Source organism: Xyrauchen texanus, chromosome 6 (genome assembly GCF_025860055.1).
Source record: "Xyrauchen texanus isolate HMW12.3.18 chromosome 6, RBS_HiC_50CHRs, whole genome shotgun sequence".
NCBI lineage: Eukaryota > Metazoa > Chordata > Actinopteri > Cypriniformes > Catostomidae > Xyrauchen > Xyrauchen texanus.
The window spans coordinates 25,314,951-25,445,336 of NC_068281.1; the positions used below are offsets into that span (position 1 = coordinate 25,314,951).

At 39.1% G+C, this 130,386-nt stretch overlaps 2 protein-coding genes across 2 annotated transcripts; both read right to left on the bottom strand.

Annotated features, from left to right (window-relative positions):
• Window positions 1-13,456: 13,456 nt before the first annotated feature.
• Window positions 13,457-28,203, bottom strand: LOC127644762 (phospholipid phosphatase-related protein type 3-like). Its single transcript, XM_052128130.1, has 8 exons — window positions 27,723-28,203; window positions 25,083-25,186; window positions 23,857-24,042; window positions 23,505-23,634; window positions 21,227-21,422; window positions 19,051-19,108; window positions 17,764-17,937; window positions 13,457-15,559 (listed from the first exon to the last, which is right to left on the bottom strand). The coding sequence occupies exons 1-8, from the start codon at window positions 27,742-27,744 to the stop codon at window positions 14,237-14,239; spliced, it is 2,193 nt and encodes a 730-aa protein (XP_051984090.1). The 5' UTR covers window positions 27,745-28,203; the 3' UTR covers window positions 13,457-14,236.
• A 15,531-nt stretch (window positions 28,204-43,734) lies between these two features.
• Window positions 43,735-101,921, bottom strand: LOC127644758 (glutamate receptor ionotropic, NMDA 3B-like). The gene is made up of 9 exons (XM_052128126.1): window positions 101,389-101,921; window positions 80,819-81,480; window positions 68,991-70,083; window positions 67,551-67,696; window positions 64,228-64,343; window positions 62,451-62,602; window positions 49,323-49,487; window positions 46,423-46,493; window positions 43,735-45,323 (listed from the first exon to the last, which is right to left on the bottom strand). Exons 1-9 carry the CDS (start codon window positions 101,839-101,841, stop codon window positions 44,768-44,770), a joined length of 3,414 nt encoding a protein of 1,137 aa, XP_051984086.1. The 5' UTR covers window positions 101,842-101,921; the 3' UTR covers window positions 43,735-44,767.
• Window positions 101,922-130,386: the final 28,465 nt, after the last annotated feature.

Below are 130,386 nucleotides of genomic sequence, written 5' to 3' on the forward strand. Positions count from 1 at the left end.
GAAGCGTGGGGTGAAATGTCACCTGAGTATCTGGACAAATTGACAGCTAGAATGTCAAGGATCTGCAAATCTGTCATTTTTGCACATGGAGGATTTTTTGATGTGAACTCTTTGAAGTAGTTAAAGTTCAGATTTGTTTTTCCAAAATGAAATAGTAATTTTTAATATTGTCCTGATTATACATTGTGATCAGTTGAATTCCACTTTGGAGAATAAAAGTACCAATTTCTTTCCATAAGAGCAAAATCTGTACATTATTACTGGCCCCCATTGTGTATATATAAAGATTAGTTCAGATTTGTTTACTTATTTGTTTTGCAACCATTTTTGTAAATCACTTTTACACCAATAGGTGGCAACAAATGTGAACTTCTTTTGTGTTTTGGGTCATAAAATCATTGATAAAGCATAGACATTCAGGACCTAAACAGGTCTAGTTATACTTTATTGAAATCAGTGTAAACTAAGAGACATTTTTCCCTGCAAATGACAACAAAGCATATCATTTTGTGAACTGCGGTGCATGACCATCAAGGTATAGAAAAAAGACAATATGGCCAAAGAAAATTACAGATTTTAATTGCGTCCCTATGTCATTATAATGTCATTAGTCACTTTTGCCATTAATTAGTCCAGTCCCTTTCTCTCCTTGTTAAATGAGCAACATGCCTCCTCTCCTTCAATTGGTCAAAGGATGCTCATTCATTATCTTAATTGTTGTTTATTAATGATTAAATGGGGCATATCAAAGTGGGTGATACCAATGAAATGCTCCTTCACAGCCCACACTCCAATGCTGCAGCTGTTTAAAACACTTACGTGCTGATTACAGAGTCAATGAGATGGTGCTGAGATGAAATTAAGGAGGGCTGAAGCCCTCGTAAAAAGGGTTAAGATACACCTGTGCTCCAGTAGTATATTAATGTCTTCTAAAGCTAAATGATTGCTTTTGATGTGAAACAGATCAATATTTATGTGTTTTTCAATAATAAATCATCACTTCCGGCCAGCAGCAGTTCACGTGAATGCTGAATTCATACGGTCTCTCATGTGATTTTTACAGATCAAAACCAAATAAGCTTCTGTACAGCATTCCTCCTACTCAGTTGTAAACATTGCTGCACTTCCGGGTGTGTCGCACGTGCCTCAGTTCACATGTCCATACTACTGTTGACTGGAAGCGATGATTTAGAGTTAAAAATACTTAAACATTGATCTTTTTTTGCACCAAAAGTGATGAAGTCACTTTATAAGCCATTCATTTAACTGCTGGAGTCATATGGATGACGTTTATGCTGACTGTCTATGCTTTTTGGAGCTTCAAATGTTTGATCACTTGCAGTTTAAGGAACTGTTGAGCTGATATATTTTCTATTTCTGTTTTGCTGAAGAAAGTCTTACACATCAGGGATGGTATGAGTGTGAGAGAATTTTCATTTTTGGGTGAACTAACCCTTTATGTCTCCCTCTTTGATAAGTTTTCTTATATGGGCTGCTGCTTTATTTCGTCTCTGATTACAAACTGTCAACACTGGCACAACAGTATCTTTGGAGGGCAGGGCTTTGGAAAGAGGGAGCATGTGTAATCCAGTAGCTAAATCTGTTGGAAATTCTACACTGATCAGAGTTACAAATTATGTCCTCTTATCATCTGATCGTGACTGCATCTCTCTTATTGTGCTATTAGATCATAGTGCTGCCTTCGACACCATAAATCAAGACATTCACTCGGACAAGATTGAGAATTACAGTATGTTGACATAGCATTTAGCTTGGTTTAAGTCTTATTTATCTGGTTGCCACCACTTTGTGTAGGCTAAATGAGGAGTTTTCAGATCAAGTAGAAGTAACGCACTGAGTGCCACAGGGCTCTGTTTTCGGTCCCTTGATTTTCTCCTTATATTTGCTTCCTCTTGGAGACATTATCAGGAACCATGGTATTAGTTTTCAGAACAGTTCAGAATTCAGTCTTCTACGTTCAGTTATGTTTGATAGCAATTTGTCCTTTTGAAAATCACATTTCCATTGTTTGCAGAACAGCATTCTTCCACCACAAATATTTCCAAGTTATAACACATGCTCTCCGTTTCTGATGCCGAAAAACAATTCATGCGTTTGTTATATCCAGAGACATATTCTTATTGGTTGGTCTTAACTGTGTTTTCTTTAATGTGTTTTGTGTGCTTTTTTTCCTGTGTTTCTTCCTCTGTTTTCCCTTTGGATCCTCCTACTCAATCTCAGGTAGCTGATTGTCTTCAGCTGTGCCTGCTTACCAATCCAGATAGAGGTAGCATAAAAGCAGAGAAGAAACTGTCAGAGAGGGAGAAACATTCCCACAAGAGCTATTTCTAGAGCATTGTCTTTCTCCTGTCCAGTTGTTGTTGTTGTTGTTGTTGTTGTTGTTGTTGTTGTTGTTGTTGTTGTTGTTGTTGTTGCAGTAGTTTGCGATCTAGTTGTTGAACATGAGAACTGCTGAACTTTCTACTCTTGGTATTGTGTCACTATCTTTATTTGATTGTTGTGAGTATCTAACATATATTATTTTATGTTTATTTGGACGCTGTTGGGAGGTGGGTGCCTTTTTATTTATTTTTTTACTCTCGTTTTCTCCTGTTTTGGGGCCAGGAAGTGAGCTAGAGTATATTTTGTGTCATTTATTTTTCTTTTTTTTTGTAGCTTATTAAGAGGTTTACTAAAGTACTGTTTGTTTGTTATTTTGGCCTTGCCCTCTCCTGAAGCCATCGCCTCCCTTTTCTTATTTACAATACCTTGTCCTTATTTCTTTAACTGTAAATAAAGACCTTGACAGCAATTTTTTTGCTTGTGGTGCTGTGGCAGGGCAGAGACTAATAGTCTAAACTTTTATCTTTGTTGTGTCCGTTTATACCCTGAAACTTATTTTGGGATATAACAAGACTTCAAGATTTGATTATTGTCAAGCCTTCCTGGGCTGATGTGCTACAAGTTCAATAAATGCACTTGTACCTGCTTTAGTACTGACTAGAACCAAGAATTATGATCATATCAGCCCCGTTTCAGCATTGCTACATTGGCTATCTGTTAAGTTTCATATTCATTTTAAAATTCTGCTTATTACTTCTAAAGCTTTGAATGATTTAGCTCCCCAGTGACTTTGGTGACCTATCAAGCTTTAATCCAACTTTCATTATGATCACAAACTCTGACATATTGATAGTACCTATAATAGCAAAATCCAAATAAGGAGATTCTTTTCCTATTTAGCTCCTAAATTATAGAATAGTCTTCCTGGCACTGTTTGGAATTCAGACACACTCTCTCAGTTTAAGTCTAGACCAGAGGATCCCAACCCTGTTCCTGTAGGCCCCCACAACACTACACTTTTTGGATATCTCCCTAATCAAACATGCCTGATTCAGCTCATTAGTGGAGACTCCAAGACCTGAATTTGGTGTGTCAGAAAAGGGAGATTTTTTTTTTTTGGTGTGTCAGAAAAGGCAAAATGTGCAGTGTTTTGGGGGCCTCCAGGAACAGGGTTGGGAACCACTGGTATAGACTAAATCACTTCAGCCAGGCATACACCTAATTTATCCCTCCACTCATAGTTATGCTGCTTTTGTCAGGTCTGCCTGAAAAACGTCTCTCATTCTATAACTCTTATATTATTTTCCTTGTTTAAACCTCGGGATACATATCCGAGGTTTCCGGAGTCTGCCAGATCCAGCTTTGATCGAGCCCGATGTCACAACTCCCACTGCTATGTGTGTCACTGAGTGATGTCTACTAATTGCAGCATGTTCAAACCAGACAGCTCTTCACTGATCACTGACTGCATCACCTCAGAATTTCCATGATAGAATTCACAGAGGATGAACTGCTACCAACTCTAAAGGTAAGACCTAGGATATGTCACTGTCCACTGTCTGCATCTCAGGCTTAGGAAGGACTTCACCTAAATTAACAGTCTGAATGATTCAAAATGAAGCTTTTGGAGTTCAGTGTTCCTTGACTTAGTTGCATTTGGCTTTCTCACTGGGGTCCTAAAGACAAAAATGTCCTATTATGGCATTTAAAATGTTCCTAATATTGTTTTGGGAGTCCCCAACAACAGTTTTACATGCATGCAATGACAAAAAACACTTTTGTTGTCTTATAATATGCATTTATGTTTACCTGATTTGCTCACCGACTCCCAAATGATTCATTCAACGACTCAGTTTTCCAAACCCCTCTTTTGCGTGACGCTAATCTGCGGTGATTGGTCAGATGACCCAGTCAGTTGTGATTGGTTTACTCTGTGCAGAGATTGTCGGAAACGGAACGCCCATCACCGCTTTGTAGTAAAAAAATCAAAATCAGAGAAGGAATTTGAGTTGATTTATGTTAGCGATCATAGCCCAAAGTTCGGTGGTAAATACTCAATCAGTTATTGTTTGCGTTAGCCCAACGCATAAACATATTGGTAAAGCACTGCATTACTACAAGTTATTGCTCTATTCTTTATGACAACTCCAATAACATCGACAAACATTTCACATATTTCAAAAAAATTGTCATTGGAGACCTAGAAGCTGCGCTGAGCGTAACTTACACAACACACACACATACTTATTAAGCATGCTAAAAAAACACATAAAAGCAACAATTATTAATAACACTTACAGGTTGTGATTCGGAGGAGGAAGCTGATCCAAATAAACTTGGTACTGAACCTTCCATCAGTATCAACCGGCTCACGAATCCACACTTGAAAGCATTCATGTTCGTAAAGCAATCGTCATTAAAATGACGCGAGCACAGCACAAGGTTCGGGCTATACTTGTGTGGTATAGTTGTATATATAAACTCTGGCCACTGATTCTTCACATGCTCGTCCCTGGGCAGTGAAAAAAAGGTCGCTTTTGATATGCACTTCAGAACACAGCGTCTTGTTGTCGACATGATGTTTTCAAGTTTTCCCTGGTGTCTGCGCGCGCAATGAGTGGGCGCGGACAATTTGATAATTTTTCGTCTTGACGTCACAACGAAAAGGAAAATGACTCATTGGAAAAACGATTCATTACACTGACTCAGAGTCGACTCCTACATTTGAGAGACAATAACTTTTTTTACAGTGAACTTTCATATATAAAACTTTGCAGGATGGTTTTGTTCACTTAAATCTATGTTACCCACTACATGAAAGGTAATTTTCAAAATTCCATAATAGGTGCCCTTTAAAGCATGCTTTTTAATCTTGTTATTCATTTGAACCACACCATAAGGACATTACAAGCATATTTTTTTTTTTTTGCAAAATATTCTGTAAAGCTGCTTTGAAATGGTGTGTGTTGTGAAAAGCACTATACGAATAAATATGACTTGACATTTCATCTAAATCTAAAGGATATAGAAATGGTCCTTTTAAATAGCCTGTGTAGGGAATGTGTTTATGATCAACAGGCCAATCAAACATGATTACTGAAGATTTAGTTTTTTAATTACTGGTCTATTTATTGTGTTGTCTGGTTTTAATTATTTGTATTTAAAGCAAATAGGCAGGGTTGGGGAGTAACTGTATTCCACTACAGTTACATTTTAAATAATTGGTAATTAGAGTAGTTACATTCATAAATTATTTTGTTTACTGAAGAGATTACTTTGCATTTTATTTTCATTTCTTTCATATAATATTTAGTCCTTTCAAATGCAAAACATTAATATAAATGATGCGATCCAAAGTGCATTTGAACAGCGGTGAAACAATTTCTTCTTGGGAGTTGCATTCATACGAGCAGACAGAGAAGTAAGTTTGGAGCAGAAGTAATAGCGTAAAGCTGACAATTTACACAAGCTTTATTTCTAAGCTAAAATGCTAAGGCACAATCATAGTTTATCAAGGAAAGTCATGTTGGATCATTTCTTTTTTCTAGTAAGACCTTCGATTATTGGGCAGAAATCGTATTCTTGATCATTTTTGTATTGTTTTCCTGTAATGATATCTAAAATTCCTTAAAACAAGATCAATTTGATTGATCTTGTTTTAGAAACAACACTGTATAAGATATTTAGGTTTTTCAGAGAATACATTACTGACCTTGAGTAATCTAATGGAATGTTACAAATTACATTTTACAGCATGTAGTGGAATACGTTTCAAAGGTAACCCTCCCACCCCTGCACACAGGGTAGGGATACCTCCCACCCTTTATACCCTCATAATAAATTAGAGTTTGTCTTAAAGTCTCCTGTAGGGGGTGTAAAGGCCCCATTCATGAAAGCCTGATTTTTCTCTAGTTTATATTGCATTTTTTTCTCAAGTAAAACAAGTCTAGGACACTAGCCTGTTATAAATGTATGTTCTTAAAATATCATATAAAAAATCTGGTAATATGGATTGCATGCTGATTTCTTTACATTTAATATTTATTTTCAATGACATACCCGTCTGAATGTGGCCCAAATCAGATTTTTTTTCTTCACTCACATGTGACATCTGTTGGATGATCGTGCGAACAGCCAAAAATGCTTTTGAATCTGACATTTTCAAATCCGATCTGGGCCACTTTCAAATGTGGAAATAAACTTGATACGGATACGTGCCAGATTTAATGTGATTTTTACACAAATCTACCTTGCTTGATTACATGCTTGATTTTCAGCATATCACCCGTTATACTTTAGAACTTTCAAGTGCAAGTCAAATGTCTAGTTAATGCGTTAAATATTACTTCAGTATAACCATGGTTAAACTTTTTATTTAATTTATTTACAAAAATTACTTTAGGTATGTTGTTATTTTAGTATGAATTTACTCCAGAAGCTGTTTCTGTGATTATTATTATTATTATTATTTTTTCTATCATTACCTTTTTAAGTCATTGGTCCCTCTTGTTTGAATGGTGCAAGCGCTTGTCTGCTTGTGTCTTTCAGCATGCATGTTAAGATGAGTGGAAGAAGTAATAGTTTCAATCCTGCACAAGTATTTGCTAATATAGCCTAATCCTTTTTATTTGGGTCCAAGCAGTGAATATGCAGAGGCCATATTGTTCTAAGGATTATTATTAGTGCCCAAGTACTGAAAGTATGGATGCCCTATTGTTCCATGGATTGTAATTTTTCTTTAAAGACTTCGGGGGCTTTTGGGGCACTTAACATGCTCAAACTCCTGATTTTTTTTTGTCAGACGTCAGAGTCGTCAACCATTAGGACTTCATACTTGGGCTAGCAGAGGGGGCTCTGTAGCACCACCTAGAAGATGGGCATGTTTAGGGGGACTTTGTAGCACATCCCTTTTGAGCTACAGTCACCAAACTTTGTACATGTATAGATCATAAAGCCGGACAAATTTCTCGCTGACAGTCATAAGCTCCACCCAACAGGAAGTCGGCCATTTTGTATTGTTTGAAAAATGCATGCTCTGGAATTTGAAATACTGGGATTCATGTTACAGGTACCAAATGCGGTACCTCAAAATTAAGCCATATGTTTGACCTTGTGGGCTGATCACATTGATGTGGCTATGTTGGGCCATGGTTGTAATGCCACCAACTGGCAGAAGGAAGTGTGGCAACTTTCAAGATTACAATCATTAGTTTCGCCCAACAGAAAGTCAGACATTTTGAATGAATGGGAATTTTGAAAATTGCAGGCTGTGAACTTTTGAATACTCCTCCTAGGGTATTCATGTGACTCACAATTTAGGCAACCTTATGCCAAGACACTGAAGATGCTAAATTGTGAACTGATTTTTGATATATTGAACAGTGTTGCCATGGCGAAGCAATACATTTATGGCAAAAAACGGAAAACAGGAAGTGCCTTATATCTTCTGTGTGCATTGTATGATTTTGATAAATTCAGCTGTATGTTTGGTAATGGGGGCTGATCACATTTATGTAGCTATTATGGGTCATGGACATTGTGCCATCAACTGGCAGCAGGAAGTATAAGGCAATTTTAACAGACATTAAAATAGCCCTCTTGTGTTTAAATTAATTGCTTCAAAATTCTTTAGAATAACACCAAGACAATGCTGGTGTAAAATTGTAATGCGTTATTTGATATCTTAAGTGTTGCCATGGCAACACAATTGTTATTATTCCTTCCTAATATTTGAGTGTACACTTTAACAGTTGTAACTCATGAATGCAAGGGAGTGCAGACCTAAACCTGGTCTCCTTTTAAAGGAGACACTTGGCAGTTTATTGTGTAAGTGAAAACAGATTTTAAAGTGAAATAAAGTTATAGAAGTTTGTTTATTTTAATAAGATTATACTGCACAAAACTTGTATTTTTTTTCTATATAAATGAAATATCTACTGAAATGTAAAAATATTAGAAAATCAAAACCATATGTCTCACCTATTTCTGTTCAAAATGTTAGGTCAGTATATCAAAGAATGACCTTTTCATGGCAATTTGTTCAGATGCAGTACCAGAAATGTCTAATAGAGGACAGCCAAGCTCCATTGATGAATGTTTCCCAAAAGACCACAACTGCACAATTATCTAAGAAAACTCTGGTTCCTTTGTGTTTTTATGCCAATTCCTGCAAAGCCACTTGTCTGACCATGTCCTGATATGAATTTGAGTATAATAACACAAAAAGATCAGTTATATGAAGCTTTTTCTAAGGACAGGATGTAGGCACTAGCTTCCCGAGCTTTCTGCCATAAATGATGGCTGGTTTATACCTAGAATATCAAAATCCACTTAAGGATGTAGATCCTTTTCCTATTTGCCTCCTAAATTATGGAATAGCCTTCCTGGCTTTGTTCTGGACTCTGACACACTCATTTTAAGTCTAGACAAAAGATACAGATGTAGATTTGTTTAATGGCACTCTTTGCACTCTTTGCTTATGTCGCTTGCTTAGAAAACACATATATCTCAAACTGTATCAAGATATGAATCCAAAATAATTAAGAACTCTTCTTACCTTACATATTTTTAATGCTGTTTTGTCTTTCGATTTTATTGTGTGTTTTGCTTATAGGTAATACTACACTTTAACTTCGATGATTATTTAAATTCCACCATAAGAAGGCAAATGACTACATAAAAATACTTTATCTATCAACAGTCTTTTTCATCACTCACGGACATATTATCAGATAATTTAATTTATTCATACTGTATTGAGGAACATGCCAGAGTTTGTTATTCGCATGCTCAAGGAGTGCTATTGCTGCATACATGTGTGTCAGTTTAGGAGTGTTGGCTGTTCAGACCAGTGTCTGATATGGGATACATTTAAAACGTCATTGATCAGATTATTTTATTGTTAGGTTGTTCACAAAGATGCGATCTGAGAAGCGCTGACTCATCACAGGTGTCAGCGAGATATCTGGACCTGTCTGCAATTCCAAATGGAATGTGTTTTGACTTAATACAACTGGAGCGTTGACCTACAGCCAATGAGAGAGCAAGAAACGGGGCACTGGAAGTTTCAATGGGAGGAGTCCTAATGTACCTGCAACAAAATATCAACTAGCATGGCTGCGGTATCAAGAAAGTCTCATTGGACCAAAAAAATGGAGGAAAAATTATTGGAACATTGGCAGGAGCACCAGTGCCTATTTGATGTTTCCTCTGAACTGTACCACAACTGGGTGGAGAAAGAGAAGAGTTGCCAATTCTCTTACTGGTCTTACCAGTCAGGTAAGAAAATGGGTAGATTTTTCAGTTGGTACTTTCATTTGTAACCAATAACATATATGATTTTTTTTTAGGCGATTTAAAAACATACACCTCATATTCTAAAATGCATAACATATGATCATGCATTTGTTATCGTATGACTTCTCGCGTGTACTCTGTGAAACATAATTTGGAGTCCAGGCAAAGTCGTGGGGGATTCGTCAACGAGTTTTGCAATGTGTTTGCCCCTGTCGCCAATTCCTCATGTAATTTGGAAACTCCACAACTTCCATGACAAGACAGTTGTGTAATATGAATGGTACCACAATCCAACGTCTTTTGAAAGTCGTGTAGGAGGTGTTACTAGCATCCCACATTTGAGCATCTCTCCACATGTTTATGAAGCAGTGTAAACACAGAGGCTGGGCAAATAAAGATATTAGCCTTTCATAACTTGAACATGAACCAGATTTTTTTTTATGACATTTGAAAGTCAGCACTCCAATTCCAATACACAAGGCCATCTGAGGGGAGGGGTAGCGACTGAAGAATAAGGAAAAGAAGGCTGAGAGTCTCAAGCCTGTTAATACTGCCACAGCAGAAGTTTGGCAAAGGGCTATCACAATTAAAGATCAAATAAGTGCAACATCTGCATGCAGTGAGGACTTATTTTTTAAATTTAAGAATTAATGCTCTAGGCCGAAATCCAGATGTGAGGGATTGCAATTTGTTTTCTGCTCAAGGGGATTTTTTTAAAATAAAATAAAAAATAATTAAGGTTCGAATGATGAATGGTAGATAATTGTTTTACTATAATGGGAAATGAGTGAAGTAGCTACTGCTTTGTAATGCATAATGTAATTAGACCGGCTTGCTCAAAGAGGTGCTTTTCATTAATGAATACCCAGTTCTGGTATCATACCATCTAGTGACCTTCACCTTTCTCCTCTCCCTTAGACTGGACTACAGAGAATGCAAGAAATGTAACTCTTACGTTTGCCATTATTTGCTTCTGTCCCTCTATTCTCCATGACAGTGGACATGGAGTGGAGCACAAACTACTGGCCTATCCTCACTTTTGGACCTTGTTTTGCACCAGCCGCCTGCTATTTTCATTCATAGCGATTGTGCGACACAAATCATCTAGGGTTTGAGCCAGGAGAGTGGAGGAATCATGCAATGTAGACCCAACAGCAGGTTTTAGGAGAGCGGAACCGTCCGAGGAGCATGCAGCCATTCGGCACAGTAGGTTCATTCATTTCGTTTAGGTAGAAATTGTTTGAGAGACTGGTTTTGGCCTACCTAAAGGACATTACCAGACCCGCTTCAGTTTGCTTACTGAGCAAACGGGTCTGTGGATGATACTGTCAGTATGGGACTGCGTTATATCTTGCAATACCTCGAAAGACCTGGGACTTATGCAAGGATCCTATTTGTGGACTTCAGTTCAGCCTTCAGTACCATCATGCCTGATCTTCTCTCAACCAAACTGAACCAACACTCCATGACTTCCCCAATCTGTCGATAATTTACCAACTTTCTTACAGATAGGCAGCAGCTAGTGAGACATGGGAAACTCAAATCTGGGACCCTTTTTATTGGCATTGGTGCTCCTCAGGGATGTGTTCTCGCTCTTCTCCCTGTACAAAAATGACTGCACTGCAAAAGACCCCACTGTCAATCTCCTGAAGTTTGCAGATGACACCACAGTCATTGGCCTCATCTGCGACGGTAACAAGTCTGCATCCAGAGGTTGATCAGCTGGCTGTCTGGTGCGGTCACAACAACCTTGAGCTGAACACGCTCAAAACAGTGGAGCTGATTTGTTCCTGGGTTCTACCATCTCTCAGGACCTGAAGTGGGACACCCATATAGACTCCATTGTGAAGAAGTCTCAGCAGAGGTTGTACTTCCTTTGCCAGCTGAGGAAGTTCAACCTGCCACAGGAGCTGCTGACACAGATCTACTTGGCTGTCATTGATACTGTCCTGTGTACATCTATAAATATCTAGTTTGGTTTAGCCATCAATTCAGACAGAAGGACACTACAACAGACAGTCAGGACTGCTGAGAGGATTATTGGTGTCCCCCTGCAGTGAGAAATGTGCAGGAAGAATTATTTTGGACCCCACACACCCTGCTCCCCTCCTCTTTGAACTGTTCCTCTCTGGCTGAGAGGAATGAGTCTCAGGACATCCAGGCACGAGAACAGTTTTTACCCTCAGGCCATTTTCCTCATGAAGAATTAAACTGCCTTAGGACTTCCCCATAGTCCAATAATATAAATGCAAATCTAATTAAAATAACTTTATATACACCTACATTGCACAAACATTACCTCATGCACATGAACATACGCCATTCTGTTATATGTCCTATTATTTGTATGTCTATTTATACTCTTTCCTTGTTTTATATTTTGTATCACTGTAATGTTCTGTGTGCACTTGTTTCTCCTATCACAAAAAATATCCTTGTGTGCATGAGAACACAGCAATGAAGCTCATTCAGATTCTGAAACTACAAACATGAATATGTAACCTGTCTGGAGCATAAAGTACCTTTGGGTATGTGGTGGCACAGTAACAAATTACAAGGGTTTTGTACAGAACATCTCTTGACAAAAAGGTCAAATATATAAGACTCAAGTGGAGTTTCAGATAAAGGATGTGAAGGGCCTTTGTATGTTTAATAAATGGGAGCTATGCTGACTGGCCCTGAGATACACCTGAAGTGATTTGCCATTAAGAAGAGAGACCATATGAAGTAAAAAAATAAATAAAAATAAAGATTTAAAATCTCTTTTTTCCTGCTTCTTGTAAGGTTGAATCTCCATAAGGAGGTCTTAGAGGCACAGACTAGTCAGTCATGCCACAGAAGCCTGAGCTGCAGCTTGTTTCGTGACCCAATAAGAGAACTTTTACTGTTCTTGTAGTGCTGCAATGTTGAGTCACAGCCTGACTTGGCCTAAGGCACTGAATGTTTGATGTACTCTTGTGAAATGAGTATATGATTTGATCACTGTATGTAAAACGGGCATATCACGCAATTTCCTCTCCGTTGTTTATAAACAGTGCTTTTTCTCAGATAGTAGCCACATGATCGGTCTCTCTGAGGATGTTTATGTATTTTAAATTGGCATGAATCATTGTTTTTCTCTCTAAAGATGTAGCTGTGTTTTGTAAATCTGAAGAGATGCTCTTTCACAACCCAAAACACACAATGATTTATCATGCCTCCCTGTAAAACAGCAATCCTTATCAATGCAAATTGTATAATAGATGCAACATATTTAAAACCAAGATCTGTTGGCATTAAATCTGTAGCTTCCCAAGATACAAGCTACTTCTAACCGAAAGTAGCTAAACTACAGTTAAAATACCCCCTTGAGCTATTGGCAAAGGTAGCTTAATACATTGAAGATATAAACAATAGCAATTAACTAAATATTTTGCTTCAACAAAAAGCTTTTTGGAGCTGAAATGATAAATGATTGAAAATTGATGAACTATAATATATTACATCTATTACTGCACTTCCGATGAAAGAAATGAATGAACTAGATGCTTCTGTTTTCAAAGTTCTGAAACCATAACGAAGCTAAATTATTTAATGTGTCTGATGATCCATTCATCAAGACTGCCTGAATATGAATAATGTATGGTGAAAAGATAAATAGTGAACACAATAAATGTCACTTTCTTTTCACTTAATTTTGACTTATGTCTAAGGCCACAACCATACATTTTTGTTTGAAAATGCATTTATTTCACTATACCTCTCATCCACTAGCCTAAAACAAATCAATTATAAGAATTTAGTAGACTCGCTGACTAAAAGCAGATATTATTATTACAATTTTATTTTTCAAAGTTTGTTACAAAAACATTGGGCTGCAAATTGAAAGCGGAAATCCCTGCTGATGTAACAGTCCATCCAAGGTCAAGAAGACACATAAATATCCACACATGCAACACACAAACAAGCATGAGTACATCATATTTTAGTATAAAAAGGATAAAGTGACTAGGCCTACATACTATTCCATACATGTCAAAAAGCGTTCATTTAGGACTTACAGAAAAGTGATGTGATGTGATTGCTTATCTGTCCATGTTTCTAATCTACACTAAAAATGGTCTCTGTTCTTTTGTATTGGCAAGTCATAAGAGAAAAGCAACATGAGTTCCTTTTGAACAATAAGATCTAATTCCTTGTGTGGAAATAAAAAAATATAAATATGGTTGGAAGTTGTCTGGACTATAAGAAATCACAATATGAGTTTGATCTTGATAGAGGCAGGCAAATTTTCCTGCACTTTCAATTTTATGAAAATGGTGGAAAACAGAAACGCTAGAAACATTTATTAATTACAGCTTGATTTTTAAAGTCAGTTGGGATAATCATGTTTGTGGGGCAGCATTCCTCACAGATTGTGCATATAGACTCAATTGCCCCTCAAGTCTGTGTGAGCCTTCTGGTGCTCCACTGCACTAATTCACCCCAGATGCTCAATGTGAGATAACCAAGAAGCCAAGAAGTCTTCTCTCACCATCCACGGAAAAAAAAAACCTTCACATTGGATTTCTCCTAAAAGAAGTCTGTAGTGTTCCTGTTTTAGCCTACTGTACCATACTTAGTCTTTAAATTGTCTGTTTGTTTGCATGTTTTTAAAGAAGTGGTCAGGTTCTGGGTGGGGCTGCCCAGGCTCCCACTCTTTAGCTGAGATTGAAGACTTACAGTGAAGGGACGAATCTCGGCTGAGGCTGCTGTCCAAGAGCAGGTCGGGGTGGGGTGGGGGAGGCAGAATCCCTGGGTCCAGCTCACTGGTTGAGGAGCAGAGGGAGTTGGTTTTGATGGGACGATAATCACGTAGGCAGTCCTGCCTGGGCAGTGTTCGGCTGGTCTCATGGACCTCTGTGCTGCCATTGGAGGTGCTCCTCCAATCCCATGTGTTCCCATTGCCTGAAGACAGGCGCACCAATGTGTGGTGAGGGGCATGAGCGTCAACTGTGACAATGCTGGCGCTGTCTCGGTCTGAGGGGATGTGGTAATATGGAGACTCTGAGCCTGTGCTGGATGTGGCACAAGAGGAGGCCGTTTCTGAGGACTTTGGCGTGGTAACTGTTATTAGACCATGTTGCTTAGACATCGCAATGACCTGCATAACCCGAGGCTGGCTGGGCAGTCTGGGAGGTTCTGGGGTGGCAACTGGTACCAGACCTCCCTTCTCTGTCATGGACAGCCATTTAGCCCGTGTGGTTGCACTTTTAGGTGAAACTGGAGGCGGTCTGGTGGCTTCCTCAGGGATATGAACCAACTGCGGTGCACCAGGCCTCGGAGGCATCATCACCCTGGCACTCCCTGCTGCCGTTGCTGCGGCTGCTGATCCCCTGGTTGATTGCACAGTTGGATAAAGGGAGGATGGCATGCCCAGCTCATCTTCAGCTTCCCCCTCGACTCCATCACCTCCCTCTGCAGTAGCTCCTTCCTCCTCATCGTCCCTCAGGCTAAGGCTGTGCATTTCCATAGACTTCTGCTTCCATTCAGACACCAGCTGTTTAGAATGCTGAGGGTCCATTGGCACATGAAAAGTCATGTGACGCTGGGCAGACTCCTCCATTGCATTGGTATTGGCACGAGGAAGCGTGTTACTGAAGGTCACCATGGTCTCCTTACCCATTGGGCTGCGAGGAGCCAGGAGCTCCACATCTGCACTAGCTCTCTTCAGGCTGCCCATGGAGGCCTTTTCTCGGCGCACCTTATGGTTCAGGCCAGCGACGTGTGGCGGTGCAGAGAGTTCATCGTTGCTCTCAGAAGCATGGGCCTTTTGGTACACTGAGTCATGGCCACGCTGGGTCAGTTCTCTTAAAGGATCTTTTTGTGGTGGATGGGTCTGCTTCAATGGCCTAGGGGAGGACTCTTCTTTGGACTTAAAGTTCCCAACTGCATATAATGCCTGGAGTGTGTGAAAGAGATGGGAGAAAGTGTTATTATATGAGAGTCTACTTCTTTACTTAATCTGCCATTTTTACCTTTTGAAGAGATTACATGAAGGATTATATTTCACATAAGTACCAATCACACAAAGTTCCCCTTTGCTCCGTTAAAGAGCTTTAATATGGAGAGTTTTGTGGGTTTTAGTCTATGCTTGTTAGCTTTCAGGTCATCTTGAACCATTAAATGCATGGGTGTTTCAATAAACATGAATAAATTCCTCAGGTCTTCAGTGTCCCGGCAAGTGTATCTATCACAAATGGATCTACAAAATGCCCAGATAGTGAAGTATTTTAAAAAATATTTTAAAGACAATTAGAAAATAATAGAATAGAATATATTGTTATATTTTTTTTATTTTCGTTTTCATATTTCAAAGAGATGATGCAACATAATTATAGAACATGATTCATTAGTTCCACCCTAAAATTTTATGAGACTCAGTTGGCTGCAAACGCATATTGAGCCACACTTAACCCATAAGCTACACATAAAGGAACACATACAGGTGAAACTCGAAAAATTAGAATATCGTGCAAAAGTTCATTAATTTCAGTAATTCAACTTAAAAGGTGAAACTAATATATTATATAGACTCATTACAAGCAAAGTAAGATATTTCAAGCCTTTATTTGTTATAATTTTGATGATTATGGCTTACAGCTTATGAAAACCCCAAATTCAGAATCTCAGAAAATTAGAATATTACATGAAATCAATAAAAAAAAAGGATTTTAAATACAGAAATGTCGGCCCTCTGAAAAGTATAATCATGCATATGTACTCAATACTTGGTTTGGGCCCCTTTTGCATTAATTACTGCCTCAATGCGGCGTGGCATTGATGCTATCAGCCTGTGGCACTGCTGAGGTGTTATGGATGACCAAGATGCTTCAATAGCGGCCTTCAGCTCTTCTGCATTGTTTGGTCTCATGGCTCTCATCTTTCTCTTGGCAATGCCCCATAGATTCTCTATGGGGTTCAGGTCAGGCGAGTTTGCTGGCCAATCAAGCACAGTAATACCATGGTCATTGAACCAGGTTTTGGTACTTTTGGCAGTGTGGGCAGGTGCCAAGTCCTGCTGGAAAATGAAGTCAGCATCTCCATAAAGCTTGTCTGCTGAAGGAAGCATGAAATGCTCTAAAATGTCCCGGTAGACGGCTGCGTTGACTCTGGACTTAATAAAGCACAGTGGACCAACACCAGCCGATGACATGGCTCCCCAAACCAACACAGACTGTGGAAACTTCACACTGGACTTCAAGCATTTTGGATTGTGTGCCTCTCCATTCTTCCTCCAGACTCTGGGACCTTGGTTTCCAAATGAGATGCAAAATTTGCTCTCATCAGAAAAGAGGACTTTGGACCACTGAGCAACAGACCAGTTCTTTTTTTCTTTAGCCCAGGTAAGACGTTTGACATTTGAAGCCCATGTCCAGGACCCGTCTGTGTGTGGTGGCTCTTGATGCAGTAACTCCAGCCTCAGTCCACTCCTTGTGAAGCTCCCCACACATTTGAATGGCCTTTTCCTGACAATCCTCTCCAGGCTACGGTCATCCCTGCTGCTTGTGCACCTTTTTCTTCCACACTTTTCCCTTCCACTTAACTTTCTATTAATGTGCTTTGATACAGCACTTTGAGAACATCCAACTTCTTTTGCAATTACCTTTTGAGGCTTTCCCTCCTTGTGGAGGGTGTCAATGATGGTTTTCTGCACAACTGTCAGGTCAGCAGTCTTCCCCATGATTGTGAATTCAACTGAACCAGACTGAGAGACCATTTAAAGGCTCAGGAACCCTTTGCAGGTGTTTAGCTGATTAGAGTGTGACAATCTGAGCCTACAATAATATTTATAATAATAATATTTGACATGTTAATAACTTGACAGGTTAGAGTGATTTATAAAACGCATATCACAGTGAGGACACAAAGTAAAAAAATGACAGAAATTGAAAAAGAGCTGTGAAATTGTTCCACTGTAAAAGAATCCTGGAGGATTTCTCTTCCAACAGAATATAAATCCTAAATATAGAGCTTGCAGCAGACAGATTATAAAACAGCGCAAAGAGGAAGACAAATAAGTCTTGAGATCCTCCACAAACCAGAATTTAAGCTGTCAAAACAGTATATCAGAGAAGTAAACTCAAAAACAATTAAAAGACTCACTAGATAAACAGCAATGCCAGCTCCAATCACAAAGCCCACATAGACGTCAATAGGGTGACTTCGATACTGGGTGATCTGGGTCAAGCTGGCTAGGGCTGCAGCCATGGCGAATGCAAACACCAGCACAGGCTTTAACAGTTTGGTGCTGTCTGAGATGGTTGCATTGAAGTACATCTGACAGTAGAGAAGACAAACATAAGCACGTTCACAACAACATGATTAATATGCACCTAAAAGCCCATCTGAAATGACCTCTGAGACCAAACACTTATTTCCAATTAGAATCAAGCAAAATATTCAAAATGTAGTTACAGCAGCTTGTCTGCCTTTCTTCACAGTCCAGAGAGAATGACTTCATTAACAGTTGGAATCCCACATTGAGGTCAACGAGGCATAACTAACAAAAGAAGACTAATGAGCATCACAAGCTCTGCAGCTGGGAGACACCAAGCTGGCTGTGGCCTATATACTCCAGCGTGCACTTATTAGGGAATCAGCAGAGGTCACTCAGCAGCTGACCCCGACTGTGTCCAAAACCTATAAAAAGCTGCACTTGCAGACAGTATATGGAGGTGGGAAGGTATCAAGGCATGTTTGAATCCAATGTTCCCACTAAGATGCCTTTCACTGTTCATTTTTTGACAGTAGCATAGATGTAGCCTTTACTGCCTATACAATTCCACACTACTGTGCTTGCAGTTTGGAGATTGGCTGAAAGAAATAAAGTGGTATCTTTACACTTGGTAAGATTACATTTCTAATGAGAAATAAGCATGGTAGTCATTACATTTTTGCAAATATATCTTAAGCTCACTTGAAATCGTTCTATATCATTAGACATGATGTTGTGATGCCCTGGAAGCTGGTCTGAAACCAGTTTCCTTAGAAGGTACCATCATATGAAGGCTGAAGGTACCTCAAAAATATGCAGATTCTGTTGTCATTTATTCATACTCATGTCGAATTTGACTTTCTTCCGTGGAACACAAAAGAAGATGTTAGGCAGAACGTTATAGTTTGATAGCGTCAGTCCCCATTCACTTTCATTGTATGGAAACAAGAACAGCATGACATGAGGTTCAGTACTGGGTGAACTAACCCATAAAGTCAATGACTTACTAGGCAGATAGGGCCACTGTTTTCCATTGCTTAGTGCTGGATCCTTCTAATACCAGTGCTAGCTCTTGGATCGCAGTGGCACGGCATTTTTCAGATTAGAAGTATTTCTGTCAGATCATATTAAAATTACAAGTTCCTTAAGAAAAAGAAGTAAAGAGAAACTCTTACGGATATGTAAACGGCTGCAAAGCCAGACAGAGTGGCGTGCTGGGAAGGGAAAGTTTTCCTGATAACAGAGAGAGAAAAAAGTGGCAGGGTCTTCAGGAACACATAACATGAAAAATCACATAGAACAACCCAGAGTTTTAACATGTAAGAAGAATATGTAAATCAGCCAAGCAAGACATGCCAAGTAGGTATAGCTGCAGGACAGAGATTTTCAAATGGGGGCGGAATCTCCAAAAGATGGTGGGGTTACTACAGAAGGGGGTGGGGTAACTCCACAGGGGGCTGGGCCAACCCCAAAAGGCGGTGACAGCACACACGGTTAGCGTTAAGGAATGGGTTAGGTTAGGGACTCTCTATACTTTTGCTGGTGGTTTGGAGCTCCTGTCCCTTTTTGGAACTCTGTCTGCAGCTATATCCTCCTCAGACATACAGTGCATTATGCTTCAGTGAGAAAAACTCATATATCTGTTGATAGCATCTGTGTACTGCATCGACTAAGAGGGATTTGGAAACAAAGAAGGCATATATCCATTGGTAATACTTGCTGGGTACCATTGTGAAGGGATAAGCAACTAAAATATTAAATAAACATCAAAACTAGACATATATCCTCTTATCTATTCCACACATTAGATATGCAATATACTGCATGACTTTCCTCCCTCTATGGCCACATACACACTACAACATTTTGGGAGTGACAACTGCATTTAAATGCAGGAGTGAATTCACTAGATTTTCATTTTGTATGTGTACAGAAAAAAGGAGTCACTCCTGAAGCCCTGATGGTTTACATAGTGATGCTAACAGTTCAACCGATATGATGTTAGCTTTTTTTGATGGAAGAAATAGTGCGTACAGTATAGAAATCATTATGTCTATGGAGAGTCCTCATAAGGATAGCCGCACCAACATGTGTGTGTGTGTGTGTGTGTGAGAGAGAGAGAGAGAGAGAGAGAGAGAGAGAGTGTGAGTGAGTGTGTGTGTGTGTGTGTGTGTGTGTGTGTGTGAGAGAGAATGTGTATATGTGTGTGTGCGTGTGTGCACGAGTGAGAGTTTGTGAGAGAGAGAGCGTGTGTGTGTGAACAAAACTGAGAAGAGTTTAGCTTTAAGGTTGCATGTATGTCATGTGTAAGTGTAATAAATGTGTAATATTGTGGATTAACCATTTTTATTCCCTTAATCTGGCAAAATATCTCCGGGGATATGCACACTTCAAAATGTGCTAAATATCTGCATGAACAACACATGACTTAATTTTCTTCTTCCACATCTTGCAATGTTCACAATTAATATTAGAAGTTTTATTGTTTGTATTTTTCTGGGGAAATGTGAGATTAATATATAATTAATTATCACAAAGTTGGCATGTCCTGGACCATGGGCGGCAATGTTAGTTTTAGGTCAGGCTGATTTAAAAATAACAAATTTGAACCAAGTCATGTGATCCACATACTCAAAACAGACACAACTATGATAAATGATAACAAGATTGGGTGAGAAACGTTCTCATACCCCATATAAAACACTTAAGATGATGTATCTTGTGGTGCACGTGCCTGTTTTAGGGTTAAGCTGCTGCTTTAAAGCAGCATGCTCTTTCTGGACCATAATACTTTATTTGAGGTGCTCTATGACTACAGGGCTGGTGGTATAAAAATGTGCAAATGAACCAAGAAACATTTGTTTCTTTGATTTTTTTTCAGCATCACACTTTAGACGTAGAATGTGTCAAAAAGAGAGTGCCGACACTGCATTAACTGGTTGTTCAGTTCTGGGGTTTTTGTTCCGGGAGTGCATTCAGTTGTAGAATGCTGCTGTCACTCCCGTAAATATCTGAACTCTGAAAAAAATATGGAATAGTCATCATTTAGTCATCCTGACACTGCTCCAAACTTGGATGACTTTCTCACTTCTGTTGAATACAAAAGGAGGTGTTATGCAAAATGACATTGTTTGTAAAAAATGTCTAAATTTGTTCCATAGAAGAAATTAAGTAATATGGTTTTGGAACATCACGATGAGTAAATGATAACAGAACTGTAATTTTGGGGTAAACTATCCCTTTAAGCACTAAGAAGAGGAGTGGCAACCATATTTAGCTGCAGTGTATACATGGCCTATGTATGCGAAAGCTGGTGTTGTTTTGTGTGTAACAGAGTGTTGCTGTATTCACCTAGCTGACAGGATGGCATACTGGTCCCGGCCAGAGCAGATGTCCTGGGTTATGTAGAGGTTTTTATCACAGGCCACACCAGGCAGGGTGTAGTTGGGTTTGCACACGGTGAGGAAGAAGGGTGCATGGTAGCCAGTGGCCAGTTGAATAACGTCAGTCACCAGTGCGGTGGCACAGAGCCCAAACACATGAACACCTATGAGGGGAAGAGAAAGTGTCAGTGCGGAACTGTGCTAACAGAGACAGACTGAGCCAGGCTTGTTTGTGTGTGTGTGAGTGTGTGTGAGAGTATTACATGGCAAACACTACACCATATGCTTCTTCAAAAATAGATAAAAAAAAAACCCTGTAAAAGTGCCTGAATGCTGGTAAGCATCTGAATAATGAATGTCAGAGCTTGTAAGTCATACAAGGTCCCAAGTTCCTAGTATTAAAAGTTAGAATTAGACATCTAGTGGAGCACTAAATATTTTTCTATAAACTCAGGATAATTCAAAGTGGTTTTGTGGACTATATTTGTTGTTACAATAACCAGTGAAGTCAGCATATAAGAAAATAAGGAGTCTTTTGTATTGTTTATTTGTGATATAGCACTGTACATTACATGGACAAAAGTATGTGGACACCAAAACACAACAACTACATGTGCTTGTTGAGCATTTAATTTCAAAACCATGTACATTAATAAAGAGGTGGTCCTTCTGGAAAGTCTTTCCACTAGAAACATGGCTGTGGGGGTAATACTCTCATTCAGACACAAGAGCATCAGTGAGATCAGGCACTGATGTTGGGCGATGGGGTCGAGCTCGCCATTGGTCTTCCAATTAATTCCAAAGGTGTTCAGGTCTGGGGCCGGATTCACGAAACGTTCTTAAGAAAAAAAAATTATGAAAAGGATAAATGATAAGAAGTTAATAAGAACTTTCCTAAGTGCAGTTCTTGAAATTTTTTTAAGAAATTCTCAAATATTTTCTTAAGAACATTTTATTAATAATAAAAAGACTTAGACATTGTCTGATCAGCCTGCTAATGGAGTTGCCTTGTCTAATAGCCTACAACAAATTCAATAATTCAGCATTGGTAAATCGTAATGATACATTTATATATTAATCTTTTATCTTTTTTAAATAGCAAGCACCTCACAATAATTTGTTTAATTTTATTTAAAATGTGTGAGATGTGTTAATTTAACAACATTAACCGTCATTGGAGAATTTACTTGCTGCTAACCATTTGATTTCTTTTAATTTGACATGAAGAGAAAAAAAAAGAAATAAAAACTTCAGCAGACAAGAGCCGGATGTTCTTGTTGAGGAACTTACTGCAAGGAAAAAGTTCTCCTTGGGAAGCTTGATAATAATATCATGTCAGAAATTAAGAGGTGGTTAAATGGGAAAAGGTTGCAAAAAAGAACGTCTCAGAATTCTAATGTTATAATTATTATGTTTCTATGAACTCTAAAGATCGCGGCGAGAGAGCGCTATACGCAGTGCATCCTTTGAATAAGCATGATTGGTCACCACATTAAGAAGCTTCAAAACAACATCTATTGTTTGAATTTGGTGATGACATTTACATGGTTTACAAGATGAAAATAAAAATATCATTAAACATAAAACAGTCAAAATCAGTTTTTCTTTTGTCTAAAATCACATTTCTACGTAAATGGCCCATTGCGACTTCAGACTCAACATGAAGAACGCAATAAATTCATCAAACATCTTACCTTTTAGGATTTAAGTCAACTGTTAAGTTATCCTAACTTTAAGATGTTATTTACAACAATTTTTAGGAGCATTGTTTTTCGAGAATTTGAATGCTCAAGATTTTTCTTATGTCCTTATCTATTTTCTTAAGATTTCTTAAGATTGTTCTTAAGAAGTTTTTTCAAAAATACAAAATATTCTTAACTTTTTTGTTATGTTACAAATTAAGAAGAAAATGGTAGTTAAGAAGAAATTTCTTCTTAAGGACGTTTTGTGAATCTGGCCCCATGGCTTTGTGGAGGCCAATCAGTTCTTCCCCACCAGACTCAGTAAATCATTTCTTTATGGACCTCACTTTGTGCACAGAGGTGCTTTGGTACGACTCATTCTTATTTAAACGTTTGTCTAAGGAGAATGCATGGCTGTATGCTTGATATTATGCAGCAGTTAGTAATGTGTGTAGCTGAAATGGCTAAACCCATTAATTAGAAGTGGGTGACTGCTACTTTTGGAGTAGTTTTGAATACTCTGCTACATGTAGAGTATCTTTATGGAATTACCCACGAACATACCCACAAAGCGCACTGTCCTGCGTAAGAAGGAGTTGAAGTTGCAACCTCCTGCGTTTATACTGCTTTCTGAACCAGAACGAATCTTCAGCTTGGACTGCATGCAGTACATCAAGGCCTCTCCCAGCATGATCTAAGCCAAAAAAAAAACCACACACACACAAATAAGACCTGTCTGAAGCAAAATTCCGGAAATCCAATCTGTCAAGTGTATGTGTAAGCTTTATACAAAACTCAATCCTTGACCGTGCAATGCACTGCATCAATTGGTTGAATGCAGAAACAGGATACTGTGTATTATTCTACACTGAGATAAATAGGTTAGGCCGTTTATGAATAGAAGATGAAAACTCACAGACGCTGCAGGCCCAGCGAAGGCCAGGCTGAGCAGCATGAGCAGAGGGATGAGCTCGTCTCCCGTTTCCACATAGGGCATACTCAGTGTGCGGTCATGGCAACGGAACCCTAATTTGGCCGGTTGAAAAACGTCTGTCAGCTCCAAGAAGTAAAGAGAGATCATGGAGGAAACCACTATTGGCAGCTGAGAGACACATACAGAATGTTTGGTTTATGGAAAAGGTGGCATGAGAGTATTATGGCAAGTGAAATCAGTCAACACTACTTGCTTAAAGGGATCATTCACCTAAAAATTAAAATTCATCATTATTTACTCACCTTCAGAGTTGTTCCAAACCCATATTCGTTTATTTCATATGTGGAACACAAAAAGGAGATGTTAAGGAGAATGTTAGTCAGCCAAAATTCACTTTCATGGTATCGCATACAATAAAAGTGAATGGTGACTAAGGCTTTCTATAGCTAATTTTCTGCTTTACATCTCCTTTTGTGTTTCACGGAAGAAATAGTGGTTTGAAACGACATATGGTGTGAGTAAATGATGACAGAACTTTCATTCGTTGGAGACCTGATACTTTAAACACAATCACAGCATTAGACATATGTACACATTTTTAAACAGTTTGAGCACCCAAAAAAGTCTAGCAGTCACTAATTACCATTTTACATTCAGACAAAAAATAAATAAAAAGAAGAAAAATATATTCTTAGAAAGATATTTTTAAATCAATATTATCTCAATGAGAATAAGAAAACAATTTAAGCCCAAATAATCCTTGCTGGAATCCTGTTTAAACATCTTAACCCTCTCCAAAAACATGCACTTGACATCACCTTAAACAGGCTAAGAAGCACATCATTCCTGTTTCCAGCTCATTATTCACTGTGTCAAAACAAACGGCATATATGGTGCTAAATATCACTTCTATGACAACTTCACACTTGTAAGTCATAGGATGTCATTTATTATAGTTAAGATGCAAGTTTCATTTTACAGGCTCAGAATTTACACATCATCACATCATAATATTGTAACTTGAAGCGACAAGTTAAAGGCATTCTACTCTTGTACAATAAGTCAGTGGTGCGTAGCTATGTCATTACAATGATCATGCTTTTCTTTAGGCAGTTTAAAGGAGAAAATTAAGGCAATTCAAAGTGCTTACCAGAGATTGTCAAAGCTTCACCACAACAGTTTGAATACAGTGACATATGAGAGCATACCTCCACAAAATAGAAACAAGGCAGCAACGTCATGCTGTCTTTGGGTGGCTTCTTCTTGGGCTTGTCTTTAGGAGACATCATTTTGGGGTTTGGTCGAGTAAAATCTGAATGTGATAATAGTCAGGAAAAAATAGGAAGAGCAAACACAAGATTATTCATTAGATACATGCAGATAAATTAGATACACAGATAATTAATTCAGTTATTAAATGGATAGTTCCAGTCCTGGATGCTTATTAGTCAGTAGCTCTTATTGCAATGATTTTTTTGTTGCATAGCTACGGTTTGTCATCTCACAGCTATCTTCTAGTGAAAGGAGGACACTTGCTTTTATAATAAATTTGCTTTATTAAAACAGTGTCCTTGATGTTCTTATTATAACTGTTTATAAAAGCAATTCAGCACTCTAGGAAGTACTATGTTGTGAATGGATTATTAGCGGTGACTACATTCACAATATAGTGCTTTAAAGCTTAAATATATAAGAAACCTTTTTCTTTATATGGTAACATCTACATTAACTGGTTTGATTCAAGTCAAATATAGTATTTAACATGTTTGAATCTACCTTATGGCATCAGGTTCCCCAACAAAACTACATTTTAAGGGGTAGAATAGCTCCTTAAGATATAAATTGCAGGTTAACCTATTTTACTGTGTCTTACAACCTAAGTAACTATTTGTCCCAACCTTAAATGTTATTATAAAATCTAAGCGTTCAAAACAATATGGCAAAATGTCCTTAAACTGTTCAAGATCTTGTGATGTTTAAAAGCACAGCTTACAAGTGCTCCAGTGATGGCTCTTCAATGAAATGCTAATGCAATGGATGTTATTACAGCATTCCGGCAGCAATTGATGAAATGGCGTACAGAGCCAGTCAATATCAGGATTCGATACCGCTGTTTAGTATCAGATTAAAAAGAAGGTAGTGATTATTAGCAATGTAGATGTTAAATTTGTGTATGCCCACACCACTGAGTAAGATTTACACTTTGCAATTCTGTATTGACATAGCATGCATTGGCCTGAATAGCCTTGTCGCTCTAATGAAAGTTGGGTGACACATGGTGGCCATATCAGCTTTCACGCTTCACACTGCACAAACAAAGAAGGCTCCTTTCAGGGGAGAGGGGGACTATTTATCCTGCACAACTTTGTTTGTCTCTGGAGGGGAGTCTATTGGATGGCAAATAAAAAGAGCTTAGCTGTAAAGCAGCAATCAAGTCTGCATGTGAACCTCTTCAGCAATATGTTAGAGCCAGTGGGAAGTTGGTACTAAATAAATATGTATTAAGTGTAGAGAAAGTGAGACAGATCTTTCAACCCATTTAAGGGATATATATATATCAGAACATTTCAGTGTCCCTGGCCGACAGTGTATTTTTTGATTGTTTGAAAAGAACTTGAAAGAGTTTCTGCAATTCTAAGGTGCTTGTGCGCAGTATCTAAGACAACCTAAAATGCATGAGTCCACATCGAAGTAAAGGAAAAGACTTAAAGGAATGTTCCGGGTTCAATACAAGTTGAGCTCAATTGAAAGTATGTGTGGCAGTGTTGATTTCAACAAAAAATAATTTCGACTTGGGTTTCTCTCTCTCTCTCTCTCTCTCTCTCTCTCTCTCTCTCTCTCTCTCTCTCTCTCTTTCGCTATCTATTTATCCATCTATATAAGTGGTTACTTTAAGGCACTTACAATGGAATTGAATGAGACCAGTTTATAAACGCTCAAATACTCATCATTTCAAAATTATTTATCATTTTTATGTGGAAAAAAATCACATACTAACCTTATTTGTGTGAAACTATATGAAACATCTAGTATACTTGTTAACCCAATATTGGATATAACTTTACACAGATAAGGTTAGTAAGAGATTTTGTCAAACTAAAATCATGTATAATGTTTATAATTTGTGGCTATACAACACTTTTAAAATTATGTTTGGTATAACCCTTTAAAGTAATGTAATGTAGTCATAATCCTAATTTGAGCATACAATTTCACCACAAATTTTCACTTTAAAAATATGAGCTGTGTTTTTCATCCTGGGAATCACCACTTGAACCAGAGATGTGGGGTCAGACTCGTGATCTACTGTACCAGCTGCGCTGTCCATTGCATGGTACTGAAACTGCTCTGAGAGCGCATATGAGCAACGCTTTGACACATTGCTATAACGGAGATGTAATACTATTAAAAGAGACAGCTGTTCACGAGGAAGATAAAAGAGGATAATCGATATCGTTTTAAACACACGAGACACCACGGGACAGTTTGATTCTTTATCTTTTAGCACACATTTGAAAATTTCTCACAAGACGCAACGTCTGCAAACAATATTACATATTCATTAAATTGTCGCGAAAATGTTGGCACTGCAAGATGTCCTCATGGTCAGTTAGCAACACACCTCTCCTCCTCTCTTGAAATGGTGACATTAATTATTTGGATTTCGTACAGAACACCCATCTCAAAGGGTAGTCTACTTTTTATTTTGATATGCATTCCAGAATAATACATTGTATTTATAAATAGCCTACTAAACTGCCCCGAAATCTTGATTCTCAGGTTGCCTGCTTTGTAACGGCTCCCAGTAACAGGCTCTGTCATCATCAGACAGACAAGACTGATCTCACCTCTTTGGTGTTGAAAATTCATCGACTCCCTCCGACCCCGTCTCCTTCGCTTCGTTCGTCTTTGGGGCTCCAGCTTTCCTCAATGGCACTTAATCCATTTCACGCTTTTACAAAATATCTTTGTGTTCACTTCACCTTGTTCGTGAAGGTAAGTGAACGGATAAAAGTATGAATGGAGCCGGGGACACTATTTCCTCAACGTAGCAAGTCTCAGAAGTGGAGGTTGGAAATTTCCTCGCAATTGTTATGGGATTCTGGAGCCACTCTCTCATGGAAATCTCCAACACAGAGCTTTCGAATGAGGCGGATAATACACGGAAAAGGAATGCAGTAGCTGTATAGGGCACAGTGAACACAAAAGGCTACTGGAAAGGGGGGTTTCTTGAGAGAGGGTAAAGTGGAAAAGAGGGAGGAGGCGGACGACTTTTTAACACACACTCACGCTTGCATACACAGGAGCTTTGTCTTCCCCCTTTTATTTCCATGCACCTTTTAATAATGTTTTACTAAAGAGATGCAAAGACGCGAAAGATTCTACACATGGTCGGATGTGACCGAAAGTGTTAGGGGCCGTTCAGACCGAATGTGTTCTTAGGTTTAAAAAAGCTAGACGCAACGCATGTAGGCTAAACGTGTGTCTCACGTTGACGTTCTTTCCCTGCCTGACACGGTGTCTAAAAACAGCAAGCCGTCCGTCTGGCGCATGTTAACATAGAATAACGATTGAAAAACATCGAGGTTGGACGCATTCGTTGTGAACGGCCCCTTAAAGCGCTCCTCTCTTTGTGCATGTGCAATAGTCTGCTCCATCACTGGACGTTGGTTATTACATTTAGGTGGCAGGATTTTTATCGTAGCAAATGTCATACGTGGTTTCAGGTATGAAGCTCATTGTCTTTGTTTATTTGTTTGGGATGGGGCCTCGTTTTGACCAGGCGTTGCGCCCCTTTGTGTCTTGCCATCTTTTAAGTAAATAGCGGACAGCAGCACATGGCGACGCACGCCTCCTGTGAGAAAATGTCACCACGTCACAGACGCACGCTCGCTCCTCGCTGTTTTTCGCATGAGTGAATGACATCTTCCTTGCTGGAGCCAGAGGGAGAGCATATGCTCATTTTTGTTCCAAGATGATCTTATATTTGCAGTATCATTGTATTTTTTGTTTTTATTTTTTTTTACATTTCACGGTTGCAAACCCAGTTTCTTTCTTATGAATATCTATATTAGGTATATTGAATAGATAATATTGCAATATGCTAAAACAAACTATATCCATTTATAATAATAGCAAAAAGGGCTTATTTAAAAACCAGAGGGTTTATTTAAAAACAAAACAAAAAAAAAACTTTTTTTGTTTTAAAATGCAAATAATGTTTTTAGGTAGGCTAATGCTTGGTTTCATGAACAAATACAATGAATTGTGGTTTGTGATTAGCAAACCCATTCATGTATGTTGAAATGTATATATGGCTATTTATGTATACTGAAATCTAAATATAAAATAAAAAAATATATAGAGAAATAGAGAGGAAAATAGTGCCCCTTAAGTGACCCACTATAGGTAAATTCAACTAAATCTACTGATTCTGTTGGGCCCTGGTAGCACCTCTGGCAAGGTGTAAACAAAACTAAATACTAGATTAAATCTCTCATGTACAATTCCAGCATTATTTCATACAGCACACATTGCAGCAGATGTGCTACAAAGCACTGCATCAAGGGGCAAAAATAAAAACAGCTCCTCCCCCCATTTTCCCCTCTCCCACACAAAAAAATAGGGGGGTCTCCTTTCAGCAATAGTCTTACCATTGGTTTCCCAGGAGACTGCATTGGGCCTCTTGGGCAGTTCTCCTATACCTCAGGATTGGGCCCAGCTGCATGGAGTTAATAAAATCATCACTCATCCATTCAGTCTCACTCCTCATATCCTCTCTAGCCAATTAGTCACACACCCTATGTGGCTTGACCGCCTTCTCAACATGTTTCACGCTCTCATCAATTTCATACACACTCATTGCAGACTCAAAATGGAGGAAGAGGTGCTGCCAGACATTGCAGTCTCTTCCACCGTATCATTGTAGCAATATTCAAGAGCTTCTCGCTTGAAAAGATCTGCCACAGATCAGTCTTTATGTAATACTTTGGGGATCAGTTTGTTTTCTGACAGCTGACCTAATTATTGTGTCCAGATATGCTGCTCTGGTTTTCCCAGGTCTGTTTTTATGGGCTAGCAGTGAATGATTGTATCAGGATTGATTTTTCCAAGCTATCATGTCAAAACATATCTCATATAAAGACATGTACTTCAAAGAAATAAGAAAGGTTGTATAAATGTGTGGTGTGCTGCGAGGGACTGGCTCATAAATCAGGGTACATATCCGCTGGCATTCCAATTTCCTTCTATGAGTGTATGGCTCCCTGGATATGTGTCCTGTTTTGAAGGCTGTATGACATCATAGAGGCGAAGGTACCATTGCTGATTAGATTATGGAGGGGTGTAAATTGAGGTAGATAATATTGCGTTGAATAAAAGGAGGGAAATTAAACCTATTCCTTTCTATTTTATATATGTAGGTTATGTGCACAAAGCTGTAAAATATTTCTGCTATTAATTGAAAATTAGCAGGAAATACAGTTGACATTTTTTCCAATTGAATCTTCATTGCAGTTGCTGGTAATGGAAATCCTAGAAAGATTGGATGTCTTTTCATGACCTGTCCTGTGCCACAACACTACAAAACAGCTCAGGAGACCCCTTGTGGAGGAAGTCTGCCATCACAACAGTTGGTCTTTTGCTGAATCGTTTTAGACACCTTTGATTTCTTGCTTTTGACAAATGCAGTCATGATGCAATTACAGTACATTGTATTCTGGAGGCAACGATTCAGTCAATGTGATTGAGAAACCAAAACAAATATTCATTAAGTTTTCTGACATTACTTTTGGAAAGATCTAACAGCAGCATCCAGGGGAGATAAGTTCTGAAATTGAAATACAAATGCAATGCCCTGAAACCATTATCATAATTTGCAATATTATAACAAGTTAAAAAAGATTATTCTCGTTCATTGTTGTAAATATTCAGTGAAGGGAAGTTTTAAATAAATAATCTCAGCGAAGGGAAGTTTTTAAATAAATAATCTCAGCATGATCTCAGCACAATTACCCGAGGCTATAATATGCCATCGAGTGCTTGCTGAGTATATCAGTTGTTGTATGCAGGGATGGGGAGTAATGGAATACATGTAACAGGATTACATATTTAAAATACAAAATATAAGTTACTGTATTCCACAACTTGATAACTTGATAAATAATTAGTAATTCGAATACAGTAACATTCAAATAGTATTTTGATTACTGAAGAGATTACTTTGCATTTTATTGTCATTTGTTTCATTTAATATTTAGTCCTTTCAGATGGAAAACATTTTACATATAAATGATCTCGATCCAAAGTGCATTTGAACAGCGGTGAAACACTTTCTTATGATGTGTTACATTCATACGAGCAGACAGAGAAGTACGTTTGAAGTAAGTTTGGAGCAGAAGAAATAGAAATAAACCTTGTGTAAATTGTCAGCTTTACGCTTAGCTAAAATGCTATTTCAATCCATTTTACATGCACATGTTACCAGACACGATCATATTTTTTTATCAAGAAAATTCACGTTGGATCATAAATTATTTTTTTCTAGTAAGACCTTTGATATTAGGGCAAAAATCCTTAAAACAAGATCAATTTGATCTTGAAACAGCACTGTATAAGATATTTAGGTTTTTATGAGAATGTATTTTTAACATGTGTATTTTGTCTTACTGTACTGGCAGAGATTTTATAGTCAAAGAAGTGAAAAAATCTACCAGTGCTGAAGAAGTAATCCAAAGTATTTAGAATAAGTTACTGACCTTGAGTAATCTAACGGAATAAGTTAAAATGACATTTTACAGCATGTATTCTGTAATCTGTAGTTGAATACATTTCAAATGTAACCCTCCCAACCTTGACCCTGATATAGAGGGAACTCACAAGATGAGGTTTAGGCATGGGAGCAGAACACGCAGCAGCCTGAACCCTCCAATGTTGGAACCCAAACAAACATTAGAAGAAAGGTAGAAAGAACACCCATGCTGGTTGCAAAAAAAACAAAACACAAAAAACAGCAACAGTAGGTGGTGGTATGTGTCAAAGGTGAGGAATATGCCATAACTCCAAATAATAAGAAGATCATTAAACAGATTTTGCTGTGATATGACCATGACTCCTGTCCTATTTACAGGGTCATAATAAAGAAGAGCTTTTGTAGTCAAAACAAGTGGAAAAACTCTACCATTGCTGAAGAAGTAATCAAAAGTATGTAGAATACATTACAGACAATGAGTAATCTAATTAAAAAATTACAAATTACATTTTACAGAATGTATTCTGTAATCTGCAGTGGAATACATTCCATTCCACAAGTAACCATCCCAACCCTGGTTTTACGTTAATTTACGTCAAGAAAGATCAATCTGTGATTAAATTAATAATTAGTGTGCCAACACTACAGCTTAAATAAAACTATATATTTTTCTAAATATTATATTATATATATATATATATATATATATATATATATATATATATATATATATATATATATATATATATATATATATATATATATATATATATATATATTTAAACTAGACATTTATATATAAATAGGTATATCAATGAGTCAAAAACAGTGATAAACTAAATATGTTAATATAACTAGGCTAAATGGTTTGCTTTTAAAAAATAAAACTTGAAAAAATTCAGTAAAACAGCTCAAGTGAATCGATGAATTTTTCATTTGATGTGGTGAACTAAATGATTCGCTAATACGAATTGGAATTCCCAATTCATTGGGAATTTATTCTTACATGTACTGTAAGTGAATCAATAAATCATTCATTTTAACCAGTGACATGAACCGTCGGACTTTTCAGTGATATAAAATGTACTATATATTTTAGCAACATAATGAGACGACGGTTTAAGGTGATGTTTATGGCCTAATCTCGCTCAGCAGTCGCTGCTTATAAAATACATTGGCCCCGTTTACACTTGGCATTAACATGCAATCACCATGATCTGATCAAGCAGATCAGATCATCACCTCTTCAGAACACAGCATGTTTACATTTTCCCCACATCAAGTAACTTTGGTGTCCAGATAACTGATCGGATCCCTTTCCTCCTGCAATATAGTATTCAATAACGTCATCAAATATGCCCCCGCCACCATTATGACTGGAAAGACGTAAACAAAGTATTGCACGTTTCTCCGGTAGTCTGGTACCAACAAGATCAAAATCAAAACGAAAGAAATTCAAAACATATAGTGACCGCAACAACATTTAAGTATAAAGATAAAAGTTGGATAATATGAGAAGATAAGTATAAAGATAAACGTCTCCATCTCAGGGAACCGAGGTTACATGTGTAAATGAAGGGAACAAGAAATTGCAATGAAACGCTTTTGGGGAATGCCTTCTTCGACAACCTAGTTGAAGCCCTTGTATCATAACGTCAATCTTATGATTGGCAATGAGCCCCACCCTTTTAGGCGTGCATTTACCCTGTATACAGTTGAAGTCAGAAGTTTACATACACCTTAGCCAAATACATTTAAACTCAGTTTTTCACAATTCCTGACATTTAATCGTTAGGATCACTTCTTTATCTTATGAATTTGAAATGTCAGAATAATAGTAGAGAGAATAATATATTTCAGCTTTTATTTCTTCATCACATTCCCAGTGGTCAGAAGTTTACATACACTTTTTAAGTATTTGATAGCATTGCCTTTAAATTGTTTAACTTGGGTCAAACTTTCTGGGTAGCCTTCCACAAGCTTCTCAAAATAAGCTGGTGGAAATTTGGCCCATTCTTCCAGACAGAACTGGTGTATCTGAGTCAGGTTTGCAGGTCTCCTTGTTCGTGAATGTCTTTTCAGTTTTGCCCTCAAATTTTGAGGTCAGGGTTTTTTGATGGCCACTCTAGTGCCTTGACTTTGTTTTCCTTAAGCCATTTTGCCACAACTTTGGAGGTATGCTTGGGGTCATTGTCCATTTGGAAGACCCATTTGCGACTGAGCTTTAACTTCCTGGCTGACGTCTTGAGATGTTGTTTCAATACATCCACATAATTTTCCTTCCTCCTGATGCCAACTATTTTGTGAATTGCACCAGTACTTCCTACAGCAAAGCACCCCAACAACATGATGCTGCCACCCCCATGCTTCACGGTTGGGATGTGTTATTCGGTTTGCAAGCCTCACCCTTTTTCCTCCAAACATAATGATGATCATTATGGCCAAACAGTAAATGTTTGTTTCATCAGACCAGAGGACTTTTCTCTAAAAAGTAAGATCTTTGTCCCCAAGTGCACTTGCAAAATGTTGTCTGGCTTTTTTATGGTGGTTTTGGAGCAGTAGATTCTTCCTTGCTGAGCAGCCTTTCAGGTTATGTTGATATAGGACTCGTTTTACTGTGGATATAGATACTTGTCTACCTGTTTCCTCCAGCATCTTCACAAGGTCCTTTTGCTGTTTTTCTGGGATTGATTTGGACTTTTTGCACCAAACTACGTTCATCTCTAGGAGACAGAATGTCTCTCCTTCCTGAGTGGTATGATGGCTGCATGGAACCATGGTGTTTATACTTGCGTAATATTGTTGAACGTGGAATATTCAGGCATTTGGAAATGGCTCCCAAGACTTGTGGACTGGGCTAATTTTATTTGATTTTCCCATGATGTCAAGCAAAGAGGCACTGAGTTTGAAGGTAGGCCTTAAAATACATCCACAGGTACACCTCCAATTTAGTACGCCACCTATCCGAAGCTAATTTTCAAAGGCTTGACATCATTTTCTGGAATTTTCCAAGCTGCTTAAAGGCACAGTTGACTTAGTGTATGTAAACTTCTGACCCACTGGAATTGTGATATAGTAAATTTTTTATAATAATAATTTAATAATAATAGAAAATGTACTTGTGTCATGGATAAAGTAGATCTCCTAAACAAATTGCCAAAACTATAGTTTGATAATATTGAATCTATGGAGTGGTTAAAAAATAGTTTTAATGTCTTCAACCTAAGTGTATGTAAATTTCTGACTTTAACTGTTAGTGGGCGCTTAGTCACCATTTCTTCCGAATTTTCTGAATGAAGGACAAGAACGCATCGCTCGTACCTTGAAACTTTGAAGTAGTAGTGCGGTCAGGTTTCGCAATATCTCCATTCATCTCATGGAACCAAGGTTACATGTGTAACCGGATTCTTATTGGAAGTGCTTGTGACTTCTAGTGGGAGTAAATTGGATAGCAGCCTACACAGGCAGTCATACAAAATTATAACAGTTAGCCCACCCATAATAAGTAGCTCGGGCTCACCTGTTGGGTGTTGGAATAGTAAGGTCTCTAGACAGAGAGGACTCACAAAGCGATGGACGCCACCTCTAGGTTATAAAACCTTGCAAACGTGTTCTGCGAAGACCATTCAGCTGTGAAGCATATATCCTGTAGGAATACACCGTTTGTCCATGCCCATGAAAAGTCCATGCCTCTAGTTGAATGCGCTTTTATGCAAATAGGGTATCTCATGCCTTGTGATTGCAAGTGAGGGCAATCGCATCAGTGATCCAGTGAGAGAGCATTTGCTTGGGAATGGACATGCCTTTTGTGCATCCTCCATAACAAACGAAGAGCTCATCTGACAGTCTATACTGGCGGGTGCGTTCCACATACACGTGCAATGCCCGCACTGGGCATAATAAAAGCGCTAACTACTCATCTGAATTAGACGGTGGGGAAAGAAAGTTTTCAGGTGGACAATCTGAGCCCTAAAGGGCGTGGAATGCACCTTAGCCACTTTTCTGGGTTTGAAGGTGGCTTTTGAAAGCCACGGTCCGAATTCCAGACATGAACTGTCAACTGACAGCACCTGTATATCACCAACCCATTTGACTGAGGCCAGAGCCAACAGCAGTGCAATCTTTAGAGAGAGCACATGCGACTCAACGGATTCCAATTGTTAGAAAGCTCATGAGCACCCTCAGCACCAGATTTAAGTCGAGAACAAGAAAATAGCGGCTGTAAAACCCTTTGTGAGCTTGACAGTCTAGAACAATCTCTATTGTGTCTTTCATGAGAAGATTATGAATTTCTGCCCATAACCGCAGCCTGGTCAGCCGCTCTATAAGCTTTTCCAGCAAGTGTGGACGTTAGTGCTCATCCATATAGGGCAGGAATTCATACTGCACTGGCGAGGATGTTGCATGGGTAGATCGAAGGGCTTGCGCCGGTGCAAGATCTTTTTCGGGTTCTTCCATCTCTACCTCGTGCCCCCACCATACGTCCTCATATTGTCCCTCAAGACTTAACACAGAGGAAGCGGTTGGGAGGGCGTGAGATGTGAAAATGTCTAGAGTGGAGCGTCTTGAGACTTACAGTGAGGGCAATCTGTCTCCATGAGGGCTGCTTCAGTGTGGGTGCAGCCCAGGTAGCAAACACAGCTCTCATGTTGGTCTGACAGAGCGATTTGTCAATCATAAGAACACTTGCGATACGGCATCTTTAAAAAGACATGTACACACAAGTGGCTCTTTATATGAGTTTTTTACCTCACTTGGTTAGAATATTATATACCTGTCAAAAGTTTTGAAACACTCATTCTTATAGTTCTTTTTTTCACATTTTAGAATAATAGCAAAGTTATTTTGCTATTAAAGAGTTTTCGTGACACCGCTGTGTTACATGTGTACTGGTTAGAACGTGAGGGCATACCTTGGGCAAGAGAGCTCAAGTTGATAATTCTTTGGGTAAATATAACATTTTACACAAAATGTTGCAAATTGCATTAAATATGTGTTCACAAGAGTCGTATGTCAAAACTGTATGTTATGGATCATTTTTGAAGGATGTATATGGATTGCATGTGTGGAGTTTGAACTCATTTGTGCACACGTGCAAGAACTGTGTATGTACATTTAGTATTAATCATATCTTATTTAATGCTTTATAGCCCAGAATGTTTTCCAAATAAGTGTAACACGTGTTATAGCTGAAAATATGGCAATTCTATTGTTTTAAACTTTTTTACATGTCTGTGACAGGGCAGAGGGCGGGGGCGGGTCATGATTCTAAACAACCGGTACCGGGTTTCGGCACCAGTGTAAAGGGATTAAGGGAAAGGAGGTGGCGAGAACCGAACTGACAATATAAATAATAGTTTTAATGAGAACTTAAACCAAAAGACACAATCACACACACACATGATGGACAGCTGCCCGTAAACACGCTTTCTCTCTGCACCACCATCCACAGCCGGCCTTTATCCCTCTCAGAGGCTTGATTAGCCTGATAAAGGACCGGGTGTGTGGAATCACGACCCGGCCCCGCCCTCCGCCCTGTCAGAATGTCCTTAAAGCCTGGTTAAAAATAAGTAAAATACTGTGAGTGATTTAAGCATGTATTAAGGTGATGTATGCTGAAGCATATGGGTAGGATAATGCCCTGTTTGTATTTTCTTTTGATGTTAGCCTCTACCATATTTAGTTTTTCTTCCTTTTTTCTTTTTATATAATACAGCCCCATCGACTGTTGTTTTTTTTCCCTTCTTTTTAATAAACAGCCATCAGAATAAAACCCCAAAAGACATTTTTGTATCCTGTGGTGAGAGATAAAAACTATTTCACTAAAGGGCCAAAACAGCAACAGACAAACACTTACAAATGGGAGAAACAGGCAAGTAAACTTAAACATGCCATTAGCCCTTGGAGAGAGGACCGGGCATAATGTGGGCGGAATACTGTATGTGTGATGTCGACCTGCGAATGAAGATATGATATCTGGATGGTATTTAGATTATACTTATCCAGTTTTCCTGACCAACCAAGGCGGCACCATGATGATTCTAATTGCCTGTTTTGTTTTTCTGGTCTTGAGATGCTAAGTAAAAACTGCCAAAATGAGCGATCCAGCGGAGAACAACAACCATTTAAGTTTTAACTGGTGTTAAATTTAATTTCAGGCTTAACTTATGCTGTTGTTGGCCATCATGACAACTCAGAATAATTCATGATATCAACGCAACTAACCTCAGACCATCGCTTCATATCATCTACACGCTCAGGTGAGGCATTGTCTATAAAAAACGGTCACTGGAGACCAGAAATTGAAAACAGTCGAATCGTGGATCACTTCCGCATTTAGGAAAAAGGTGGATATCCGATCACAATGCATGTCCGACTACCTCGGGATCAGGACAAGCAGATCAGAACACATTCCATTCACAAACACTTTTACACTTGACTTTTCAATGCGTATGTGGACAACATCCAGATACAGGTCGCATGTTAATGCCAAGTGTAAATGCAGCCAATGATGGGCTCGAAGGGCACTCTCTATAGGTCTGAGAGGACCACTGAGAGGTCCCATGAGGGAAAGAGGCACGGTCTAGAAGGCTGTGTGCCAGTGCGTCTGTGCCGAGGGGAGCTCCTGTCAAGGCATACCAGAGCGGTCAGTGGGAGGATTCCTGGGAGGCAAACAGATCAACCTGTGCACAGGGGCACTAAGGGAAGGATCACATCCAACATTCCTGGGGGTGGGGCCTCGCTGCGGGGGGAAGCAGGGAGAGCCGTGTCGGGGAGCGGGGCTCCGACCCGAGTTGGGAGCGCTGAAAGGACACTCCAAGCACTTACCTTGGCCGGTGACTGAGGAGGAGGGCCTTTCGGGGCATCCTCAACTTGTCGCCGCCGGTCGGCCGGGGATGAGAAGGCGGGGGGCCGCGTTCGTGATGCCGGAGCTGTAATCGTTTGGTGGCCGCGGGGGTGGCAACTGTGAATTCCGGCGAACTAACCTGAGGAGAGAGGAGACTTCTTTTTTCTTGACAATGTGGGTACCGCGACCCATGCGGGGTGCGGCGAACAGAAAAGAAGGTAGCTAAATATTTACCTCCCGGCCTTCCACCGGGGAGGGAGTGGTCTGTACGCCAGCTCCTGGGTTCCTGCAGTCAGCTCCTACCTCAGGTGTCCCTTCTCAGGGACGCTTGGGAAACCTTTTAGGGGTCTTGGCAGCTGGCCGAGAAGCGGGGGGCGTCGCTCTCCTGCGGGGGGCTCTATGCTGTGGGTGAATAGTAGGCTCGAGCTGGGGTGGAGCCGGTTGTGCTTGGGTTGCCGCAGGGGAATGCCCTCGGCAAACAGACAGGGTGCGCATTCTTGAGTCGTGCCGGGGCAAGATGTGCTGTATGGCCTCTGTCTGTTGCTTCACAGCTGAGAAATGCTGGGTGAAGTCCTCGACGGTGTCACTGCAGAGGCCGGCCTGGGAGATGGGGGCATTTAGGAACCGTGCCGCATCTGCCTCCCTCATCTTGACCAGGTTCAGCCATAGTGTTGTGCTCCGGAAAATTGAGTGTGGACATCGTCTGCCTGATGGGGGATCAGAACTACCCTTGTGTAACTCTTTCAGAGCTACGGTCTGATGGACCTGTGAGAGAGCCATGGCATGAAGTGCGGAAGCGGCCTGCTCGGCAGCGCTGTAGGGTTTATGTCGTCAGTGACGACATCACCCTACAGGCTGGGAAGGGAGTGCCGGGCTAGTCCGCCAGGTGGTAGCGTCCAGCAGGAACAGGTATGCCACGATCGCTTTGTCCACTTGAGGAGAAACAGAGAAAAGGCAGCGGTTGGCGTGGTCTGCTCCCATGCTTGACACGTCCCTTGTTCCCACCCCCCAAGGGAGTCCTTGGTCGGATGCCGGGAACCTAATAAAAACAATATGACGTCCTAGTCGGGCGTCGGGGAGGGATTCATGCAGTCTGATGCTCATGCGCCTTTTGCACGTAACAGCCTGCTCCACCAGCATCAGCAGATAACACGTAACATGGTCAGTGTAGGTGGCGCTATTGAATAGGGACCCCTTGTGTCACTACAATCAACACAACGTCGAGTGAGTGACAGAAGGGGAACGTCTAGGTTAATAGTGTAACCCCCGTTCCCTGATGGAGGGAACGAGACATTGTGTCCCCCTTGCCACAACACTGTACCAAGTCGCTGTAATGGCCAAACCTTGTTCTCGGCTCCTCAGTGCCATATTGCAAAATAAACCATTTAATTTTTGGGTCCTGATTAACCCATTGGGGGTTATTATGCTATAATGGCTGAGGTTGACTGTACATACTTATTAACCTATTTTAATGATCAAAAAGCACACATTTTGATTAAGGTATTTGGATGCCATTTGTAGAAAGTGTCAGTGCTAATTTCAGCTTAACAAAACCATACTCTTTTATGAAATAGCATTTCCTCTTCCCTAATGGAACTGATAGTATGACCTGTGTTCACTTCACTCTCACACTTTTTCTGTTTAGCTGTGGCTGTTATAAAGCTTGAAATAGAGCATTTCCGGTGAAATGTTTTTGACAGCAAAGTTACAAGTTTTAAAGTTTACACTAAGGTCTGCCAAGAGAAAAAAAATAGACTGATTCTGAAGTATTTCGATTGGTAAAGAATGTTGATTATTACTATTAGTCGCATTTACACATATTGTGCAGTCTTTTTCAGGAAAATTAATGCCATTTTTCTGTTTAGAGATCGTGAAATACCGTAAATCAGCTCTGGCAATTTCCCGGAATAAGATGTCTTATCATCACCAGAAAAGTTGTATTTAGATGTCTTATGTGAACAAAGCCGTACAATTACGGGTTTAAACACATATGAGGTAAGGACCTGCTGATGTAAGAAGTCTGCTTTAGGCCAATCACAAAATTGTGATGGAGATGACGCAATTTCTGCGCTGTGATATTTGACAGTTAAACTAATGTGAGCTTAATCTGAGTAGATGTAGAAATTTGTTGACAGCTTTACAGTAAGTTACTGTTCAACAGGATCAGTAAGTGATACTATTACTTGTGATAAAAAAAAAAAAATATCTTTCTGCAGGAATGAATATACAAAGGATCAAAGCCAGGTGACCAGCTAAACATTTTGACAGTTTAAAGGTCATTAACATTAAATGACGTCACACAGTTTTACTGCATTGTGGTTGTGAATAGTGGCAAAATGGATAAAATTCAGAAAACAGTGACATGTGTGAATACGGTTTCAGAACTGGTACATTTACCAGAAAAGGTAATCCAGCAGTTTTACTGCAATTTAACAGGATTTATGTGTGGAACTGTTTTATTTTGTTTATCCTTCGACCTAAATCAGAAAAAAAAGAAATGTATAATTTGTCAACATTATTAACAATTTTGATCTGCAGACTATATAGTAAATGTGAACTCTTTTAAGCAAAGTGAAGTCAGGCCCTTGGGTGGGGTAAATTAGCCTTTAAATGTTTAAAAGGGATAGTTCACCCAGAAATGAAAATGTTTGTCATCATTTACTCACCCTCATGCCATCCCAGATGTGTATGACTTTCTTTCTTCTGCAAAACACAAATTAAGATTTTTAGAAGAATATTTCAGCTCTGTAGGGTCCTTACAATGCAGGTGAATGTTCTTCATTCATGTTCTTCATTCATTCATGAATGTTCTTCTATGTGATTTCTTAAGCTTCAAACTTTTTGCACCCATTCACTTGCATTGTATGGACCAAAAGAGTTGAGAAAATCTTCTAAAAATATTCAGGAATTCAGCATATGAAAGAAAGTCATACACATCTGGGATGGCATGAGGTTGAGTGAATGATGAGATGTATCCAAGTTTGGGGAGTAAACAAATACATGTAATGGGATTACATATTTAATATACAAAATATAAGTAACTGTATTCCACTACAGTTACAATTTAAATAATTGGTAATTATACAGTTACATTCAAATAGTATTTTGATTACTGAAGAGATTACTTTGTATTTTATTGTCATTTGTTTCATATAATATTTAGTCCTTTCACATGGAAAACATTTATACATATAAATGATCTGATAAAGTGCATTTGAACAGAGGTGAAACACTTTCTTATGATGCGTTACATTCATACGAGCAGACAGAGAAGTACGTTTGAAGTAAGTTTGGAGCAGTAGAAAGACAGTTTTACACCAAGCGAAAATGCTATTTCTATCCATTTTACATGCACGTTACCAGACACGTTCAGATTTTTTATCAAGAAAATTCACGTTGGATCATAATTTCATTTTTTCTAGTAAGACCTTTGATATTGGGGCAAAAATCATATTCTTGATGATAATTTTTATATTGTTTTCCTATAAAAATAGAAAAAATCCTTAAAACAAGATAAATTTGATTGATCTTGTTTTAGAAACAGCACTGTATAAGATATTTTGGTTTTTCAGAGAATGTATTTTTAATTTTGTATTTTGTCTTACTGTACTGGCAGAGATTTTATAGTCAAAACAAGTGAAAAAAATCTACCAGTGCCGAAGAAGTAATCCGTATTCAGAATATGTAACTGACGTTGAGTAATCTAATGGAATACGTTACAAATTACATTTTACAGCATGTATCCTGTAATGGAATACATTTAAAAAGTAACCCTCCCAACCCTGCTTGTATCTGACAACAGACTTTTTAAACAGCAATGGCAGTAAACCTAAGAATTATAAAGCTTGACACTAACTATTTTTTCAAGCACTTAATGGTCAGTCAAGCATACTCACTCTTTGAAGGGAAACAACTCAACATAATGAGGCCATTGTTCATCTGTCTCCCAGAGGAAAATGGTAGCTCGTCGATCAGTCTGGCATACTCCTCCTTAGCCCAGTTTGCTCTCAAAAACTTACTTTGAAGTCTGCTCTTAAAATGAATGAGAGAACTCTATCATCTTACAAACAATGGAACAGTTTGACAGCCACTGCCAACAATTCAGGGTTTGTTAACCAGTTTAACACTGTTCAATAATCAATGATTTCATTTCATTTTCATTTGAGAGTCATTTGACAGAATTAATTCACTTCAATTAAATCAGTGACTTTTACAAACGACGATTACAGCAAAACAACTGCTAAAACAAAATTGTTTTGATGCACAATTTATTAAATCACAAATGGGGAAAAAACAAAGTTTCCATAAACTACTTATTATTTAAAAACAAGAATATAATCATGTGGCAGGGCGGAGGGCGGGGCCGGGTCGTGATCCTACACACCCGGTCCCGTATTAGGCTAATTAATCCTCCGAAAGGGATAAAGGTCGACTGCGGAGGATCTTGCGGGTGAGAGGGATCGTTTACGGACATGTCCACCATGTGTGTGTTTGTCTTTTGTTTGAGTTTAAAATTAAACTATTATTTGTATCGTCAAGCCGGTTCTCGCCTCCTCCTTTCCACTGATCCCTTTACAAATAATTTCAAATCCTTTTTTTATATGTGTATTTTTAAAGATTGCATATGTCCACAGCAGTAGAAGACAGTAGTAAATAATCCAGATGCCATAAATATAACAAACATGAAATATAAAAATGACAGTTATATAGAATTATTGATGTGGGTGAAATGTAACAATGGTTTGTAAAAGTGAATTGTTAAAGGGATAGTTCACCCAAACATGAAAATTCTCTGATTTACTCACCCTCATCTCCAGTGGTTAAATGGCTTCTAAAGTGACACAATCGCTTTTGGTGCGAAAAATATAAATATTTAAGTACTTTTTAACTATAAACCATCGCTTCTGGTCAGCAGCAGTATGCGCGTGTGACATAATCACGTTGGCATGTTCACATGAGAACTGATGCATATGTGACACACCCGGAAGAGCAGCGCTGTTTACAACTGAGAAGTAGGAATGCTGTACAGAAGATTTGTTGGCTTTGATTTAGATCTGTACTTATCCTGGATGTCTCAACTGAAAGAAAAACATGAGAAAACGTCCATAACAAGACAAAGCGAATATGTATTATGAGGGCCATTTGAACTCAGTACTTAAATATTGATCTCTTTTACACCAAAAGTTATCATATATCTTTAGAAGACATGCATTTAACCACTGGAGTTGTATGGATGACGTTTATGCTGACTGTCTGCGTTTTTGGAGCATCAAAGGGTCTAATCACCATCCACTTGCATTTTAAGGACCTGCTGTGCTGAGATATTTTTCTATTTTTCTTTAAATTTGTTCTGCTGAAGAAAGAAAGTCAAACACATCTGGTATGGTATGAGGGTGAGTAAATGATGAGAGAATTTTCATTTTTGGGTGAACCATCCCTTTAATAATGGCTTTTCAAATATGTGTCCATTGTAGTGGACACCATGCAGCAGAGGGTTAAATGAAATAAATTCTCTAATAAATATTTATTCCAAAATGTATTTATTAATGATAGTAAATGCATTAATAACTCATTCAGACTTTATAATGTTTAGATTATACAGTGTAATACAGATTGCCCGTGACATCTAAAGGGGTCAAACATCTCCAACAGAATCATACTTTATCACCATATAAACACACGAGCAAACATCATATCTCTTCATACAATATAAGTATGGAAAAGTACACACAGCAAGACAAGTAGTAACATGGTCAAAATTTTAGGTTTGGTCCATAGTTGCTTTCCCATTAAGCAATCCCATTGAATTATTTACAAAATGAAGCTATTTTCATGCTGGATGAAAATTCTGTCATCCTCAATGTCAGTTTTTTCCATACAATGAAAGTGAATGGTGATTGAGGCTGTCGCTCTGCCTGATCTCCACAGAAGAATGAAAGTCATACAGGTATGGAACAAGTTAAAGGTGAGTGAATGATGACATAAATGTTGTTTTGGGGTGAACAGTGCCTTTAAGTGCCTGTTCTAGGTCAAGTACACACACACACACACACACACACACACACACACACACACACACACACACACACTACACTTTCTCTCTTGAGCTGGAGGTCTGCCAGACTGCAGGATTACAAGCTGATTCTCTATCACAGAGTGCTCCATATATCCCTAACTCCCCATCAGTCAGTGTGAAAGGGGAAGGCAGAATAAAGGGCTGCATGGCTTCTTAGATGAGAGAATGTCCCTTATCCCCAATATCAACTGTTACCCTCCTGAATGTCCAGCCACTTACATCACCTCTCCCTGTTGATGTCTTTGGTCAGGGTATTGTTGGTGGAAGAGGCTGACCTCTCTGCAAGATTAGAGGAAGCAGCTGTTTGGGTCTGGCTGAGCCTTTGTCTGACCAGGCTGCGCTGGAGCTCAGCTCTCCTGGATAGGGCAGCCCTGAGCTGGCCACGAAACTCCTCAATCCTCCCTTGCAACTCTCGGAGCTCTTCTTCCCATGGTGTAGAGTGTCCAGAGCAGGCTGGGGGTGAGAGCACCAAACTGAGACTGAGATTAGGACCACCATTGGAGCACAACTGGGTGGGTGGACTGCCCACCAGCCCCCTCCTGCCTCTTTCTGGTCCAGGGGAGGGAGCTTGCAGTTGATAGCTGTTGAGTGTCTCTAGGTTGAAGTGGACACGCTTATTATGCTCCTTGGCCTCACGACCAGCCTTGGCAGTCTGATTGTTCCACTTGGTTGTAGAGGAGGAAGGGGACGTTGAGGATGTGGAGGGTGGAGGAGAAGAGGAGGCAGGTGTTGGCAGGCGGTGAAGATTGCAGTTTTCTGATAGGCACAAGGTGGGACTGAAAGGAAGGCACAGCACCAATCAGTTTTACAAGCTGCACAGCACTTCACAAACCAACTCTAAAATCAATGACAACACAGAGCCACTTCAATATGCCATCAATGTGGCAAATGGAACGGTATCCACACAGCTTTCTTTTACTGGAGAGATACTGATACTGGCTGATATTGATTTTTGTCCTTTGTTTTGCAGTTTCTTTTACAGTTTCTTTTTATTTTTTTACATAACGCTGAATGCACACATTTGTTTGAGGCTCAAAGACGATAGTAATTCTTACATTAGCGATACAGGGATACTGTACTGTCAGACAGTCATTTTTGCAAATAAACCCAGATTGATCAACCTTGTATTCAGTGTTTGGTAAAGTACTTACATTTTTTTTTATCATGTAATCACATTATTAATTATTTTTAGTTACTTTTCTTCATAAATTTTTTTTACAGAAAAGTTTTTATTTTGAAATCGCTGAGGAAAAAAAAAAGTATATTTCCTCCCTGTTCACTGTTGCATGCAAGTCATACACTCAGCACCAGTGTTTCCCCTTTACAACAACTTGTTATAGGGTGCAGCTAGAAATGCACACAAACAAAAAAATTATTAATTCATGTTTTAAATGTATTTTACATAAATATTATTTTAGAAATAAGTGTAACCCAGTGTACTTAAAGGTAACTTCTTTGAAGGTCATTAACTGTAAACTGGTTACAAGAATTTAAAATGAAATGCATTACACTACTTGTAGTAATGAGGGTATAATCTGATTACACCCAACACTGCTTGTATAACACTGAAGGGGTTTATTTTGTGAAAGTGACCCACTGACTGTACATTATTGCATGGCTAATTACCAAATAAGTAAACAAAAGGTCATGAAATGTTCATTTTAATAATTATATATATATATATATATATATATATATATATATATATATATATATATATATATATATATATATATATATATATATATTTTTTTTAGGTGAAAAAAGTGGCCTAAAAACTAGCACAGCTATGTAGGAATTCAGTTGCCTGTGGAAAAAAAATGTGGTGTAATATTTAAACTGGTTTATGGAATGAGCTAACCATAAACTGCTTACCATCTGTCTGTGCTCTCAGCCTCTGATTTCCTCTCATCCTCGCAATGCATATTTAATGCACGGTGGATTTTCTGTAGTAATAAAAAAAAGGCCACAGAACCACACTCAATGCTGAATATACTTTTACAATTGAACATGTGCACCACAAATAACCCACAGACTTGTGCTTTCAATTTTATAACACTAGAGGGTGCAGGTGCCCCTATTTTGTATCACAGGAACAAAACGGTTACCCCTTGTACCTTGAGAGTATTCTGCAAAATACAGAAATTTTGAACATAATTTAAACTCTCCCAATAAGTAAGCTTTCTTTGGAAGTGCATGCAGTTGGCAAGTTGGCACTACTATAGCATCATAAACATAGTTTTATTTGCAAATAACATTGGGGAGACCTAGGCTAGCTGTCACAAATATCTAGTCAGGACAAGTTGTAACATGTTTTAAATATTTAACATGTTGACAAATGATCAATTACAACAATCGTTGGCAGAAGAAATAATTTGATATTTCTTATAATACCAGTTTTGCTGTTACATGAATTGTTATGTCTTTCATAATTGTATAAATGTTTACTTTTTACTGAAAAGACTATAATTGGCTGCAAGTGATGTTAGCCATTCTGGAACTTAATCCACACACCCTCTTTTAAAAACCCTGCCCTCCAAAGATACAGCTGAGACTGCCACCAAGCAGAAGTGCAAAGGTTGTCTACTCACTGTTGCAGTGATGGACAGTAGCGTCACTACAAATAGCCAAACTATTAGCTTAACTACATTTCTGAGTAGCGAGGTTGTAGCTTCACTAGTTTTTAAATCAAGTTGCTTTTCAGAAGTGAAGCTACACTGGCGGCCAAATTTTTTGAATAATGTACAGATATTGCTCTTATGGAAAGAAATTGGTACTTTTATTCACCAAAGTGGCATTCAACTGATCACAATGTATAATCAGGACATTAATAACATGAAAAATTACTATTACAATTTGAATTAAATTTTTCAGAACTTCTTAAACTACTTCAAAGTGTCCTTGTTGTACATGTTTAGTTGTACATCTGTGCCTTCCACATCTCTTTCTGTCCTTGTTAGAGCCAGTTGTCATTTGAATACTGTAGTGTACACCTTTGTATGAAATCTTCAGTTTTTGGCCATGTCAAGCATTGTATGGCATTCATTCCTTAAAACAATGATTGTTTGATGAGTTTCTAGAGAAAACTGTTTCTTTCTTGCCATTTTTTACCTAATATTGACCTTAAGACAAACCAAATAGCTTTCAGCTGTGTTTGATATAATGGCAAGTGATTTTCTAGTACTTCTGTGTACAAATTTGAAGGCTACTTATTGGATCAATACAAGTAAATGTCATATTATGCATTACTTTACAGAGAGCTTACAACCTACTAGTTAAGTCTTATCTTAAGAACAGGTGGTGGAACTAAATTAAGCACTGACTTAATTACAAACTCTCTAGTTGTTACTAAGCCCTCAGTGTGAACTTTACATCTCAACTTAAGTGAGACCTTACGCACAGCTACTACAACCCTACCCTGATGTTTACTATCGGCAGTTTTGAATCAGAACTAAAGATGTCAGACAAATTAATCATTATTCTGAGTCGGATCTTTACAATGAATTGGTCGCACATGGTAGAAAAGAGGTCTGAATTGGTTCACAATTCAGTCTGAATTATTCATTAAGCTCACGTGCATGCTGGTGAATCATTTGGTGAGCACTCTCACTTGCCAAAACACTCACTGAATATTTTAAAGTAGGCCTTTTTCACACTCAGGTTTTGCAATGTGGAAGTAAACGTTTGCAGAGTAAACTTCAACAGAGGTGAATGGAAGAGAATGTGAGATCACAGCAAATAATATTTTCACTTAACATTTGCTCCAAGACCAAAAGAAAAAATCCATTACTACGTATTAATGACTTTCCAGAAGAGGACAAAAATATAGAGCAGTGGATTAATGGTGCACTTAACGATTCCTGAGAAATACTGTTGATATTTGAACTCAACTGTCAAAACAAATACACCTCTCCCTTCAGTGCTTCTTTGGAAGCTCCGCCCCCCCAAATTCATGCACGCGATACGGTTTTACACACACCAGCTCCAGCTCCAGACACTCACAACTCTCCTGCTACTAAATCTAACATCACAACAACAGCATATATGGGTTCTGTGAAACAGCAAAATGTATGTTGCCTGCCTATCAAGAAGAAAAAGAGCAACTTCTGCATCCGTCTTCAAGCCTTGACTTATCATAATAGAAAGTTTGCATCAGCCAGATCTGCTTTCGCTCTTCTAATACATTTCCCACTCGCCCTACCCTCACCCCCCATCCTGTTCACGCACAAGAACCACCCCCTGTTGCTGACTGGCTGGAGTAGTGTTGTGTGGATCAGTCCAATACACTTTGTTTTTGTCCCATTTACAGATCCAGGGCTGTGTAAAAATACTAGGTTTGTTTTCATCCCACCCACAGAACAGACAGCTAGAAGACTGTGAGGAGTTATTTGCAGAATTTGACAAAAAGTGTATTGGATTAGAACTAATGAGTGCAGACAGACAGAAAGCGCATAAAAGTCTGCTGATTGGCTGATCAAGGAATTTTACAATGGTTTGTGGCCACATTGTTGTTTGCTGTTTACAAAGTCTAATGCTAAACCGGCGAGATATCTCAGGACACTTATTTTAAGAAAATGTTCTGCATACTATTTCATAAACAAACAAACAAACACGTAAAGCACATTGAATGTCAGATTTTATTGTGACAACTCCTAAGAAATATTCACTAGAGTAAAAATTTTGATAACTTGCCCAGGTCTCCCCTATGTGTTTTTGAAGGTTATTAAACCGTCCTGCTGCTTTTTCAGTTGTAGCATATGGTGGCACAAACTCACCTGACTGGTGTGGAGCCAGTATTTGAATCTCTGCTGGTGGCGGAGGTGAGGCAGGATGAATCTGAAGAAAGCGTGCTCCCCCAGCAGAGTGAGTAAAGCACCCACCACCCCCACACACAACAGCACGAACAGCCCCGAGAAATGCTGGATACCCATCTGTAGCGTCTGCGCACACAATATAACAAACAAAATCACACACAGACAAACAAGAGAGGATCTCTGTCATTACAATAAATTACAGCTCTACTGCTGAGTGCAACTTAAACAGTACTTCATTTGAGTGGGTCTATCATTCCAGAGAGCAAGTATTATCATCAATAAGAATAGCTGAAAGTCAAGTTATTGTCCCTCCATCCAAATTTGCATATTTCCCTGCTACACATTATCTAAAAAGCAGTGTGTCAAAGTATTGTGTCTGAATACAAGTATTTATGATACAACTGGCAGATAATAGTTTTTAATATTATAAAAAACATATGATTAATTTTGGCTTTATTACAATGACAATACTGCATTACAATGACAATACTGTATACAGTATATCTTTATAAAATAATGCTCACCATTTTTCATACAGAGTATAATGGGTGTTTAGTCTTAGTCTATGATCTCTCCTGTGACAGACTGATATGCCTTGACTATACTCAGGTTAAAAGAAAACAGACATAGTTTCAGTAACTCTAAAATCCATAATGTATTCATTTTTTTCCAGTGTTAGCATAGTAGTTGCTGCATTTTTTCTTTCTAGTGCAGAATAGGTACCAAGAAAGTTGTTCTTTGTGGTTACATTTTACTTATTTAACCATGCCCAAACATTTTTTTTACGGTTGTTGTTAGTATACCATAGGTCAAAGTTAGTAACTAGCTCAAAGTGAACTCTTCACTAAATTCAGTACATTCTATGAACGTACAGGAATTCAGATGCAGCCTTTGAACCCTCACCCCCATCAATATGGAGGAGCTCTGCACACTGTGTACACCTCTAAGGGACAGAGCAGTTAGGCAGAAGACCTGCCTGACCCATTGTTATTTTCCCCTTGGGCGCTGGAAGCACTGACTTCCACAGAGAAATCCGTCCTCCGCCATGGCTTTGATCTGGAGATAGAAGGACTCCTGCTGGCCAGAACTAATAACAATTTTATAAAATATCACCATTCTAATTTAGTCACATTGATTTTGCATAGTTGGAAAGGGAAAAATGTGTGGGACACACTTTGTGAAATAAGACACTACTTTCCAAAAGTCGTATTCCCATATAGTCCTCGCATTCTGAGGGGCCCTGACTCTGTTGATTATTGAGTTGCATGCACAGTAGACAGAAAATACAGTAGGACGCACTGATTACATGATGGATTGGCAGTGGAAAGACACTGCAGGAGATTTGCAAGTTCAACGGCTTTTCTGTGAGGTGAAAGAAAGTTTTTAGAACTGAACTCCCACTACATTTAAGCAGGCTCAATAACCCCACTGCTGAAAAAACCTGCACTTAACCCCACACAGACAGAACACTACAGACCAGTCTCTCTCATCTCATTCATGGCAAAAACGCTTGAAAGGGCAGTTTTCAATCAGATCTCTGCCTATCTCTCACAGAAAAAGCTGCTGGATGACAATCAGTCAGGCTTCAAAAGTGGACACTCCAGGCTGAGACTGCCCTGCTGTCTGTCACGGAGTCACTGAGACAGGCGAAAGCTGAATCCAGATCATCCATTCTGATTCTGCTGGACCTTTCTGCTGCCTTTGACACAGTCAACCATCAGATCCTACTCTCCACCCTCTCTAAACTGGGCATCACCGGAACTGTGCTTGGCTGGTTCAACTCCTATCTCTCAGAAAGGTCCTTTGAGGTAGCCTGGAGAGGGGAGGTATCCAAGCCACATCAGTTACTTACTGGGGTACCTCAGGTATCAGTGCTTGGGCCACTTCTCTTCTCCATATACACAACATCATTAGGACCCATCATCCAGTCACATGGTTTCTCTTACCACTGCTACGCTGATGACACGCAACTCTACTTGTCTTTCCAGCCCAACAACACCACAGTGACCGCTCGAATCACTGCCTGTCTGACAGACATCTCAGCCTGGATGAAGGAACACCACCTGCAACTCAACCCAGTCAAGACCGAACTCCTTGTCTTTCCAGCCAACCCTGCTGTTGAACACAACATCACCATGCAGCTGGGTCCAACTTCAGTTTTGCCTTCTAAACGGTCAGAAATCTAGGCGTAACCATTGATGATGAGCTAAATTTCGCAGACCACATCTCAAAGACTGCAAGATCATGTAGATTTACACTCTACAATATCAGGAAGATAAGACCTTTCTTCTCTGTACATGCCACACAACAGCTCGTTCAGTCACTTGTCATAACTAGACTGGACTACTGTAACGCTCTCATTGCAGGCCTTCCTGCATGTGCTATTATACCTTCTGCAAATGATCGAGAATGCAGCAGCATGTCTGGTCTTTAATGAACCAAAGAGAGCACATGTTACACCACTCTTTGTCTCTCTCCACTGGCTGCTGGTTCATGCACATACTAAATTCAAGGCCCTGATGCTGGCATACAAAACAGTCACTGGGTCTGCTCCAGCATACCTAAAAACATTTATGCAGAGCTACGTTCCCACCAGAAGCCTGCGGTTGGCTAAGGAACGTCGCCTTGTCATACCAAAACAAAGAGGCTCCAAAACACTTTCCCGAACTTTCAGTTTCATCATACCACGTTGGTGGAATGACCTTCCCAACTCAATCCGTGAAGCTGACTCACGGCTAAAAACACATCTTTTCCAAGAGCACTTTACCAGTAACTAAACAAAATTAAATAATAATTATTTACAATTCTTGTTGCACTTAAATCTGTTTTGTATACTATTTTGATGTGGCACTTTTCGTACCACTGTCTCCTTAAGATGATTAGCTTATGTTTTCCTCTTTTGTAAGTCACTTTGGATAAAAGTGTCTGCCAAATGAATAAATGTAAACTCCAGTCTAGAATCATGGAATCACTTCCCTCACATTCATGCTATGGTAAAATATTTAATAAATTGTTTAAAATTTGAATCTCCCACACAAACCCGACTTGATATATCCCACGCGATTTACTCTTTCAATATGACAGAAATCTAGAAAGTCAAACAGACAATATTTCAACGCAAAATAAACAGAAAAGTATAAGAGAGGGCTAAATTGCCCAAAATAACATCACCCACAATACAAATACTTGTGCATGACTTCACCACTTGTGATGATCACACGTCTCATTGTTCATGTAGGGAGAGATTTGCAATCATTGGTCATCTAAAATTGCACATATTGGGATTGCAGTACCATGTTTAGTGTCACTTCATCCCTCACAGTCCTGCTATCTCTGCTTGTTAATTTGTTCATTTTCAACATTTAACAGGATTTGCTACAGCCCTTTTTTATTATGTCTATTCCCTTGAGAGAGTTAAAGAAGAGGATAGTGGCAAAATGCACACGCAAAAAAGCATACATGCAAACTCGTCAGCCTCTGCTAAGCTCTGGCTGACCTTAGAGGCCATCTGAAGTTCAGTGCTCACTGCAGTTTGTGATAACTAATCCAAATGCCACTACTGGTTTTGCAGAAGAGCATATCTTGTCTGCTTCCCTGATTCCCTCAGCAATTGAAAAAAAGACAAAGGCTATTTACACCAATGACCCTAGGAGAGTTTCCAAAATTTCCAAGGGACCCCTATTTTAACATTAAAAATCGCGAATGACCAGGGGTTTAAAGTAACGAATTATAAATACTCACGTTCCTGTAATTAACTACTTTTTCCCAATAATTGTACTTTTATTTTATATTACTTTTAAATGTTATACTTTTACTTTAAATTGGGTATATTTTAAGTGCTGTAACTGTACTTTTACAGCGCTATTTTCCCACCGTCTGTGTTCCCTACTTCCCTGTCCTGAATGTATTTTTATCTGAATGAGCTGCGCTTGTGCAAACAGCGTTGTCAAGGGCCAATCACAAATCTGTATCGTTTGCTCCCCTTTAGTTTTACATTTAAAGTGTTTAATTAATCTTTTCATGCACTTAATTACAGGAGATATTTAGACTGTTGTTCATTCCTGTTTCTGAACTCTCTGAATTCAGACACTTACTTAGACAACTCTCTACATTGTACTTTATTCAAACACGTAACAAACTTGACATTTTGCTACATTTGTATATAGGGAATTAAGGGTATTACATTATGTACGGTAAGCAGAGGGAAGCAACACACGTAACACTATGCAAAATGCAAATGAGATGCTGCGACATCAAGGATATGTGAATTAGCGTATGACGTCATCTAGTGACATTTAGCGACTTTTTGAGCAGGCTTTAGCTAATTCCATTGAAACTAGTTGGCAACACTGAGATCTGTGGAGAATGCCTGAACATCATGGCCGCACCTGAAAGCGATTTTCACTGTGAAAAAGGTCAATTTCTTTACTGTGTCTTGTGCGTTTATTTGAAGAAACATACTTTAAGTAAATTTCATATTTCTGCTTACTAAATTCAGTGTCTATAATGTAGCCTGTTATTCAACTATCTATCACCGAGATTATTGGGCTGCTGTGAGAGATTAAAATGATCTACATGTTTAGCGGAAAAAAGAGAAATGTCCTTGATCCAACTTTTGAGTAGTGTTCTATATTTAGCCTATGTTATACATCTAGAAGTAGTTCATTTCAGCGATCGCGATAGCAAGACAGCCACTGGCTGTAGGTTGACATTTACTTTTTATTTCGATGATATCTGTAACTGTGCACTGTCTGATTGACAGGCGGTTAATGTTTGTAGCTTTACATGTGCGTGCTCTAAGAGCGCTAGTTTGCGCCTAAATGATGCCCGTCCTGGTGAGGATTTAATGTAAACGCAGTTATGTCTAAAGTGAACTGTAAACAGTGGGACAAAAAGCGTATTTGTATCAAAATGTCAGACTTGAAGTGTAGGCCTACATGCACGTGAATTGAGCAGTCTAGTAGGCATGGCTATTAATCAAACAACAATAACAAGGAAACGAAAAAAAACACTCACTACATTTGGCTGTATAACTTGAGTAGCTTTAAAAGTATTAATGTAATAGAATTAAACATTTAAAATTTGTAATATTAAGAATAATACTTTTTTTAATAATACCGACCTCAGATGTAGAGAGTGTGTTAATTGGTATAATAAATTACCAGGAAAGTAGAGATGATAAAATAATTTATATTTATGCTTAGCCTTTATAAAGATCAACATTTGTACAGCAACACTTCAGCAGAATATTCCACAAGTCACAAACTTCAGAAAACTGTGCATCATGCATGAGAATAAGAACACAAATATTTCTGGGCTTAAAAGATACAATGACAAAATCAATGTTAAACATTGTATCTCAAAAGGAGGACAGTATGGCCCCCTGTGTGCTACTTAAAGAAATAATTCACTAAAAATTCTCTCATCATTTACTCACTCTCATGCCATCCCAGATTTGTATGACTTTCTTTCTGCAGAGCACAAATGAAGAATATTTCAGCTCTGTAGATCCATTCAGTGTAAGTGAATGGTGACCAGAACTTTGAAGCACATAAAAGCAGCATAAAAGTAATACATACAACTCCAGTGGTTTAATCCATGACTTCAGAATTGGTATGACAGGAGTGGGTGAGAAACAGATCAATATTTAATAATTTTTTGCTATAAATTCTTCTCTCTGCCCAGTAGGTGGAGATATGCATGAAGAATATCACCAAAAACACAAGAAGATCCATGTGAAATTTAAAGTTGAGATTCACTGAGCAGGGAGGAGAATTAATAGTAAAAGTGAAAGCGACTGACACTAGGGGCTGTAGCCTTTAGCTTCCTTGTTTGCGTGCCTGCCTCCCATGCCAGAGACGGCAGTAGACCGGCAGACTCAGTTTGGACGGTGTGGTGGGAAAGATTCAGCGTCAACTGTCGAGCATGCCAGCAATGCTGGCGAAGGTCATTGCTGACATGGAGGATCTTGCTGTAATACATTGATTGATCACTGCCATGGAGACGAAATTCTCTGAGTTGATTACAAAAGTGGGGGACGTCAAGAAACAGACAATTATCTGGAGTCATCAGAGAAGAAATTAGCTGATAACCCACTAGCGGCCAAGACAGACTTGAAGCCGTTTGGGAAAAGTTGGAAGACATTGAGAATCGTAACGGGCAAAACAACTTCCGAATTGTTGGAATTCCTAAGAACGAAGAAGGCCGAGATATGGTGAAATTCCTTGACAAAATCTTCCCGAGTCTGCTCGACATAACAGAACATAAGCTGGAAATCGAGCAAGCTCACAGGGTTCTGGCGCGGAGATCTGTGGAGGGAGACCAATTTTCTGAGATCATCCGATCTTGTGTTACGTGAGGCAAGGAGTAAAGGAAGGCTTTCTTGGAAGAACCATAAAATGTTCAACAAGAGAGAAACATGATCGATTCAAGGAATGTAAGAAACTCTTACTTCAATGGAAGTTTGCTTTTTCACTGATGTTCCTGACCATTGCTTGTAACCCTCAAAATAGAGAGAGCTTGGCGACCCCCCTGTGAAGCTCTGGCAACCCCCAGGTTGGGAACCAATGCTATAGAACGTAAGTATAATTAATCACATCAATCTACCGACACACAACACGATGGCTAGTATTAATTGTAATTTGTCAGAGCAATTATTTTATGTATCGTTGTAATTCCAGAGTTTAGACATGCACCTAAAAATAACCTGCTGGTGGAATCCCCAAACTGCAATCCCCCATGGGAGGTCCATTTAATTGTAGTGCTGTACAATCTGTCTTTTCCCCACATCTTTGTATCTGACAATGAATCAAGATGCTGTTTGAAAAATACTTTCAAATTAATTTAGACAGAATAATATTGAGGAGATAAAATACTGCTGTTTGCATTTGAATCCGCTTTTTTAAACATCTCGGGAATAAACAGAAATAAACATTCAGTCAAATGGGACAACTGACTGTGAGGACTTCATGTTCAATTCTGCCTGTTAGTTTGCGTAATTTATTGCACAGCAGAGTAGTGCTTTTACAGCAGAGACCGGATAGTTCGGCTTCAGAGCAGAGAGGGAACACCGGAGATGGTTTCCAGCTGGCATAGGGGCCGAAAACAAATGTCATTGCTTCTGTTCATGAAGTCCCCATTCATAACCACACCAAGGTAATGCAGCCAGACTGTTCAAGACAATGTCTTACAGGAGCACTGCAACTCCTGGGAGGTTATTGACTGGAACTCCATTGATTGAGTATTGTGTTGGTGACTGCTACACAGAAACTCAGGTGTGTGGGGTGGTACAGCTGGCATGGAGCCCTCTGGAATAAAAAAGTATTGTGGTGGAACTGCATTCCTCTGATGGAATGTCTATTAAACAGCAGGAGGCAGTAATTCCAAACAAAATAATTTTTCAGATGGAAAAGAGCCGGTCTGATAGTAAGGAAAACTGGTCAAGGGCAGAACCCACTAACTCATCTGTACAAAAACAGATGTGTAGAAGCACACTCATAACCATACAAACCCTTGTATCTACACAGCAGTGCCGATTGCTTAAAAAAAACTGCTCGGCAAGTATGGCTTACCCTGAATCTTTTTAAAAAAATGAGCTTATTATAAAAAAATTTAAAACATTCTGAAAAACTGTTTCATCAAATATCTCTGAGTGGATTAGAAACTTAATCTAGGTGTTGTTGTAAAGCTAATATCCTCAGCTTTATGGGTTGCATTAATCATCAATGGTCAACAACATATTTTGCTGATAATTTGTTTATCTTCCTTTTTTTGATGCACAACATATTTTGTTCTGGAGATCTGAGATATAACATTGGATAATTTACCCAAGCAAGTTCACATATTGGCTCATTTTGAAGAAAAGAGCCTAAGGTAAGAGCTGATCTAAAGTTTGTGGCTATTTAAGGCTTATAGAAACTATGATCAGAGCAGACAGAGAAAATGTTTAGATATTTCACTGTGCATCATGCATGTGCATCATGCATTTTGTCCACTTTTGACAAAATAATCTGTCTGTAATTTTGATAATGAGTGTTTTCATATGATATATAACTTAAACTGAGTTCAGTGCTTTTTGAAAAACTTTTATATTCATATATCTACATCAATACCAAAAGGTGGCACTCATTTGCAATGCAGACATAAATGCAAAAAGAGTTCGGCGAAAGTTCAGATTATAAGATTTAAATGGGACCACATATGACTTACTACATTTTAAGCTTAAACTTGGCTGGTATTATCTAATATACAGTAGTCAGGTTGATTCAGTTATATTACATACTATTTTTGACTTGAATTTAACTTGTAATGCTCAAAGATAGAGATGCAGTTGGTTTTAGTTGGCTCTTGCTATTTGTAAATATTTAAATTCAGTTCTGAGCTTGGCTCAATTATTTTTGTCAGTCCTCCTGGATTTTGCGGTCATGCGATCGCAAGTATATATGCAAATATGTATTCTATACATTTTGAATAATTCCTGCATTGTTTCTGAAAAAACAAAAATGTGAATCTGAGGTAATCAGAGTGCTTTTCTTCATGTTTGACAGCAGCAAATGTATGCTCAAATCTTTATGCAGTTGAGACATATCCAACTGCACAGCTGCCATTCTATAATCTCCACAGTAACAGAGTAAGCTGGCATTTCCTCCTCTGTGTCACTGCTTGTCATTAACACTCCATGTATGAACCTGCAAGGACCATGGACATTTGCCATTACGCAATTGTTAAAGCAGAACAGACTGCTTTGCATTCACTATGAATTTCCTTGTCTAAACTTCTGCAGGACCACAGACAGCGCTTGTAGGCCTACATCACAATCTTCATGCACTCTTCAGGAGCAGTCTGTGGTGCTATTTTTGAGTTATTTTGGAGTGCTCACATGCACTGTTGCACTGGAAAATGAGACAGAAAACAGAAACACTGCGTTCATGGCATTTCTATATTCGCTTAAAATTCCATAATTTGGATAGTAAATGTGATTAAACTTTAAAATGCACAATAATCATGGTTATCAGATATAATTATGGTTAGATCAAAACATCATGAACCGGAGATGTAATAATCGCAGTAGACCTAGATTTTTGTTTAACTTTACAGTTTTTAATATAGGTGTAACGATCCCTTGTTGTCTGCCCCGTGTTTTCCGTTTCACTCACCACTGATCACGTTCCATGTCACGTTTTCCTTGTTGTCCGCCCCGTGTTTCACTGTCCTTGTAAAACTACACTTCCTGTGTTTCCCGGTTTCATCACTGCCTGCACTGTGTTATTGTCCGCACCTGTTTGTTATTTTGTCATCTTCGTGTCTGTCTATTTAAACCCTGTTGTTTCCCCTCTCCGTTGTCAATCGTTGTCGTTTCATGTTCGCTGTTCTCATTCCCTGATGTTCCCTCTTGGTCTTCTGATTCCCCTGATGTTTGCTGGATGTTTATTCGTGTTCGTTCTGCCCTTCGTGGATGTTTCCCCAACCTGTGTAGCTCCTTTATGTTCTTCCGTGTTTTAGTTTATTTTCCCATCGTGGACTTTTCTTTTGTTCCTGTGTTTGTTTATTTTGTCTATGCTTGTCAATAAAAGCCACGTGTGGATCCGAATCTCCCGTCTGCCTTCTCCTGATTTCCCAGATCATTACAGAACGATTGACCGCAATGGATCCAGCGGTGCAACAAGCAAACTATCGCCTGCTCTGCCTGCGACAAGAGGACCGACCGGTGGAGGACCATATCGGTGACTTCCTCGAGCTGACGAATGTCTCTGACTTCCCGGACTCAGCCCTGGTATCTTTCTTCCGGGGCAATCTGAACGCCGCACTGAGGGAGCGGTTGCCACCGGCAACGCGCGAATGGACTCTCTGCGGCTTCATGGACTCTCTGCGGCTTCATGGAGGTGACTCTGCTGGTCTGCGGCTCGCCATTAACCGTGGGCGTTGCTGAGGAGGACCATGGCACTTCCTGTCACGCCAGCCCCATCTGTCAGCGAGCTCACCCCCACAACCAGTCGCTTTCCACGAGCCAGCGCGGACCACTTCGTCTGCCCGGAGGAGGAAGAGAAGACGGGCTTCAGCCTCCCGGCCCACGTCTGCCCCGGTCTGCGAGCCAGAGCCCACGCCTGCCCCGGTCTGCGAGCCAGAGCCCACGCCTGCCCCGATCTGCGAGCCAGAGCCCTCGCCAGCCACGGTCAGCGAGCCAGAGCCCTCGCCAGCCACGGTCGGCGAACCTGAGCCCACGTCAGCCACGGTCAGCGAGCCTGATGCCACGTCAGCCACGGTCAGCGAGCCTGACGCCACGCCGACCACGGTCAGCGAGCCTGACACCATGCCAACCACGCACGGTGTTCCAGCATCGCCAGTCTCACCCGCCCGGAGGAAGAGGAGAAGGGGAAAGTCCTCTGCTCTCCGACCTCTGCCTCCCGCAGCTCCGTCCACAGAACCCCCCGTAGCTCGGCCCTCACTGTCCAGCGGACCCAAGCTCATGCATACCACGGCTAAACGGCCAGAAGCCTCACATGTCAGTGAGCCAGTGCCAGAAGCCTCAAATGTCAGAGAGCCAGCGCCTGTAGCCTCGACCGTCCCTGAGCCAGCGCCTGAGGCCTCAACCGTCCCTGAGCCAGCGCCTGTAGCCTCGACCGTCCCAGAGCCAGCGCCTGTAGCCTCGACCGTCCCAGAGCCAGCGCCAGTAGCCATGACCGTCCCAGAGCCAGCGCCAGTAGCCATGACCGTCCAAGAGCCAGCGCCATTAGCCATGACCGTCCAAGAGCCAGTGCCCCTCGAGCCATCCAAGGCTCCACCTCTTGAGCCTCCCAAGCTTTCCTGGGCTCCGCCTCCCGAGCCTCCCAGGGCTCCGCCTTTCAAGTCTCTCGAGCCTCCCAGGGCTCCTCTCGGGCCTCCCAGGGCTCCGCCTCTCAAGTCTCTCGAGTCTTCCAGGGCTCCTCATCCCGAGCCTCCCAGGGCTCCGCCTCTCAAGTCTCTCGAGCCACCCAGGGCTCCCCCCCGAGCCTCCTACGGCTCCGCCTCCCGAGTCTCCTAGGGCTCCGCCTCCCGAGCATCCTGAGCCTCCCACAGCTCCGCCTCCCGAGCCTCCTAGTGCTCCGCCTCCCGAGCATCCTGAGCCTCCCGAGCCTCCTACGGCTCGGCCTCCTGAGCCTCCCGAGCCTTCCTCGGCTCCCCCTCCTGAGCCTTCCTCGGCTCCGCCTCCTGAGCCTCCCACAGCTCTGTCTCCGGAGCCTCCCTCGGCCCCGCCTCCTGAGCCTCCCTCAGCTCCGCCTCCTGAGCCTCCCACGGCTCCACCCCCGGAGCGTCCCTTGGCCCTGCCTACAGAGCCTTCTATGGTTCCACCAACCACGGCTCCGCCTCCGGAGCCTCCCGAGCCTCTCCCGGCTCCGCCTCCGAAACCTCCCTCGGCTCCGCCTTTAGAGCCTTCTACGCCCTCGCCTCCTTTGGCTCCACCTCCTGAACTTCCCTCGGCTCCGCCTCCAGAGCCTCCTTCAGCTCCACCTCCTGAGCCTCACTCGCCTCCGCCTCCAGTGGCTCCCTCGGCTCCGCCTCCCGAGCCTCCCTCGGCTCCGCCTCCGAAGTCCTCCTTGGCTCTGCCTACCATGGATCCGTCTCTTGAGCCACCTTCGTCCCCGTCTCCAGAGCCCGCCACGGCTCAGCCTGCCTCTGCTCTGCCCTCAGTGTCTCCCACGGCTCTGCCTGTCTCTGCTCCGCCCCCAGGGTCTCCTGCGGCCTTGCCTACGCCTCCTTCGGCACCGCCACCCAAGTCTTCGACTGCTCTGCCTCAGAAGTCCTCCTTGGCTCTGCCAGCTCCCCCAGTGGCCACTCCTCCTCCCAGGCCCCCTGAACCGGCCGTTGCCCTATGGCCATCTCCTAGGCCACCTAAACCTGTCCCTGTCCTGTGGCCACTTCCCAGACCTCCTGAACCGGTCCTTGCCTTGTGGCCACCTCCTTGGCCACCCAAACCTGTCCCCATATTGTGGCCGCCTCCCAGACCACCTAAACCTGTCCCTGCCGGTCGACGCCTCCCAGACCACCTAAACCTGTCCCTGCCCGGTTGATACCTCCCTGGCCTCCTAAACCTGTCCCTACCCGGTGGATGCCCCCCAGGCCACCCCAGGCTTGCCTGTCTCACACCCCCATGGACTGCCTGTCGGCCCTCTTGGCCTCCCTGGTCTTCCTATCCGTCCCTTGTGCCTCCGTGGACTGCCTAATTGCCCCTTGTGCCTCCTTGGTCTATCTCTGTGTCTCTTGTGCCCCCTTTGGTCTGTCTGTTCTCCCCCTATTCTAGCCCCTCTCTCCTTGAACATTTGTTTGTTTTGGCTATTTTGTGTTTTCTAGGACCGTCTGGAATCCGGTCCTTTTGAGGGGGGATTATGTAACGATCCCTTGTTGTCTGCCCCGTGTTTTCCATTTCACTCACCACTGATCACGTTCCATGTCACTTTTCCTTGTTGTCCACCCCATGTTTCACTGTCCTTGTAAAACTACACTTCCCATGTTTCCCGGCCCTCATCACTGCCTGCACTGTGTTATTGTCCGCACCTGTTTGTTATTTTGTCATCTTCGTGTCTGTCTATTTAAACCCTGTTGTTGCAAAAAAAAAAAAAAAAAAAAAGCTGCAGCAAATACAGTAATTTTGTGCCACAATAATCAAGAAAAAGGGCTATTAAAACCGGCTAGACTATTTTGTTAATTCCACTCTTTTTGTATTACTGCCCTACAAAGCCTCAATGCAGTAACTACTACAACAATGAAATTGAGAAAAATTGTCAGCTGAATATTATTTATAAAAATCACTGAACCAAACCGATCTGTCATAGGACAGATCATAGTTAAAGACACCGGAATTCAGTCATTACTGGGTTTTAACAAAATGTGCAGTTACTGCTTTTGCTTTGCAGGTGAGAGTAGTAGTTTGAGAAGCAGCTTTTAAGAGCAACATTGCAGACACCAAAACAATAATAAAAAAGTAGATCTGAGAACAATCTGTGTTTTGCCATTGATAAATTACATTTGTAATTACCCCCTCTTGAAAAGCGCCAGCCACGACTGCTACATACTCATGCTACTCATGTAAAACTATTTCTTTAGATGGTTTACCTCTGTCACAGCAAAGACCCTCTTTCCACAGGGAACCACTTTATACCACTTGTCATGCAGCAAGTCCATGTAGCCATCAGACTTGTAGCGGCTGACATATTCAGAAAGGTTTCGGGTAAGAGGAGAGTTCTGGGGCAGCCCAATCCCATAACCTGAAAGCAAAAGGAGATCCAGAGGTCAGTCAGTGGAGGAGAATATAAAAACAACAACCCCAAATCTTGGCAGGCCCCGATTGGTATACAAAGGGATACACAAAAAGCTTGTGAGGCCAAAAGTATACTGTAGAGTTTTGTTAAAGTGTGCATCCACATTTTTGTGTTTGTGTTGATCGCAGTGATACCACTATTATTGCTATGTCAAAGAACCTTGGTATGAACAAGCATGAATCTTTGACACTCTGTGCCAATGCACTGTAGACAGCATGTATGTCATAGTGCTGTCTCTACAGCCAGGCAGCTTGAGAGATATGAGCACAACTTTGACATCCACAAATTTCATCAAAGCCCTTGCCTCACAACAAACCCACACATCACTCTTGGCAAGCAATCCCTCCCCTTCTTTCAGCACACGGCACAACACCCCTTGCATCCTAATAAACTTCTTTATTCTCATACTGAGTTTTTGCCAATGTGTTTTACACAGCTCTCTACAACTAACAAATGTGTGCTTTTAAACTCTGGGGCCACTGCCTGGTTAGTGGAATATGCTTGATGAAATAGATCTAGGCAGTCATAAAACGAAAGCCTTGTGCACTCTGTGTGATATTGGCCATGATTTTGCCTTCTAAGAAAATTTTCGTGAATCGTGAAATATTTATTTAGTCCTAGATCGAAATCTGCAGTCTTTGATCGTTGAGTTTGATATGCTCACTGCCAGCCAATTGATTGCCTTTACGATGAATTTTAGCCTACGAAGTTCTGACAGTGTCAGAAATTTTGGATCACAGTCCTGGAGAATGAAAGCTCTTATGACAGTCGTCTAGTGAAGAGCAGGAGATGTTTAGTTTAAAATGATGTGTTACAATAACTAACCTGGATTGAACTTGATATAACTCACTTATCCAAGTTTTTGTGGACTGAACATGTTAGAAGTTATCAAATTTACAACACGGCAGCTAATTTTACCTTTCGGGTGGGATGGCCCAATATACAGCTGATAATATTGGTGAGAGAAATCAAATTTGCTTTTAAAGCTTGTGAAATGAACTGATGCCTGGCTCCAGCTGTACATCTGCACACCATGAGTACCCACAGGGCTTGCAGCACCTGAAGGAACTGTCCATTTTTGGGCCAGCAGACGTTAACGTGATGGCTCAGTCTTGATCAGCCATCTAATAAAAAGCTGTCTCAGAATTCTTTTTTTTTTAAATAAATAAAAATGAGGAAAGGTTTGGCAGACAGAAGGGAAAATTCCCATGCACACAGCAGGATATAACATCCGGATGAGAGGTGTGGACATGGCTGGGTAACTGCCATGAAACCCATCTACACTGTAACAGCTTTCGCTTATGAAATTACACATGTCAAACATGGCTTTGTTTAAGTTGGGGGTAATTACTACAGCATTGAGGTAAATTCATTGATGAGGCTTAATGTGGGGTGCAATTCTAATTCTTTATATGTAGAATAATTAGCACAACTTTGTGGCCTTTCAAAGAAGGACTTTATAGGCTTTTGTAAGCTAATGTAACTCAATGTTACATGACCAAAGGTGCCCAGATCACAATCCTAATTGTGACAAAATGATTATTGAAAGCAATATGGACAGGGGTTGTTACCTTCAATAGCAAATGGTTTTCCTATAGTAAGGAGTTTGCAGTCTGTATCTATGGACACCTCATAGTCCAGCAGAGCCTTGTCCATGATGAAAGCGTCTAGCTGAGGGGGATCTGTCCTTCAACACACAGGAGAAGATAATCAGACTTAGGCTAATTACAATTATCTTGAAATTGGGTGCTGGTTGATTGACAGTTGATTGAAAAACAGCACAATAGAAAGTAATAACAATGCTGATTAAAGCAAATCAAAACCTCAGCATGAATTATAACACCCAGAAAAGAATAATAATAAAAAGTATAATAATAATTGCCAAATCTGAGGGAAATTCACTAAGAATGAAATGGGGCCGCTGATTGCGTGGTTTATTTGCATGCACTGTCTGTGTTGTTTTAGCACCGATTTACTTAAGCATTAATGCAAATCAGATAATGCCGCAAATGTGGCCAAAATTTATTGCAGCATGCAATTCCAAAAAACTTGTAGGTCAGTTCTGAGTGTTAGAATCTAAGAGTCAAAGAATGACTTAAGGGATTGTTTCAAGCTCCATTTACTCCCATTCAAACGCATCAGAATGCGAGAGACCAGAAACACAATCTCATGTGAAGAAGTTTTGCACTGCGCTGCAGAGTTTATGTTTGGTTATCTCTGAACTGCAAATCTGGATGACTAGATGATTTCTGACCAATAGAAGATCGAAACGTCTCACTCACCTCTTGGCTCCGTTCAAAGAATACATATTTCAAAGCTGTGTTTTTATTGTTGCTGGAAACTCAGTACACTGTATATTCTAAAATGTTTAATATATTATAATTTGTTATTTGTAATTGATTATTTATTAAAACCAGTAACCCTTGCGTGTTACATAATGCACTGGTCTGTTGCGATGTCTGAAATAATTTCACTTCCGCAAAGCGTTGTGTGAGCTGGGCTTTAATGTTAAATACTCACAAAGTAGCACTATTTCAGCACATTTTGCTCTTAGAGAAACTTGTTCACATAGGTTTGTGTGTTGTCGCAAGAACTTACATTTTGGTTTGTGTGGTGAGCAGGGCGGAGCCGAGCAGCGTCTGGGCAGAGCGAGGCCGGTGTGGCACGCAGGTGAAAGTCATTTGCCACTAATCTTCCCAGCCTCATTTTGCCCAGATGTCGCTCGGCTCCACCCTGCTCCCCACAGGTTGTTTTTCATCAAAACCTATTATGCTTTTGGAAGACTTCAGAAGAGGGTAAGCAAATTAATGACTTAATTAATTTTAGGGTGAACTTTTCCTTTAGTGGCAATGCATTCTCATCAACTGACCTCATCTTTCCTCAAGTGACACAGAAAAACGATAAAGTGCAGAGTTCAGGAAAATGTTTAAGGATGAAACTAGGACTGCAACGCTATGTTTTTTTAACATAAAATCTGTCCGGATGCTGGTCGAAAAAAGCCTGCCCCCAAGGACTATAGCTACGATCTCCACTGTACAAATGCTGACTATGTAAGGTGTCTCTTGTGAGTCGAGCGGGGGGAATTTGACATGGGAGAAAAAGTGGCTTTAGTCATGAAAGGCACTACAAAGAAAAATACTGGAGCTTGACTCTGTATCTTTGCGTGTGTTTGTTAGCATATAAGTGTGTGCTTGCTGAGGAGCTATCTGTCGTCTCTGAAGAGATCCTTTGGCTTCATTCAGCAAGTTTAGAGGATTTGACTTGAGAATGACTGCCTCTGCTTACTTCTAAGCTTGGAGTCTGCAGCAGTCCCTGTTCTTTCAGGGATGAATGTAAACAGAGAAAACAGAGGACTGGAGAGTAGACACTTGTAGCTGTCGACTCTTCCCATGCACTTTGTGTAAAAAAAAGGGAGCTATTTGAGACGCATAATTCCTCTTGAATGAAGAATGATTTTAACTGCGCACAAGGACAAAGACTGCACAGCAAAGTCAACAGCTCATGAGGTTCTGAGGACTGATATGTTGCCCTTGTATTTGTGACCCCCTCCTTACTGGATCAAAGATTCTGAGATACAGGAACTAATTCACTACAGTAAAAGTAACGCTAACAGTTGCGGCACTTGTGAAGGGTTCAGGTATTTCCCCTCAATGTAAAGTTTAAATACAGACAAACAATTGGCTGAAATAGTGCTACTCCCTGAATATTTAAAGGTAAAGTTTACACAATTTATAACTCTCTAATTATTTACTCAGCCTCATGTCTACTGCACAGTGTTCTTATCGGACAGGATATCAAAATTTAAGCTGAATAATAATACATTTTGGTCTGTTTCATACCCAAAGCAATCATGGAATAAACCACTTAAATGATGTGGGTGTCATATGAGGGAGGACATATGGGTGAGTAAATGATTAGACAATTATAATTTATGGGTGAATTATTCCTTTAAATTAAGTCATTGTCTTTCTTTTCAGTGCAAACACGCCACATTTCTATATAAATTTGGCTTAATATTATATTTCATCTTATTCACAAATAATTGCCTGCAATTAATGTTGTGCTATAGACAGCTAATTGATGAATGAAAACAAGGCTGCGAGGGATAGAGGTACAGTCTGTACAATGCATACACTGTACAAAGCTTTATAAAGGTCCTAGAATACATCTAATTTTCTCAAGTTGTATTATTTATTTAATTATTTTTGTCTACTGAACATTTTTTTGGAAAGATATACTTTCAATATTTTATCAGCTGAATAATCTACACCAATTTATCAACAAAACAACCCATTGAGGAGACCATAAGTCTATCCCCCACAGCCTCGTTTTTATTCACGTCTTAAAAATGATGCTACCCTGAGGAAGGTCCATTACTGCCCATGGAAAGCAGAAGATGAATGAAATATAATAAAAAAGAGATTCAAAAAGGGCCATACAAAACTGACATGTTACCATCTAATTGGGTTTTTGTTACCCCCTTTAATATGATAAAGATAAAAAAATTATGCCTTTGGGCTCTTTGGTTTTGCCAGCCTGTGTATATCTCCTGCAGCACTGTGCAATTACTAGCACTATTCCAATTTAGCTCTTTTCAAGATGCCTAGTTCCAATAAAACTCTTATTTATTTTCTGTGAGCTGGGGCCTGTGCCCAATACCATTTGATTTCATCATGTTACAAAATATTTCAGTGTGTTGTTTTAAGATAATAGCCTTTTAAATACCACAAATACTCTGCATTGCAAGTATTCACGGGCCGCTTAGAAATTCAGTTTGATAATTTCATTAGATCTACCTCATATTCCCTAATTTTCTGTTGTTATCTGGACTTTCCAACATCTGTACGCTCAAGTGCTTGTTATCTCTTCGGACTCTCTCCTGGATTTAACTTACTTGAGTGTAGAAACTCCATCTGGAGTGGTGGGCTTGTTGAAGCGCCTTATGTACTCGTGCATCTCAGGGAAGCTCTTCTTCACGTAGTCCTCAGCACTGCTCTCTCGAACTGTGCCGAAGCGAAACCCCAGAGATGGGTGATGGAGCTTGAAAAGATAAATGAAACAGGGATTGATTGTGTAAAAACAGTTTCTGAAAAGACTCCGATAAACACTTAGACATAGTAAAGCACATCATAAGGTAGGTGATAAAGAAAACATTATATTGTATTAGTCGATAACAACACACACACAAACACACACACACGCACGCACGCACGCACGCACGCACGCACGCACGACGCATAAAAATGTAATGAAATAATAATGAATATCATTATATTATTATAATATAACTTATAACTTTACTTTTTTACTTGAACAGTTATTAAAACAACTTTATCAATAAATAACCAATTATTAAAAAAATATTTTATCTGCTTGCTATTATTTTTAAATCCAAGCAAAATAAATTGGACTCCTCTCTTTTCGATTAGATTCGGAAGCAAACCACTTTATCACACATTTGTTTCATATTTAGCTTTACGTTTGATACCTTTTTGGCGACTATAAAGCCTATGAGATTTGAATGTGTGGTTGATGAAGGTGTTATCTAATATTACTATTTGATATTATTCATATTAGCTCTTCCTCATTTTTGGTATAAATTTCAAGTAAATGCTTACTGTGCCCTCCCTACCATGTGGTGACGTGGCATTTGACATTACTGTTATACAAACAAAACAAAAACATTTGTACCAATTCACACATTTCTACCTGTCAACACTATAAAAAATTACTTTCTTACTGAGCATTATTGTCTTGTTTTCCAGTAAAGATATATCAATATAAACATTCTTATAATAAGATCAATTTACTTGTGAGTGAAAATGGCATAAGATATTTTGCCTTTTTTTTTTTTTTTTTTTACTAATAATATGTAGAAATATTTCTGCTTATAAAAAGAAAATAGTTTTTTTTTCTTCTTACCCTATTGGTATTGTCATTTTGCTTTTCAAGTCATTTTTATTTTTAAGTTTTTTTTTTTATATCTTTACAAAATTATATCGATATTTCTGTATTTTTTTCAGTAAATTATCTAAAATCATTAAAACAAGTTAGATTAACTTGAGTAGCAAAACTGCATATGATATTTAGATGTTGAATTATGATACATTTCCTGTATTTCTGCTCAATTTTTTCTCCTGTTTTGAGCTTAAATCTGACAAAAGTTTGTGAAGGTTATGATTAAAACAAGAAAAAATTGGCGAATGAGCTAAGAAAAATAAACTTAATTCAACATATACTGTATGCTCTAAAAACAAGTCTAATCATTTTACACTTGTTTTCTTAAGGAAAACAAGACCCCTAGAGTCATTTACTTGAAAATGCAGAGTTCTACCTTGACATCGTGAATCCCTGACACCTCTTCAAACGTCTTCTCCCCCACCATGACAGCTGCTAGGTTGGCTGTGTAACTGGACAACACCAAGAGGCAAAAAATGGCCCAAAGGTTCATGAGAAACCGGCCTGTCCAGCACTTTGGAATTTTACTTGCGACTGTCCGGCCAAACAGAATTGCGTAGCAGAGGTTCAGAGCAGATGAATATGAGAAGACCCTGATGCGGTTGCGTCCGTGCGGCGTCATGCCAAATGGACTATTCCACTCGTACAGGGTAATGAAAAGCGCTGTGATATGCAATGCCACAAAGATGCCCACCCACATGGACCAGTGGAGGGGCCACATGAATGCCCCGATGGGTGCAGCTGTGTCCTTGCTGCGCACCAGGATCCCCAGACTGGTGGAGAAGAAGGGGCTTGTGAAGTCTATCACTCTACTACGAGCTGAATTGATGCTAAAGCTGGTGACGGCCATATCAGCCATACCACTGAGAAGGTCACCCACCAGCCCAGTCCATCTACCACCTTTCCAGGCCCCATACTTCCCATCACCCACGATGTACAGATCAAACTCAAAGTTCATGTCCTCTGCTAACTTCTCCAGCAGGTCAATGCAATATCCATAGCAGCATTTACGGATGTCCGTTGGCAGTGAGCTGCTGTTGGTTTGTTCCAGCTCTCTGAACAGCTGGTTGAGGACTTCAGAGCTGTTGGTTTGGGGGTCAAGGCACATCTGACCTGCCGGACACTGGCCTTCATCATCCACCTCCCGTGTGAACACAAACGGGTGCTCGACCAAAGTCACCACCCGCAATCTGCTGCCTGCCACTGGAAGCCCTGCTTGCCAGCGGCCACTTGGCCGGATCCCTGGGCCCTCCTCCCAGTGGTGCTTGGTCATGCCTGGCCACAGGCCCTGTTCCTCCACTTCCAGCTGGCCCGACTGCCAGCTTGCCACGGTCACCCAACTGGGCTGGCCTAGAGGGTCCCGCTGTAGACTCCAGATGTGGAAACGTTGGGAGGTAAGGACCCTGGAGAGGGAGCGATGTACTAGCACTGGGCCTGACAACCCTGTGAATGAAGTGTTTGACAAAAACCTGTGCAGAGCAGGGACAAGAGCATTGTGGGGAGATTTAATATGCTTTCAGCAAAAGCATAGACAGTGATGAGATGATAGAAGTGCCTGAATCTCAAGGGAACTGAATCCTACAGGACCAAGAGGAGGTGAGCCTTTTAAACTAGTGTAAGGTATAAATGTCCTGCGTTCACTCAAAAACTATTTCAGTCTATTTTTAACATTTATGCATTTCAATTTTGACATATTTCCCAAAAAACTGAATTGAGTAATCTTTAAAAATACCTCCATTGTTATAATTTAAGCATAAATGTCAAGTATTTAATGAAATACACAATGCTTAATTCATAATATTTACAGTAGTATAATAGATTCAGTTAAGAGAATACATTTTACTATGAAATAGAAAGAATAATAACAAATGTAGCATGCAATGAAAATAAAAAGCACTGCTTAGCAATTTCTATGGCAAGGTATTATTGAACTTTTAATTGTACAGAGGAAAACAATTTCAATCTAATTTAAAGCTTTACACAGTTTGTTGTATAATACATTTCCATAAAACTGAACGGCATAGTATTTAAATATTGTACATATTATGAATTAAGCATTTCAATCCTTAAAACTAAACATGAACATTTATGCTATTTGTGGTCATAAATTATATAACGTTTAATTAATATGGTCTATTTAATATCTAAAAAATGAAACTGTATATTGTACTTAATAGTCAAAGAGGAGATATGCTATCAAAGGAAATTAAGTATTTAATCAATTTTATGATATATATGTACCTTTAAACTAAATCTGATTCATATATTTTAAACATGTGTTGTTAATTCATTAATTAAACACTTTTCATTTAAATAAAAATATTTTTGAGTGTAATTGGATAACACACACACTAAGGGTGTTGATTAATTGTTTATAATTGTATGGCTATGAAGTAGTTCCAGTTTTATTGACCACATTTCAGTAGTATATCTCCTGACAACTTTATTTTTGAATTCTTTTGAACTAGTAACAGTGGCAGTTGGTAATGATGGATACATTAAGGGGCAGGATGAAAGGAAATAAAGAACAAAATCCAGATATATACTTAAAATGTGATAATAATATACTAGCTTAAGCAATGTTTATAAACAAATACACTAAAATTGGCAAACTTTTGTAGGAAATCTTTCATTTAAATATGGCATTATATTTGAAACAGGGTTGGGGACAGCACCAAAACATGCATTTTCTACCATCAAACACAAATAATATACTAAAATATTTATCTTGAGACACAATAAAAAAGTCTAGATCTGTCTTTTTGCAAACTGACTACGGACATTTAAAATAGTTGTGTGAAATTAGTTTTTCCTAGAAATACACTTTTCCTAGAATTTTTTCCTAGAAAATAGTTTTGTAGACAAAATACAATTGTGCCACCATATTAAATGATTTCATTATAAAACTAAAATGTAATAAAATAATTGTTGTCATTGGTGTGTGAATGTGTGTGTGAATGGGCATAGGGTGACTACTTTGAAGATGCTATAATATAGCACAGTTTTGATTTATTTTGGATTTTGTTTAGTCACAAAATAATTCCCATATTTCCATTTATGTTATTCCATAGTTTTGATGACTTTCCTATTATTCTAAAATGTGAAGAAAAAAAAGAAAATTTATATATATATATTTATATATATATATATATATATATATATAATAAAGAATGAGTAAGTGTTTCAAAACTTTTGACCGGTAGTGTACATCCCAGGGACAGAAATATCCCTGCAATCTGAGAATCACCCACATGCAGTCAGGACCATCACTTAATTTCACAGAGGCCCTTAAAGTCGCCTACAGCTTGCTCACTGGGGTTATTAATACAATTATCATTTAATTATTTTTAAACACTATTAAAAATCGTATTTTATCTAAATTACACAATGATGATTAATCGAATTTATAGACATTACAGTTTTATCGTCTGTTAATGCTGATATTCTGTAAAGCTGCTTTGAAACGATGCGTGTTGTGAAAGGCGCTATACAAATAAAATTGACTTGACTTGACTTGACTTGACTTAAAATGGTCATATAGTCTGAGTAATTGACTCCTAACCACTGAATTATTGAAAAATATATGCACACCCAAGGTGTAAATAATTATTTCTTACTTAATCAACATCACCTGATTTTCACAGGTACCTGGAAATGTTTTACCTCAATTTCTGACACAATAGTTTTTTTCTTCTCACAGCTAGAAAAAGGAATCAGTGAACAGAAGGATATATAGATCACTCTTGAGTCTTGATTCATCTTAAAGTTCAGAGATTTTCTTCAAAGTCACAAGGATGGAAGGGTAGGATTATGACACAGAAACCCATCCAGAGGCTGAATAATTACATATTTAGCCTCTCCTGAAAGCAATATCTTACATTTGACAGCCAATGTCTTTAACTATTAGGCTACCACAACCTTGTGTTAACTACAGTATCATTGGAATGTAAAAAAACAAATAAAAAAAGTAAAGCATCGTTTATAGATAAATAACCCTCCATGTAGCTCTAGATATTATATTCTTGGGCTGCTCTGCATAGATCACTTAATTGTCATTCCTTGCTCTTGCCTAGCCACACTGCTTTTATGGCTGAATATATGCCATGAATTAGTTAGATGATCGATTTTCATCAATAAATCAGCTGAGGATGTAGAACAGTCAAAGGGCTAGTGGGCAATGTCTGGGACACAGAGGGAGGATGAAAAATCCCCAGTGTAAGAGGCTTGTGATGTGTGGCTAAATGAGACCATAAAGGATATGCACTCTGTGCGACCATAACTGCACACTTCCATTAAAACAGAGCAGAACAGAGAAAATAAAAGGGGTAAATTGATTGCACAGATCATTAATTTCTTCTGATGGCCTGAAGCATGACCCCTTGAGAACACTTGGTTTGGTGTGAGAGCAAAAGTTAAAAATCAGGATAATATGTTGACCATTACAAAAGCCGATTCTCTTCCTGAATATGCTATTGTTGTGATTACTATTAAACTCTGATAATGCATTAGCAGCTCTGTGGAACAATAATTGTTTTGAGGTGATTTGTGTTTTCAGATTTGAACAGAGAATGCAATGCACAGTCCTATTACCTGTGCTCCTGTGATATACCCTCATTTTGCAGAGCAAAACATTTCTTAACATGGGAGCGAGGGGCATTTCAGACTGTGAGGGTAATATTAAAGATTACATCACTGCATTCTGTCCAGTGGGAAATCTCAGGGTTCCTCTGTCTCATATTTTATCATTTCATAAAAAGTTTACTTATCTGAGCAAAGACTTATACAACAACAGCACTTTAATCTTACATCTGAAGGTAGTTTTATACTTTTACTTTTATAGATTACACCACAGAAAATCTCATTTGTGGAAGAGAGCAGATAGTAAGGTTTCCTCCTGTCTTCGGTGATACGTTTTTCAGTATCGTGGATAGGGACTTGATCACAACCTGAGTGAACTTCTCCACAGCAGTGTCTCTTCAATTCGTTTTTTAGTTCTATATCTTTTAATTTCTCTCAGGTTATTGCGTTTAGTGAGACACGGTCCCTCGGGGTGTACAAAACCGATCCAATAGACACATAGGCTCGGTTTAGTGATAATATAGTGAGCTCAGCTGCCTATGTAGGCAGCATTTTAAGGGATCATCGGAACACTGCAGATGTGAAGACTGTTTGAGAAGGCAGACAACCTGATTATGCTATCTTGTACCATCTTTTGGGCAAATCCTAAAGCAACATCCCATCCATGATGGTGGACAAAGCAAGAGAAATGTCGATTATAAATGCACTTGGGCTATCCACCTTTTTCACAGGCAGCAAAATTACACATTATGCTTTGATAACAATCACACACACATTTACATGATAAGTTACTGGACTCTAGCACTCACTGCACGCACCCTGTATGTGTGTGTGGGTGTGTGAAAGAGAGAGAGACACAGACAGCGTGCAGAGAGAGAGAGAATCCATGAATATTATGCGCTAGGTTTTATTGTGTTTCTTGTTGTGGACTTAAATATGAAAACAGCCAAATCCAGGACATTTAGGGAATCTAGAAATCTGACCAGATGCTTTATTAAGGTTCGAAAAAGAGGGCATTTCTGTGAAAGAGGCTTATGGTCATCATAGGTTCCATTTAAAAATCTTCTGATTTATGGCATTACTTCTGCATTAACATGTGTATGCTTCTCACGCACTCTGCCAACAAAAACTCTGTCTCTACCTCATTCACATACAATCACAGCGCGACATGAGATATGAACCTCGTAAAGACGATTAATAAAAATCAACAACAAGGAGTTTGGTTTAAATGGAGCTTGGATGTCATTTGGAATTGTCTAACAATGTTTTAAAAAATAGGCAAGTGGAGGCCTGGGTAGCTCAGCGAGTATTGATGCTGACTACCACCCCTGGAGTCACAAGCTTGAATCCAGGGTGTGCTGAGTGACTCAAGCCAGGTCTCCAAAGCAAACAAATTGGCCCGATTGCTAGGGAGGGTAGAGTCACATGGGGTCAAGTCTCTTTGTGGTTGCGATTAGTGGTTCTCGATTGGGCACATGGTAATTTGTGCGTGGATTGCGGAGAGTAGCATGAGGCTCCATGTGCTGTGAGTCTCCGCAGTGTCATGCACAATGAGCCACGTGATCAGATGTGCTGATTGACTGTCTCAGAAGTGGAGGCAACAGAAACATGTCCTCCACCATCCAGACTGAGGTGAGTAACCGCTCCACCATAAGGACCTAGCAAATAGTGAGAACTGGGCTTTCCAAATTGTGGAGAAAATGGGATAAAAAAACCAAAACAAATAGGCAAGTGACAGATAATTAGTTTAATGCAACCTCTACTTATTACATCTGGTTTGACTCAAAATGTTTCAGCATTGGCAGCTTTTGTGGGGCTTATTGTTGTGACATTCATTTTACAGTAGTTTTTAAGCTGCCTGTAGTTGTTATAACAGCACAGATTCATCCAGAACTTCTGCTGTTCGCAATCACCAGTAATGTTAGTGTAGATGATTACAACAACTAAGCAGAAGTGTGAAGCATTCGAGAGGAAGTCTCTTGCCGTAATGGCGCCGCCCATGGAGAAGTCAGGAAAAAGGTGGAGACTTCTTTTCCCTAATATTTGGGCACGCCATGTACATGTACGCTTAGTAAATTATCATTCCATTAGCTTAGTAATATGTTAACACCAATTGTCGAGTGTCCTTTGTGCTTCATGTTATGAAGCACTGTTTGAATGGTGATTTGCAGCCTGCTCTACAGGTAATTCCAAAACTTAGTGAGCTGCCTTGCTGTCTCCAGCTTACATAGGCAGCTGTCTTCAATGGCAATATGAAATGATGCCCGATTAGAGAGTGAGTTGGAACGTTACAAATCATTCAAACAGCGTTTCTCATGTGCAGCGCACAAAAAACACTCAACTTACAACTGATTTCAATACAGGTGACACAATCTTCTAATGAGTATAAATACATGCAGCACACACACATTTTGGGTACATTTTATGCAAATTTTGCATAATATTAAACTGTTATTTATCGATACTTTGCAGTGTTGAATGGAATTTAAGCATATTTATAATCTTAATTTCTCTTACTTCGTCCGGCATCTTGGATTTATTTTTCCGCCAAGCTCATCATGGTACATACTGTGATAGCTTACCTGGGAAGGATACACACGATGCTACCTTAAATTTTGGCAAAAACAAGATATCTTAGGAGTCTGCATAATTAATATACCTAACTTTTGGAACAGCCTTCACATCAGGAGCACACCTTTGATGTCTTAAAATGCTGCCTCCGGAGGACGCTCACTAGGTTTGGAACAGACCCATAGTAAAGTGTTCCAAATCAGTTAATGAGGTTCCATTTCCATTAGAATGCTGCCTAGACAGCAAGGCAGCTTACTATGTTTTGGTAGAGTGACCATATTATGGTTTTCCAAAAAGAGGAGGGGGGAATTGGGGTGGGGTGGGATAATAGGGTTCAAAACAGTGTGACTATGAACGCAAACTTTAATACAGAGAAAACGACACTCTATTAGCATAACATAAATATCTATAAATAAATGAAAATTTCCAACATTAAATATCCATGTCCTAAAATAAACTATTTGTTTAATTTTGTATATGAGTGTACTTTCATTTACTATTACTATTATTTTAAATGGCCATGAAAAATGAAGCAATCTGGTCACAAAAATTTGTTAGTTAATTTACCTGATGAACTTTCACCTTTTGCTGAACCTTTATGTTTCGCAGAGCTAATGGGTACTTCTAAACCACCTTTATTAGCAAATGACACATAAGTGCCAGCTTTACTTGTCATACACTCTGCTTCCCATAGATCTCGAACTGGATGAAAGCATGCAAATTTTTTGTGCAAATATTCTGTAAATTTGCTCTTTCATTTGGGCATTATTTCCACTCAGCAGCCATTTGCTGTTACTGTCAAGCAACTGTTGAATTGCCAAACACAACAGTGCTACGCGCATTCGCAGAGAGATTGACAAGCAGGAATTTGGCCAATAGTTGCTGCAAGCCTCTTATAAATCGACCAATTGGTGTGCGAGAAGGTGGGACTTACAAAGAGAGGTTAAAGCAATGCAAATATGCACGCACACACAATGAAGTATTAGACCAGATGCACATCATAATGTAACTAAAGCTGAATCCCGGACATTTTTGAAAATTTTGAAATCCCGGCCGGATGTTTTTTTAAGGTCCGTAAAAGAGGACGTATGGTCACCCTAGTTTTGGGACAGAGCTAATGTCACAACCCTCCCAGAGCCTTCTCTCCTGGCTCAAAGATAACAATGCATCAATCTGAGAGGCAGTGGACAGGAGGCTCTGTGAGCTCTTGACATTGAACTGGACACTGGCATTTAAGACAGAGCAGGATCTAGGCAGCTTGAATACAGAAAGACTCCTTGTCTTGTTTTTTAGAAGTCAGAGAGTGAAAAAGAGGACATGTGTTGCCCAGAGGAGAATTTTATTGGTTGCTCTGTCATAACTCAGGAGATTAAATTGAGTTCTCAGTAAACTTTATTTAACCCTCAACTTTGTCTGAACGTTTCTCTTAAAATTCCTTAGGCGAAATAAAAATAGATACACTAGAGACAATCTAGAGGATACACATGTAAGGTCTGTTTCTTAGGAGAAAAAATGTAAGCAGGAGGCCCTTATAAATAGTTTTTCTTTTGTAGAATGCAAAAGTACATTTGTGGCAGAATGTTGTCATCATTCACGTTCATGGTATCATTTTTTCTTTCTCTCAATTTGCTCTGCATTTAATGTCATTGCTGTCTAGGAGAAATAATTGAGATATGAAACAGACAGAGATGGGACCAAGTCACACATGTGCAAGTCTCAAGTAAGTCTCAAGTCTTAACCTTCAAGTCTCAAGTAAGTCCCAAGTAATTTTTTCTTGGGCAAGTCAAGTCCAAGTCAAGTCACAGGCTATGTCAAGTCAAGTCCAAGTCAAGTCACCTTATTATTGTAATTTTACCTGCAGAATCTGATCATAATAAAGTGAAAAGACAAGATATAAGTAACTGTCAGTAAATTACAATACTCATGTTCAGTAAAATACATCATGGAATCAAACAAAATTGTAACTTCATAAAATTATTTATTTTTCACTTCTGCCAACAGTGTTTGAAATGTTTTAAATTTTCAACATTGAGTCCATAAAACATATAACAGCTTAACATCCAACAGACTCCTCTCTGAACACCTCCCTCTCTCTCTCTCAAACACAGTTACATACATTAAACTTTGTTACATTTCTCCTCTCTCTCTCACACACACACACTCTCTCTCACACTCTCTCTCTCTCTCACACACTCTCTCTCTCTCTCTCTCACCCTCTCTCACACACTCTCTCTCTCTCACACACCCACTCACACACACTCTCTCTCCCACACCCACACTCACTCACTCACTCTCGCGCTCGCGCTCACACACACACACACACACACACACACACACACACACACACACACACACTCACTCTCTGACACACTCTCTCACTCCCACACCCACACACTCACTCTCACACACACACACACACACACACACACACTCACTCTCGCGCTCTCACACTCCCACACACACACACACACACACACACACTCAGAGTATATCCATAAGCCTATTTTTGCAATGTCTGTGAGTGGGAAACGTTGAGGTACCAGCGCGCGTGAACGTCATGGCAACGTACAAAACAAAGTACCTCGCGCGGGAAACACTTAAATGCGCGTAACTAACGTAAATCAAGCAGGCTAGTATGCAGCATAAGCCACGAAGTGTTGGCGAAATAAAAAATTAATGGACAGATTTTTTTTTTCCAGAAAACTTCTTGCACAAAATAAATTCAAGCACTTTCAAGGACCTGTATATGTATGTTTATTTTCAAGAACTTTCCAGGGCCTTGCATTTTATTTTTCAGATTCACAAACTTTCAAGGATTTCAAGGACCCGTGGGAACCCTGCTATTATTACATTAGCTAACTACCAACTAACCAGATAAATTTAACAAATTGACAAGCACTTACTGGGCAGAATGGCTCTTCAAATGGCGGACGAAATTGGAGGTTGTCGTCTGGCTGTCCGCGATCTTAACGTTGCATGTCTTGCAAAGCGCTGTTCGTCTTTTACCATCTTGATAATCATTTTTGAAGCCGAAAACGATGACCCTCGGTAACGTTACCCCTCCGGCTGACATGTTGATGTGTTATCTGATCTAAGTGGGCGTGGTGTGCGTAAGGTACGAGAGGGCATGGCTGATGATAGCCTATAGTGTCGTGATCCAGTCATGACAAAACTATTCTCAGCCTGCGCTCCAGCTGGATCAACTTTATTTTTTAAAATAATTTATATATTTTATATTCAAACTGAAAACATGATGTGATTAACACTCAAGTCATTCAAGTCTTCGTCTGTCAAGTCAAGTCCCGAGTCTTTAACTTCCAAGTCCGAGTCAAGTCTCAAGTATTTTATTTTTTGTCAAGTCAAGTCACAAGTCATAAAAATAGCGACTCGAGTCGACTCGAGTCCAAGTCACCAAGTCACAAGTCCCCATGTCTGGAAACAGATCTCATTTGTGATTTGTCTTTTCTATGGAATTCCACACCACAGAGTGGGGCAGACAAGTAGCATGAATAAATTATTTCCATACTTCTGAGAATATACATCATTGCTAACTTGACGGTTTATGTAAATCCACACAGGGATATTGTTTTGATTAAGGAGGTATATATATGTATATAAAATGCCCCATAGTCATATAATCACATTTTAAATTCTCCAATGGCTCCATACGAATAATAACTTCAAAATATGCAACCATGCTGTGGCCAAGAAAGAATATTCCTGTAACTTAATACAAGTGACTGGAATACTAATTCAGCCATTTTCCCTTGTGAATATTTACTACCTTATAATAATAAACTTAATGTAAAAATGTGCTAAATATATCTACCCATATATGGCCAAAAGTGAATTTAAAGGTTGAAATGACTGGACCACATTTGCAGCTAGCAAATGAATTAGTAATTATGAAGTACAAATATAATCAGATTTTAATATTATCAGCACATGCACAAGTGTTGGGGAATTCACTTTTAAGTTAGCTTTCCAAGCTACAATCCACTTATAATTAAAACAGTTAAGTTAAAATCAAGCAACACTTCTGAAATAAATAGTAATAATAAATAAATAAAAGGTAATAAATAAAAATTATTTATATTGCTGAAGTAGTAAGCTACAATACAAGCTGCTAAGAAACAAAGCTACGTTAAAAAAAAACATTTATTTACTATATTACCAAAAATTGGGATAAATATCTATAATATGAAAAACATTTCAAATAATAAATACCATTACCAGTGATACAGTGATACTCAAAATATCTTTCCCAACAGAAGTCTGCATACTCTATCTTTAAATTAATGCTTGATGTCTTGGACACATACTGTGCTTTGATTGTCTGTTTGCATAGCCTGCACACAGTTGTGTATGATATTTGAATCTTTGAGAGTCATAAATTTCAAGAAATAAGGCCTTGGATAGTTGTATCCTTATCTAACATCCGATTCCCCTGCTATCTCCAGCTCCACTGTGAATACCTGGGCTTGAAGGTGTGTGGTCCCTTTATGACTACATACAAATTTGAAACTAATCAGTTATAGATGGAATGGAAAATGGTTAATGGGGAGTACCCTACCTCTGCAAAATGAAGACATTTAGTGATAATGAGACTTAAACAACAGCAATGCAAGTTTTTGTCACGCTACACCACTACTTGTTGGAAAACAATGCTTGTTACTGGAAATGCTACACTATTTCACAAATAGCTCAGCTGTTGTCATGCTATTGAAAAATGTACTTAAATTTGTGGCATTGCTACTTACAATTACTATTACATTTTTGGTCTTAGTAAAAATACAGAAGGCCGTTAAGGCACATCTCACAGTTTATTCAGCATCTCGCAGCATTAGCGGAGAGCATCAATGTCAATTTTAATACAATGAACCAGTCAGATGAATCTATTTACACATAGACAAGCACTTCAAGTGTCTTTATTAGCAAAGGTGTATGGGATTTAATATGCCTATATACACCCCTTCTGTTTAATTCCATTGCGCTCTATTTAGCTGTGTGAACGACCCCTTACACTGGAATATTTTACACAAAAAGCATGCTTACCGGGCAAGATACTGTCCAGAGGAAGGCAGCTCATGTTTATTGGGCTTATCGAAGCAGTTGACCATATTCTGTATAAGTGCCAGGTCCGGTCTCACCATTGTAGCAGCATACACAGCCCTGCCAATCAGCTGCAGAGTATCCCTTATGTAGAAGTTTAGGGGCTTGCGATTCACCTCACCATAAGCCAGAAGACCTAGGGGGGAGCCAATGGAGTGTAGAGAATCCAGACTAAGTGGGTATCCCATTATCCAGTGTATTGGGGGCAACCCAAAGCTCAACTCATGGGCACTACGCAACACAGTGGCCGTACATTCTGGGTCAGAGCCGAAAAGCACCACGGAAGAGGCCGGAGCAGAAGGAGTCCTGCTGAGAAGCTGAGAGAGGAGCTCCATCACCTTCTGCTCCCTCCCTTTCTCCTCTCCCTCCTCTGTGGCTCTAGTTTCTATTCTGGACAAGTTGAGAGTCTCCCAAAGGTGCCAGTGTGCTCCATCCAGGCCCAGACGACCCCTCTGTTCCAGTTCTTCTAGCATTCCTGTGTTCCCACTTCCTGGACAAAGAGTGGCCGCCCCGCCCTGCCAGCCCCTTTTCAGCAACACAGCTAACAGCAGCTCCGTCAGTCCTGAGGGGGGCGTACGTGTCATCATCTGCAGATGGAATCGATTCTGGACCCAGAGAACATACAGAACATACATATATATGTTTGTTAGCCTCTAAAACTGTACCTTTAATACATTTAATGTATAACCAACAGTCGCTGTCGCTCATTTCACCCAAAGTCGCCAACACTCATTGAAAATCAGTGGTCTCCTTTCACATCCAGCGCATTCCTTCGCACAATGGATGAGAAGCGTTGCATCGCGGCTAGGACAGTACAGGTCGATGCGGTGCAGGTGGCAGTCCAAAGTTGTGAATAGTCACCATACACACAAAAGTTAAAAAAAGATTTATGTACGTTTTCAAGAATGAACAAAGTCATCTTGATGAGTTTGTAGGTTATTGTATTAAACAGGTGTAACTGTGTAAACTAAACATTTATTATGCAATTTCTCTGTATTCAGCCTTGAAGGTTTCATTCAAGCTGCCAAACCACAAAAAGACATACTGTACTTCCAACTGAAAATACATTGTGGAGGATATATAATAGAAACATATAACACAATATATCATCCAGAAATGTCTACAGTAAATAATGTATGTACTTTGATCATTATTTGAGTCAAATTTAATGGACAACTATGCAATTTGTGCTCTGCGATGTGGCAGGAATTTGAGCAGCCTCCAGAGTCGTAGCGGTGCGACACCGACAGACACCCTTGGTGTGCATACTTTCATAGAGAACTTTTGTTTTGAATATTAGAACGCGCCTTGTCATCTGCCAGACGTGTCCAGTGTTTGACCCCCTTTAGTGTTCTATCTGAGACAATACTTCACTTTGAAAATTCATACAGTAGATGGCCGAGTGCATACTGCATAATGTAAGTGCATAGTATGGGACACGTGTTTTGTTTTCTTTCACGTAAAATTCAATATGGCGTCTCACTGACTTAGGTCTATTACTGTTTTCACAGCCTCATTAAAACAAAACCCTGCCGTTAAATAAAGATTGCCTCAGGCTGCAAACACATATTGCATTCCCTAATGACTCTTAAGTTTGAATAAGGAAAAGAAGGATGTAGGGATCTCTGGACTCCCCAAGCTGCCTCATATGCTAAGAAAGACATATTTTACTCACTCTGAACTTATTTTGACCCCATATCAATACAACATTCCTTTTCAAACAATGTCTGCCCAAATGGAGATATCATTTGAATCACCTGAATGACAAATATACATAATCAGGCCGAAAGTTCTCTCATAGATCTGGAATGGTTCCTGGTCATGTCTATGAGGACACTTGGTTGTTTTTGATGGGTACTGACAGGGGGCGTGCATGAATGTGCTGTGAGAGAATTATGGGATGCTCGATGTTCTGAGGGCCAGAGGGAGTGTTTGAACCTGGTGGGGGGCTGTGAGCACACAGCACGGGTCCACGGCGCTTAAGTGGAGCCCCTACGCAAAGCTAAAACCTGTGTGACTGGAATAACATTATTGCCTGCATAGTAAGTCTGACATGTGTCCCAGTGACTTTCACCATTACTCATGGCACAACCCATCCACAAATTAGTACTCACTCTCTGACAAATCAATGCAGCAATGCCAAACCAAACAGATGTGATGAAGATAAAAGATAAAAAAGTGTGGGCTTTTGGTTTATAGAAAAAAAGGTTGTTTTTTAAAAAAGAGAAATGGACCAAAGGGGTCTAAGGTGGTGCTGTGTATGTATTTTAGCTCAGATAAGAAGTGAGAACTGTAACAAGCTTATTTTTTATTTACCAGTATATCCAAGCATTGCCAGGTGAATAAAAACAAGCAAACAAACAAACAAATGCCCTATATGTCAATGCAGACTTTGAGCTTTGAGGCACCTCATTGATCAATCGATTTGAAAACACCTGCTACCCCAAACAACAGCTGCACCCTGTAGAAACACTTCCCATGTCTGAATGGATCCACTGCCTGATGGTCAGACAATCAGAGCAGCATGAATAGTTTGATTTGCTGTCTACCTAAAACAATTGGGAGGGTTCTGCTAAATATGTCTGTTTCCTTTATGACTTTTCCACACCCCGCAAGCAATTTTCAGAATATGTTTTAACAACTAAGGCCAAATAAATGTGTATTATTTTTTAACTGACATCTCATAAATGCTCCCAATGCAACGGAGTAACATTTTATAAATAGCTAATATAGCAACTTGCAGGCTTTGCGAGTAATTTTGCCATCCAATTATTGTGCAGGTGTAGAGATAGAATGTGCTAAATCTATCTGTCACTCTCACATTGCACCAGCACCTGATGCCTAAACAAACCATAATTGAGCTGAGGAATTGGAAATGAGTTTATCTTCCCCAACCAGACTTGTTAAATTTGATGTCTGCTCCGATAGGTGATGAGCTTGTATGGCAACTTTGTATTCATACAGTAAGTAATTTTGAAAATTTTGGTCTGTTTCATTTCATTCCCATTTAATTTAGCACAAAACAGGCTTCTGATACACCGTTGTTTTTATAACTCCATAATTAATAATCTTTACAATGCCACAATGCTGTGCGAACGTGCTTTAATGCTGTGAAGAAAACTGCTATTCTAGTGAATGATATAAAAATAAAATCGGACTGTGAATGTTTTGAAGAAATAAATGAGATGGCAGAGAGAAAAATGTAAGTGAAAGGTACATCAATACAATTTCTTCTCTATTAGGAATGACAGTAAGCTAAATAAGACAGACCACTGTGGGAATCAGCAAATATTTACAATCACATTTTAATAATTTCAAAACACCAAATGTCTAATTACGGAATCAAAATGAGGCTGTCTCTAGGGGACTGATTGAAATATAAAGAGGATCATGTGGGAATAAAGAAGTGATTTATGGAATGTATCAGTATACATATGAATTGTTTGAGGCATTATGACCTGAGAAGTGATTCATGCTCTTGTATATATACTATTCATATAATTTTTACATACTTAAAGGGGGAAAAAATAGAAATAGCATGTAAATGAGCATGTGTGAACAGCACAGCTATCATCCTTCATAATGTGTTCGTGTGGTGTGAACGTGATTCTTAAATACTCGCTCAACCTGCCATATATTGAGTGGCATCCCCTCTGTATTCAGTTAGCTACATCATTAGGCTTAAGCTTAGATTAGCAAATATGTGGCACCGTGAGTCTGTTCGTGAGGCTCACTTAAACAAGATCAGATAAGTGTAGAGGTGTCCATCAAAATTAAGTTACCAATAAAGTCCATGTTTCTCTGCTTTACATTCACTAATCTGGTAATAATAGAAAGCAACAAAGAAAAGAAAAACTGGATAATTTAATTAATTCTTTGCGCTGAGATCTGAACTGTAAAAATGATTTGTGACAAAAGCTGCACTCTGATTTTCTTATCTTAACTGTGCATATTTCACACCACAATCAGAACTTTATGTGGTAAAATGATGAAACCTAAATCAAGAAACAAAAAGCTCAGCTCTTTTAGGAGCTGCCAGTGTGGGTCTTTTGCACCAAACTGTGATTGTTTTTCCTCTCTGAGGGTGGAAAGTGAGGGTTATTTCTTTTACTGCTGCTGGTTACATTTTGAGCATATCACTATATCACTGTCCCATGTGTACTGCTGTGCTCAGTTGTGTCCAAAGTAGAATGGAGTTCATGTGAAATTAAATGTTAGCTGCCTGGACTCTGACCTGTTATTACACTTGATAACATTTCCAAATGTTTGTTTGTTCCACAGTGCCATGCTGCAAAAATGTCCCGTTTTCTTGAGTGAGAGGAGAGCTCATGAATTCACAACAACATAGGATAGAAAACAGCCCCGTAATGAGATGTCTGGAGCTTTGAAAGCTAAATATATTTTATACTATATAATAGGAATGATCTCTCACATTAGGCCTTATGAGTAGCATGGTGGACTCCAGCTGGATGCTTAAGTAATATTTGAAAATGATTTTGGGACATGTGAGATTATGGATGAGGTGTTTTACCAAATAATTCTGTCCAAATCCTTAAACATCCAGTGAAACTTTGTGCCAGGGGGCCAGGTGTATAATTCTGATGAAGGTGCAAAAGCTGTCAGACATGATACACGAATAACCAAATATTTAGACATTAGTTTGACATTATTTGGGCACTCCAGAAAAAGTGTTTACTATTCTAAAGCTTCATCTATTATTTTTTCATTAAATGCAAACTCGCTATGCAGGCAAGGAAAATATACATGGCTGCCTGCTTGGGAATTTTAAACTGAACTTGAAAATACATTTATTTTATGCATACACATTTGCAGTGGCTTTTCATGCAAAGTAAGTTACATAACTCTAATTGGAGGGACAGTCCCATGGGGTTTATTGCCTTGCATAAGGATGGTAAAGCAGGGTTGCGCTCTCAGTGACTCTTATTGGTCTGGGTCATTGATACAAGGTTCAGTCCTATGCGCTTTGATTTAATTTGAAAGGTGAAGTGTGTAATTACACAATGATCACACAGGGAAATCGGCTACCAAATATTCCAGTATCATGAAATTGACCCTATTCTGCCAAATTCCTGGCAAGTGCCATCATCCATCAGACATTTTTGCATCAATTCAAATCCTTTTACCTTTTCCTGTTGCACTGCTGAGAGCGCATTGCTGGAGCAGCCTCATAGACATAGGTTTTGTTCCCATGGAAACAAGGAAGTAATCGCTTTCACCTAATCCATGATAAGATTGATTCAGAGGTTGCATTTTCCTCTAAGATTACATTTTTTACTCCACTGATGTTAGGTTTAGGGTTGAGGTTTGGGTAAGTTTGTATGGTTAATACAATATGCATTCCCGTTGACAGTATTTCACAATTTACAACTATTTTTGGACCCACTCTGCAGACATTTCACAAACTGGAGCTCACGCAGCATGATCTTAAGAAAGTTAAGTGACTGTGGTAATATTTTGCATAATAAAACTATGTGGCTCATGACATCTGCAGTTTTGAGGTGAAATGCCCACTGAGGGGCACCAAAAGCAAGTTACTTTAAATATCCTTCCAAAAAGATAAGGTTTTGTGGTTAATGCTCCATGAAGTTTTAAAAGAACAAAACCTACCTAATCCTTAAGCCTAAACCTAACCAATATTGTCATGAAAAGCAAATGTGAGATGATAGAGCATTATCTTTAAAACCTCATCTGTTTTTCTTTTATTTTAAATAAAACAGACATTGCTACCCTAAACCCTACACCTAAACCTTAATGAAAGTGTCCAATAAGCAAATGTGAGATAAAAAAAAACCCAATGCCAGAAGCAACCATGTCATTTTATGGCACTTCTGTGGCACTTGCAGCTCACATTTAGACCCACGTGTTGCAAAGTCCAATGCTCTGTCAGTTAAGCTACTGTACAACTTAGTCATGCTGGAATAAGGTTGTAAATGTAGTGGTTATGCAATGCAAGCCTTAAAATATATCGTCTTTCAAATAATGCGTTACAGTAAATAAGTAAAAAAAAGTGTTTCGATGTCATAAGATAACATTGTGTGAGTTATAGAGTGAAAAATAAGAAAAATCTTCCATTTTACTCATGATTCGTATGAAAGTGAATAAAACACATTGTTGTGCCTCTAGTGTTTATTACACTAGAAAACTGCTGCGATATGTAGACTGAGGCTAGGCTGAGCTCAAACGTGTCCATACATTCAGCAACATTACCGGATTTGTCCACTCGTGGCAGTGGTTCGAATTTCAGTAAGCACAGAATGATATCAGCATCACAACTTTCGACCTATGGTTGCCAATTCGCTGTGAAATGGCACCAAACAGAATGGCAAAAATAATTATTCTTCCATTGTTTGGTAAAACAGTTAGTCCTATTTTTATTAAATAGAATATTACAGCACTGATAGGAAAGTGGAGTGAGAAAGAAGGAGAATGTGATCAACCCATGTGGGACTCGAACCCAGGGCCTTGTAAGCCCAACACCAAATTTTTCTGTTGAAATCAACACACTACTACACTACCACAACTCATTGTTTGAGCCTAAACACTACTACACTACCACAACAATCAACCATTGTTTGAGCCTAAAAGACTGTACAAGAAAGCAAATCTATGTTTTGAAAGTTCCACAAAATCAGTGTAAATACTGTTTGTGAGATCAGTCTCTGCACATTAAAGTGGGATAGGAGAAAGTATTTAAACTAAACTAAATTAATGGAAAAAAGGTTACAATATAATTGTATTGTACTTTTATTTTTAGTTCTTATCTTATAAATGCAATAGTTAAAGACACTAAAAGTTCAACTCAAATATCAGAAGTTAAAATTCACATCTTATTATCTTCATTAATAATTAGACACCTTTGGATGAGTTATCTAAATAATTATCTAAAAACATCTTAAAATTGAATTACTTGTTCCTGCTGCACATCCAAACAGTGCCTGCATAATTTACTTTTGTCATGTAAGCCTGATAAGAAGAGGTTGACATGAACTTTTCTGTTTAACTGTAACTGGTGTTTGAATGCTATTAGTTCCCCGATGGCCAGAGGAGACCTCAGACTCAGAGAGGAATAGACATAGATTAACTGGCTTCCATGTGGCCTTGGACATCTCTACCGAAATCAATGAGCTAAAGAGGAAAGACAAAACACCTTGTCCATTAAAGGGACAGTTTACCAAAAATTTAAATTCATTACACATAATTTATTCTTCCTCATTTTGTTTCAATCCCATATGGCTATAATCCTTACATGGAACACAAAATGAGACGTTAGGCCTAATGTTCAGTCTCAGTCACCATTCGCATTCATTAAATAGAAAAAATGAGGCAAACATTCTTCCAAACATCCTTTTATGTTCCACAGAAGAAAGTCATACAGGTTTGAAACAACATGTACATTTTTTTGTGAGCTACCCTAAACCTTTAAATTTGGACTCAAAATTAAAATCTGTTCAAACCAACATCCTGCTCTCAATCCTGATCTTCCACTTGGTGGAGAGGGTTAAAAATCCTCTTTAATGTAAATAGCTGCATTAAACTTTCTGATCACTAAGAAGTTTATTAGCATTTCTTCCATGAGGCATACAGTACATGCACTTATTTTAGCTCATTTAGCAAGAAAAGCATCAGGTAGAGAAAGCTGCCTTCCACACTCATCCTGAAACGCCCTGAAATCCTCTCTATATACAGCCTAGCATGTGCAGCCTGCTCTGCTCTGCCTTATCCAGAAGTTTTTATATGCAAAGCTGCTCTCATAATGTTGACTGATAGTATTTTAAATGTACAAAGGACATCACAAGTAAAGAGTAATCTTTATGCAGTACTTTATGCAGTGAAATATGCTATCTGATTCAAAGTCAGGTCGGCAAAAGGTTGAGGTAGGCTGCGCCACGGTGGTCTTGAAAAAGGATCCTCATATATGATGCATGACACGTAATTTGTCCCAAGAATTATGAAAGAGCAGTGATTAATTATCTATTAATAATTAACAAATAATTAGCTTTAATTAACTTCAGGGTAACCCTTTGCAGCCTGACCAAAGATAGCAAAGGCTAAATGTAAGTTGATGGTGTCGCTAAGAAATTATGACATAAACAAAATAAAGAGGCTTCATTTTTGGTAATGGCTATGCATGCAGGTAAAGTGTTTTCAAAAGCCAATTATAAAGTGAGAGGATTTAATAAGGATTTGTTTCTTGTGCTTTCATATCTTTGTCGTATGAATAACTATCCACAGACCGAATTTCAGAGAAATCTAGCTTTATGGCTTTAGGTTTACAACTGCTACTCTTAAGCTCCTTGTCCTATTCCTAAGTTTGGATAAAGCAGCAGCACCTCTCGGTTGTCCATAGATGTTCTCCTAATCTAAAGACTATTGGTCAGTGCTTTGCAGAAAATGATGATTTCATGCTTGGATCAATTTTCCTTTTTCAAGTTTTGGTTGACATTTACATGATCTCTGCTTAGAAAGAATAACGTTTTGGAATCAATCTATGAACACAGCAGGCCTGAATCCCCCCAGGAGGTTGGGATTCCAAAAAACAAAGTCTGCTGGTGGGGGTAAATTTATCAGGCTGAGCTGAGATAAAGGCCTCTAGTTGATGGCTTTGGGCAGAGAACAAACACAGCACAACCCCAGGACAGGATGTCTGAGAGGAGATTGTGGGGTTGGTCTGGAATCCAGCTACAAGATTGAGGCTTTCTAGGATATTGGTGATTTGACACGTATGCTGCTCTGAGGGAAGATCAGGCCAATAGGAAGGATTTCCGGAGAAGGTTTATCATTTGGAATAAAATGAGGTAGAGATATAGCTAGTGTTATTTTAGTACGTCTTAGTCAGTCTTCAAAACTTAAAGCTAATGTGTGTAATTTTTTTTGTTGCCATTAGCAATAGTATTGCACAAATATGACTGATTTCAAACAGGTTTCCCCTCATCTGACAATGGTCAAACAAACAGATGGTCAAACAAACAGAAACTCAAGCCATTGGTTGACATCATTTCCAAACAAACAGCAATGTTTGGATAGCGCCACAGAGCCACAAAATTTAGTCATAACATGATTCTATGAGACCAGGTTGGAAAGTTAAGGGTATGAATGGAAAATTCACATTGCAGTATGCATCCAGAATAAATATGAAGTCAGTCTCTAAATGCATTATTTTGTCTAAATCACCAAAAACATTTATTTTGATTATGAAAATCACCAGATTATACAGGTAATCTTTACACAAAAACAAACTACATATACCATCTTAATGTCTTTTTCTACAGTAGCTGCGACTAATGTTTGTGACAACTGTGAATGTAGATGATTGGAGCCTGTCATGCAAAGAACATAAAAAGGAACACTTTTCTGTGGAAAAGGAATCCCCCATTTATTTTTTCCCCTATTTTAACCCCTCATCTCCCAATTTGGAATGCCCAATTCCCACTACTTAGTAGGTTCTCGTGGTGGCGTGGTTGCTCACCACAATCTGCGTGGAGGACAAGTCTCAGTTGCCTCCGCTTCTGAGACTCTCAATCCGTGCATCTTATCACGTGGCTCATTGTGCATGACACCACGGAGACTCCCTATGTGGAGGCTCATGCTACTCTCCGCACAACTTACCACATTCCCCATTGAGAGCGAGGACCACTAATCACGACCACGAGGAGATTACACCACGTGACTCTACCCTTCCTAGTGTGACGTGGCATTGGGGAAAGCAGGACAAAACTAGTATAGCTGATTACGCCACCCTGTTAAACAGGGACATATTAATATTGAATTAAATCACCCATAAAGGGCACACAGGTTCATTTGTTTCAACAAAAGGACCCAAGACGTGGATACCAAAAATACAAAATCTTTATTTACTACAATTATCAAGCAGTAACTTTAAAACATGTATAAGGCTGTATGACCAGGCAGAAATTGCACACATGAACACAAACACTACAAAACAAGAGACAGAGGCTTACCAGTGGCAGGTAGGCTAGCTGACGAGCCCAAGGCTCCTATCATTAAATCTTACCACCCAATGCACGAATCTCACCAAGCACACATCAGCACACCAATGAAGTCAAGCACGAACACACGTAACTCAGTGACAGAAGTCCCCCCACCACACGGCTAGCTAGCTGCCTGCCCTGGGTCTCGGTTCCTGTAAACTGAAACAAAAGTTAACCACAAATAATAATTCATAAAATCATGAAAAACACAGTGGTAGCAGTTGTTAGACAGGGAAATGGTGACATGACACATCGGTTTGTATGTTAACCAACTCTCTATGAGCAGATCAACACAATAGATTAACCTCACCGGCCCATAAATATAGCACTTGAATGGCGGTGATTCACATACTCAAATTCACACAGAGCCAGAGAAGAGGTTAGATGAAACAAAAATACTACTCAAAATAGCTCAAGGCTACATAATGCAACCAAACAAATAAAGACAAAACCCACAAATAAAGATACAAAAAAATAAAGATACACAAAATAAAGATAAACATCTACAAACAAAGCAGCAGCATCGGAGAACGTTGCCCCGCTGGATCAAGCAGCAAGAGGTTTCCTACTGAAACCCCAATTGTTCTTCCTACAATGTAAACAAAAGGATTGTTTACAACATAACTATTTTAAAATATGCCTAAATAGCGATAGTTCCACATACCTTCATGTTGTAGCTCCAACTGTAGATACAAATCACACCTTCGCGAATAACAAAAAGGCATCAATACGCCAATAAAACTCAGCAGCGGAGGATGGATGCTGAAGGGAGAATGTTGAGGGGTGATCATGGAGGGAATGACAGCCGCCAGCTGACCACAGCTTTAAACAGTCCGTACCGAAGCTAATCGACAAAGTAAACAAACCGGTTACCTCAACAAAGCATATTAGAGTTAGCTAGTTAGCCAAACAAACATACCTCCAAAGCGGAAGGGATCAAAACCAGAATGGCCAGTCCTCAGGCAGTGACGCACAAGCAGTGCTCTGACACACAAGCAGTGCCCTACAGTTCTATTTTATAGCATCCCTAAAGGCCTATGATTGGACAACCAATGCACCCAGCGTTGTGGTACAATAATTAAAAAAAATAACTGTGCAATGCTCACTGTTTGTCCCACTACACTAGCAACCGGACCAATTTGGTTGCTTTGGAGACCTGGCTGGAGTCACTCAGTACACCCTGGATTCAAACTCACAATTCCAGGGGTGGTAGTCAGCATCAATACTCGCTGAGCTACCCAGGCAACGAATCCCCCATTTCTTAAGCCAAATTTTTAACTGTCAAGGTCCTGTATTATCCTGCAGAGCATCTAAACCCTCTGATTTATTATTAATGATGAGTGATTTTTCAACGTGTCGTGGGGATTTTGGATTCAAAGGTGAAGCTGTAAACAGAAAAAGGCAGTTGACGTCTGTTCCCTCTCGGTCCTTCAAGTCGTCCATACGGTGATAAAATAATGTTATTGGATATATGTGTCAAGGCAATGCAGGCCATGTTTACAGATTCTTTTGAAACGGCAAGAGGCAAATGAAAAGAAAAAATGAAAGTTAACAAGAATTCTGATTGCCAAGCAATGTGCATTTATTGCTAAAAGGTGCAGGGAGGCTCAATAGTAATTCAGCACAATGTGTGCAATCATCAGCAGCACACAGCCGACCGCAAGTGAGACTGACAGAGCTGAATAAACACTTCCACACGGCTGTCTTTGCATATCCCCTGTTACTTGTTCAGCAACAAACTCCTAATTTCACTGTAACTGCAAAAACATTCAAAGCTTGACCCACCTTGAGGCACATTACAAAACTAGGAAATGAATTTTCAGCTAACAGAATGAGTTAAAAATGATATTAATGAATCTGTTGGTGAGGCTGTGAGACAGTGAAGTTTTACTGCTGCATCAAAGCAGATGGGCTTTCACTGTTTTAAACAGCTTAGTTAACTTAGAATTGTATTGGTTTGCATCTGGCATTACAAACAGTAAAAGCTTTTATGACTGTTACAGTATAAATACTTAAGAAATAATTGTCTTTTTTCTGAGCAAGAAAAAAACGTCAGATTGTTCACCAACAGCTGCACAATTATTGTAGATTAAAAAGTCTAAAGTGTAAACCACTGTAGCAAAACTAACACATTCACATGTCTAAATCTGGTCAGTCCAATGAAGTCACACCTTTAACAGATTATTTGCTTTAATCTGAAAATTCTGTCATCTAGGCTTAGTTACTCAAAGGTAAACAACTACAAATTACTATTTAAAATGAATGGTGACTGCCGTTCTTTCTTACCTCTCCTTGAAAAGAAAGAAAGTTTTGTGGGTTTGGAACAATATGAGGGTGCTTAAATGATGACATAATTTTCATTTTTAGGTGAACTATGCCTTTAACATGCTGTTAGTGTCAAAAGACAGGAGTACATGTGTGTATTTTATGAATCAACATGAGAGTTAAATATTATAGACAGAAAGTAAAATTCCTTTATTGCAGCTTAACCGAAGCCAAAACATGTTTTTGCAGACGGGGGAGAGTCTTTGCTCTGTTCAGAAGTGCAGAGTACTTAAAGTGAATGTACAGTCAGTAATAAGCATAATACCAAAGTTGCCTGTGCATGCTTCACACATGATGCACCATGAGAACACTTGTCAAATCTCCTGCATTCTTATCCAGTCAAAGTCTTTTTTTATCACTTAAAAAAAGTGGGGATGCTAATTGAACATACATGCTGACTAAGGGAGTTAAAAAAAGAGTAAAAGAGATAAGACATAAGTAATGGAAATAAATGATGAAAGAGGCAGATGTTAATTATAGAGGGACTTTGACACACAGAGGGAACTTTGCATGAGGACTATCAATAGTGCATTAATACCCACTTATGCAAATCTCTCACGTGTCCTATAGTCAAGTCAAGTCAAACTTTATTTATAGAGCACATTTAAATCAGAACATCAGCAGTTGACCCAAAGTGCTTTACAGATCAAACTAACAAAATGAATAGATTTATCTATTTCAAACTATTCAATGATATATTCAAAAGCTACAGAATATAAATATGTTTTTAAAGAATATTTAAAAATGGCTAATGATGAAGCTGACCTCACATGGTTAGGGAGACTGTTACAGAGATTAGGACTTATCACAGAAAAAGCACGTTCACCCTTAGCTTTATAGCTATAACAACATAATTAGATGCTTTAGATTATTTTTGTGGCTCCCCTTAGATACTCTAAAATAGACTCTCACTCTCTCTCTCTCTCTCTCTCTCTCTCTCTCTCTCTCTCTCTGTGTGTGTGTGTTTGTGTGTGTGTGTGTTTGTGTGTGTGTTTCCCACCAGCTCAACCATCAAAGCAATCAGAGATGCTATGAGATTGCAGATTTAGATATAGGCTTCAGCTAATTCCAATCTACTGAGTGAATTGTTCAAAGGATAATTTATTTAAAAAAGTAAAAGTTCTGTAGAATCTAATAGATAAAAAAGATAAACATGATTCTCTTTGTTGTGCTATGAGGACTGGATTTATCGCAAAAACTATTAGGACATTGCAAATAATAATAATTCCATAACAAAATGAGAATTAAGGACTCAAGATGCACCCTGGTCACCTATGTGCCCACCATAGTGCTGCCAACTGCCAAAATAAAGACAATTAATAATTTCTGCAGTGACATGAATGAGTGCCAGTGTGATGGATCAGTTGGACTCGGTCATATTGAGTCAGAAGTGAGATTGAAGCGGTGTGAAAACTCGTGTCATATTACATTATATTAAGAGATCAGCCACAACTTTAAAACTCACCCTAGTCAGACAGAGGGCTGAATTTCAAACACACACATTATAGGTGGAAAAAAGGTATACGTTTCAAGTGCCTCGGGGAAGTTTAAATCTGAGCTGTGCCACTTGAAATGGACTTTCAGATTTAATTAAGCCGTCATCTTTTTGCAGGTGCATCAAAATAGAGAAAAAACGAGTCATTACCAAACGTACACCAACTCAAAGCTTCCCAAAACATCCGTTCAATTAGTTTTGATGGGTCAGAGCATTCTCGGCTTATAGCATATGGGCATTATCCGAAATCCAGAAGGTATTAGACCACATACACAGCTGTATTAAAACGTTTAAATGTCCTAGGGTGCTATAAAGCTAGGTGCCTGGCAATACGGAGACATCCTGACCCCATGAGCACTGCTCAAAGCACATTCTCCCTCACCTGGCTGGCACACCCCTTCTTTTACTACCTCCTTGTCACAGACTCCAGTGGCCCATATGCTCTTATCTCAGCCTTGCACATGTGTGAAATTACAGACCATCTCCTCCAGGTATTTCACGCTTTATTTACATGCTCAGCCTCTATAATGGAGTGATCCAGGCTGCAGACAATCACAGCAGCAATACAATGATGATCAGCATTGTTTGAGCTGGGAACAGGTGGAGACTTGCGAACATATATGCATGGCAATGTACTGAGAATGGGAGATAGAGCAATAGAGCATAGACCACCTCGGTGACTATTAAGTGTTTTCAGAAATGTATATTTTTTGGGCAATTTTTGTTTTTGTTTTGATGTGTGAATTACATCCACTGTGCAGTTTTATACTGGATCCCCGCATCCAAAATTCCGTACTGTCAGAGAATGTGTTGTATTTGATGGAGGAAGCACTTCTCAGCTGGTAAAACAGTATGTGCTGTAGGTATGCATGTGAGTAGTATGAATAGATTCTGGATAGAGTATGATTCAATAGAGTATGATTCCCCGTGAACCGAATATATGACGTAATAACAACAACTGCGAAAATAATCTAGTCTGGTTTTGTTAAACAAGCCCTGTTTAAGCACAAGGAACAACTTTCTTGGAATATATATTTTTTCTTACAGTTGAAAAAAGCCATCTGACTCGCGGCGCCGAGGATACACGATCTGGTGATACTTGAGCGGTTTGTCAGCAGGCTACTGAAAGGGATGTCTGAGCAAGTCCAGTGCCATTGCCTGGCGTTGCCGACGAAGGTGATCCAGCTGGCTGAGGACCAAGTGAGCGGTGTGTTCGAGAGCTGACAAGTTTTATCTCGCTCCTCCATCCCCCTCTCCCTCCCCTAGAGCTGTTCCTGCTTCCCGGAGGTGGGGAAAACCATCCGGAACTGGGACAGCCGAAAGGGCAGCTTCTCCACTCCACTGTGTGTCTGTGTGGAGCTGAAAAGCACCCCATTAATGTGAATTTCATTCAACACCACTGAAAAGCAGTGGTGTTGAATGTTTTGTTACACTGAAAAATGCTGACAATAAAGTATCTTCTGATGGATGTTTGCCCAGCTCCCGCCTCCTTCAGAGAGTTTAAGAACTTTGTAACACCAGCATTTTGAACGTGATGTCACCTCAGCTTCCAAGGGATTATGGTATTGTAAATTGTACAGTCAATCCTCACTCCAGAATCTTGCCAGAAATCCGGGTGTTTCTCATTAACTGTTTTGTGAAAACTGAGGATTCGGACGTACTACTCCATTGGCATTCTGCTTTTGACATACTAAATAGTAGAAAAGTATGGATTTTCAGATACAGCTAATATGTAAATAACAGTCACTTTATAAAGTGGTAACCTGCTATTGTTACCTGCTATTTCTACCTGACCTAACCCCTTAAAGGAGTAATGTCATGAGGAATCACATTTTCCTTGATATTTTGATAGATAAGAGGTCATTGAATTATAAAAACATACTGTAAGTTTTAAAAGTGAAAACTTCCACAATAAAAAGAGATTGTATTTAAAACAGGATGTTGAAACGGCTCATTTGGAATTTGGACTCTAATACAGCAAGACATAAATGCCCACTTTTACAATGTCGCACCCTTGGCCCTGCCCGGTGAAGAGGAGAGAGAGCCTGTAATGGTAAACTGACCTACACCAAATAAAACTTACACAGGACACCTTTATGTAATCTGGATTTAAATGTTTTCTACATAAACAGGAACTAGATGAACGGCTTTGACCATTATCATGCATTTTGCACCACTTTTAAAAGATGCAATGTCAAGATAGAATTATAAAAAAGTAGACTCCTATCCTGCTTCATCATGATGTTTGAAGTCTTGCTCTTTTTAAGGTACCCTGGACCATTTATGCACCCATCTGTGCTATTTTTAATTGTTAGTCTTTTGTACACATGCACTAGATGGATGTCTCTGATTATTTCAATGCGTTTCCGGCGATGTGCGCCATGTTTTAAGAGCATATATCTGCATGGATTGCTTGTGAACCAGTCACAATATGATTCAAGCTTTGCAAAGGAACTGGGACCCCTGAGTAAACAGTTTCATTCACAAATATTTAAAATGTCATGACTGTTTGTTTGTTGCTGTGCTTGAGTGAACAGTTTGATCCATTCAGATGAAATGTGTTGGGTACAAATTACGTGTTAAACCTGAAATGCAGTTTTATAAATTAAAATGCACTTGAAGCTTAAAAGGAAGCTTATTCATTCTCTTCCGATTGAGTTTCAAATATGGCTTTATTTGAGGGGCTGCATGATGTAAGCCAATCAGAACAGTGGGTGTTAACTTTGAGGTTTAAAGGAAATGCTGAGGCCAAAACCAAGTGTTTCAGACAGAGGGCCAGAGACAGGGTGAAAATTATTATGGTGCAAAAAAAACTTTACTAACATTATAAGTGGACCTATTTAAGTGGATCTCAGGGAAGATAATAAAATTATTTTAAAAAAAAAACAGTATGTTGTGACCCCTTTAAAATGAGTTTTGTTGGTGTAACCTAATGCATTCAGGTTGATTCAGAGATGTTAAATTCAGTTTTTTTTACTTTAATCAAAGCAGTTAATTTAGATGTTACCGCATGAAGACATTTTTTTCAGTTGGCAGAAAAGCAGATTTTCTTCAACATTTAATTTAAATAATAAATATGACATCATTCTATTTTACAAGTGAGTTCTAATAATGTATCTATTAGAATTCTTTGAATTATAGTCTACAAAGTGGGATGTGTCTCTACACTATAAAAACATTGAGGAGGAGGGCGTGGCTGGACCATAATGATGCACGCCAAGCCCTGAATTGTTCTAATCAGCCGGGAGGGGGATAAAGATGAGCCGAAGGCACCTGTTCGAGAGAGATAGAGAGACAGAGAGAGAGAGATACACATAGGGCCACTGTGTGTGTGCATCTGTATGTTTAAGTTGATTTATGTCATAAAAAATTTAGTTGACTGCTCAGCCAGTTTCCACCTACTCCTTGCCCATCCTTACCTATTACATTAGTGGCAAAACCCGGGAAGGAGGAGGTATGCGCTGTCGTGGAGTCCTCGCCACTGACGTTTGCCAGGAGTCGGAGGAACGGCTGCCGTCCGCCAGGAAGGGGAAGACACATTATGTCCACCAGTGGTCAGTAGACTCGCTGCCATCCGCCAGGGAGGAGCGGCTGTCGTCTGCCAGAAGGCGGCGGAGTGGCAGAGGACCAGGCGACAGCATGTCTGGGAACCAATGAGCAAGCTTTTCACTCTATCTCCTCTCTCTCTCTCTCTCTATCTCTCCCCCTCACTCTTTCCCTCTCCCCTCATCTCTCCCAGGGCTCTAGATAGGCAGGGAAGACCTGCCGGTTGAAGGATGGTCAGAAGGGCAACACCTCCCCTCCAGGAAGGGAGGAGAGGGTAATACGTCATGCCGGAGGATTCCCCAGCCTGAGTTGGGTGTTGGAGGAGTGCGACGAGGAGGAGGGCATGGCCAGGCAGTGAGAACGCATGACCGGCCCTGAATTGTTCTAATTAGCCAGGAGGGGGATAAAGATGAGCCAGAGGAGCCAGTTCAAGAGAAAGAGAGAGAGACACACACACACACGGCTGCTGTGTGTGTCTGTGTGTTTAAGTTGATTTAAATTGATTTATGTCATTAAAAGTTTCATTGACTGCTCAGCCGGTTCCCACATTCTCCTTGCCCACAATGCAGAATCAAGCCGCTCTAACTGTAGAATCCTCCAGCACCGGCCACGGAGTAACATGGAGGAATAAATAAATAAAAAGCTATCGCCACAGAGTTCCAAAAAGCAACTACTAGCACCAGTTAATTGTAAACCAATACATCGGCTTACCTCTAATAAATACTATATAATCCTGTAATCTGTCAGATTTCATCACTGTTGTCATGGTCCTCTAAATTCTAGCCCTATATGATTTCAATAATGTGTTAATAAAGGTTATTCTTTTTTGTGATTACAAGTTAAGACTTCAATGGCAATACTATAATGAGGAGGTCATCCACAAGATAATGATTCCTTGTGCCAAAATTAATCTTCATTTAGGTGTACATGAAAAGTTTCATTTTGGAGTTCCACTCTGGATGTTAAGGCCCCTGAGTGAACTCAAAATAAACATTTGGGCAGTATCTCTTGAGTTAAGGATTCATTAAGCTTAATAACTCTCCCAGCAGTTGTCTATTAGTAATCTAACAATGAGGCATAATTCAGAAAGACCTTTGGATTAGAATGTAATTTCATTCAATGGGAAAAAATTTGTTTTTCATGTGCTAATCTTCCCTTTGTACTTCAATAGAATGGAGACAAGTTAATGAGCACTCAAGCTTTGAAGAGCACAAGAATTTTTCCAGACAAAGCAGGCCTGGAATATTTGGTCAGCAAACAAAATAAATTAAGACACACTTAGAATAAAGTAATCTACCCCGTGTTTGATTGGCTGGGGGGTAATATATTCTCTCATGGAAATGAGAGAAACTGTGTTTCATTTAAACCACTAAGGTGGAAATTGCAACTTTAGTTGTGTTCAGCAAAGGACACCAGTGGATGGCTATTTTATTTTTCTTTAAAAAGCCAAAAGGGGAAGCTATCCAACAGGATAGAGAATATTACTTTTGAAACTAAATGCATTCAGACAGCATGAAGTCTATGCAATATCCTGGGGTTCCAGCCTGAAAATAAATGAGCATACTGTACTTGTCCTCTCACTGCCAGGGAAATTTATAACATTAGATCTGTTATCTTTATTTTTAATTTGTTAAAGTAACTTGGAAACTTAATGACTACAACTTGATGCCATGAGCCAAGCATTGCTCTGTCAAGAAAAAGATGATCTCTAATGATTGCTAAAAATGGCGCACTAATGATTTCACGCTTCCTGGGGGCTGTGTCAAAATGGGGCAATCACAAACAAATTGGAATAATTTGTATTAATCACAGAAATGGGCCTGATTATGTTTCCAATCTGGCTCAGAGTAACACAATATATGAAATCACTCGAGCAAGCTGCCTGTAAATGTTAAAGATACAAAAGCCAGACTGACTGACACTTTATAAGATGTAGAATAAATATTACTGTTATGAAGGAACATCTTATAATGTGGAGTCTCTCTGCTGACCCGCTGTTCAAGCCTCTTTATGTGAAATCAGGGGTGCCTTTGTTCCTTTGTCCATATGCTGGCAGAGTATGATGGGAGGGAAATCTTTTGAGGCTTCCTTGCCAGGAGAAACCGCTACAACTGGCTGCACTGCTGGAGACTGATACAACTGGTGTGACTGGCATCCTCTCCATTTGCTGCTAGAATACTAATGAGAGTTCACACAACTTAACCCTGAGCACTAACAGCATTGGGATTGTTACTCTGGAATACACCAGGATCTCTGTGTACAATCCCTAATTTAAAAACCTTGGAAACAAAAACACCTCAAATAAAACCCACAGCTACTCTAGAAAATCTAAATTCACATTTTCCACGCCTCTCTCTCTCAATTTATGTATCCCTCTCTTATAGGAGTATAGTGGGCAGAACTGTTTGCTGCTAGCTCTCATCTCATTTTCTGCATCATTACACACTGTTTTGTTTGGTAACTTTACATAAGCGTCATGTAGTAGGCTAAACCTAAATTATCTTTCTAAAATATAATAATTATGACTGAACCACTACATTACACAAACAAAAGTGATTTTTATGGGTTATAGAAACAGGTAAAAAAAGATGGTTACGGTAAGAAAAAATAAAGAAAACATCTAGACGCAGCGCAACGCAACACAGTGTTTTTGAAAATGTACGTTCTTTTTAAACGTTGACACAGCGTCTAAAAACGCGTCGCTCCAGCACGAGAATGAAAATAGCGTCGCACCGGTCAAAGAGGACGCACGCAGACACGCGTTTGATGTGAACGGCCCCTTACATGCTATCTCGGTTTCGTATATATATATATATATATATAATAATAATAATAGTAATAAAAAGCTTCTGATTTTGCCACTTTTACGACACTAATCCACACTTGAACGACGTTTTCCTCTACCAAAAACGAAGACATCCACAACAGCATTCTTTGGTAAACGAATGAGGTTGGGAAACTGAAAACAGAGTTTTTAAAGTTAAATGCGTTCTAGATTAGCTCAGAAATTATAGAATAGTTACGGTCCCTATAAAATGCTTTAAATTTAAACGATAACGATAATAATAATAATAATAATAATCATATATTTAAAATGATCAACTTGTATAGCACGTAAAAACAAGTTTACATCTCACCTGTGTGTTAAGCGGTTCGCCCTGTTCAATGATGCTGATGAAAGGTATTTCCAAAAACGAGGACATAAACTCCACTTGTATGAGCTCCTCATGGCTCTGTGGGAACGCGAGCACAGCGGAGACTCCTTGAACAACGATATCCTGACACACGCACCTGAGCATGGACTCCGGGTCGCCATTTAGCGGTTCTCGGGATAATACTTCCAAGCTCAGGTTGTACGGCAAGAAGTTGTTCCCACTTTGCCGAAGGTGGACCAGGGCGCGGTTGAGGGCGCCATGTATCCTGGACTGCTGACGGGTCGGCAGGAGCGCACCCAAGCGCACTGTGTGTCCAATGCGTGCCAGGATGTGACAAGGCTGGGGATGCAGATGACAAGGGTAAATAAACATTTGGAGAGCGACCTGGAGCCCAACGTGAAGGTATGCCAAGAATCTGGTGAGCATTAAATTCATCCTGCTCCTTTCGCAACTGGATTGATGTTTCGTCACAAGATGGCATCGCTCTATTCTTGTCCAGTTTATCTAGTCCTTAATGGGTTTTACGCGCACGCTAAAGAAACCTCGGTTAAGATGCTACTGCAACCATTCCGTCTATTCCAAGTGTTGAAGATGAGGTGGTCCGCGCGCTGTTGAGGGAGGAGGTGCCACTTGAGATCTTCATAGTATCACTGAGCTGGTCGAGGACAGTTGCGTTGTATTGCGAAAGACTTCTCTTGGCTGTGGCCACGCCAGGTTTGGTACAATATCAGATTATGATCAAGGAAATAATTAATGCGCAAATATTGCTTATCGAACATTATTAATATATCCTCAGATCTTCTATTAATTCAAGACAACAGGTAGCCTACAAAATCCCAAACCTGTGGCTGACAAGGCAAATATTTTCACAGTAAATGATTTCAGCGAAATCTTAGAAATAAATAAAGAGGTGACTGGTGCAATTGTTTCGTGAATTAAGACAAGGACAAAACCCCATTCATACAACACTTAATTAAAAAAAAAAATAATAATAGAAAGGAAACAAGAATGTATTGTTCAGTATAATTAATTTACCGAGGCCTTTGTTTGCTACATGTAATCTAAAGACATTAACTTGTCACTCTATTTGACCACAAACATCAAATACAAAGTAATAGCTTTTTGTTTTCATCTAAAACAAGGTTTCGCCAGACCATTAGTGTATTTTAGGCCATTTTATATTATATTATTATTACATTTAATTTCATTTATGTAGTAGCCTACAAAAGGCATAGGTTATAAATGCAATAGGCATTTCTCCAGGAAGGGATGCTTAATATGTTGCAATAAACTCATTAAATATACTTTTCTCCTTGTGTAATAGAATAGAACAAGTCTTCAATAGAATTCTCATTTTGCAAGTTTGTGCTTCCCTAACATGATTAGGGACTAAGGGCTGATGATTTTATGGAAATGATCTCTAATGCCCATTTGCAAACAGTCAGCTCACCCTTGGGTGTCTACTGATGTATAAGAATGCAAATGCCTCATCTCAGAATACACATGAACACAACACAATACAAAAACATGAGCAACGATAAAGGGATAGTTCACCCAAAAATACAAATTGTATCATAATTTACTCAGCCTCATGCCATCCCAGATGTGGATGCCTTTCTCTCTTAAGTAAAACACAAACAAAGATGTTAAGATGAATATCTCAGCTCTGTAGGTCCATACAATGCAAGTGAATAGTGATCAGACATTTGTAGCTTAAAAAATTACATAAGACACCAGTGGTTAAATCCATTTGTTTAGAAGTGCTATAATAGATTTGGGTGAGAAACAGACACAAATCTAAGTCCTTTTTTATCACTCTAAATCTCCACTTTCACATGTGGTGCCTGTTTAGTTTCACTTTCACATCTGAAAGTGAAAGTTAAAATGGAGATTTAGAGTAAAACAAGGATTTAACAAGGATTTAAACACTTTCTCACCCAAACCTTTTCGATTGCTTATGAAGATATGGATTTAAACACTGGAGTCTGTCTTGGCTACTGTTGTAACCTCTGTTCCCTGATGGAGAGAAGAGATGTTGTGTCGAAGTAGTGACACTAGGGGTCGCTTTTGAGAGCCCCAAACACCTCTAAACTTTGATAAAAGGGCCAGTGAGAATTGGCGAGTGAAATTTGCATGCCACTCCCCCTGACATACGGGTATAAAAAGAAGTGGAATACAGCCACTCATTCAGGTTTTTTGCTGAGAAGCCGAGACAAGGTCCATAGGCCATTTCAGAGGCTAATACAGCAGTGTGGCAAGAGGGACGAGATGTTCCTCTTCTGTCACGTGTAGTGACACTAGTGGTCCGTAGAGAAAATGGCACAACATCTGAACCGTGTTATGCAAACTGTCGATGCAGGTGCAAGCAAGCTGCTGTGTGCGTAATAGCAGGTGCATCAGTCTGCACGTAACCTCACCCAATGCCCCACAAGACGTTATGTAGTTACCCACACCCTGACATAACTAACATGGGAGCAGCCAGTCACGCCAGCCGCAGCCTTTTCTCTCTATGTTTTCTCTCCACAGAGTATTAGATTCGGCTGGGGCCATCTAACGCTATTATACGCATCGGGGAAGGTGTTCTTTTCCTTTCCTATTCTTTCAGGGGGACAAAGACCCTGCAGAGACTACATCCTGCCCGAAGTGGAGGTCAACTTGTAGCAAATACATCACGTGGGCACATCAGCCACACATGGGAGAGGCGCGGTGGTAGGTCCTGCCTCGAATGGGAGGAGCTCTACAACACAGCGACTGGGGCAGAGTGAGCTCTGCCCAAGGGAGATGCGGGTCTGCAGTGGAAAATTAATCACAGGGGGTTATCAGAGTAACCGACACCTGTGGAGCACCTATCCCAGTACAGGGCATATTAGCCCCCGTAGTAGGTCCGACAGGCCTGGGTCTGCCTCCTCCCGGGGTAGCGCTTGCTGGCTCACCACCTGATCCCTGAAGGCGGTCGTGGGAACCTTGGGCACATAACGGCCAGGGCCTCATGATCACATGAGAATCTCCTGGACCGAACTCCAGGCAAGTGTCACTGACATAAAATGCTTGCAGGTCCCCAACCCTCTTGAAGGAGGTGAGCGCAATCAGGAGGGCCATCTTCAAGGAGAGGGCTTTCAGCTTGACTGATTCTAGCGGCTCAAACTGGGCTCTCCGAAGGCCCAGGAGGACCACAGAGAGATCCCATGAGGGGAAGAGGTGTGGCCTAGGAGGATTCAGCCTCCGGGCACCTCTGAGGAACCTGATGATCAGGTCATGCTTCCCTAGGGACTATCCACCCACCGCGTCGTGGTGGGCTGCTATGGTGGCCATATATACCTTCAAGGTGGAGGGAGACTGCCGCCTCTCCAGCCCCTCCTGCAGGAAAGAAAGCGCTGACATGAGTGTGCATCTCTGAGGGTTTTCGGCTCGGGTAGAAGACCACCTCACGAACAAACGCCACTTCAGGGCATAAAGTTGCCTCATAGAGGGAGCTCTGGACTGAGTGATCGTGTCTAACACTGCCGGTGGTAGGCCACTTAGGTCTTCCACGACCTGTCCAAGGGCCAGATGTGGAGGTTCCAGAGGTCTGGGCATGGGTGCCAGATGGTGCACTGTCCTTGAGAGAGGATGTCCCTCCTCAGGGGAATTTGCCAGGGATGTGCTGTCACGAGGAGCATGAGGTCCAAGCACAGGGTGCACTGATCGAGGACTCATCCTGCTCACAAGGCCCGAAAGAGATGTTAACCCTCTGGGGTCAACGGATGTGCCGGTGTGTCCTGCTGGATTTTTTCATAATTGTAATTTTCATAATTACAGCGGAAACAACATAAACAACTCTATCATTTTGGGGCATAAAGATAAATGTAGGACATCATTAGAGACTATAAAGTGTCTACTTTTATTTGTGTACACTCACAATAACAACAAAACCTTGTGCTTTTGTTAAATAAAGAAAATAAAAAGGGGGAGCTTACAGCAGTCTCTATGTTCACAAGCATATATCTGAAACAAGTCACAAAAATGAACTGAAACTCTGCAAATACTTATCACACAAACATGAAACATATGTCTAAAGAAAGCTTAACATATCTACTTTCAAATAAACCAATTCAAATTTAACAAAAATAATCTCCTGCAATGTAATCTTTATGAAACAAAGCGATGATCAGTTTTGTCTGGCTCAGCTAATTATCCCTAATGTGATCACACCCACGGGCAGAGGGCGCTGTTCATACGCTAATGTGCTGAGGTGATCAAAGCAAATAGTAAACGCCCAAACTGTGCCTTAAAAAGCATCCATTTCATTCACTTTTCTGCGTGTTTGAAAGATCGCAAGATACACAGGCGAGGAAACTCCTGGATAGTGACGAAGAGATCACATTTTCCTCAGAAGAAGAGCGGGACTCGTGGGATGAACGTTTGTATTTTGAAGCGAGACTTGATCCAGATGAGGATACAATTTCGGACGAGTAAGTCATTTAATTTTCATTAGTTGACATGCTATTTTATATAAACATGTATATATTTTACCAGTGGGACTGTTTACAGACTTTCCAGCCAGGATTCAGAGTATTGAAATTTGAAATATGTCCTAATAAGCATGTTTTAGTTACATTTAAATGCTGTTTTGGCTAAAGCAGGTTTTTAAATTGTATGCTGTATGATATAAATATGGTATGTAATATGATATATAAATAATATGAATGTTTAGATTATATTTTATCTAGCGTTTATGCTGCCTCATTATCATCAACAAAGCTTGTGCTTGCAAATATCTGTTCAGGTTAAATGAGTAAAAAGAACTTTAAATATGCCCATATTAGAATATCAGCATATTATAATGATTTCTGAAGGATCATGTGACACTGAAGACTTCAGTAATGATGCTGAAAATTCAGCTTTGATCACAAATTGCATTTTACAATATATTCAAATAGAAAACTGTTTTAAATTGTAAAAAGAGTTCACAATATCAATGTTTTTACTGTATTTTGGATCAAATAAATGCAGTCTTGGTGAGCAGAAGAGACTTCTTTTAAATGGTAGTGTAGGTAAAATTAAGTAAAGTCTTTAAGTAAAGAACATGTATAGTGATATTACTTCTTTTAACTTAAAACTTGATTTCGATCATTAAGTCTTTCTGTCACATTCCTCATTGATAGGCCCAAGGGAGGGGTCTTTGTCTTCTTTGGTGTGAAATACATCCATATTCATGATAGTTCACACCTCCTCGCATATGACCTTTCTAACACTAAAAGTGTCTCACAAAAAAAAACTCTAGGCTACAAGATCCAGGTCTCAAAATCTTGTGGACAAATGTTTAGTATGTGTTAAATGGCCTTATTTCAATGTCTTAAAATTTTTATATTTCTAAAACCACACATAAACGTTATTTTCTCAGAAATACAAACATATACACACATGTTGCTCACATATTATTGTAGCCCAGTTTGTGTTGAATACAGTGTTATCAGACTTTAGCCATTAATATGCTTTTAAGCAACTGAAAAAAAACACAAATGTCAAGGCATGTCAAAAATTCTCCAGGGCCCAAAACACCCTCAGACCCCAGAGGGTTAAGCTGGCCTGAGGCGATATGCTTCTTTCTGAGGTAAATGGAACAGTAGTGGGATTCAGCTCGCTGATAAACAACCACTCGGCTCAGAATAAAAAATCTGAATGAGTGACCGAATTCCAGCTCCTTTTATACTCGTATGTCCGGGGGTGTGGCATGCTAATCGTCAATTCTCATTGGCCTTTTCTCACAGATTAGAGGTGTTTGGGTCTCTCAAGAGCGACCCCTAGTGTCATTACATTGACACAACGTCGAGTGAGTGACAGAAGGGGAAATGTAGATTACTTGAGTGGTAGTGGTGTAGTGGGCTAAAACACATAACTGCTAATCAGAAGGTTGCTGGTTCAACCCCCACAGCCACCACCATTGTGTCCTTGAGCAAGGCACTTAATTCCAGGTTGCTCCAGGGGGATTGTCCCTGTAATAAGTGCACAGTAAGTCTCTTTGGATAAAAACACCTGCCAAATGCATAAATGTAAATGCACTTTTTTGTTTCTTTTATGGGATTTGTGGAGCTACATAGGTCTGATCACCATTCACTTGCATTGTATGGACCTTCAGAGCTGAGATATTCAAAATTCTAATTTTGTTTTTGTGTGTTCTGTTGTAGAAAGAAAGTCATACACATCTGGGATGGCATAAGGGTGAGTATATGATGAGATAATTTTCATTTTGGGTGAACTATCCCTTTAGTTTGTGTATTTAAAGAAAATAGTTTGTTTATATGTTTAACAATGGCAGATAATAAGATCTAGCAGATCAGATTTTCAATACTGATCTGATCCGATAGAATTTCTGCGCATTTTCATTTCCTGTCGGTTTCATTTCCTGTCTGACAAGAAACTTATTTGTAGTACTGCAAGGCATGAAACAGTTTTTAAGCAATTACTTGTGCATTTTGGAAAATGTTGCACTCTCATATCCATTTGCTGGTAATAATAGCTTGGATCTCAAAGACTAATTGAGGATTAGAGACCACTGACTGAGTAAAAAGCACATGAACCATGTCAAAATTCGGGCAACATGTCCTTCACGAAGCGTAAGTTTTGATGGTTTAAATGTGCTTTACAGGCAACACAAAAACAATCCTGAGGCCCATACCATGTATTCCATTTCAGAGACCGGTCATATACAGACTTACATTGTATATTTTTCCTGTTCTAAAATATATACAAATCTTTTTGCTTGAATTATATTACCAAAAACCATTTGCTCAAAAGAGCTTTCAATTCCACTTAATGGGTGTGTACCATGCTGTCTGTCTGAAACTAGACACTAACATGTAACCAGTGACGCTTGCTTGATTGTTTTGTTTTTTCAGCTCCAGTGCATACAGAACTACAAATTTGTATATTTCGGATATGCAGGTGATTTTAAGGGTAAATAAAATTTTTACAAGACACCTACACAACTGTCCTATCCTGACACTTAGATGGCTCTGCTTGATTTTCAGTGGAGACATGCCACGGTCACCTACTCACCTTCAACAAGTCTCACGCAGTCTGAATACATATTCATATATATCTTTCTGATTTCTATTCAGTCAGCTCATATCACCGGACCCTCCCTATAGTTCACTGCATTCAACTTGGTATAAAAATTATTTAAATAAATGGATTACACTTTAATCAGGAAACCAATTAAAATACACATTTATCTTGGAGGGATTACACCCACCTTATTTAACTCATGTGAGCGCCCATACAGATAATCCTCCACAGTCTTCCCTTTCATGACTTCACACTGTTATTTTGACATTTGCAAACATAGGTAGCCCTACATTTACACTGTGTGAGATACAACAGTTTAGTCAATCAATTAATTTTAGCCTTGAAATTGAATTTTGAAAGGCACCTCTGAGAAGTGTTGCAATTATAACATGGATAAATGTAGCATCATGTTTCAATCTAACTGCATGTCACATCACTACATAATCTGCCATAATGTTCTATAGAACAACTTGTACAGTACAGCGCTGCTTTCAGATATCACTGTGTGACATCAACAGTCTCAGCATATCTTACTTGACTAATTTCAGCACAGTCTTTTGTGACCATAGACAGCAGTTCAGCAGCATGCTAGATGAGATGAACCATTAGGACGTGCTGTGCAAAACGGAAGAATCTAAAATGGATAATTCTATTAAAATCTGACGTGCAAGAGAATTTGCTAGAGGCAAGGGAGTAGATTTTCCTTACTGTGCCAAATAAAATATAGATATGCGTTCCTGCTTTTGGAAAGCTTAGCACTATCTTTCAATTCAAACGAATGACTGTGAAAATGGGAACATTGTGAATCTTAGCCCTCTCCCAACATGCACATGAGATGACTAGAAAGTAAAAACTATAAGGTAATTTGTTCTTTAAATTAGGGTCAGAATACATAAATGGAGAGTGCCAGCCAGTTCACAGCAGGAGGGTATCTATATGAAACCTCAATTAATTTTGAAAAACATTCTGTAACCACTCTCTGTTTAATCATACTTAGCAAACGTGATTCTAATAAAAATTAAAAAGTTACTTTACAACATATTATTCAAGTGTAAAGCAGTGTGACAGCACAACTGTGTTACTGCTTAAGATGGTGTAAAGGAAGTTTGTGAAAAATTAACACATAATTTATTTTTGTGCTATGATTACAGTACAGTGGATCCTAAATTCTGAAACCACAGTTTGGGGTTTAAAATATAATTTAAACCTGTAAAAAGATACTGAAAATTTTGAGTATGAAAGATTATGTATATATATATATATATATATATATATATATATATGCAGTGTATATATATTTAGTCCCTGAATCTGATTGGATGACGGGCTGAAGTCCATGAGTGCAAAAGCATTGGGACGCTTTACTGTTAGTATCACTCTGTTTGTGTTCGTAGGATTCCAAGCTGACGTATAAAAGCAGTGCAGAGAGCTAAAGGTAGGGATTTTGATTAATCCCTGTTACTTTACATATTTACATCTATAGATGGCAACAAGTGTCTTTTATGTATTATTATGAGTGTATACTATCACTAAAATTAATAGCATTAGCATTACTGCCGATCGCTGCTGAAAGTTGCAACAGATGCAGGTAATCACAAATGTCAACCACGCCCCCCCTCGCTCTCTCTCTCTCTCTCTCTCTCTCTCTCTCTCTCTCTCTCGCGTGTGTGCGCGCACGCACACACACACGCACACACACACACACACACACACACACACACACACACACACACACACACACACACACACACACACACATATCCTTGTTACTCTAATAATTTCTTAGAAACAGCCCAATCCATCGTTACTATTTCCAAAGTGACATTTTCAAATTAGTAATTGATGCTTGGGCACATCATTCAAGCTAGCAATTGCAACTTTTTCTAAGCAAGATCTGAAATATGTGGTGGAAAAAAGTAGTTCCACACATGAGGGTTTTGGGGCGCTCCTTGGTTTTTCCTTCCTTATTTATTTACTTGTTCATGGAACTGTTGTATAAGTAACACACTTGCAAACGTGCTGTTGGTTCACATCAGCACGGCTGTGATTACTGACTGATCTCATTGTGAAATCGGAAACATCAGGTTGACTTTTCTAGAGCTACATTTGTCTGTGCTTACCAAAATTCAAAGCACTGCCCCCAGTGGCCAAAGCAGGAAGTGTTTTTTAGCATATGGGCATGTGTGAGCTCCAGTGTTCAGGTGAAATGCCTACAGAGGGGCACCAAAAGCAAGTTGTAAAGTGAGTATTTTTTAGCTGAAATAGATGTAATATAGTGAAGAGGAATGCATATATTCTTAACTGCACCCCTAAACCTCAACTCTAAACCTAACCATCAGTGAAGAGGCAAAATAGACACCCGGAATCATGCTCATCATTGATTATGTGAATGCAATTACTTCCTGGTTTCAACAAAGGACAAGAACCTGAGTCTCCCACACTGTTGACAAAACACACTATCGGTCATGCCACAGGAGAAGGTAAACACATTGTAAACACATGCAAAAATGTCAGATAGGATTGTCAGTAACTCGGCATAATGGGGTCAATGTCAGGGCACTCCAACATTTTAAAGCAGCATGCTGACTTCCCGTATGATCATATTGGTGATTACCTGCAGCACGAAGCCTCTGTCATGATATTCAGCACCAACGAAACCATCATTATAATTTTAGCTCTATTATACTGTAGCTTAAGATTCTGCAATATTTCTAGGTCACTAATTAAATTAGCAAATTTGTGTTGGATATTTGGACATTTAGGAGGGGACCGTTAAATTGCCCTCATTCTCACACATTATATGTAAGGATATTTGATATGCTAAATTTAGAAAGGAATTTAGAGTCTCGAAATATGTGAGCTATGAACTAAATTAAACTGTCCTTATTGTACATTATTAGGTAATGAAATGTATAATGGAATTAGTCACGCTCAACAAACATTATAAATTAGATAAATGACAAATAACTAGATTATTTGTCTTAATAGATTCTCCACCATTGAAAATTGTAATACACGTTTCGTTGTATCTGCTCACAATTTCTACTGTAAGGAATTAGCTTTAATAAGTGAATTATGATTAACTCACTTATTGGAGTGATATTATTCTTATCATATAACATGTATTTAGGTACAGCTTTGAAGTGAAATCTTTTAGAAACTGGGATGAGATTATTTATCAAAATATACCACAGTCACATCATCTTTGAACACAGACTAACTTTATTACTATTCTAAACATAAATCTAATCTAACACATATATACATGAGACAGGTTGGTGAAAAGAGTGACAGAATGTGATATAACTGATTAGTACAGTGAAAATGAACTTTATGGAGTCTGTTGACAGTACCTTAAGAACCATTTATCCTTCTTTGAGTCTACATTGATTTGCTATCGGATTACCCAAATTATTTGATTAATACACCAGCACATTGAGTACAATTTTGGAGATGTACTTGCGTGTCTTTGTGGTGTTTCCTTGCATTCTTTGTGTTGCTTGCTTCTTGGTGCTTGGTAAAAAGTTTGTTCCATCGATGTTTTGGACCTCTGTAAGATCGAAGTTATTGTCTGTTTTAATGATGAGGTTGGCTTTGAATCAAGGCCTTTTCATGGGTGTGTGAACTGTAGAGATTGACAAGCTTTATCTGGACGTCGAGACCCGAGCTTCCTTGGACCTCACATGGCATGGACTTGGCAGTCAAGAGAGAAGAGAGCGTGTTCTTCCTGTTTGGAAACATTTGAACTGAAATTGGCTGCATCCCCAAAGGTGTCCTCTGCCAATCAGAAGTGTCTTTTCCGACAGTTGATTTATGGTCCTTTGTTTCAGATTCGTACAAATCTCCCGCTCAAAAATAGTGCATATTTAATCATTAACTTTTATATCTTGAGAATTGTACAAGAGACATGATATTCGTTGCAGAGTCCTGCACGGGTTCGGGTACCCGCGCAAATTTTGGTCAAACGGGTGAAAAATTTCCAACTGTGTCGGATACGGATGCGGGTCGGGTCGGACACGGAGAAACGCGGGTCTAAACACGGGTTCAAAACAGTCACGTGCAAATGTAAAAATAAATGCATATTTATCAAAAGATTCACAAATCATGATTCACAAATCGCCAAAAGATGACCATTTTGTCATGGTGGCAAGACCATGCTCACCTTTTCCCTAATATTGCCCAGATTGCGAGGTCTATCCTCGCCATCCCTGCATCCAGCGCTGCAAGTGAGCGAGACTTCTCTTGTGCTGGATACGTTATCCAAGAGCGGAGGAGTCAGCTGAAACAGTGGACGATGTGCTTTTTTTACACAGCAATTTAAAACACCACAAATAGGATCTAATCACCTCGCACTGGATTCATATACGGGACAGTTTCACGTCTCGGCCCTAATTGTAAGGCTGTTTATACCTAGTTGCCGGTGTATGTAGCATTTAGGATTCGCATACAACTGGACTTTTCTTTCATTTAAAATTATCACATAGCCTACACTGTTTGTTATTGTCTAATTTAAAACTGTTAAGTAGGCCTATGTGTGGTGTGAAATTGTCTGATGTGCTAGCCGAAATTGCATTGTTTTGTGGTAACGTTAGCCATGTTCTGTATAGGCTATCGGTTTTTGACAGCTTTGGCTGTTGTCCTTGTCTTAAGGCAATCCGCCAAAGGCAATAAAAATTTGAAAAAAGTGTGTCTATAATGTGATTGGCTAAACTGATTTTATTTCGGGTGCGGGTCGGGTCTTGGTTCAATTTTAAGCGGATCGTGTCGGGTTGCGGATTTTAATTAGTGCTGCTGTCGGAAAACGGGTCGGATGCAGTTTTAAGCACTGCGGGTACGGGCGGGTGCGGATTTACAAAATCGGACCCGTGCAGCTCTCTGATTCGTTGTCATCAGCTTTCTCTGCATCTGCTTACATACTAAACACGACATTTGTTTCATGGATATTATACATGTAGTTAACAAAACATGAAAATCCCTGGTTAAAAATAATATTGTCATGGTTATACCACATGATAAAACTTTACACACATTTTAAAGAGGTACATCAAGCTATAATCATTAATTTGTCAGTTATAAAAGTTACCAATGTTCAAATAAAATTTCAGAATTACCTAGCAAGACTATTGTATATATTGTGGATTTAAATGCATTCTGTACATTTTAGAAGGCTAAATCGGTAAAGTACAGTGACTTTGTGTAAAATGTTCCTGGATTACATTTATGCATTTTGGCAGACGCTTTTATTCAAAGCGACTTACAGAGCCCTTATTACAGGGACAATCCCCCCCGGAGCAACCTGGAGTTAAGTGCCTTGCTCAAGGACACAATGGTGGTGAGTGTGGGGTTTGAACCAGCGACCTTCTGATTACTAGATTACCAGTTAGTGCTTTAGACCACTACACCACTACCACTCCAGATGTATTCATAGTATTCGAGTCGTGCAAATCTGATGGAAACCTGACAGTTTTCTGCTGTGTGGAAATTCAGGAGGTCGTGCAGAGGGGATAAAATGAGCCGCCATGTTATGCAGAATGGACCACAAAACGGCACCGTGATATGCAGGAAAGGATGGCACTCAACAACTTTTGGGCCAGTTGCCATGTAAAATCCTGGGCCCATTTCTCTTCCCAGTCCAGCCCTGGTTGGGAGGGTCACTTTAAAATGTATTCCACAACAGATTACAGAATATATGCTATAAAATGTCATTTTTAATGTATTCTGTTAGATTACTCAAGGTCAGTAACTTCTTTAGCACTGGTAGATTTTTTTCACTTGTTTTGTCTATAAAAATTCCGCCAGTACAGTAAGACAAAATACACATGTTAAAAATACATTCTCTGAAAAAACGAAATCTCTTATGAACTACAAATTTATCTTTCTAAAACAAGATAAATCAAATTGATCTTGTTTAAGGTCTTTTAGATATTTTTACAGGAAAACAATACAAACGTTATTATCAAGAATAAAATCTTAGCCCTAATATCAAAGGTCATACTAGAAATATTTGAATTTTCTTGATAAAAAAAAAACATGATCATACCTGGTAACGTGCATGTAAAATGGCTAGAAATAGCATTTTATTATAGCATAAAGCTGATAATTTATAAAAGATTTATTTTTTATAAATCTTTTATATACTTCTGCATTCAACTTCAAACTTCAAACTTACTTCTCTGTCTGCTCGTATGAATGTAACACATCATAAGAAAGTGTTTCACCGCTGTTCAAATGCACTTGATCAGATCATTTATATGTATAAATGTTTTCCATCTCAAAGGACTAAATATTAAATGATACAAATGACAATAAAATGCGAAGTAATCTCTTCAGTAATCAAAATAATTTTTGAATGTAACTGTATTCTAAATACCAATTATTTAAATTGTAACTGTAGTGGAATACATTTTGTATTTTAAATACAAAATCCTGTTACATGCATTCTGTTACTGTGTGCATGTTATTATTAAAGCATAAGGGGCCAGGTGGACATACCAAATATTGAGACATTTTCACTCAATTTGTAATTCTGATTATATAATTGATAGAACAATGAAAGACAGAAAAAATTGAATTACTGCTCTAAGAAATTTTGACCCCACTGTACAGTAGTTGAACAGAACAACACTGAAGATCTGTAGTTTTAAACTGAGTTTGATCTTACCTTGCCATGGAAAATGTCTCACTGTCAGCTTTACTTTTCCCTGAAACACAAGTTGTGTTCCGTGACTTAAAGTTGGATGAGGGCTAAGGTTTTATATTTCAAGGCATATTTCACCACATGCACTATGTCAATTTATGCACTAGTATTGCTGAGCTGGATTTTTTTTATTTTTTTTTACCATGATTCACATTTAGTTATCAGATCCACAGAAATGAGCACTCACTACCTGGTGTATATATTTATAAATATGCTTGTGTGCAAATGAGTATGTGGGTATGTCACAGTTTATAGCCACAATCATTTGAAATAATCTGCTGAAATGTAATGTTTTTCTTAAGAGTGCAGGGAGCAGGAGAAAAGGCTGTATTGAATTTCTTACAGGTACCAAAGCACAAGGACAAAGTTTGAGTGGGGAACCTGTTTTAACCCATCAATGAGAAGTGAATTAAAACAGGGATGCTATTTAGTCATCTGTACAGTAGCTGAGGGCTGTCTTAATTTGGTGATTGTGTTAGCAGTGCAGGAGATGTAAGTCCCAGTTTGAGATTTGCAGTTGGTTTCTGCATGTTTCAAGGTTACAATTATGCAGAAGTTGGAGTTAATGAGTCAGTGGGACTTGTTTTAGTCTAACACACATGCAAGCAGACCAAGCACGATTATTTTATGCTTTTGGCAAAGAATGATTTTTTAGGTCATTAATTCAAAGGTCAAATGATAGGTCATAAAATCCAGAGACTAGGAGTTAAAACATGGCTCTTCGGTTCAACTCTGATGCATATCTGAGAGCCTGCTCTTTAGATCCAGAGGTAATTGAGGTCAGTGGTAGTGTGTACAAAACAGAGAAGCTCTGCGGCACAAGAATCTTGGAATATTCCACTGTTATTATCAGCAGCCCTCTTCATTCCCTCTAATAGGGCATTCCTCAGTGATCTCATCAAATTGAGAAGCAGAGCATATGTAGCTTTTGAGATGATTAGCCCGCCAAGCATGTCATTAACCCCACCTGAGTGATTAAAAGGGGAAGATCCATTGATCCCTTTTGTGGTTCATGCATTATTACTTGGAGACTGCCTTTATGCAACAACCCTGATTCCCCTGCCCTTCATATGATGATTTGCAGTCACTGACCTTTGCAGATCTGGAGGTGTTGAAAATGGGTAGAGCATTCATGCAGAACTCTGGCACAAGAGACATGGTCTAGTCAAGCCTTCTGCTCTGCTCACCCTATCTTTCATACCTCATCTCACAAACTAGTCTCTGCAAGAGAGGTGAGATTCTTCATTCTAATAAACCACTCAGATGAAAAATGTGCTCTATGCTGCATTATGCATCTTTATGGAGTATAAACCAAATGCAGAACAATCATATTCTTTGACTGAACTTGATACAAGCCTTTTTCATAGACTTTCTGAGAGGCTAATGAGTGGCATAAAAGGGCTACAAAGACTAAAATAATTCATGCTTTTAAGGTGCATCAGGTTTCTTCGTCTCGGAGAGAGGCTGAAGTAGCCTCGCTGACAGTATAAAGAAAACTGGAGAGCTGTGGACCAGCATCAGTGTTCCAGTCCTGAATAACAGTGGAAACATAAAGCTTCCATCTGCAAGGCATCTTCCCACCACTTTAGAGATATTTTTAAATGTTTACCTTATGTATGCGCATTTATTCTGACTGGTGCTAGGGACAAAAGAACACTTCGAGCCATGTCTGAATCCAAAAGGAACTTTGTTTGTTTTTTCCACACATGGCTGGTTCACACATATGTTGAACTGTGAAAAAATAAACCACATATCAACTAACTGTTGACTTGTTAAAAGATTATGGTGGCTTAAGCGCTATGGACACATCTTATTCAGCATGTGGAATACCACAGAAAATAATTTTGTCCCTTAGTCCTTTGAAAATGAAACAATGTGTTTACAATAATGCTCTGACATTGGAGGTCTGTGTGGTTATTGTACCGAGGGGATAAAAATGTTTTATTTGATTTGTAAAGTTGTTTAAATAATCCTTTTGAGTTAGGGGTATTTGGTGTCTAATTACGTTCTCTATATGTCGTGATCAGTATATTGTGTTTTTATCATGATTAAAATGGTGTGAGCATTATATGAATTTCTAATGTGCACTGAAACAACAATTTGACCATGGGACAGTCCTAGAAATAACCGATTCCATGGGCATTGCATGTCTTAGTGAACTAGGGAGCTGATTGAGACACACCCTGTTCTAGGTAGATGAATGTCTGATTATAATTACCAACATAATTCCTGTTTTTGGTTTACATGGTCATGACATGAGAATAAAGGCCTAACTTTGCACTGAAAAGGTTGAAAAGCTACTCCACACTAGTCTTATGCTAAAACATGTTTAAATGTTATGGCAAATCATTTGTAACCGTGTGATAATATTTTATTCGATGGGGCGGCTGTAGCTCAGGTGTTAGAGCGGGTTGGCCACTAATTGCAGTGTTGGCAGTTTGATTCCTGGCCCACATGACTCCACATGGTGAATTGTCCTCGGGCAAGTCACTGAACCCCAAGTTGCTCCCAATGGCAGTGTTATGTATACCTTGTCTTGTTTCACTGTTGCCCTTTTGTTTGCCATTTTTGTCACTTTTTCACTCCTTAGTTTTCACTTTTGTCCCTTGTTTAACTCCATAGTCTCCTTGTTAGCGTTCGTGTTCCCTGTCATTGTTTTCACCTGCCCTTGTTAATTTGCTTTTTGTTTCTGTTAATCACCTTGTCATCTAGTTTGTGTTCTGTTTGTTCTTTGGCCCCTTTGTCCCATGTTTTTGAATTTATATCCTGGTTTTTGGTTCAGTCCTTGTCTGTCTTGAATGTTTGTGAATTCTGTTACCCTGGTCGGTGTTCCCTGCCCGAGTTCTCTATTTATGTTTATTTCCCCACTGAGGGTTTTCCTTTGAGTTTTTGTGAACAATAAAGTAAGCTGCATTTGGATCCTCAACCTTCGTCTGCCTTCATTGCCTTACATTCATGACAGGCAGGCTAGCACCTTGAATGGCAGCTCTGCTGTTATGTGTGTGTGTGTGTGTGTGTGTGTGTGTGTGTGTCACAGTGTAAAGTGCTTGGAAAACCTTGGAAAAAAAAAAGTGCAATATAAGTGCAAACGATTTACCATTTATTCTAGATCTGTATGCTTATAGTTATATTCAAATTGTGAATGTGAATCTAAAACACCCATTTGAAACCCCATTTGAAATGATGTTCTTTCATGTTTGTTTAAAGTTTTGTGAAACTGATTGGACTACTCCACTTTCTTTCTTTTACCAAAAACTGTATGAATCAAGCATAGCTAGCTCATCCATTTGGATCAGCAAATTAAATAAAGTTAGACTGCTACAGCTGATTACATTTCTCATTAGTGATGATCAAGCGGCGACTACATCACAAGGCTGGTATATGGGCCTCCGTAATACTCCATCTTGATTTTTTCCACTAATGCTTTCTGAATCAAATTAGGAACAACCTGATTAATTTCACCCATTATTTTTGTTTCATAATTTCATGGACTTGAAACCTGGAGTTGTCCCAAGAACTGCTGCTTCGTTAATGAAAAACAGCAATACTAAACAGACATTTACTATTATTTTTGGTCAATAATTTCAGGAATAGGGCAGTCTGAAGAATTTAATGAGTAGAATGGTCCCAGAGCCAAAATGAATACTCTCTTTTAAATTGAACATCTGCCAAAAAACATCCCAAAGAACAAATTCATCAAATTACCAAAGTAATTTTAATAATGGATTTTGTTCCAAAAGAGTAATTAATCATATATTTTACAGTGTCAACATGATACGACTGGATTGGACTGGAAATAGGAATCATAAACACAGTATCAGATCTGTGTTAAGTTGTTTATTTAACACATTAACATCACAAGAGCCTATCACTCCACTTCCTATATGGCCAGAGACAAGGACAAGAATTTCGCAAACAAGACTTACTCCCAAAAGCTCAAGATCAGGGAGTGCATTAAACAAGTCCCTATAATTTCACAAGTCCAATGTTTCCATGTACTTCACAGCCCCAGGATGTTCAATTAGTCTGTTACGTCCTTAAACACCATCACATCCTGGATTGAATCATTAAATTATCTGAACTGCCTACTCATCCAAAAGAAACTGCTAATGACTTGAATCAGGCTGGTGAAACACTTCCCCACAGAGACCAGTCACTGCCAAGTCTGACATCATAGCCTGCTTTAACTGATGGCTGTGAATCAGACACATCATCAAACACTCAACTGATAAGAAGTAGTAAACTAAGAAACAAAAAAACGTGACTTGTTTTTGCACTATTATTTATCTTTATTAGGTTTGTCTTCACAAGTTTCAAGAGTTAAACTTAAAATATTTCTTGAGGAAACATTTGGGGTTCCATTAAGGACTATTGAGGTTCCTTAGATGCCACACTTTCAGTAACATCTGGAAATCCTCTTGTTCCTTGTTCCAGCAAGAAATTTTAAGACAGTCAATGGTTCCTTCACTAACGGCATTATAAGGGAACAGGTTTCAATTCACTTATAAATATTGAAGTTCCTTGAGTACATAAATAGGATGTTTGAGGTTCATTTAAAGGGTGCTTGGAGGATCTCTAGTGGTTTCTGCAAGTGTAGCATAGAAGGAACCTCAATGGTGCCTCAACTTTCTGTTAATTTTTACTGTGTGTATTTTTAAAGGTGGCACTTCATTCATAGCAGATGAAGTTCACAGTAGCCTGAAATTCAAAGCACTTTTTGTAAACTGCTTTCTGTGAATGTGTCTGCTGAATGGCTTAAATGTAAATCAAACTGAGAGACCCAGCAGATAATTATATGACCTCTGTGACTTTGCAGTGTAAAACATCCCAAACTTTAAGAGACACGTTGAACAGATGCCCTAATGTGTTGGAAAGTTGGACTCTGCTTTTATGTCTTGTATTGATGAAGGTTAAAAGGGGTGTTGGAGAGTCGTGCAACTGTCTTGGAATGAAAATTGATTATTATACAGGATATTCAGTGCGCAGGATGCCTCCAGGAAAGCAGCCAAATAGGCGCACAGGTTACAAGCATGCCTAAATTAAGCACCTTAAAGTATGTGAATACATTTACATTTTCCCTTTGATGTCACCCTATCTTTGGGGTAAACAATGTTTGCATACCTCAGCAGAGTTGTTTCAGTGGGAATTCTTAACATGCAAGGGCTTTTTCCAAGTGTTTATTATGCTTGGCATTGTCCACACCGAACCACACTCTCACAATTCTTTGGTGATTAGGCTGTAGATAGCGGCAGCTTAATGACTTCCTGCATTTGTGTGGGGCCCGAGAGGTGTAGATTTAAGCTTCTGACAGTGGTGAGGGATGGTGAAGAGATGGAGGGAAGCAATTCCTCAGCAGAGTGCTGCCTCAGGGGATTGCGTTGCCAAGGACAGTCAAACGCTCACTATCAATACCAATGCTTTGATTTATAATGTCAAACTCACAATGTAAATCCTACTGTTTGGTAACCCCATTAATGGGGTTGGCTCATTCACAAAAAAAGATTCACTTTATTGAAACACCTCAGAAGATAAATAGAAATACCATATTAGTCACAAAGGGGAAATTCAAGAAAACGTTGTTCTAGCAAGATAAATTAACCCGTATCTCACACAGTGAGTATTCATCTACTTGCAAGCAATGCGCAAGTTGTCACGAGCTTTGTCTCGTTTTGGGAGGCTGGTGCTAGGTAGAACACAACTTTTGTAGGCAGCATTATGAGGGTCCTCAAACTTCCAAGTAGCTTCATTTAAATGAGATGGCCTTCGTAGGACAAATGGAAACAGAATGTGCACTCAAAAAAATATTTTAGCCAATTTTTAAGATGTATCCATTTCAATTTAATAACACATTTCCATCTAATTGAATTGAATAGTTTTGAAGAAAATGTAATTAATAAAACTTGAATTTTTTTAAAGATTTACACATTTTATTTGGTTAAAGATTAGGCAATTCAATTAGATGGAATTTTTTTATTACATTTAAATGGATGCATCTTAAAAATAGGCTAAAATATTTTTTTGAGTGTGTTATGATTGCTATGACAGCACGCATCACTCTCAACCAGCTGAACGCACTGAGTAAGAAAGGGAATCTCTGAGGAAAACTTTAGGAGAGTTATAATATAACAATGTAGAGTATTTTTTGTTTTTGCGGCTCTACTTTAATATTTACTTTATAATAATTTATTTTACATTAAATATTATAATAATTTCTCATATTATATATTTAACATTCATCAACTGAGGTACATCAACTTGGGAATTAACATTACATGGATTTGAACATCATATTTTCAAACAGAGGTAAATCTGCATCATTATTCCAGAGAAATTATGTACATTTCCAATGAAGCAGAAAATTGTGGGGCGTGAGTGCCAACGAAGGATACACTACTTGCATCCTCTGAATTTCCGTGAAAGAAGGTCGCATTTGAAGGATGCATTCAGAGTGTCCTACTTGCTTTTCTGAAATTAGACAAATGGCTCATTGTACAAAGGTACCTCTGTTTTTTCCTGGCAGGCAACAGATGCCCTAATGACGCTCCCACCTTAATCCTAACCATATGGAGACTGTAAGGCTGAGTACTCCACGAGACAACACAAAGGAACAACCTGAGGCTTCTTTCTCCCATCATGCGACAAATGTGACCTCTGAACCATGCAGCCTTTGAACCGAGACACAGTCATGTACCCTTTTCACACTTCCTGGTTTTAAATGCATTAGTAAATTATGGCAGGGTAACCCCATCCCTTTTCAGTGCTCTGCTCTTCCAGCTTTTATCATCTAACTTCTTGTTTGTATTAAATCTATTGAGAAGTGTCAAGTCTTTTTCACCAAGAGGTGAAAGTATGCATCTACACCACCCCTCTGCTACTTGAAAATGCTTGTGATGTGTTTTGTTGTCATTGTAATTGTTCATTTCCAAACACCCATAGAGGTATATTGAAACTTGAAGATCACATTAAGAGAGCCATGACATTCTGTTGTATTTTTACGTTCCAACCTGTTAATAATTTGTGTTATAATATGTAGCTGACATGTAGTTTCTATCAGTGAGTTTGTTTTATTTCTAATACAATTTTATGACATTAAAGTAAATTACATTTGTACTTTTAATCATTACTGTAATTTGTCACCCCACATTTTTAAAAGGCTTAAATGTTATTAAATTGTTAAAAAAGGAATATAAAATGAAACGTACACTTTATGTGTGGTAACACTTTATAATAATGGTCCATCATTAATAGATAACAATGCAGGAATTAATGCAGAAGTAATGAGTAGTACTACATTAACACTTTAGTTACTACTATTAACTAATATGGAAACATGATTAACAGATCAGCAAGTAATTGTGGACTGATGACTAAGGTTTTTCACTGTTAGGTAATCAATAATTACTGAATTTGATTTTCCTCATTGAGAACTGTCAACTAACTATGGCTAATTTAAAATAACTGCAAATTAAATAATCAAAACATTAACATGTGTCTAAAATGTGAGTGATTATGTTTTTATTGTAAACATAATCATGAAATGCGCCTTCATAGAAACATGTGTGTTCTTTGCTTAAATACATTTTTAACATAACATCTCTCTAAATCATGGCTACCATGTCTGGTAGATCATCATAGTCAGCTTACAGATGTATGTGCCCAACCTGTGTATTCCTTTGGATATTTTGCTTCTGTTCATTACAAATTATTAACTTCGGCAGGTTTGATATTGCTGGAGGTTTTTTTTTTTAAATAATTTTGGTAACCCATAAGTAATGAGTCAAGTGTTACCACACAAACATAAAGACATTGAGGGGGACATATTTGCTATTACTTGATTTTAGGTATGCTGGAGCAGACCCAGTGACTATTCTGTATGCCAGCATCAGAGTCTTGAATTTGATATATGCATCAACCGGCAGCCAGTGGAGAGAGACAAAGAGTGGTGTAACATGTGCTCTCTTTGGTCCATTAAAGACCAGATGTGCTAATGCATCTGGATCATTTGCAGGGGTCTAATTGCACATGCAGGAAGGCCTGCAATGAGAGTGTTACAGTAGTCCAGTCTAGTTATGACAAGTGACGGAACAAGCAGTTGTGTGGTATGTTCAGAGAGGAAGGGTCTTATCTTCCTGATATTGTAGATTGTAAATTTACATGATCTTGCAGTCTTTGAGATGTGGTCTGTGAAATTTAGCTTGTTATCGATGGTTACCCCTAGATTATATATATAATTAGCTATAGTTTCAAAGTAGCTTCCCTCTGTTTCACATTTAATCTGATCTGGACACATAAAGAGATAAAAAGGCTTTTGGATTAGCTCAAACATTAATGTAGAAATTTCTACATTCTATTTCTAATTATTTTATGATTATTTTTTTTATTTTATGAGAGGGTTTATTATTAACCATGCATTAAACCATGCATCTCAACACAGTTAATACATTCTCTATTTATGACAGAATGTACCATTTCAAGAAGAAAAGCTATATCCTGTTTAATTTTAACATAAGAGATAAGGTGTAAACATCTTTGCAGACCAAGAAAAAGCATTTGACAGAGTCAACAGAGACAAACTATGGCAAGTATTAGAGAAATATGGAGTGAAAGGACAACTACTAGACAACATCATAACTTTCTACACCAACATTCTGAGCAGTGTCCGTACCCCCAACAGCCTCACAGACTGGTTCCCAGTAACATCCGGGATGAGACAGGGGTGTGCATTATCACCTCTGCTCCTCATTGTATACATGGACAAGATCACAAAAGAAGCGAAACCCAGACCATGAATGCGTGCCTAAATACAATATGTGCAGAGTATGATTTGAAGATGAACACCAGCAAGACCGAGACGATGAAAATGAGCAGAACACCTGGTGCTCTCAATATCAACATCAATAGCAGACAGCTTCAACAAATGGCCAAATTCAAGTATCTTGGAAACGTCTTCACTGAAGATGGAAAATTTAAGACAGGGACAAGGGTACAAAAGACAATGCCAGCTAATAGCTTGCACCACTCATGAAGCCCCCACACACCCCATTCAAAGATCATTAACTCCATCTTAATACCAACCTAGACATATCAGTGTCAGACATGCATTCTTTAGTGTGAGATCATAACATGAAAATGCGATGCCTAAGATGAACAATCAACAATATCATATGTGGCATGATTAGAAATGAGAAGATATGGGAAATGGTAGGAACTCCACCAGTGCACCAAAATATACTGCAACAACATATCAGATGGTTTGGACACCTCAGCTGTATGGGCACGCACCAACTGGCCCACCAAAGTATATACTGTAACAGCAGAAAGTCTTGATACAAGGCCAGAAAATGACCAAGAAAAACCTGGATTGAGGGTAACAAAAAATCTATGAGAAAACATGGCATTCCACACATCATGGCCTTCCGACTGGCTGCTGATTGTCAACAACTTCTCCTGTGACATAAGTTTATGAAATAATATGAAATAAGTTTAAGGATAAAGTAAAACAAAGTAAGTTGTTTAATTTAGTTTTGTGCTTTTACTGTTCTTGCATTTGTTAAAATATACACTTGCATTGCAACTGAAAGAACTGTTGGTCATGTTTTCAGGCAACAAAAGCAAATCTAAGTTAGTTAATTATACAAAGCAGTACAATACAAAGCAATGTGTGAAAATAGCACTAAAAGTTATTCTTACCTATATGTTTCCGTTCGCCTTATACCGCAAGCTCAGGAATAATGATATTAAGTCATGTTTTAAAACAACTTTGCACTGCACTATTAATAGTAAACATAATTTTACATATCTAAATAACTCAAATTAGCCATGTAGAATTTCTCCTAAAAGTAACAACGATATCAGAGCAGTTTGAAACATTTCCCAGACGGTTTGATATTCTTAAGGTATGATATAACTTTATTTCTTTGATCCGAGAATAACTTTAGTTTTGACAAGCGGGTAATGGTTTTAGGTTTGACTATGACAATATTAAGTCACATCATGCTTTCATTATGTGCCAGAGGCTTTGGTATTACTCCCGGCTTCATACAAGTTACCAAAACAAGGATTACTGTCTGAGTTGTTGACATCAAAATATTTCACCCACTTCATGTTCTGTCTGCTATGGATGCAAACCTGATACTAGAGGAATGTCGTTGCAAACCTGATGCAATTGTTCAGTGAACAGAGAATCCAACCACGATGTAACTGCTTTGTAGGATCTTCTCAGATTAGTGATTGGACAATCTCACAGCAGAGTAAGATATGAGGAAAATGAATTGCATATAAACTTGGATCTAATTTTTTACAAATGAAAATGGTGACAATTTGCTTATCCACACAGCTACTAACACCCCACTGGGACAGCAGTACAATCAGTCCTGTGAAAGTAATGCAGAGCAGGATATACAGAAGGCCCCATGCAGAAGAATAACTGTTTAGTTATCCACTACAGATCCACAGCGGTTTGTTGTCTCGTGTGCTGAGCGAGACAAATCACTGCATAATATGCACTGGAGGCTCAGCAGCAGTAAATCTAAGGCTCAGTGAGAAAGATGAACACACAGATGAGTACACACATAGACTCAACAGAGGAAGCTACAGAGTGTGTCCTAGGGGGCTGTCTCTAAACGCCTACTATGCCCCCCTATAGCAATGAATCGTAGTTACTGTTTATTAGGGCACAGAAGCCTCACCGCAGGCTGGTGGGAGGCACTAGTTTTTGAATTGATCAAGATGTGTTTGGGGGAACTGCTCCCTCCAGTTCAGCCCCCTGAATACAGTGTGTTGTGAATGTGACTGTGGGAAAATCAATCAGCAACTCTCCAAATTATTTGTAGAGTAATCCTGTGTAGGTTTTGAAAGTAAACGAAATACTAAAGGTAAAGTGAGAATGGTGGAAGGCGGCATTTGAAGATAGTATTGTGGTCTTCTGTTTTTGTTAGGGCTGGGATACAGATGTCATTAATCAATTTTGATTCACAAGCTCTCGATTTTATTTTTATTCCAAATCACATGAGACTATTTCTATATTATTTTATAATTCTTTTTTCAAAATTTTGTTCACATTTAGCTTTTTAAAAATGTACAAATCCATGTTTTACATCAATAAATATTATGTGTTGAAATTGCATATATTACATGGCACATATATATTTATGTTACATGTTTACTGTTTATATGCAGAAATTGTACTATTTACAAGTGTTTACATTCATTTTTGGAACAGGCACTGAAAAGGTACTGTCTCTTTAAGAACAGTGGCAGTTTAGCGAGCTTGTAGCGTTTTGGTAGAGCGCATATTAACAAGTGGAGTTACCGCACCTGTGCTTTAGCTGTGATTAGAATTAAATGTTTCTTTTTAGTTGGTTTTGAACAACATCTGTCTGTAAAAAAGGAAATTATATTAAAAGAGACATTATTCAATGAGAAATTGATTGTGTGGATCTTGTCTTTAGACATACATTACTCAGAACAAGTTTACTCTAAACACGAAGTGAACGGATCTTGGAGCTAAAATATTATCTGCCACTATCCTCAAGTACTGCTGAGTGAAATCTGAAAATGTACCATCCATTGGCTAATCACAGACATTGTTAGTCACGTATTGCAAAATCTTGTTGCTAAAGTGAATGATTTTCTTGTATTGTAGAGGGTTGCCTATATCAATGTCGATTCTTGGGATTGAACAATCAATATTGAGATCACATGGCATCTGAAACTCAATATTTTTATCCAGCCCTAGTTTTGACATATACTAGACTGTAAAGTAAAGCAGTCAACATTTGGAAGAAAGTTGTGACATGCAGTACAGTATGCAAGAGCAATGAGCTATCTTTGGATCCATTGCATTCTGAAAATGTCTGACTGCGGCCTCTTTAAGGCAGGTTCATTTGGTGGCAATTTTGGTTACAAGACCAATCAGCTGTTTAGTAGAACACTGAATAAAGTATAACCTGCATTTGTTACCATAGCCATCTATTTTTACCAGATATAACCCTTAACATTTGTTAAAATTTTGTTTGTGTAACCTAATGTTCAGGTTGGTTCAGATATACAATATTTTGACTTGAATCAAACCAGTTATTTTAGATGGTACCACATACATTGGAAAGAACATAATGTTACAATAATGTATAAAATCTAACAACACTGGTATCAAATATTTTCTTCTTTAGCTCAAATCCCCCCCCCCCTATCTGAGGGTTGTCCCCTAAAATATCATTAATCTATGTGTATTGTAAATAATATAATGATATATTCTTAAAATAATTGTTTAAGAAATAAAATAATACAAATGCAAACGGGGCAACAGCAAAAAACCCCTTGGTGTCCCCTTCAAAAATTGCTCTTGAGAATTGTTATGGTTATTATAGGGATACATGCAGTAGTCGAAAGTAGTTTAAATGAAACTGTTTTTTTAGTTGGTAGATCTTATTGAGTTGGTCATTTAAAAGTAGATCATCACACAAAAAGGTGTGGGCACCCCTGGGTTATACAAACAAAACTAATGTTAAAGGTTAGATCAAGTAGAAGTACAGTAGTTTCTTAAAGGCATAGTTCGCCCCAAAATTTAAATTTTCTCATGATTTATTCACCCTCCTGGCATCCCAGATATGTGTGACTTTCTCTCTACTGCAGAACACAAATTAAGATTTTAGAAGAATGTTCAGCTCTGTAGGACCTCACAATGCAAGTGAATGGGCACCAAACATTTTGAAGCACCAAAATCCACATAAAGGAAGCATAAAAGTAATCCATATGACCCAGTTGTTAAATCCATGTGTTCAGACATGATTTGATAGGTGTGGGTGAGAGACAGATCAAAATGTAACCTCCCTGCCCAGTAGGGGATGATATGCATGAAGACCAAAAACAGAAGAGAACAGAGAATGTCAAAGTGAAAGTGAAGAGGAGATTGACTGAGCAGGGAGAAGTATTTATATATATATATATATATATATATATATATAAAATTACTAACATATTGATCTGTTTCTCACCCAGACCTATCATATCACTTCTGAAGACATGGATTTAACCATCTGGAGTACATTTATGTTTCCTGTATATGTATTTTGGAGCTTCATCATTTTGGCACCCATTCACTTGCATTGAATGGAACTACAGAGATGAAAATAAATATTTGATTGTATTCTGCAGATGAAAGAAAGGCATATACATCTGGAAGGTGAGTAAATAATGAGAGAATTTTCATTTTTGGGAGAAATATCCTTTTAAGGTAACAATCGTAGTTTGCCACTATTTGCAGTGTAATGTGAAGGCACATTCTAGAGTAAACACAGATGCAATATATTTTTCAAAAAGACAGTATGCTCTTTTAACTGACATATATTCCTACAACCATAATGACCATTATAGTCTTACAGTTTCCAGCCAGTTGTCCTTCTCCTCCCCCTTATACAGTCTCTGTTGTGGCCAACCAAATGTCAAATAAAGTAGAATAAGGAAGTCTTGCTGGGCTCAAAGTCTTCACTAGTGATGAACAGTACAAAGAGGACTCCATATACTGTAGCTATGTGTGTGTGTGCCAACCACAGATTTTACGTAAGAGAGCTAAATAACCTTCAGCTGGGAGGAAAGAGGTCAAACACAATAAACAAATGCTATTGCACCATCAGTCACATGAGAGAATATCATTGGATCTAATGAGAGGCAGAGCATGAAATTACACATTTATTTATAGGAGCACTCTGAGTGTCTGAACGGCATTTCGTTTCAATAGAGCCTAAACTAATGTGTTCTGCCTGTAATACACAATGAATTACCGGTTGCATACAGTAGATCCAAGCTATGAGCGATGCTGATGATCAAATTCATCTATTCAATGACTGGTGATGTTGCTTTGCATATTGACACTTTATGGTTGATGTTTTCAAGTGCATTGAAAATCACACTTGCATACTCTTGATGAAGATGGTTTGCATACTCTTGATGAAGATGGTAAGCTCTGTCATTGAGCTTTGCATCAGGCAACATTAAGAGATAAAAACCACCTTCAGTGTCTAGTCAATAACAAAAGTGTTCATGTTACAAATCTGCAAGTGAAAAAGGGTCCTAATACTTGTCAGAAGAATATACACAACCTGCTGTTACCGAAGTCTCTCATCTGCTCACAGCCTTGCTGTCCATGTATGAGACCTGATGAGAGATGTAATTGAATGATAGAAGTAAAAGCCTCAATGATTTTATCACTTGTCTCTTCCTCAGGTAATTTAAAGGTGTTCACTCCGCCCAGCAATTTGCTTACATACCATGGCTCAGTTCTGCGATACATTGTGAACATTTTGCACTGTCGGACCAATGTCATGACCCATTTTATTAGCTTAATTCTCACATTCCAAAGCTGCCATGCTCCTGGAGTAAATGATGAATTTGCCGAGATCTTTGTGTGGTGATTTCTAGCCCCTAGAGGATCTGCTGAATGATCGACATAGAAGAACAAGGCTGTTCTGATAGCTTATTACATTCACAAGCAGGGGTCTAATAAGGAGTAAACAAAAGACGACCTGCATATATATTGAACTCAGCCATGAATGTAGAATATACTAGATGTTATCCACTTAATTCAGTCCTGATTAGAAGGAGAGTGAGAAGCTTTTAAAAAGAATATTAAACTCCTATTGTTATTCAGGTTACATGGAATGTTTCTTCAACAATGAGTTTGAACTGAGAGGAATGAAGCATACACTGAAGATCAGATTAAAACATGCTCAGAATAGGAGTTGGTATCCAACATAAACAAATGTGTTGGAAGTCTAAGGATTCCCCCTAGTGGATAAATGTAGTTTTTCACTTTATGTAGTGAGGCCTTAACTGAAGATATGATAATTCATTAACTAATGTTGGATGATAATTATGTGGAATTTTTGGTTATTGATCATCATGTCATGTCATGTCACATCCTTTTCAAAGAAGAGCCCCAAGAGGATTCTCTGTTCGGCTCAAAATGTCACATGAAATAAAATATTTGTCCTGCAACACTACTGTGTAATAATATTTAATTTTAGGAAAAGACCAGACAGATACTTCGATGACCTGCATCATGTCTCTTGTCTTAAAAAAACTAAAAGTAAAAAAATAAAAATAATTATAAAATAAAGCTCTTAGCCCTCAAAACTTAAAGGTGCATTCAATAATTTTTTCTCATCTGTGAAAAGGTGTACTCCTTAAGAAATTAATTGTAATATTTAAACATATGTTAAAAACAATCATGAGCAATA

Bases quoted from the DNA above. Each gene is read 5' to 3' on its own strand.
- LOC127644762 (XM_052128130.1), bottom strand. From the start codon at position 27,744: ATGAATTTTCAACACCAAAGAG. The intron at 23,635-23,856 runs GTGAGTTTTCAT...TTTTTGGCTTAG, and splicing joins TCGCTGGGCCTGCAGCGTCT to ATCATGCTGGGAGAGGCCTT. The intron at 21,423-23,504 runs GTATGTTCGTGG...TTCCCCTCATAG, and splicing joins CAGGACAGTGCGCTTTGTGG to GTGTTCATGTGTTTGGGCTC.
- LOC127644758 (XM_052128126.1), bottom strand. From the start codon at position 101,841: ATGAATTTAATGCTCACCAGATTCTTGGCATACCTTCACGTTGGGCTC. The intron at 46,494-49,322 runs GTGAGTTTGTGC...TTATTACTACAG, and splicing joins ACTGGCTCCACACCAGTCAG to AAAATCCACCGTGCATTAAA. The intron at 45,324-46,422 runs GTAAGCAGTTTA...CCTTCCTTTCAG, and splicing joins GCTGAGAGCACAGACAGATG to TCCCACCTTGTGCCTATCAG.